General features: G+C 41.5%; 3 protein-coding genes across 10 annotated transcripts; 1 reads left to right on the top strand and 2 right to left on the bottom strand.

Moving 5' to 3' along the window:
• Positions 1-12,809: 12,809 nt before the first annotated feature.
• On the bottom strand, positions 12,810-46,491 carry LOC143844656 (uncharacterized). Of its 5 annotated transcripts, XR_013234068.1 has the most exons (9): positions 45,678-46,128; positions 44,145-44,348; positions 39,687-39,895; positions 38,179-38,268; positions 32,081-32,172; positions 20,957-21,085; positions 18,081-18,263; positions 17,248-17,535; positions 12,810-14,302 (listed from the first exon to the last, which is right to left on the bottom strand). XR_013234068.1 is itself a non-coding variant. In XM_077352079.1 (6 exons), exons 1-4 carry the CDS (start codon positions 45,690-45,692, stop codon positions 17,453-17,455), a joined length of 378 nt encoding a protein of 125 aa, XP_077208194.1. In that variant the 5' UTR covers positions 45,693-46,135; the 3' UTR covers positions 14,339-14,552; positions 15,201-15,247; positions 17,248-17,452. The 5 variants fall into 5 exon arrangements, 1 of the variants encoding a protein (XP_077208194.1); XR_013234069.1 differs by lacking the exon at positions 38,179-38,268 and having other exon boundaries at positions 45,678-46,129; XM_077352079.1 differs by lacking the exons at positions 12,810-14,302; positions 20,957-21,085; positions 38,179-38,268; positions 39,687-39,895; positions 44,145-44,348 and adding exons at positions 14,339-14,552; positions 15,201-15,247 and having other exon boundaries at positions 17,248-17,540; positions 45,678-46,135.
• Positions 44,966-67,375, top strand: IL7 (interleukin 7). Of its 2 annotated transcripts, XM_077352077.1 has the most exons (5): positions 44,966-45,700; positions 52,129-52,259; positions 60,646-60,720; positions 65,432-65,542; positions 66,494-67,375. In XM_077352077.1, exons 1-5 carry the CDS (start codon positions 45,691-45,693, stop codon positions 66,620-66,622), a joined length of 456 nt encoding a protein of 151 aa, XP_077208192.1. In that variant the 5' UTR covers positions 44,966-45,690; the 3' UTR covers positions 66,623-67,375. The 2 variants fall into 2 exon arrangements, with proteins under 2 accessions (XP_077208192.1, XP_077208193.1); XM_077352078.1 differs by lacking the exon at positions 60,646-60,720.
• Positions 67,376-67,964: 589 nt separating this feature from the next.
• On the bottom strand, positions 67,965-97,499 carry ZC2HC1A (zinc finger C2HC-type containing 1A). 3 transcript variants are annotated; one of them, XM_077352074.1, is made up of 11 exons: positions 97,354-97,433; positions 94,859-94,924; positions 82,972-83,048; positions 81,687-81,803; positions 81,296-81,331; positions 78,932-79,073; positions 77,280-77,428; positions 76,083-76,158; positions 75,179-75,287; positions 73,417-73,527; positions 67,965-71,711 (listed from the first exon to the last, which is right to left on the bottom strand). In XM_077352074.1, the coding sequence occupies exons 1-11, from the start codon at positions 97,367-97,369 to the stop codon at positions 71,537-71,539; spliced, it is 1,074 nt and encodes a 357-aa protein (XP_077208189.1). In that variant the 5' UTR covers positions 97,370-97,433; the 3' UTR covers positions 67,965-71,536. The 3 variants fall into 3 exon arrangements, with proteins under 3 accessions (XP_077208189.1, XP_077208191.1, XP_077208190.1); XM_077352076.1 differs by lacking the exon at positions 94,859-94,924 and having other exon boundaries at positions 97,354-97,499; XM_077352075.1 differs by lacking the exon at positions 81,296-81,331 and having other exon boundaries at positions 97,354-97,434.
• Between the last annotated feature and the right edge of the window lie 5,056 nt (positions 97,500-102,555).

The raw sequence follows: 102,555 nt of genomic DNA on the forward strand, positions 1-102,555 counted from the left end.
TTGTGATGTGATGTGCAATTAATGATGTGCACAGGTAGTATTAGAAGCAACATAAGGAGTATACAGAGAAAGAGAATCATCTTTAAGTGTGTGTGAGTTTTTTCCCCAATCATACATCTGCCCATAAGTGAATTTGTTAGCAGGTACTACTCCCTTCAACCAAGTCTCATTTAACAACAGATGTAGAGGAGTACAGACAGGAATTAAGCATGTGGAGAGTAGATTGTGCAAGTTCATGGTGGATTGCAGACAAAAGATGGATGCATTTACTTGCTGTGCTAGATGGGTCCAGAGATTAAACTTAAGGCGGTTGAGAAGTAGTTGCACCGGACTGGTGGATAGCAGCAGAAAGATTCCCAGCAGAAGGAGAAGTGACCTCATGATGCAAAGAGGATTTGTGAGCAGAATTGGCAGTGATAGCTGCAGAACGTGCAAGGAACAGATTCTCTGGTATCTCCTGGGCTCCGGTTTGTTGCAGAAGCTGGCGAGTTTGGAGAGTCGTTGCTTTGACAGCTCCCCAGGTCACAGGGGAGGCAAATTGCTCTAACCAATAATGTTGATCAGAGGTGTAGACACCACCAGATGCAGCACCATGAGTAAGACATTCATTACTGCACTCACTGTCCCACACAACAAATTGTGCAGGTGTCATAACCATTCTCATAGTCACTTTCCAATCTTCAGGAATCATGGCATTATTACGAGCAGTAGCCTCAAACATGCCTTGTACAAAAGTACTTTGAATTCCCATTTCAGTAATTGCCCTGCATAGTTCATTAAGAATTTTATAAGAAAGAGGTTGATATTCGACTATATTCTGTGCTTGAGCATTTTGTCTGCCTGTCTGAATTACAGGACAGACTGCCAACATCTCATTAAGTTCAAGAATAGTTTCTGGATCTGTAGTTTGAGAAAGTTCTTTTTGAAGAGCTTCCATAGGAGAAATGCGATGAGGATCTGGAGAAAAGGCTTCCTTATCTGGAGGTACGGGAGGAGGAGGCGGGAGAGTGGGGGAAGACGGACTAACAGGCAAAGCAGACAAGGCAGGACAGAGTTGAGGAGCAATAGGAATGCAGTCTGAATTGTCTTTTGGCAGAAGAGAGGCAGAAGAAGAAACAGGACAGATACAATCAATAGCAAAACGACACTGATGCCAGGTGTGAAGAATCTGAACAGAGGCATGAGGTTCTTTGTGTAAAAGTTTCCCTATTTTTTCCCAGTCTTTGATCTTAAGTGAGCCCTTTTCTGGGTACCAGGGACATTGCCTATAAATAGTCTCCAGTAATTCTTGAATATCTCGGTCAGAGGTGGACCTGCCACCTTTCTGACACGGAAACCTTAACTCTCTAACATGTTCCTTCTGAGGTTGTGTTAGATTTGAACCCGTACTTGCCAATGACAGGTCGTAAAGATGACAAAGTGCACTGCGGGGCCTGTTCCAGGCGTTGATGAGTAGGTGATGGTCCCTGGCTCGGGCGCCACTTGTTGGGATGAGAGAGATTCAGACACACACGCAGGTATCTGATTGTAAGGGAAGTCTGCCGACTTTCCACCAAGCTCCCCCCGAAGAACAGCATCTTTTATTAACATCACTTGCACATAACATGTATCCATGTATCTCTTTTGGCCTTCAGGCCGGTACTCAAACACAAAAGCTTCTTGCATGTAAGTGTACAAGCAGCTATTGTTCATTGTGCTTTCTACTTGCATTGCAATAACAGCGTGTTCAGCAGTTCACTTTAGCAATACACACACACACACTAGGCCTACACCACAGTAGCTGCGCTGAATGGGTGGCTGGGAAAAGGAAGAAGAATTGCTCCACATAGAAGAGATATACAGAACTGGATGCTATCTGTTCTACCCCATTTCTTTAAAACCTAGATCTCATTCATGATTCCTACTTCATGTTCATATTCGATGGACTATATCCATCATCAAAATATATAGCTTTATCCAACATGCTCAGTGAATACACAATGCAATAATAATCTAATGGTGTACACTTAAATACACAATATAGGGAGTAAATCCTACCCCTAGAGACAATAGCAAGAATTATTTATGAGTAAACATGTTTGGAGTCAGCCTGTACACAGTTTTGTAAATAAAATATTAGCTGCAAATAATCCATAATGTTAGGCAACATGCATATTGAACAACATAGCTCCTTGATAATTAGGCACAAGAAACCAAAAGGAGATTTAAAAATTGCCTATAGCTTTATTAAACTTGCTTGTTAGTCATTAATCCATTTGTTAAAGATTCAATATCATATCTTTAATTTAAAACCCTGAATCAAATCCATCTTCTTTGTTATATTCCCCTTCCAATTGAGATTGGATTCTAACGGTATGAAATCAATTGCATATTGACAGCATTACTGAAAAGACTTCTCTGATCAATGTATATAAAGAAGAAGAGCAGCTGGTCAAACTATGCTGGCTTTTAGCCTAAAGCAATTTTCTATATTGTAACAGAAGTGGGTCAATATTTCTACCCCTCCTATAACATCTTCTCATTTGCTTGTCTTTAATGAGAAAGGATCTTCCCACTGTATTATAAGTAGTGAGCAGCATATTAACTAAAATAAACAACAGATATGCTCAGTGTGTAATCTTTGTGAAACTTGTTCTTTTTTTTAAACTGCAGCTGTTAACATTAAGGGCCTTTTCGCACGGGGATCTTTGTTGCAAATTGTTTCCGGAATGAAAAATCGCCATTTAAAATAGTGGAATTCGTCGTTATGCGTACCTGCCTTTGTAGTGGAATCAGTTGCGTTTTTTAGCGTTTCCCACAGGCTTCCGGTCTCGGCAGAAATCGCTAGAAAGGAAGCGCTATTGCCAAGCTTGTCCCGCCCCTGGCCGTCAAGCAGCCAATGGGCAGCCGTTAGCATGCTCCCAAACAGCCCCTTTCCCTTTAAGAAAGGTTTAAAAAAAAAAAAAAAAAACAGACCCATAGCAACGAATCTAGGTAGATTCGTTGCAACGGAGAGACCCATCCACCTGCCTAATGTGAGCTGTCGTTTGATTGTATGATCGTTGGCACGCTGCCTCGAGTAATAAAAAAAAAAATCCCCCCCCCTCTCACGGGCCCGATTTTCGGCTGAATTAATGTGTAAAAAATAAAGGGACTTTATTTCAGCAAACGGGCTTTTATGTGGTTTGTGCTTAGTGACTAAAGGTGAAGGACTGAAGCCAGGGAAGCCTCTAAACAGAAAAAGGCTCACTGGTGCGTTTATCCCCGCTCGCTCGGAGAAAAAAAAATGGCGATCGCTTCGCCGGAAGTTTGGAGGACAGGCTCAGGAGGAGGGACTTTGAAGAACCCGCAACAATGGTAACGCACAGGTCTTTAGCGCTAGTGTTGCAGATTGGTTGCAGGAGTGTATCGCTATCCGGAGGGTGAATCCACTTTTCTGGATTCCCCTGAAAGCGCTACAACGAAGCGCTTTTTGCTGATTGGTTTCAGGAGTGTTGCAGATTGTCTGCGACGTCGTGCGTTAAGGCAAATTAGTAGCGTTTTCAATTAGCAACCATTGTGCTATTTTGAAGCCGTGCGAAATGGCCCTAAAAATATGCCTTCTATAGTGCCACAGATTAGAAATTAAATGAGTCGCCATGAATTGCTTGCCAGCCTTGCCTTCTGTCTTCATATGGCTTTTAAAGGACAAGGAGAGATACTTTCCCAGAGATACAATTCTATACTGCTGCCAACATTTGCCAACTTATCTTTCTACTTAAGTAACCACACCTGATTTTAAAAAAATGCAAGACAATCTAAGAACAATTTGAAATGTAACAATTTTTTTTAATGTACACTGTTCACCATTCATTCTCTGAAAAATTTGTGGGACCAGGAGAGAGACATTCTACTCATGACCTTGCAGGCTAGTTGTGTGTCTGTGTCTGTATCTGTATCTGTATCTGTATCTGTATCTGTATCTGTATCTGTATCTGTATCTGTATCTGTATCTGTATCTGTATCTGTATCTGTATCTGTATCTGTATCTGTATCTGTATCTGTATCTGTATCTGTATCTGTATCTGTAAGCCCGTTCATAAGAACGGGCTTTGAAAGGGTCATACCCGGGGTGGCAGCAAGGCCTTTCCAAGTGTTTGGGAAGTGCTCCTTCTCCCCCCACCCCCCCTCAGCCAGATGGCTTCCCAAAGGCCTTGAAAGCACATCCGGACCCTCTGCGAAGCCTTTTGGGAACTGCACCCTCTCCCCCCCACCCCCCTTCAGCTGGATGGCTTCCCAAAGGCCTTGAAAGCACACCCGGGCCTTCTGCAAGGCCCTTGCAGGGTTTTGGGAAGTGCTCCCTCGCTGCCCCTCAACCCCCCTTGGCCAGATGGCTTCCCAAAGGCCTTGATAACACACCCGGGCCCTCTGCGAAGCCTTTCCAGGCCTTTGGGAAGCAACTCCCCTCCCCCCCACCCCTCCGTGGCTGGATGGCTTCCCAAAGGACTTGAAAGCACATCTGAGGCCTGTACAAGGCATTTCCAGGCCTTTGAGAAGCGCTCCCTCCTCCCAGCCAAGCCTCTTATCTGGGGCCCTGCAAGTAGAGCGGCAGAGTCACAGACTGGCTGGTTCTAACAGCCAGGCAGTCTGTGAGGCAAGGGCTTGGTGAGGGAGGACGGGAGCTCTAGGGCAGGGCCAATCAGAGTGCAGCTGGCTGCACCCTGATTGGCCTTATTCCAACTTGGACTGGGAGGGTGGGACCTGTAGAGGCAAGACCAATCAGGGTGCAGCTGTTTGCATCCTGATTGGCCCTGGAGAGGTAGGACAGTCCGTCCCCTAGGGCTGTTTCACAATTATTAAGAGGCACCAAATGGATAAGATATACATGTGTGTGTGGGGAGGCTTGCTGGTATCGGACCAATGTGTGACATCAGGTCTGGGGCAAAACTGAAAGTGACTTCATTGTGATGGGGCAATGCTCTACAACTCAATATAAAATCCTGGGGTGTATGCCTCACTTTGATTCAGTGATGCCACTTCTAGTTTCGAGCTTGAAGTGACATCACATATTAGGGTGACACTGGAGACCCTACCTCCACCCTGACATTTCTCCCTCTATAAAGACTACTCTTTGTATAGATCTGAATTCCATGCAAATTAAGCAGAGCTGTACTGAATCATAGAATCACGGAATTGGAAGGGACCTCCAGGGTCTTTTAGTCCAACCTCCTGCACAATGCATATAAAGCAACCATTCTATCCCCGTCCCTTCTTGCTGCCATCTTCTGTGTCTTCCAGAACTGTTCCCTTGTGAATCAGGGAGCTTCCAAGAATGTCACAGAGGACTGAAGACAAACACACACACACATACACAAAACTCCAGTGTTCTGTAAGCATAAACAAGATCCAAGCCATAATATAAATGAAATTATAGAAAACTGAGTGAATTTACGCCAGACCTACTGAATTCCCCAAGGAAAACATCAAGAATATTCTAAAACAAGACAAATTTAGAGAAAATGGAAGAAAGAAGTTTGGATCCACTTCATAATATGTACAACTAAAGTTATTCACTTTGTAAATAATCCCCCATGGAAAAGATTAAGAATATTCTAAAACAAAACGAATTTAGAGAATATGGAGGAAAAAGCAAATCCAGTATATAATACTGATTGTACATTGTGCTGCTAATTGGAGTACTAGCATATATGTCATAGGTTGGAGAACCTAACAAGGCTTGTTTAGTTGCCACAATTTATTTCTGGTAGATATTAGTACTTTTTGCAGTATTTAAAGAACAACAAGTTTCTCTTGGCACAAAAGAGTTTCTTTCTTTGATTGCCAAAGGCACTCCCCAGTTTTTATGTAAATTTGGGTCTTATGATGACATAAATCATTTAAACAAATAATGTTTATTCCCCAAGGTCTAAGTTATGGGGACAAAGAGAAAAGTTCTGTGAATTGATTTATGCTAAATGTTTCATTATGTTCTTTGTTTTTCATGGCACTGCATATCTTGCCTTTTTTTAGTATATATTTTTTTAAATTATAGTTTTCAAACAGAAGAAAAAAAATAGTTACAATACATTGAGGAGAGTTCTCGCACCCCATCATAACAATTATATTATAATTATTATATTATAATAACATTAAAGAAACACCTTTCTAATACTGCTGATATAAAATACATATTACTTTTTCAAAATTTTAAAAAACAGTTTCAGGGATCATAACATTTTTCGGGGGGGGGGGGGGGGTTCTGTGAAATAAGTTTATTAGTTTTGCCATAGTGGTAAATCCTCCAATTTTATTCAACCATATGACAGTTCCAGGCAGCTCTTGTTGTTTCCATCTTTCAGCCAGCTGCAGCTGTTTCATGCAAAAAACCCTTCTTCAAATGCTTGAGCAAGTTTGGAGGAAAGAAGCTTATATTTTCAACACAATCAGAACTTAATATTTACAAATTTTTCCATGAAGACATGAGTTTTTATCCAAAACTTTTTTATCCGGTCACAGGACCAGCACATGTGATAAAACAAACCTAAAACATCATCACACCACCAACATTTTCCATCAAATTGATTAGATAATTTACTAATACTTTGGGGAGGAACATACCATATATAAACCATTTTATACCCGTTTAATCCATCTCTTTCTTGCCTGTTTAATATGGCTGTGTTGGGGGGAATAATATGTTGGAACAACCATTTTCTTCTTCTCATTATTAGTAAGGAATGAAGGGTGTTCTTTGGCTACCCAAATGACTAAGGATCATTGGCTGCAAGGACAAAACTATGAGAGAAGTTGTAGAAAGGAAGGGGATTGAGTGAGATGTGTTAGAAAGCTGGCTGGATCCATCTCAAAGTAATATATTGCATTCTGTGACATTTGCTTTGAAAACCTCTTGCTGGATTTGCGATAGCTCAGTTCCAACTTGATGACACTTATGTGCATAGTGAGTGTAAATCCCCAGAGGTAGCTTGCTTTGCTTGTTTGCTAACTCTATCCCTGTTACAGTGCAATTCCAAGCCTGTCAACTCAGAAGAAAATTTAATTTTGTTCAGGGAGGGTTTACTTCAAGATAAAAAAGGACACCAACCGTTCTGAACCATAAATACCTTTGGAATTTTGAGAGGGAGTAGTGACTTCCCCAATTGGCTGCCACAGGAGGTGGAGCCAAATACAAAATTGCTTCCTCAGGAGATAGAGACAAATGGAGCTGCTCCCTCCTCACACCTCCTGGGGAGAAGGAAAGCCTAAAGGAGAGATGGAATCACACTGACTGAGGAAAGCCAGGTGCTTATCAGTCACATAATTTTAAATATATATATGTAATATAAACAGTACATCTGTAACAAAGCCCTAAGATCAAATCAAAAAGAAGAAGAAGAAATGCTTAGGAAATTATGAGAAAAGCTAGGCCTATTCCGCACAAGGACCAATGTTGCCAATTGGTCCCTGAAAGCGGAAACGCTATTTTTAATAGTGCTATCTCGGCGTTACGTATACCTGCCTTTGTAGTGGAATCCAGTAGCGTTTCAGTAGTTTCCCACAGGTTTCCAGTCTCGCAAAAATCGCTATCCAGGAAGCGATTTTTTCTGTGCTTTTTCCCACCCCTGGCCGTCAATCAAACGAACAGCCAATGGGCGGCTGTTATCGTGCTTCCAAAAAGCCCCTTTCCCTTTAAGAACAGGGTTAAAAAAAAAGAAAAACACACATTGCAACAAATATGCCTTGATTCCTCCTAATGTAGAGACCCATCTAGCTGGCGTGTGAACTGGCGAGTCATCATTATCACACTCCCCCTAGTGAAAAAAAATCTGCCCCCCCCGTGCACGGGCGTTATTTTCAGCCGAAAATAAAGGGAACTTGCAAACAGGGCTGTGTTGTGCTTGGTGACTTAGGGGAGCTTTAAAGCACTTCTGTGTAGGGACGGTAGCCGGAGAAGCCTCACTGGGTGAATGAAGGCTCGCCGGTTCGTTGCTTTCTGTTTGCTCCGAGAAAAAAAAATGGCCATTGCTTCGCCGGAAGTTCAGAGGAGAGAGCCAGGGGGAGGGACTTTGCTGGAACCGCAACAATGGAACGCACAGGTATTTTTTGCTACTGTTGCAGATTCTTTGCAAGAGTGTAGCGCTTTTCGGAGGGCGGATCCACTTTTCTGGATTCCCCTTTAACCGCTACAACGAATCACTTTTTGCGGGACTGTTTCAGGAGTGTGGCAGATTGTGTGCGACGTCGTACATAACTGCAAATTAGTAGCGTTTACAATTTGCAAGCCTTTTGCAACAATAAAGTCATGTGGAATGGACCCTAGATTCAAGTGAGTAGCCGTGTTGGTCTGAAGTAGCGCAACAAAATCAGAGTCCAGTAGCACCTTTAAGACCAACAAAGATTTATTCAAGGCGTGAGCTTTCGAGTGCAAGAAGGTAGCTTTGGTAATATTCACATGGGCCTTTTTGATATTTTCAGTGGTGTTTTTATTATTATTATTATTATTTATATTTATTTTGTGCTAGCTTCAGTAGCACATATACTAAAATTGGAATGATACAGAGAAGGCTATTATTTATTTTATTTATATCCCATGCCCTCACTTAAAGTCTCAAAGTGGCTAATAATAAGGTAAGAATATAAAATATCAAGATATCATAAAATATTACAAAAAATTATTAAAATTTAACAATCCATACATGAGGATTAGTACCTCTGCCCATTAATTGGCCATCCGCCAATTGATGAAGAAATATATTTGGGTCTTTAAAAAGAATATGACAGTGAAAAAAGGATGTGCGTGTGTATAATAATAATAATAGTAGTAGTAGTAGTAATAATAATAATTTAAAGCACAATTTTCTATGGATGAGAAAAGCAAAAAAGTTTTGGTGTGAATAATTAACAGAAACAAAGACTGTTTCTGCATGGAGGACTCACACTTGTATGCCTCATTGTCTCCTATTTGTTTTTGTTTTTTAGCCTCAGGATATCTCTCCCAATCTTTTCTAACGTCCACATGGGGGAGATTTTGACCTGCTTCCCTCCCGTCTGCCACAGGATTCTTTCTGCACGAGGTAACTAAGGAACAGGAAGTGAGAAATCCCCTCCCCTAAATCTGAAATCTTTAAAAAAATAAAAAACATGGGTATTGCATTATGACTCTGGTGTTTTTAAGAGCTAAGGGCTTTTGGGGTCCCTGGAGAACTGAAAACAAGAAAAGCCAAGTCATTGTGTATAATTTCTTCTTGAAAACCGAAGTCTTCAGTGCCAGCTTGTCCCTTGTGTTCTCTAGTTAACTTCCAGGACCTCACAGCTGGGAATGACACTCCAGTGTGTCTGTTGCTTTTTATGTAAAATGTACCCCCCCCCAAAGTCCTTGCTTGCCAAAATGCCAGAGTGTCATAATGCCTGTCATAACCCTGTCTAAAAAAAACAAAACACGGGGGGGGGGTGAGGCTTGCCTGCACACGCTGCTTTTCACTAGCTCCACTGCTCAAAAAAAAATCTCATTATGCTGAATCACGTTGTAAAGTAAACAGCCTTCTTTAAAAAAAAAGTGGGGGAGATTGCCAGGGTAGATGGCAGAAGTGACATTTGGGGGTAGAGTGGGGTGGGACCAAGGGCAGGGGAAGCATAACTGTGGGACAGCCTGACTTTTCCCACTCCCCTATGGCTCAGCCCTGACATTCACTCCGTTGGATTCCACAGCAAAAACAGAAACATGGATTTTTGCACAGAACTGGGAAACAACCCAGGCATGAACAAGTCTAAACGGTCTTATGGAAACAATCAAGGAGGGAGAAGAGAAGAGAGGGTGGGTCAAGTTAAGACACACTTTTTCCTAGCTTATTTGATTGCCCCTTCCCCAGACACACATGTGTTTTTAAAATAAAATAAAAGATAATATGCTACCCCTTACAAACACTGTGAGCTGCTTTGGGGGAGCCCATCAAATAGTCAGATTTAACAACAAGTTCAATTAATCAATAAATTAGTAGTCATTAGTGGTTTTACAGATACTAGCCAATGAATGATCATGAAATTCCTGGAGGCTGGCCATCTTTGCATTACCCACAATTGTAATGGAAGCACCAGCTGGGAAGCACCCACAATTGTAATGGAAGCACCAGAAGAAATCATATTTACATATAAACTACTGGAAAGAAGCAATTGCACCATAATTGAAAAGGAGCTGGAACACAGACAACCAATTCAGTAGATGCCTGGATCTTCCACAAGAATGAATACAAAAAAGTGCACATTCCCTGTGCAATATACCAATCACATGGAAAGGCCTCATACTTTGTATAAGAAATGTACTGAGTGAACAAGCCCAATGGAGTGAATGATTTAACATGGGTTGTACTTTTTTCTTAACAAAAAGAATGATGGAATGATTTCAGTCAGACTCTAGAAGGTGGAAAGAAAATGAAGTCAATGGAGAACTCTGATCTGCTTCTGACAATGGTGGACAGTATTAAAGAAATTAGAATTTAGATACTTAATTCCCATAACAAACATTGTAATAAGAAGGATCCAATTCTGCATTAATCTAAACCACTGCAAAACCCTTGGCAGGCAAAAAATGATGTAGTAATTCAAATGGCTTGTTAGGACCATTCTATTGTTCTCCTAAGACAAAAGGGAATCGTGATTATATTAGAACTGTTCCTGCTGGATTTGTGCTGCAGTCAAAATAAGAAATAATATTTCATGGCTGACACAAGACATAGACATTTTACAAGGGCAAAAACCTGGGAATGGAACCCAAGAGATGCCTACTTGTTTTTTTTCTTACTTAATCAAAAGTCCCTGTACATTCACACCAGTTCAATAAAATCAGAGTCCAGGAGCACCTTTAAGACCAACAAAGATTTATTCAAAGCATGAGCTTTCGAGTGCAAGCACTCTGGCCTATAGTCCGAGGAAGAGTGCTTGCACTCGAAAGCTCACGCCTTGAATAAATCTTTGTTGGTCTTAAAGGTGCTACTTGAGACCAACGCGGCTACCCATTTGAATCTATTCACACCAGTTGTTATGCTTTGCTCTGTCTTGATACTTCTTTGCTACATAGAAAGGGATCCACCAATCATGGTTTATCTACTGGTAAATTGATCACCTGTATGAGAAGCTTGACAAGCTCCTTCAAAATGCTTAATTCTTGCAGTTGTGATAATGGTCTTATTTTGAGGCAGTATCAACCTATCAAGGATCAAATTTAGTTCACTGACAGTGCCATGAAAGCAAATCAGACTGAGAATAGCCTTCAATCTGAAAAGTAGTATTGATGCCACAATGACATCAGAAAGCCAGATCAGAGCAAGGACAATTCCTCCTGCTTTTATTCTGAGAATCAGTTTTAAGCTCCACCCCAAATAATTACTAAAAAGGAGGGTTTGCAGGAAACAAAATTTTTTTCTGAATACATACTTCCGTTCATCTCAGCCCGATTTGCTACCTACCTAACCAAACAAATGTGCATTTCCTACTTTTCCAGATGGGCATCTATTTTCCAACAAAGACACTCATCCCCAGATTATTAGATTCTGTCAGGGCTTTCCTTCTGATCTAATTGTGCAAGGAAGATGCTTGGGATACCACATGGTGATTACATAATTCAGTGCACCGGAAAGTGGAAAAATCATATGCTTAGTGTCCTAAAGATGTGCAGAAATCATGCTGTACCCCATTCTTGGGTCCTGCAGGGTTGTCTTCCCTTTTTTGTACACCAGACATTGTCTATTCCAACAAGAACAAGAGTTACTGTGACCTTGCAGCAAGAAGACTGTTAGAGAGGATAGTGAGGTCAGGACCTTCTCTCCAGTTAAGTGTCATTCCTCGTCTGTCTCCAGATTGCTACTCTTAGGGGCAATTTCCTGCTTCTTTTCAGAAGCCACAGTCCCAGTCTTTCTCTCTCTCTCTCTCTCTCTCTCTTAGTTAGGCATGTAGTCAGCCCCTATCTCTGTTTCTCCTCTGCACTTCCTGAATAAACCTTTACCTACTCTTTAATCAGGGTGTGCAACCTCAGTGCCTTATTTACTCTACTAATAGTTCTTTAGCTTCCTATCAGCACTTCCAAATTCTTGAGGAAAAGGTAATCTGGGAACTAATTCCTCTGTTCACACTCACTTTCTTAATGGAACCTGTTCCAAACTTTTTTCCAGACTAGCCACAGCCCACTTAGATGCCATATAGTTTCTTCTTTTTTGCCTGCATTAAACTATACTCAGTGACTTGTCCCCACAGTAAACACAAGGATACACTCAAATCATAGCTCCTGCCAGCATGGGGGTAGTAGTTAAGAGCAGCAGCTTCTAATTTAGCAAACCAGGTTTGATTCTCCGCTCCTCCACATGCAGCCAGCTGGGTGAGCTTGAGTGCATCACAGCCCTGATAGTGCTGTTCTGACTGAGGGCGTGGCATAGTGTGCTGCTCCACTGCAACACATTGGTGGCAGCCCAGAGCGGCACCACCAGTGTGGAATGGGCCTGGGGGATGCAGTTTAATTTTAACCAGTAAATGATTATTTGAACCCACATGCATGCCTTGTGTGAGACCATCCCTGCCTCCAACCTGAGAAGAGTATTTGGTATACATCAAGGGGCTCCAAGTATTGATGGCAAATGAAATTGCACAGCTTGCAAGGGATGAACTAGTGAGAAACTGTAGTGGGAGAGTAGTGAGAGTGAGTCCTTGATGGCTGAAGCCAGTCGTTGGAAAACATTTTGCTAGAATCCAGTTTTTCTTTAATTTTTTTTAGCCTTTTGCTGTTGCAGAAATTAAATCCATATAAACTCTTACTATTCAGACTTGTTTTCCAGAGCCTGCTAATCCTTTGACATATTCGTTGTTTAAGATGGTTGGGTAGGCTTTGAGCACAAATGGATTAATCTCTTCTCTTCAGCATATGCATGAGACGTCCTAGCAATTTATAGAGCAAGAAACTGGGCCCAGCAGACTTGGTAAAATTTGCTTGTTATTATTATAGTAATTAATTGCACTTTTTACACTTGCAACTGATTGATTGTAGTCTTACCACTGTGACTCCACTTTATTAGTTGGATACTTTTGTATCATTTATCACAAAATTCTTATCATTAAAAAAATATTGCGCATAATGATGGTAAGAATTTCCCCCTCCCCATGAAATTAAATTTGTGTGTGGGGGGGGGGGAGGGTTAGCAACAGATAAATGTTAATTTTACCAGTCACTTAGTACTGTGATTTGAGTGCTGGTAAAAGCCATTTCCTCTGCAATGGATGTGGCAAATGGATGGATGCCTTTAGAAACCACTCTGTAATCCTCATGGGAAATTTTGTGAAAGCCACTGAAAATAGTTCATAGGTCAAAGCGAAATCCATAAAAGCAAACAAACCCTGATACCTTCGTAGAGCTTCCATAATCGATATTTCTGTTTGTGCTATATTACATTTCTTTATGTTCTGTGTAATATAAAATGCCACTTTGAATGGTGCTTTCAATGTCCTTTTGCATACCATCATACATTTAAGTACATTTAGGGTTTAGGAGCATCCAGTTAATAATTGACAATGCAATCGTATGCAGTTACTCCAGACTAAACCCAGTCATTTCATTTGGCACAGTGCATCTTGACATAGGTTTACTGTACAAATGACTTAAACTGAAATATATTAAGACAGAAATGTATTCCCATGTGCTACTTTTGATACAATATGTAATTGAGAGACTAAGATTATGCAAGATTTAAAGAGCTATATTTATGGGTATTTTTAAAGCATTCTGTTCCAAAAATGTAGACAAAGTTGTAATTAGTAATTAGTTTCAAATTGTTCACTTCCAGTCTTCCTTTTTGAAAATTAAAAAGGGGAACAATCTCCCATTAATCATAAGCAACATTTTGGCAAACTTATTATTAAGAAAGTGCTCAGCACTGAACATCTTTTTCTCTCTATGGGTATGTCTAAATATAGTCAATAACAGCTGGAGCGAAGCAGTCCTTTTGTAGGAAGAAGAGCTCTTGAACAGAGATTTCAATGCATTCATGTAAACACAAGAAATGGTTTCAACAATAACCAGATCATCTTACCATAAGACAACTCTTTTTATTTCAGTAGCCAAATATAAATAGTCCTCTGGAATCTTTTGAAACACTGTGAAGACAGAGAGTGGCCAGGTTGATCGATCCATGGATATTGCATAATAATCTACCTCCTTGATTTTGCTGTGTGGACCCCAAATCCAGGAGGTAGATGAATGATCATAACAGAGTAGTAGTCAATGATGTGTGGATCTTGTCTGTATCATAATTCTTAGCAAATTATTCATATCACATATGGATAGGTGCGTCAGGTTATTTCATCATACCTTAGATTGAACAAGAATATAAGTTAGTAATTAGCTAGTTATCTTTAAGAAATTGAGATCTTGTCATTTCAGATGACTGGTCAGTTGCATATTTCTTAATTATTTGACTCAAATGCTATCTCTGCAGGCTGGTAGTTTGTCTTCAAGAGGAAAATACTGAGGCCAGCATGAAATGGAACTCTTCAGGAAATAAGGCAGTCAATCATATTGACTTTTTGCAGGCATTCTTTAAGAGGGTTGTTAGAGATACCTAAGGCTCAGGTTAAGAAACAACTGAAGGAGATGGTAGATACAGCAAAGTTGAAGAAAAACAAAGTCGCTTCTTAATGGTATCAAATTTTCTCATGATTATATACAGACATATAAGATTTCTTTCCATTACAATCAGGATAGCATTTACATTTCATTTTCAACTGATGCCCTTGACAATCACACATTATATGGACACCATTTAGGCAGTAAGGGAATCGACCCACTCCATTGAATGAATTGTTGCCCTTTGTACAAAGACATATTATCCAAATATTTAGATTACAAATATTCAGAAGATGATTTATCCACAAAACTGAATATATGAAAGATATAATAATTGTTATTAAGTGCATTCATAATAACTGAGTGGGTCATGCATTTACAATGAATTGGTTTATGTTTAAGTAACACCTAGCCCATTTTAGATGTTTGCTTCTTGCACAGTAGAATCACATTTTATTTTAGGTGTGTAGCCATGTTAGTCTGTAGTAGCAGAACAAAATTTTAGTCTCATAGTACCTGGAAGACCAACACAATTTTCCAGAGTATATATGTCACAGAAGCGTATACCCTAGAAACTTTGGTTGGACTTTAAGGCACTCTTTCTTTTTCTTGAGAGACAAGCAGAGTTAGCCCTGAAGGATACATGAAATGTGAACTGGCTATGCTACATGTCATGGTTAACCACTGGATCTGGCATTGAAAAGGAGTGAAGTAATTATTTGGCATGATTACATTTTTCATTCTTCACTTGTTGTTGGCATCATGGGAAGATGGTCTATCCTCAGTGGGATGTGTACCCTGACTCACATTTGGCCTGAACTTTTCTTTTGGCTGTGGTTTTTCCTCTGTTGCTCTGGTCACTGTATGCTATCAGGACTTTATCATTTATAGACTGACTACACACCTGCCCTGAATTCCACTTAGTTCCTAGGACCTCTTGTCTAGTTTCCATTGCACTTGTAGAACATACCCTGACTTCTGAAGGGTATGCTGCACTCGGGCCTGACAGTGGGGAGTACAAGAAACAAAACGTGTTTTCAGGAAATTGCATCTCCTGTTAGGTTTGGGGTGGCTGGGTGGGGAGGAATCTTTATAGATGAATTTTAAAAGCTGCATTGTCCATATCTGTGGTGTCCCACATCCTGAAACACCAAAATGAAGTTGTTGACAGAATAAGGGTTTTGGGGAAGTCTGAGATTTGAAATTGAGCCTTTGCCAAAAGTGAGAAAATATTTTCAGCTCTTAGTCAAAATATGTGGGTAAACTAATATGAGTTCTAGTTTAATAGTCCTGTTACTTTAGTAATTTCTTTAATCATCCATCCTCTATGGTTGACTTGTAGAATGATTCCATATTTTTGAAATTTTGAGAATGGTCATTGAAGCTAATCTTTAAGCAGCCAGAGGTAGAACATTTTAAAGCAATCCCCTCAATTTCAGTGAATGGACTTCTCATAGATTCTGAAGTCCAAATATGAGACTACAGCTTTGGAACAATGGGTTGGCCTATATTATGTTATGTTCCCAAGCAATTTTGATGCAATTTAACATAGTGATTTAATTAATATATTATAGTTGAAAAATGTTGAAATTTAGAGGTAGGGAGAAACTGCAATTCAAGTAATTCTTTGAAGTAATTTTTTTGCCTTGAATAGTAGAATTAGAAATAAAACATTGTATTTGATTGTTTGAACTAATAGCAAAGAAATTACTTTGGGAATTTTGCAGTTGATTATTAACTTGTGCAACTGCTTAATTATAGATGGGAATAGTGAAATTGATTCTTGTACTGAATTTGTATGATAGAATAATCTTGAGATGAGAATTTACTCTTTTATATAATACTAGTATCAAAGCCCATTTTAAAAAGGGCATGAGGGCGTGAGAGGGTGGCCGTGGGCTCCCTTTGGCCCCCAAAGTGGGCTAAAGGGAGTGGAAAGCCCCCCCCCACCAGCAGCAACAGGGTTTTGCAGCCTACAGGGAGGCTGCAAACTCCTCCCCCCGGCTCCCTCCCAGCAGTGGGCCGCAAAGCCCTGTTGCTGCCTCTCTCCTTGTGGGCGACAATGGAGGCTGCAACCACAAGGCTTCTAGCAGGCTAGGGGGGGGAGTGGGAGTGGAGGAGGAATGCCAATCAGGGTGGACTTGGACGGACAGGGTCCTGGACAGTCTCCTCCCTGGAGGCTGTTTCCCAAATATATAAGGGATTGAAATAATGTTAAGGATTAGAATCAAGAACTGTGCAATCCTTTGTCAAAAAAAATCAGGATTTATATCATTTATAACCAGAAATAAGCATTATATTTATTAATGAGAACTGAGAGTTGTGCAACCTAGAAATTAGAAATGGTATATGCATAATGACCGATTATGCACAGGCCGGCAAAGGTGGGCCAGGGCCTTTGAGATGCTCTGCAGTAATCTCTCAAGCAAACTTTCTTAGATAAAGGTATAACTGCTGCATTAATTCAACTGTTCTTTTGATGGTTTGTTATCCAGTATTAATGCATTGGAAACGTTCTCCAAATCATTGGGGACATAAAGAAATCTCAACTACATTCATTATTTCTCTAATAATGAACTATCAAACATTGTATGAGACTAACATAATCTACAAACAATTAGAAAAAGCAGTTTCTAAAAAAGACTGAACAGTAGAAATGTTAAAAAGACTGAACCAGAGGTCTTACATACCTGCGGGATTGCTCACCTCATGCCTCCCTGCAGGGCACTTAGCTCTACGGGTATGAAACTGCTGATGGTCCTGAGGCCCTGGGAAGTGTGCCTGGCCCCGACCAGGGCTAGGTCCTTTTTGGTCCTGGCTCCTACTCGGTAGAATGAGCTCCCACAAGAGCTGCGGGCCCTGATGGAACTCTCTGGGTTCTACAGCCTGCAAGACTCAGCTCTTCCACCAGGCGTTTGGTTGAGGCCAGGTGTTACTGGTACCAGGGGCTGAGAACAGGTCCTCCTCTCCTGTTAGACCTATCCTTGACAGTAAAATATGAGATATAAGATTTAAAAAACCCTGAAAACCAATGTACCAAAAATGTTTAATGTTTTTATTAAATCAAGTTGTCTGATCCTGTAAGAAGATATAAGTACAAACTCTTTAGCTTTCAACAAATTTGCATGACTTATTTTTTCTCACTGGTTAATCTAATTTGTGAATTGAATCAATTCAAAACCTTTACATGCATGAGTTAACTAATTTTGAATTGCGAGTAGAGATGAGTGGTTTTCCACTTACAGATTAATCTGACCTTGGCAAATAGTAAGAGATTAAAAAAAAACCTCTTGTCCTTAGCTTATACCTTCCCTTTTAGAGATCCTAAATCTGAGAATTTCCCAACTCAGAGATGGCAAGCTTTCATTTTTCCGAAGTACTCCACTCATGCCCCCCCCTTTCATCACACTTTGAAATAGGATAGACAGGAAGAGTGACCAGCCTGTCACCCAGCAAGCTTTATGCCTGAACTAGGGGCAAAGACCATTGCACTCAGGAATACAATGGGAGCTAGCACACACACCTGCACTGTAACCTTCCTGGGTTCTGGCCCTCCTCCTCCTGCTCCCCACTCAGTCTTGAAATCCAGGGTGGTGAAGTGGTTAAAGAGTAGCAGAGTCTAATCTCAAGAGCTGGGCTTGATTCCTGACTCATCCTCCATATGCAGCCAGCTGGGTTGCCAACTTCCAGGTGGGGGCCTTGAAAACTTCAGAAAGAAAGAAAGAAAGAAAGAAAGAAAGAAAGAAAGAAAGAAAGAAAGAAAGAAAGAAAGAAAGAACCATCAGGAACCTCATGCCATCTTATTAAACTGCCAGTCAACATTACCATCAACACTGGCCCAATGGTCCAATGCTTGAGTAGAGGGTTATAATAGTCAACTATGTATACTGCCAACTTTATGATGCTGGGGACTGTTTTTAGAATTATTGGGGATTGTTTTAGGATATGTTTTAATATGTGACTTGTTGTATATTGTTTTACTCTTTCTGTGAAGTGCTGCGAGCCAGCTCACTGGGAGCGGCGGTATACAAGTTTAAATATAAATAAATAAATGAATAAATATAGACACTTTCCATGCCCTCTGTAATAAAGACAAAGGATTTCTGATTAGCTCATCATCAAGATATTACATTTTTATTATTCCCATATTTGATTCCAACACCCAGTCCCTGCCTTAGAATCAGAAAAAGAGTATAAGGAGTTACCCCTCAGCCTCACTTTTTGTAGCTAGTTGGGAACACATTCTGTTACCTCTGCCGCTTGGTTGATCTGTTGTTTTTCTGCTCCATGGACTTGTCTTAACGTCTCCCTCCCCTGCCAGGTCAGTTTCATCTTCCAACACTGTTTCATCACCATTGAGGACAACCTATACCTCACCAGGAGCAGATTCATATGTTCGTCCCTTTTAGTTAAATTTCCCAAGTAGATAGGCAGTTTTTCTAAGGAAAGGTTTTGTGCTGTATCTATCACTATACATTTTCTTTTCGGAAAGGTCTAGTGGCACCTTGAAGACCAACAAAGCTTCATTCTGTGTATAAGCTTTTGTGTTGCTGCAGACCAACATGGCTACTCATCTGAATCCATTTTCCTTTATGTAGTTCCCCTTTTTCCTGCACATTGCTTAACTTAATTTTGTCACTTTTCTTTTTATTAAATAAGAATCATTTCTGTTTAAGAAGCATATTTCCCCTTGTTCTTTTGAGAATTGGTCTGAAGCTGGACTTTGGTAGACACAGGCTAGATGCCAAGTATTGGAGTGCCCAAAATACATGTGTTGTGCTAGCTGTCCTAGCTGGCCCAGAATGCAGCAGCCTGACTATTGTCAGAGGAAAGTGGCTGGGAACATGCTACCATTTTATAACAGCTATACTGGCTAAAATGGTGCTTGCACATGAAAGCTTATATCTTGAATAAATCTTTGTTGGTCTTAAAGGGCCCCCTGGACTCAAACTTTGTTCTGCTGCTTCAGACCAACAATGTGACACATCTGAATCAGGTTGTTTCTAAGATAAGTTCAAGGTCAGCTCGTCACAAGTTGGGAGTGTCTCCTTCCATATTTCCCTATGCACCAACTATGGTCTTCAGGTAGTTGTCTGCTATCTATCCCACTGTTCAGGATGGTTTGTTTAGCATTTACTCCTTTCCCATTTGGGCTCTGGCTCTGTGGGATGGGTTACCTAAAGAGGTCGGGGAGGCAGACCTTCAGGCCTGCCTGTTTGCCAGGGCTTTTGAGGGTGTTTGAATAGCAGGGATCTTGTGTAGGTGGTGGTGGTGGGGGGGGGGGTTGAGGTTTACTATTTTAGTTTTGGTTTGATAATGATTTTTGTTATTGTAAGTCTCCTTGAACCATAAGGAAACGTGAGATATAAATGTTGTAATAAAAATATCCTAGAATCAGATTGTCACAGATTATGTGGAACACATAATCTGCGAGAATTTGGCCCTCGCTGGTGGCTGCAGTGCCAGGGGCCATCCGAGGGAGGGGTGGGGCAGCAGGTGGCCAGGCCCCTGCACTGACCCTGCTTGCTTCGCTGCCCCTTCCTCTGCCACCGTTGCCAGGGCCACCACAAAAGGCACTGCCGTGGCTTCCACTGCCACAGCCTCCGCCACCTCCATGTCTACTGCTGCCTCTGCCTCTGCCACTGCCTCCCTGCCAGCCACCTCCCTGCCTCTCATGACATGCTCAGGGGGTGGGGTGGACAGATGTCATATCTGTGACTATTTCTGCTTCACTGTGCATAACATAAGATGTGTTCCACATTGATAAATTATAAATTATTTACCACTGACTGGGCCAAGAGAGTCCTTGCATCAAAGTGCTAGTAGCATTTTCTTATTATTTAATAAGGGCTGTTTTTGTACATACATGCTCCCTAAAATATATATTTTTTATTATGTGTCATAATGCATAGTAACATTTAAAAGGCCAATTATTTATAGTGGTAATTTTAATTGTTTTGTTGATTGCTTTTGCCCTGAAACAGGACCTGCTGTTTTGATAAAGGATTTTAACACTCTTCTGGGACCATGGTGGTAACTGCAGATGAAGGGCAATTTAAAATGTGTGCATGTGGGAGAAGAAGAGTTGGATTTTATATTTTGCTTTTCTCCACCAGGAGTCTCGAAGTGGCTTACAATCCCCTTCTCTTTCCTCTCCCCACAACAGACACCCTGCAATGTAGGTGAGGCTGAGAGAGCCCTGACATTACAAAACGGCTATATCAGTGCTGTGCCGAGATTAAGGTCACCCAGCTGGCTGCATGTGGGGGAGCGGGGAATCAAACCCTGCTCACCACATTAGAAGCCGCTGCTCTTAACCACTACATCAAGCTGGCTGTAATTGTATTTTCTGAAGTATCCCTCCCATCCCCCCCACTGCATTTTTATTCTGAGTCTTACCTCACTCTGTCTGGCTTGTAAATCATGTGTCTGCTCTTATGTTTTCTGCCACTGTTGTTTGCTCATTGCAAGTCTTTTTTCATTGGTTGAGATATATAGTCATTACATTTCCTAGTTGCATTCCCAAAACTGAAAAGGAAATGTACAAATGTCCTTTTGTGACACAGCATTTACCTTGATGCTGTTCTTTGTTACAAACCAAAATCCAAGGTTGTCAGAAAATGGAAACTAAACATCTAAGAAGAGTTTTTGGAACTGACTGTGGATCTGTGTTGGCCAATAATTTATTTATTTATATTGAGGTGCCACCAAAATTCACATTCTTACTTGAAAACATCCATTTTGGTTTTGTTTATGTTTTTCAAAATGAAGACTGAGTCTTCACTTATGCACTGTTTTTTGTTTCCTCACACATTACATTCACAGCATTTTAATATTATTTTTCAATTAGTCACATATAAATGGTGGATAATTTATGAAGGGTGTGAAAATTGCTTTAAATTATGCTATATGGCATAAAACAAATAAGAACAGCCTCAATAAAATGGATGAAAAGAAGATTCATAATGTCAACAACTGAAAGCAAAAAACAATGAGAAAAACATTCTTCTTTATTAATGGTTTGCTTTCGGCTTTTACCACTGGTTACTCTATATAGCGATCTCATTATTGTGCTAGTGATAATTGTTGGAAGGATTTTTACAAAATATACTAATTCCCATATTAAAGTGGAGTTAGTCCCTTCTACTGCCATTGGTGTAAACTGACTTAGAAGAGTAAATCTCTGCTGTAAGGCTGCAGGGTGTTAATATCTTAAACGAGCAAATAATTTTTTTAAACTATTCTTAAAAGATATGGATGTTACTGAATTTCAGGAATGCTGTGATTCAACTAAAATATCAAATTTCTCCAGAGTTTAAAAGTAACTGTGGTCATCATTTTTCTCTGACATATTAACTAAATTTGAGATAAATATTGCTGTTAAAATTGACACCTGTTTTTACACCAGTTGTGTATACATACCCCATAAAGCAGAGAAAAATTAAACATGGGAAGATTTTTCTCCACCTAAAAAAGTGGAATGGACATTCTGTTCTTGATGATGCTTTGAAATTAAAAGATGTATTTGTGCATCTCTAATAAAATAATACTGGGACAGTTACTTGGGACAGTTGGGAACTTCAATGAAACAGGAAACAGGTTGTAGAACTAAGGATAAGTCTTGAAAGCAAAGCATGGGTGTTAACATGATACATTAAACGATGCAAAATAATGCAATGGGATCTAACTCACAGCAAACTGTACACAGTAGTACAGGCCACAATCCCCAACAGTTTATCCAAGTGACTCTGTGAAGCCTTTTGTACATTACTGCTCTGTTGCCTGTGTAGAAAGGTCCTCTGGAATAATTCAATTTTGCATAGTTTGTGGAAAGTCAGGAGAATGGGAGCCTTCCTGACCTCAATAGGCCTTTCCCTGGAGTGGTGGTGACTGCAGAGAAGCCTGTGTAAGGACAGTTGTTCATTTTGTCCATTTGCAAGCTGACACCTGCCAAAGATCTTCCTCAGATGAGTGAAATTGTTATGGCAGAGCACAGGGGGAAAGATGGTCTTGCAGATAGGAGGGTCAAGGCCATGAAGGCTTTGTATGAGGATTTATGTGATGTATATTAACCTACAGGGTGTCAACGGAGAATAAAACTGATTTCCTTTTCTTGAAATGTAGACCAGTGTAATATCCATTTTGTAGATAAACCATGGAGACCTATACAAGGCCACACAGTGCCAGCTCCCCCATTTCCAGATCTAACTAATCTGTTCATAGAATGCAATTTCTCTCTCTCTCTCTCTCTCTCTCTCTCTCTCTCTCTCTCTCTCGATATTACTCAGACGATTTAGCAATATGGAATGGCAGTTTCACTGGACTATGAAAAGGGGGAAAATAGTGGCTGACTGAGAGTGGGTGTGAAAGGAAGGAAGTGCTGCCAGATAAACCACAAGGGAGTTTACCAGAATTGTCTGTTGAAAGAAGAGGCAATATAGCTGTATGTTTTCCCCTAAAGAACTGTGGGGGGAGAGAAAATATGGAGGGCACGGGCTAGCCATTCTTGCTCTATGAGGAAAGAAAACACTTCTGAAGTATGCTTCATCCAGCAGCTCACACCCTTCAGTTTAACCAGCTTGCTCTGTAAAGAATGGCTCATCATTGTGAAAGCCACTAAACCAACTGTCAGCAACCAGAGGACCTTTCAGAGGAGACAACACTGTTTGCTTTGAGTAAATTAAATAGGCTGAAATTATACTGTGCTTTCTCTTGAGAGAGAACAATGAAGGGAAATAACTTGCGCTGGAAGAACTATTTTATGCTGTAATTTAAAACAATGAAAACTTTATCCATAAATTGCCTGTTGCTGAATAGACTGCGCCACAGTATTGTCACAATTACAACTCTGATTTCCATTCTGTTTTCCGAAATGACACTTAAATTTGCTGTTTGCGTACCCGTAAATGGAATGCAACACCTTATCAAATGGAAGGCATCCAAGTGTAAGAATTCATTCTCCAAAATGAGCTCTCTGGACCTTGAGATGTCTTTGTGGGTGTGTGAAAATATTTAGGTCCCACTTTATCTTCTTGGATTCAAAAGGGGTAAGGAGGTCCTTTTAATATGGACACATAACAAGCTCTGCTGGACGTTGGCAAAGGCTTATCTAATTCAGCATTCTGTTTCCCCTGTAGGCTCCTGATGACCTGGGATGCCTACAAGCTGGGAAAGGCAGTCAAAGACTCACTTGTTGTCACCTGTCAACAAATGGTATTCATTGAATATGCTTCTCTGAGCATGGAGGATCCATTCAGCCAGAATGGCTAACAGACATTGATGGAGATATCCTGCATAAATGGCCTAGATTGCCTTTAGATCATATCCAAAGAAACATTTCATGAAGTACAGAATTAAGGCAGTAAATTGTATCTAACTTTCTGCTTATCTAAATGCTGAGGCATTTCCTCAAAGCCATTCAGGTATGTTGCGTTACACTTGTGTAATTTGCTACTTGTAACACTGCCATTTTTACCCTAATGGATGAATGATTCAAGTGACTTGTTACCATTTCAAGTCAATTTCAAATACATTGATACAAAGCATGTTCTCTGCAGAAACATAAGCTCACGAACTGGGCATTCTAGCAGGATGTAATCCGTGGAAAAGCAAGACTGATCACTGTGCTCTGCTCCAAGATAGTCTCAAATTGTATTTGCCGGAGCCCCTGCTACAGAGGCCACTGCTGTGCAGCTCACAGAAATGAATGTGATTTACCAGGGAAAGTGTTTGATTAAGGAAGTGCTTTGAAGGCAGTTCCTCCTGGCAGTCTATTTGTGTTGCTTGTTTATGCTGCCAGGGTTTCTGCTGACTGGAAAGTCTGACATTAGGTGGGTGATTCCGGAGTAAACCTTGATCTTCCCAGCACATCACTGCCAGTCTGTATTGCCAGCAGGAGAAGTGAACTTGGGCAAATTTTGTGAATATATTTTCGGTCATAACTTCCAGATAGGCATCATGAACTAATAACCCCTCCCCCAGTATTTCCCATATAAAAACAGATTATTCTTGCAATAGCCCCTTCTTTTGAAACACTAGTACTTACCTTGGCTTGATGGCCTTGTGGTAAAGAAAATGATTGCAACCTTCTGCTTGATCATATTTTTATTAGAAATTGAATATAGTTCTGCATATTGGTTTGACCATTTTTGACCCTTTGTTCTTATCAAGGGAGCAATATGGGATCCTCTCCAAAATGTTGCTTCTCATGAGCTGGAGGAGGGAATGTTTTGAACGGGGTCAAGCCGGTCTTATCTTGTGTGCCAAGGCCAGAAGGCACGAGCAAGCCATTACAATCTGTAAACCTTGGGGGCTGGGATTGATGCCAAGCAAAGACCCCGATCCCTGCCAGCAGTTCCGGAAAGGCTGGTGTAAAGGCTGTAGGGTGTTCCAGGGAGGTGGAGTGGGATGTAGAGACCCCAGGCTATTGGCTCATCCTGCAGGCCCAACTTCCAAGGGAAGGCTATTTAATGTAATTGTTCTCTGCACAGATTTGGGAACTCCCCCTGTGTCTACATTTCTTCTGCAATAAAAATATAAAAAGGTTTTTCTCTCAATGTGATTCATTGGGGCTGGGCAAAAGAACCCTAATTTGGCCATTTGGCTATCAGACTGATTCTGCACAGCAGCGGCTATGAGTTATTGTGGAGTGTGAATAGGGACATATACAGAAACCTCACAATAATTTTGGTCATCTGAGGGTGGCGGTCTCAGAGGAAGTAACTAGTTAACTTCTTGGTGTTTTGAGAGCCATCACTTCTCATTAACTGTTTCAGGAGATGTTCTCTGTAATATTATTCCCCATTTAGGTCTTTACCCGAAATCCCGCCCCATATCCCACCCATTCCTGGTTCCACTCCCAAAGTCTCCAGGTATTTACCAACCCAGAGCTGGCAACTCTATTTCCCTATGATGCCATTATTTTGACTTTGAACCCTATGTCTTCTAGTATCTGCTGAAGGTGGAACATACCTTCCTTTATCAGGGTGAGGGATTGAGGAAAGGATTGAAATTTAACTAAAACACAAAGCGGAAACAGACAGTAATAGCTAAGAAAAGAGAAGGAGCAAACCAATACAATTCATGGGAAAATATGGAAGCAAAATATGAAAAAAAGTATCAGAGATATATAGACAGAACAGATATGCATGAGCCTATAGCTGCAATATAAGCTGGATGTGTAAAGTGATTCTGCTTTTTTGTGGTTTAGGGTAATTAAAAAAATTAGATCTTTCTGTGTGAACTAGTAATATGGTTCAGTGATTATACCTCAGTTTTTCTTCTGCTGCTTTTAAAGCAATTAACCCAAAACGAAGGGTCACTGAAATGTAACTTCAGCTTCAGATATTCAATTACATAGCATTTTCATGCAGAGTAAGATCAATTTTTGCAAGATAAAGTGCTGTCAATTATATTCTACAGGTGTGCATAACTTCTGGCACCCAAGCATGCTACTTTTATTTTGATATTTTTGATGTGATAGATGCATAGAAAGCTATTGTTTCGAACGTCATTCTGCAAGGCAGATTCCATTATCTGATTTTCAAATGGCTTACTAAATTTCACTGCATGAGCGAAAAGACCATGATTTCAGATTATCACTGACAGAGAAGCCTCCCAGGATTCAATTTAAAAAGTATTGTTAATAATAATCAGGAACTTTTTCTGGATTTTCTACCAGAGCTAATTGATTGGCATTCATAGGATATATTTCTAATATAGGCTTAGATCTAACACAGCTTTTCTACATGTCTTTCTAGCTACTTCTCACTCCCTGCTGTCCAAAATAAACTGTAAAATATAACTTTTATGAAGGGAATTGTGGGTTACAGTGGGAGAGAAGCAAAAAAGTCATATTCCACAGGTAGAAAATCTTCTCACCATGGAAGAAGTCCGGCAAGTCCAAAATGTAAGAGAAATACTCTTCAGTCAGGAATTTACCGTAATATTTCAATCACTGTGACTACACTCTGTATGGACTCAATATCCCAGCTGCAAACTCAGAGCTGGAAGAAAGGAAGGAGCCATGAGGCTCCAAGTACTGACCTCTTGGTTATGCTAAATGGCCAATGCAGGACAATGGTTTACCACAGCACACTCTGCTAGTAAGCCACACCAGAGCTGGGAAGCAGAGAGATCCTATGGTCCCAGGTTCAATCTTTGTCATTTCCAATTATTTATTTATTTAGATTTATAATTAAATTAAAGGGATCTGGCAGTAGGTGATGTGAAACTTCTGCCTGAGACCCTGGAGAGTTGCTGCCAGTTTGAGTAAACAAGGATGGACCATGGACCTGATTCAGTATTAAGCAGCTTCATGTGCATGAAAAGACTACAGTGATATAATTAAAATGTTTTGGGACAGCAAGAGACAGTAAGATCATCACCGAGGGTGGAGATGAGGCAGTCAAGTCATTTAAACTTAGGACATGAGGTCCTCTGTGTTTGAGCTTCAGACCAGGGAGGCACAAGGCATGAAGGGCTAATCTTTACCTTGTGAATCCATCTTATTCATATAGCCAAGGGCAATGGAGAGAAGACCCAACCATGAGAACTAAGGTAATTATGAATTTTAAGTACTTCAATGTCAAGTAAAACTCACATGTCCTAATTAAACAATACAGGGAAAGAGGATGGCATGTTCTCACTTTTCCATTGTTCTCTTGCTCAGCCTGAATGCTAAAACAGAACACGTGTAAAGTTTTTATTCATTTATTAAACTATTTAAACTATTAAAGAGCCTCTTGTGGCGCAGAGTGGTAAGGCAGCCGTCTGAAAGCTTTGCCCATGAGGCTGGGAGTTCAATCCCAGCAGCCGGCTCAAGGTTGACTCAGCCTTCCATCCTTCCGAGGTCGGTAAAATGAGTACCCAGCTTGCTTGCTGGGGAGTAAACGGTAATGACTGGGGAAGGCACTGGCAAACCACCCCGTATTGAGTCTGCCATGAAAACGCTGGAGGGCGTCACCCCAAGGGTCAGACATGACTCGGTGCTTGCACAGGGGATACCTTTACCTTTACCTTTATTAAACTATTTTAATACCAAAATAGAACCGACCAGCACATTACAAAACAAAAAAAGTGGTGCAAGATAAAAAATCGTGGCCACAATTGAGCCATAGGATGGCCAAGAGTTGGACTTGACTGAATGGCTGACATTATCATCATTAAACTATTTTATGTTTTGAATGCTGCCTTAAGGGGGTATTGGGGAAGAGCAGCAGATAAACTAGCACCCCTGGAGTTCAGGAGCTTGAAATTGACTAGTTGCTGTAGTTAAGGGTGGCCAAACTGTGGCTTTCCAGATGTCCACCGACATCTGGAAAGCCCCAGCAAGCAAGTGCACGTGCTGGCCGGGGCTCATGGGAATTGTAGTGCATGGACATCTAGAGAGCCACAGTTTGGCCCACCTTTGTAAAATGGAGCAAAGTGAGCAGCTGAGCAGCTGTTCCTGCTGATCATGTCTGTGAGAAAACCCCACCTGATAATACTCCCCATGACCGGGCAGTCCTCCCAGCTGTTAAGTAGTGGTTCACTGTTAAAGAGCTAAAGAGCAGAAGGGAATGCCACAACTAAATGTCACCATATGCGAAGTTCTGCTCCCCTCTGGATTGATTGCAGGCGGAGCTCTCACATGGTGGCTTTGCCTGTAGCTGGCATAATGTATTCCCTTTGAGTCAGATCAAAGGTTTTTCTAGCTCTGACTTAACAGGGAAAATCCTGGGAGTCCCGTGAGCTGTGCTTTGAAACAGCATGGTGTCATGTGGAAGCTCCGGCATAAAAAAGGGGCCTGCTGTGTACTAGCCAAGGAAAAATCCCCGCAAGGCACCCTTAACAATGCAGATCTCACATACACATCCTTAAAAACCATCGATATCTAAACAAACAAGAGTTTTAAGTCACCTTTTTATTCTATCATATATTGTGCACTAGTGTCCTCTTTACCATCTGCATTGTCAGGAGCCTGATCCAGTTGCAGCAGGAAGAGCCTGTGCAGGGCGTGGAGAGGTGAAGTGTGGCTTGATGCAGTAGTCACTTCTGGGTGGGGATATCAGAAATGACGCCACTGTGTTCAGCACTGATCTAGAAATCCTTATGGCAAGTACATGTTGCATAGGTTTGCCAACCTCCATGTGGGGCTTGGAGATCTCCTGGAATGATAGCCAATTTCCAGACAGCAGAGATCAATTCCCCTGCAAAAAAAATGTCTGTGTTGGACAATGTGGCCATTATATTTTGCTGAGGTCCCTGCCTTTCCCAAGCTGCACCCCCAAACCTCTAGAAATTTTCCAACTTGGAGATGGCAACCATAATGGTGTATGATGCCGTCTCCCTCCCCATTTTGGTCTCGCTGTGACAATAAGCCACCTCTGAGGACAGCTGCTTTGGACAGGAGGTTGCCCAGAACTGCAGACAACTTAGCCAGGCCAATTTAGCTGTGTTAATCTGTTGTAGCAAACTTACAAGAGTCCAGAAGCACCACGAAAGCCAAACAGAATTTATTGTAGCATGTGCTTTCATGAGACAAAGCTCACTTCTTCATGTAGCATGAGACAGTTGTTGGCTGTTTTGAACTCAACCCATCAGCTTAAGTGCCAGATCTTCAATTTAACTGTATTTTAAAGTAAATTGTGTGTAACTGTATATACCAGGGACACATTTGTCATTTTGCAAATGTCCAATAGTAGATATTCTAGACAATACAAGTTGGATTGCCAGTGGGGAATGGGAAAGGGGAGGGATAACAGTTTGGGAATATGATCTGATCCCCCAAGATCTTCCCTTTCAGTCTGTTATATAACTAGATTTGAGCGCGCAGAGCTGTCTTTTTTCTCTATCAGACTTCTCTCAACCTTCTGCCCCTAAAAGAATATTTTCAGTACTCATCAGGCTGGTTTTGAATTTTTCTCTTGTTTCATTTTGATAAGATCCCATTTTCCCCTGCCCTGTCTGTGGGTGGCCTGTTTTTCCTGCTTCATCATCTACTCAGGATGGTGAAGGGGTCAGCCAATTTTCTATCAGAACAAGTGCTGGTTCCAGAAGACTTATCCCCTTGTCTGCCTGTCTTCCTCCTTATAAACTTTTTATCAGTAAATGAAATGTTGAGACCATATTTTCTTGCCACTGTTTTATGATTGCACTTTCCATGGCCTGTTAGATTTATTTGTTCTTCTGGTGTGGTTTTATTGGTTCATATTTTAAATATTGAATTTGGTTGTTCTATGTTTTAATGAAATACCACTTCGGGCACTGTTTGTAGAGCATGTGACACAAACTTACACATTGAATAATCTATAAATAAAGTAACTTTATTCTGAAAAGAAACAACTATAATTCTCGTCTTTTTTCTGATGTTAAGTTGCAGTTGACTTATGGCAACAGCAAATCTGTAGGTTTTCAAGGCAAGTGACCTTCAGAGGTGGTTTGCCATTGTCTGTCTCTGCATGGTGAACCTGGGCTTCCATGATGGTCCCCCATCCAGATGCTGGCCACAGCTGCCCCTGCTTGGCTTCTGAGATCCAACAATATGGGACTAGCCTGGGCTATCCAGTCAGAGCTCTTGCTTCTTTTAGCACTTCTTTAGTACTTTACTGTATACCTTATCTTGCTATTTAACAGGTATAGCTTTGGGAGTCTTACGACTTTATTACAGCCTCAGGCCTGTAATACCACCCAGAACCGTATGGAAGGGCAGTATAAAAATCTAAATAATAGACTGTCAGCCATCCTGCAGAAAGGCACCCACAGACTTATGGCAGCTTCATCTCTAACCTATACTTCCCCCGCCCCCCCAGATCCAAACCATATGTTCTGTGTTAGACGATTAGAAATTACTGTCAAGTATGAAAGTCCAATGGAGGGCTATTTGAAGACACATGATTTTCAGTATTTGAGTTTCATATTAAATCCAAGCACCCAAAATCAAAACAGTAGTTTCCTGGTAAGACCAAACTCTGTCAAGCTGTTCAGATTCTAAATTGCTATAGGGTAGTTCTATTCACTATATTTCCATGCAACAAAAATTAGTTTCAGAGTAGTCCAGTATGGGGATGTCTGGGAGCAAACATTGAGTTTTGCCTTATTATGAAAAATGATAATTGTGTGGTGGCTACACAGAAACATTTTCATGTTGTTCACTGTATGTAAAACTTGCCCTAAGAAGCAGTCTACAAAAATACATCTATTCAATTTGTAGTGCAACTATAAAAACCTACAATGACCAAAATGGTTGTTTGCATTACAAATGACTTGCCTCTGCTTGTCATCTATATTGCAGTAATCTTCAAATGTTTCCATACATTGCCTGGACAGGTTGTGTGTTCAAAGACATAATGGTGATGGTGTATTATTTTTCACTAGTGACATACTATATGAATCCATTTATTATGATAAATCTAAAGATTGCCACTAAACATATTAAATAATGGTCATATTACATGAACACCTGTTCAAAGAGATGCATTAGGTTTAATATTTCTCATAATCAATATACACTGGTTTAAAATTAACAAACATTGCTCTCAGAATATAAATCTATAAATATGTACAGAGAACATTAAACTAGAAACTCTAGACAAAAATGGTGTCATCTAAATTGCTCGCCCACCCCAGACATTGGGTTCAGTTTGATTTTCCAAGATGGTCTTCAAGAGGCAGTTTGAGCTCCCTCTGCTGGGTGACTCAATTTGTGACAGTTTTTGCTAACAATAAAGTGAAATGCAAAATACCGGAGATGGGAAACAATGAATTGTGACTCCAATTAAAAGTTTATTAAGCTGCCTTTAAGACAGCTTTAGTAATCCATTTTGATAGCCAATTTCAGAACCAAATGGTTTAGCGACTGGCTGCTAACAGATTTTATTTACCTTTGCGTACAAAGCCCACTTGTGTCCAGTTAGTAAAGAGTGGTCCAGCCATTCATGAGATAAAGTGCTTTCTTTCACTTGTGCTTCTTCTTCATGCTTCAGAATCACTGTGGTGTGCTGTTTAAAATATCTGCAGTGCTTCCAATAGAGTCACGCTTCCCACCCCCTGCCCCTTTTCATCGTGAAACCTTCCTCGAACTTTGTAAAATGTGTTGTGTGGAATGCTAAAACACTAGCCCAACATAGCACTTCAATACTACAGCGGCACCACTGAGATGTCTTGGCAGCATTGGAACACATGATAATTTGGTTGTTGTTACATAGATTCGAGAGGAGAGAAGTAGCTTATTGGGCGGTGGCAGCTCAGGGCACCCCAGTAGAGCCATGGTAATAATTAAATGCTACATTTGGTTAGGGCTATACTGCACAACTTAGGAGTGTTTTAAAAAGTTTGAAGAAGATCACACAATGAAAAGGGGCCTGAAGTCTATGTATTCTGAAAGAGAAACATATGAAACTGAAAGGTGGTCAGGCATGAACATTGATTTAATAGAGGGAAGTAAAAGGGTGGGAAATGGAGATTGAGGGAGGATATTCTCCTGTGATTCTCACAGGTTTCTTTCTTGTTTCTTTTTAATGAAGAATAGAATGATCCACTTACAGATTTCCCAGCATCTTCTCAAGCTGGGCCTTCACGTGCAACTTTCCAGAGAAGGCTTCAGATGAAGCTTCCAGTTGCCTTGCTTGTGCCACCTGAGAATCAGATAAATGGGGGACTAGATGACAGATGCTGGGTAAACACAGGGAGATCAGATTCCATCTGTCTTTCTGGAACTAGATAAACCAAAAGTGAAACAATTCTCTTCTGCTAGGTTAAAAACAATCTTCTGTAGAAATGGATTCACCTAATTCATCACTCATGAGCTACAGTTACCTATTTTAATTGGATCGTTTAAAATTGGATTTCGCCCCACTCTTGCTATGCTAAGTAATGAAACGTCTGTACGTTTAAGATTGCTGGGTATTTAACCTCACTTTTAATAACATCCTCCCCATTCTTTCTGCATACAGGTACATCTATATTATACAGTGTAACATTTATTTACTACTTTTACAAAATTTATCCCCACCCTTCTGCCCGTGCAAAGGCTATTGAGCTGGCTAAGTTGACAAAGTAGGTTCTAATTCACAAAATCTTGGTGGTGGTGATGGAGGAGGAAAGCATCCTGAAGTCACAGACAGCACATGATGATCCAATAGGGCTTTCAGGGCAAGGGATGTTCAGAGGTGGTTTGCCTGTCTCTGTGTAGTGACCCTAGACTTCCTTGGGGGTCTCTCATCTAATACTAATGAGGGCTCACACTGCTTAACTTCCAAGATTGGACTAGCCCAGGTAATTCACCTTAGGCAATAAAATGTTATGCCACAATAAACATATTTGTCTTTTAGATATCTCAGCTGTTAGGTAAATGTGTGTACATTCTGGTTTTAGGGTTTGTTTTTATGCTGTAATTTAATGATTTTATTTTATCGTTTTTCTTGTAAGCTGCCTTAAGCAGGCCTCCAGAGAGCTGGTTTATACCTTTTCTGGACAAACAATCACAGTACCCTGCCTTTGCTCTAAAGTGTAGTGTGTTTACCCAGACACATCCATTTTGTCCACACCCACAACTGTTCTTAGGTAAGTGAGACTGAAAGATAATGGAGCTTTGTAGCTGGGTAGAATTTTGAAATCAGGTTTCCTGGTCTACATTGAACATGCTAGTCACTAGGCTGCATGGCTGTCTTACAAGGAAGTCTTCCAAAGTTTTCTGAGACTGAAGGTAGACTTTATCTGAGCAAAAGCCCATGGTCAGTGCATATGTTTCCCATGATGCTTGGCCTGAGCTGGCCTCTTACCTGCTCACATGGTGCACCATTACAATGAATGAAGTAGAAGTGTGAATGGTAAGATCTGCATTCAGAGTTCCTCTTAGCTATGAAGCGTGCTGGGTGGCCTTGAGCCAGTCACGTTCTCTAGGCCAAACCTATTTCACAAACTTTCTAGATAGAGGAAGCTTGTAAGCCATCCTGAGCTCTTCAAAGGAAGGACAGGAAGCAGTTGTGATAGGTACATGGCATTTTCAGAGATGCTGCCGAGTTTAATTGTGCATAAGATATAATGTGGAATGCAGAATAAAGGGAACTGTCCATGTAGATATGATCTAATCTATGTAACATAAGCTGTTTCAAGAAAGAGGAAGGTGCAAATGAACCAAATAAAAAGAGAAGAAACAAATACATACATAAAAACATAAGAGGAGCCCTGCTGGATCAGACCACTTAGTACAACATTCTGTTTCACACAAAGGCCAGCCAGTTCCTCTGGAAGGCTAACAAGAGGGCATAGAGGCAGGAATTTAGTGCCTCTGAATGTAAAGATTCCCCTCAGTCACTATGGCCAGTAGCCACTGATAGACATATCCTCCATAAATCTATCTAATCCCCTAAGACTTTTATCATGTTTTAAATGCAGATAATTAAATGAAAACAAAAACTTACAAATGTTGATGCATATTAAATACATGGTCTTACCATGCAGCAAGTAATTGTGATTTGAGAAGTATTTTATAGCACAGAATATTGTTTTAAATTTAATGGACAGTTGACTGATATACCTAACGTGTGACTCCCCAGTGTGGTGTACTGGTTAAGCATGGGAGCCTCTAATCTGGGGAACTATGATTCTCCACTCCTCCACATGTAGCCAGCTGGATGACCTTGGACTAGTCACAGTTCTCCCTGTGTTATCTCCCAGATAACATCTGGGGTTATAAAGAAAAGAGGAAACAAAATCAGGAAACATTTAATTAAATGATCAGTTACACTAAGAGGAAGTATGAATTTAATTTTTGCATGTTTTCAGTTCTGCTTGTGTAACTACTCATTTGAAATACTGCTTCTAGCACATTCTGCCCCCCCCCCTCCAAAAAGCTTGGAAATAATTAAGGAATTAATGAGAGGATCAGAACTAGGCAAAGTGCAGGGGCTACTTGATAGCTGCTAACAAGGAGGAGCTCAGCTGAATGTAAATCCAGGGGGGTGGGGAGGGGGAACAATACTCTGCTGTTTATTTTAGCTGGCTTTCCTCACAATCACTTATGGAAGAAACTTATGATATTGACTAAAAAAGGCTTGGTGAGAAGCTGGATGAGGAGAGGTGGGCAGTAGCACAAGTGTGTGTGTACCTTCTTCTGCAGTACAGAGAGAAATGAGATCAGAAAACAAATACTTTCTCTTTCATATTGGCAGGCTGTAAGGAGGAAGACAGGAAGTGGCAGGTTGGGCGTGTATATGTAAACTTCTGGACAGTGTAGGAGGTGAACTATAAGATCCTATTAATCTATCTAGAATTCAGGATCCATTTCAGTAGATTGGTGGCTGGAGAATACAGTGCAATTCCTGTTTGCTCTGCGTTTACTGCCTCTGTTTGCTCTGAAGGGGACTTACTCCTTGCTGTGTGCAGATGGGACACTGCAGGATCTGAATATGTCATAGTGCAGAGAAAAACAACAGCCATAATTTGGTGGTGGTGGTGGAAATGCCATCAAGTCATGGCTGAATTATGGCAACCCAATAGCATTTTCAAGGCAAGAGATATTCAGAGGTGATTTTTCATTGCCTGCCTATGGTATTCCTTGGAGGCCTTCCATCCAAACACTAGCCAGGCACAACTATCCTTAACTTCTGAGATCTGATGAGATCCGGCTAGCCTGGGCTTTCCAGGTCAGAGGAGCCATAATTTGCCTCCAGCTAAATCCTTCAGCAGCACAAGACAAACCTCAGGTAAGAGCAAACAGGACTTACTCCGGCTGCGTTTGCCGCGTCAGGGAGGCCCCACACCTGGGCGAACACTGTGGCGATTGGGAGCTATTTCTGCTCCCCCTCACCCGGTGTTTCTAGAATGTATTGAAGAAGACTGAAATAATATATAATCAAGAATTATTTAGGTAGCAAATAGCATAATATTGAATGCCATATATGAAGAAAGAAAAATCAACAAATTAATTGCTACTCTGCAATCAACAATAAATTAACACAAACATAAAAAACAAGGAAAGGTGAACACAATAGTTATAAAACTGCTGAATCTGTAAGGCAGCCATTCTTAACCAGGGTTTTGTAAAACCCTGAGATTTACTGATGGCCCTGGAAGAGTTTGCCGAATGAGATTGAATATATATATATATATATATATATAGTGTGATATGACCATATATGGTCATGTTGGCCCCTTCCAAATGGCCAATGATGGGACTGGAGGGAGTGGGAAAGGGAGGGCCCCAGCTGGGTGTGTACACAGCTGTGCTTCCCAACCACATTCTACATGATTGCACTACTTCTGGGGATCTCATAACCTTTAAAATGTTTCAAGGATTTCTCAACAGTAAAAAAAATGTGAGAAAGGCTGCTCTTAAGACCTTACACAGTTTTTTCTGACGTCCTGATTGAACCTAGCAAGCTGGATTAAAACAACCTTCTTCACTAGCTTTATAAGAAACGACATAGAAAACTAAGGGTCACAAGCCTACAAGTAAGGTGGATGTGGATAGTGTGCATCTAAACAATGAATTAAGAACAAGGAATGTGAGGGGGGGGGGGAAGAGACAGGAAAGGGTAGGTGGAGGAAATGGTAGGAAGACACAGGGAACAGATGTAAGCAGAGACTAATGAGAGAGGGGATTCCAAAACCTCAATGCAATTAAAGTCAAGAAAGAAGTATTCAGGAATCTGGCCAAGACACAGGAGGCTAAAGGAAGTGGGACAAAGTAGCAATTGGCTGAAAAGCAAGGACCCCAGGAAACAATGGACACTGGTGACAAGGAGTTGAAGAGAAGAGGAACCAAAGGTATGTAGGTCAGAGCCAAAACATCTCAGGAGGGGCTGTAAATTGATGGCAGGAAGGAAACAATAAGAGAATGGCCATTTGGAAGGTTAAATAGGATGAGCTTTAGGAGCTAAGAGGTCAAAGGGATAGTGGTTCTAAAGTCAAGATTCCTGCTGGGATGCTATACCTTCAGACACCACACAGGAGAATTCTGACAGTGGTATCTTTGTGACTTGTCATCCTTAAGATGGAGTGATAGGGTTTAAGGCAGTCTAGAGAGATTTAACATTGATTTGAACTAAGTTGCTAGTTCTCTGACTGCAGGTGTGTATTTGATAGATATATAATTTGCTACAGCAGCATCTTTTTAGCACAATGCAAGATGCAGCTGTCGGGCAAATTCAGTTCAGCTGAAACTACTATATAAAGTAGCATAATACAAGGAAATGTTATGAAGGCTGCTGTGCTGAGACCCAATAGGACGAGTTGAAGGGTTCGGGGGGAAAGTCTGGGCATATTGTATGAAAACCTGAAGGGCACGTTCAAGTCATTTTGATTTAGCATTTTAATTGTGATGTTATTCTCTTATTAACTGAAGCTGCAGTGTAGGCACAAGCAGGAAGATGCACTCAGAGTTCTTTCAAATAATTCTTTATTTTGCTATGAAACAGGTTGCAGAGTGCAAATAGCAGCACAAGGCAATCGGCAACCCTTAGGGGACAGAAACAGATTTACAGCTTATCTAAAGAGAAGGAGCGCCAGAGAAAGGGAAGCCATTTTCAGCTCACCAACGTATCACATTGTTTGTAATTTTTTTAAAACTCTGCAAAAGAATTAGAGATGCTTTCTTGAAGTTTGACTGTTTAGAGTGGATGCTGAAGTTACAGCATAGCTGCCAAATCCAGGTCCTGGTGAAGTGTGGCAGTGGAGCATTTTGGAAGATGGTGGCTTCTGATGCTGTCACCATCCTGCTGCCACATCTTTCCCCCCGCTGAAACAGTATTCCCTAAGAATCTTGACACACAGTCCAGCTAAAGTTCCCATGCCCAGTAGGACTTCCTAAAATCTTGTGAGAACCTGGGAAGACTCTGTTGGTCATGGTGGTTTGCCTTACAGTGGCTATAGCTCTTTTGGGAGTGGGGAGTGTGCATGGTATCTAGCTGTTCTGGGCAGGGGCAGACAGTTGATAAGAGGCCAATAGAGAGGGTGGTGACCTCAAGCAGCACACTATGCCAAGCTGCTAGTGCTGAAAATGTTTCAACTATAAATTAACCTTGACAGAAAAAAGTAGATTTCAATTTTGATGCCTGTGTGGGAATTTCCTGCCTCTTTGGCCTGCCTTTATGTTGGCTGATTGTTCCTCTGTTATGCTGAAGACTCAGAGTACTTAGCTAATATTTTAATAGCTACAAATTATTGGGAAATAGTTATATAGGCTATACGCAGGGAAAGGATTCTACAGCTTTGGAAATGTTTGCGATCATTTAGAGGATTTTTTCCCTTTAAAAATTGTTGCAATTTACTTTCTTGGTGTTTTCCCTGTCTTATAATTTACAAAAAGTTTACAAAAAGTTAACTAGGTCCTAGTGCACCACTTGGGACCTCCTCTATTGAAATATCATGGTAATATTTTGGGGAGAACATGTTCCTGATTTGCATTTTTAAAAGAATGCAGTGGTCCTATTTAATACTGAATACTAGTGCTCTGAGGCAGCATCAGGGGAAGACCTTGGTCTCCGTGGCCTGTTTGTTGGCTGCTGTGTGAAATAGGTTGCTGGACTAGATGGTTCACTGGTGTGATCCAGCATGGCACTTCTTATGTTCTTAATACACAGTACAAACATTAGATATTTACAGTACAACAGGAACATAAAATCTCAGGTAATGTTTACCTCTCTCCACTCTGAAGACTACCCATTTATTCCCACCATCTCTGTTTTCTTAGTTTGATTTTTCTCTGAGTTGTTCTTCTCTTTGATAGGCTTTCAGGGAGATAGAAATTAATGTTTTTATTTCCTAATTGTTTTGCATTAACCTGGTGTTTTTCATCATGTATTTGATAGATTTTATATCTTTTAACTGTTTCCTTATTTCTATGGATGGTGAAATCCAAGAATCTTTATATGAAAACCTAAGTTCTGATAGAAACGTTTGTATACACTCCAATAGAATCAGAGAGTTGGAAGGGACCTCCTGGGTCATCTAGTCCAACCCCCTGCACTATGCAGGACACTCACAACCCTATCGCTCATCCACTGTAACCTGCCACCCCCTTAAGCCTTCACAGAATCAGCTTCTCTGTCAGATGGCTATCTAGCCTCTGTTTAAAAATTTCTGAAGATGGAGACCACCTCCCGAGGAAACCCACTGAGAAACTGCTGTGTCAGGACTTTCTTCCAGATGTTTAGATGGAATTTCTTTTGAATTAATTCCATCCCATTGGTTCTGGTCAATCCCTCCAGAGCAAGAGAGAACTCTGCTCCATCCTCTATATGGCAGCCTTTTAAATTCTTGATGATGGTTATCAGATTCCCTCTGTTGCCTCCTTTCCAGGCTAAACAGACCAAGCTTCCCCAACCTTTCCTCATATGTCTTGGTCTCCAAACCCCTCACCATCTTTGTTGCCCTCCTCTGGCCACACTCCAGTTTGTCTACATCCCTCTTCAACTGAGGTGTCTAAAACTGAACACAGTACTCCAAATGAAATTAACTGTGATGATAGTTAATTTCAAGAGACAATACACTCCCTTTTTACTTAGGGCTGATTCACACAATTCAAAGTCTGGGCTTCCATGAGGACTTTGGATCATATCCATGTGGGGTGGTCTATTGTTCTCAGATGTGCAGGAGCCAGATTTAGATCAGGCCTGCGTCATGGAAGGAGAAAAGGCTTCAGTTCCCCTCCCTCCATTTCCCTGAGATGAATTGTTCCCAAGGAGCCATGTTTACTCCACTGGGGAACTTACAAGTAATGATGGCTACATGTAATTGCTCACTAAAGCAAACGGCAGCTTCCAGCTTCTCTATTTGAATCTGAATTGGGCTTTTGTGTGCCTGGGGATTACTGAATTCCTAGTGTGCACCCACTCTAATGTCCTTGTGGAGGCAGAAACATATTTTTAAAACGTATATTATGTTTTTTCAGTATAATATTTTTGCTACTGGTGGAAGCTCCAAGCCAGTTTTTTAGCACTTGGGAGAAGGGACTATTGTTAATATGTTATAGCCAGTAAAGTCAATGTATTTTTCTATGAGTTTCCACTGAAGCATTTTAGATTAAACAAATTGTGGGAATGTGCGTGACACTCTTTAGTGAAAAGCAGAAAGGATTCTCAAATTACAGCCAACTTATGGTGACGTCATGGGGTATTCAAGGCCCAAGACAAACAGAGGAGCCTACCTCTCTATGATGACACCAGGCTTCCTTGGTGGTCTTCCAACCAAGTATTAACCAGGGTTGACCCTGCTGAGCTTCTGAGACCAGATGAGATCAGGCTAACCGACCCACTCATGTCGAGGCACAGACTAAAGCTGTCAACCGTTCAGTCATGTCCGATTCTTGGCGATCCCATGGCACAGTTATCTCCACAAGTCCTGATTCTGCACCGCCTACCTCAGCAAGTATCAAAATAATAATTATAATTTGGAACACATTAGCATTATCAAGTTCAGGCAAAGAGGAAGCCCACATTTCCCTGCTCAAAACATTACCAAAATTGCAACCAACCTCTTTTCAATTAGCATATTATCAAGGGCTGAAGTCTTAGAAATCCTTAACTCATCCAATCCAGATATGAATTGTGGCTCTTTGTTTACACCATTTACTTTTGAAGACTGATGGGAGATCTCTGATCATATTTAACTGTTTGAATATATCTTATTTTTCTGTATGTGGCATATTAGAAGGTTTTTTAACAACTAAAATGTACACACAGGAGGACATAGTTTTATTACAGATCTGTTTCCCAACAGCAAATATAAAGGTTAACACCAGTTAGGCATGTTTACTTTGTGATAAGCCTCTTATGTTAGTTCCAGTAATCGCAAGCCACCTGTAGTCCAACTATTATTAGGATGACAGTATGGACTGAGATTTTTAAATGTTTAACTTCACAAATGCCTAACAAACAGTAAGCACCTATTTATATATTGCAGGCATGTATTCACCCACACAATACACACATTTTAGACTTTCAGGAGCAGAATTAAAAAAAATAGTGGATAGCATGTCTACAATATGTATGGAAAAAGTAGAGATCACTTTAATGGTAAAAATTAAGTACTTTCTTGTAAGCAACAAAACTGAAACATCAAACAAGTCGTCTTTCCCTTCTATACATTCCAAGCCAGGTTTTTTAGTATTAAAAAAACCTCTTAAAGCTTTTAAAAAAAATTAAAACCCCCAAATACTCATAGCAATATGTAATACTCATTGAGCCTTATCAGAGAGATGTGGCTTACAATTCTTTTGTCAGTTTTAGTTTTTTTGCTGATTTTCTCCCCCATCATATAACTGCTTCACTCATTGTAACACATGCATTAATAAAAAAAACAAACTACTGAAAATTTTGGGCAGCCTTTGGAAGAGAGCTAACGACTGAAAGCTAGACATCTTCTTTCATTAAGTGACTCTGGTACTTTACAGCTTTTACTTTGGAACTTTTATTGGCTGCTATACATATTTTATATGAGTTAAGAACTGGTGTGTGTTAAAACCAAACCTTTGAAGAAGGCCCTATAAGGTCCAAAACACGTTGGTCTATTGGTTTACATAGGGCATACTGGTTTGCAACAGCCAATGGGCTGGATATATGTTTTTAATTCCTAAACTTGTTATTAAAAATTGTGCACAATAAAAGTAATATAATTTTAACAATAATATAGACATTCAACCTTTGAAGGTCTCAACTGTTACTAGTTGGGTTTTTATGGTTCCACTTAAAATTACTTTGTCAGTTTTAGTTTTTCTGGAAATGGTTGCTGAACTTAAATGGCAGTAGTGGCTTGCATTTGATTATCTGTAAGGGAGCCATACTTTAGCTCAGTGGTCCCCAACCTGCGGGCCATGGCCCGGTGCTGGGCCGCGAAGGCCATGGCACCGGGCCACGGCTCCCTCTCCCCGCCCCCCTGCAGTAAAAAACTTCCCAGGCCGCAAGCTTGCGGCCCGGGAAGCTTCCTACTGCGGGAGGGCGGGGAGAGGGAATCGGGGCCAGGCCGCGATTCGGGCCGCGCATGGTGCATTTGCGCATGCGCGGCCCGATGCGTGGGCGGGGCCCGATGCCCTGCCGGTCCCCAGCCTCAGAAAGGTTGGGACCACTGCTTTAGCTAATAGAAATAGCCATATCAGTTCAGGTAAAATCAGGAAGAGTTCCATTTCTTCGAGGGTAATGAAGTTTTGTGAAGCATATTATAAAGTCAAAGTCATTAAAATAAATGTCACGAATGTCTGTAAAGAGGAGGGTTTTTCTAAATAATAATAATTTTAAAACCTAAATTTAAATTTATATTTGTTGAACTTTTATTATATGTAATATAGTTTATATTGTTTGTTTAAAATCTGATGTTACCTGCCCTGAGCCAACTAGGGAAGGACAAGATATAAAAATATATATAATATATAATATATAATATATATAATATATAATATATATAATATATAATTATAATATATAATATATATAATATATAATATATAATATATAATATATAATATATAATATATAATATATAATATATAATATATAATATATAATATACCGAGTCTCTCCTTTTAAATTCTATAAAAGGTTATAAAAACAGGAAAATCAGACATGAAAGACAAAATGAAGAGCATATTCAAGTGGGTAGCTGTGTTGGTCTGAAGTAGCACAATAAAATCAGAGTCCAGTAGCACCTTTAAGACCAACAAAGATTTATTCAGGGCATGAGCTTCCGAGTACAAGCACTCTTCGTCAGACTATGATCTCCTTACATGACAGGGAATATATAGCAAAAATCATTTCTGTTACAGTCTACTGCCAGCGTTTGCTGGCAGGGGCTCATGGGGATTGTAGTCCATGAACATCTGGAGGACCACAGGTTGACTACCCCTGTTCTAAAAGAAACATTCCTTTTGATTTTGCGTTTCTTAGGAAAAAACAGGAGATCCTAAAGTATTCAAATCCATTTTGTTGCTTTAAATATAATAACTGCTAAACATAATTGTGACTCCTACCTAGCAAATGCTGAGAAAGCAGTATCAAATGCCAAAAGATCACTTAGGGAGAGGAAAATGGAAGAAGTATATTTTGTTTCATTGTACTCTGATACACATTACAAGTCTCTCCAACCACAAAAAGAACTAAAAAGGCCCATGGAAGGTACTTCGGCTTCCTAGGCCAAATAAATAAAAATAAAGATTTTACAAGTTTTGTTAAAGCTGTCTTGTTACTATGAACATATGAATATAGCAGTAAATTTGTAGCAATGAGAAAATTAATAATATAGCTATAAAACATATTGCTTATGAAATAATAAATTTAAATTAGAAATTTAAAATGCCTGAAGTAAGAAATATTGTATGTCATAGAGAATTTCTGAGGATTACAATGAATGAAGGGGATATGGGGAGAAAACTCTCTTCTTATTCTATATTTGATAGTCTATAATGATTTTGATATATACGATTTGCTCTGTAACCCCTCCTTTTGTCTTTCTGTTCTTTTTATCCTACTCTTTTAAAAATAAAAATAGTTATGAAAAAAAATCATACCTTTTTCACAAAGGCTGGAGGTAACTGACAAATATGTATGCCATTGAGACGTAACAAAAACACAAAATAACAGAATCAAAATAAACATGTCAGATTATAATAATTATCAAAACCCTTAAGTGCTTTAACAACAGTAAAACAAAAGTTGACTCCAGTGGCACTTTTAAAACCAATAAAGTCATGAGCTTTCGTGTGCATGATCACGCCTTGAATAAATCTTTGTTGGTCTTAAAAGGCCCCATTGGACTAAAATTTTGTTGTGCTACTTCAGACCAACTCAGCTATCCACTTGATTTTTTAAAATAGTAGGCTTCCACAATATTGTGCAAAAACCCTAGGAAGCCAAACAGGTGTACCTGCAGTGTGTGTGCATGTAGTCCAGAAACAACTGTGCTATCCCTCCCCCCCCCCCACACACACACACCAAAAGTGCTCTTTTAACCTCATCTGTCACCATAAGAAGAAGAGCTGGGAGTTTGTACTCTGCTCTTTTACAAACTGAAGGAATCTCAAAGTGGCTTATAATCGCTTTGCCTTCTTTTTCCCTCCTGTGGGGGAGTTGGGGCTGAGAGCTCTAACAGAACTTCTCTGCAAGAACAACCCTAAAAGAACTGTGACTAGCTCAGGGTGACCCAATCTGGCTGCACGTGGAGGAATGGGGAATCAAACCTCATTCTCCAGATAAGAGGTCACCACTCTTCATCACTATACCACACTGGCTCTCTAACTCAAAAGGAATTGATAGCACCCGTTGTATACGTGGATCTGCCAAGGATTGAGCCTGAGGCCCAGCCAGGATCCAAGCAGACATGTAAATCAACAGTGCTAATCTAGCCAATCAGTTTAGTCAAGTCAATGCTAATTGACCAATGGCACACACAGGTGGGGAGACCTAATGTCTGCTTTGTGCATATAAATTGGGGTTTTCTGAAGGATTTCTCAGGACTTTTCTGCACCCGTTAAATAGAGTGAAACTAGTAAAAAAGCCCGCTGCAGTGTTGAATGCAGTGGGCGCTAGCTGGGCAATGGTTGGGGAGGGGAGGCTGCAGGCATGCGGAGCACCAGGGCTGGAGAGGTGCGGAGCAGCCTCCCTTCCCTCCTTCTCACCTTCCCCCGGCGAAGGGAGCGGGGTGGGTGTGTGGCAGCCCGGGAGCTGGTGGTTCAGGTCCAGGCTGGCAGCAGGGCGGCTCCACTCCCACACCACAGGCTCACCGCCAGTCCTGCCGCTTCTCTGGTGGTGGCTCCGCTATATCTCCAGCGGTGGCTCAGTGACTTCAGGCTATGTTCCTTCATTTTCATGCCAGCCTTGCACTTCCCAAAATAGTAAGATCAGAACTTTATTTAGAACAATCCATGAAAATAGTACTAGCCAGTATTTTAAGAACTCCGCTCACAAGACCTATATAACTCAAAAAGGTGGAAGAATCTGCAGACTCCTTGTAGAGTACTGCTATGAAACGACCCATTCTGAAGGAATTCTAAAGGGTGAGGACAGGAGAAATCCAGGTTTAAATCCCATCACCCTCCTCCATCAAGAAGCATATTCTCACCCTTGGTCTAGTCACCCTGTAGCAGAGAGAGAGAGAGTACTTTGGTATTCTTGCTTGCCTTATGGAACTTCATAGCTGAATATTTCCACAATGCATACCACGCTACATACAGATGCTACCGCCCCGACCATATTTTACTTCGATCAAAAATATGACCCTTGATAAACAAACCTCATTAGCCCCCCATCTCATTCAGGATAATGCAGGGTGCCAGAACAGACAGCAATGCCAAGGTACAGCTGCCCATGGCTACATGTGGCTCAAGGGCTACTTCCTACAAGATGGGAGCGCTGCCTCCCTCACACCGCCACCAGCCTCTGTTGGCGGCTGTTTCCACAGACGGCGGCATAAGGCGGGGCCTGAGACGCGCCGGGAAAGCAGTTCTGCCAGCCTGCTCCGTCGTCGTCGGAGGCCAGCCCCACACTCTCCACTGTCCATGAAGGCTCCTTCCCCCTGTCCCGCGCGTCTTCCTCTGGCCGCCGCCGGGATGGGAGCGAGGAGTGACGACGGACTCGCTCCTCCTATTGCCATCCAGCCGGGGAAGCAGCAAAAGGCGCGCCAGGAGCTCCGTCCACGCCTCTCGCCGAGACACTGCGAAGAAGCACTTCCACCGCGTCGGGGCTGACCCCCAGCCGTGGAGAGCAGAGGCAAGAGCCGGCAGCACCGCGACAGGCACTGGCGCACACTGCGCCGCCCCAAGCCCGGGGACAGGCTCGACTCCAACCGGCCATGCCTCGCTTGTGCCAAACGGACCGCCTGCCTGCCTACCTGCCGGACTGATTGCCTGCCTGCCTGCCTGCCTGCCTGCCATCCCCCGCAACCAGCGGCACCCAGAGGAAAGCGAAAGTACTTTGGCCCGGACCGAAATCGCCGCCGCTCCGCAAAGCCCGACAGAGGCTCTGTCTGTTTCCACGCGGAAAGTGCCGAGAAGACCGCCGGGGGCTTGTCGCACACCCGCCCGCGCGCGTACAAACACACCCACACCCCCACACCCGCGGAAGGACTCGTCGCCGTTGCCATTGCGGCCGCGGTTTTGCATCCGCGGAGCACTATGAGCACGACTCGGGCACCACCATGAGCGACAAAGTACCTCCTCGCGGACCATGTTCCATGGTAAGGCGCGTCTGCGCGCGCGCAAAGCCGCTTTTGCCCTTGGTCGCGACGCCCGCGATTGTTCTGCCGGCCCTCTCGCTCGCGTGGGCGCGGGGACCCTCGCTGCGGGCCCGCCTGGCTCTCTTCCCGCCCAAACCACCTCCGCGCGGCAGGCGGGCGGGCGGGCAGGCACGCACCTTCCTCTGCGCCTCGCCTGCGTCCCTCGCAGCGCCGCCAGCAGTGTGACTGCGGCGCGGCGCCTTTTTATCCTTTTAGCCTGCGGCGGGAATTTCCCAGGCTTTTCAGAACGAAAGTAGGAGCGTCTTTTATTCCGGGACGGGGGATCCCAGGAGTGTCCCGGGAGCGGACGCCGGCTAAGAGGGCAGGGAACGCGCAGCGAGCTGGGGCAGGTGGCCGCCTTCGCCTTTCCGCTTCTCTCTCGCTCCTTCTACAAGCCCTGCCGCCTCCCCCTCTCTCCCCACCTCGGGTTTGGACGCCAGATGCGGCCGAGAAATGTTCTTACCGGGTGTAGCGGGCTCCCTTCCAGCAGCCCAGGCTGGCTTCCAGCAGGTGCTTCCCCCGCCTGTAAGCGACCGGAGCCTTTTCCCGTAAACTCCGTCAAAGGGGAGGGAGATCCAGGAATAAGGGAAAAGCCAAAACTGTGGAAAACGTGAATAATGCAGATATATTTCTAAAACCCTCCGAAGTCCTCTAGATGAGTGTTTCGTTTTAAAAAGAATGCTCAAGAGTTCCAGTGTTTTCAGAACCTGTATGGAAAAGCAGAAAGTGAAATCGTAGCTTTCGGCCGAGGGGTGTGTGAACATGCAAATAAGTCTTATCAGACAACCGTAGCCAAATGTATTGGGTTGAAGTCCAAATGCAAGAGACATGCCTTGCCTGCACTAGGTGCTTTTAGCTGCACTGTAAGAACACTTTCCTGGGAGAAAGTTACTTTTGAGTAGACTTTTTTTTTAGAATTACTGGTATCTTCTATACACTTTTTGGGTTACCAAAGGCTAGAAGTAGCCTTGTTGGCTCATTGGTTCAAAAAGTTCTGTAATGCCAGCTAAAATATGCTCAGTACCAGAAAAGTGGCAGATAGGTTGGCCGTTAGCCCATATTTTTTACATCAACTGTTGTGTATCCAGTCACAACAGTTAGATGGATTCATCAATGCCTGTAATGATTAATCTTCGATGTGACAAAGTGTGTGGGCCGTGCCTCACAGGTTGACATCCACAGCAAGGGGGGACCCCAAGATACTAAATTTCTTGATCTCCATTCTGAAGTTGGTTCATTGCTAGGTTACCCAGCAGTCCCATCTTTTTGCTGGAGAGTCTTCAGTTTCACTTAGGCAAAGACTGAATGGGACAGAGTCAGCTAAGCAGTAGCAGTTAGTGCTCATTCTCACTAACACGTGGGTTCCAAGTAAAGAGCTGTTGGCAGTTGAGGTTAAAAAAGCTAAGAGGAGCATTGCAGAATAGTTCCTGTTTAATGTTCACCTCTCCACTCACATGCTTGCATGCATGTTCTCTGCAATTCTTTGCATACTGCTATTTCTCCCTGTTGAAAGAAAGCAATTTTATAAAGCATATACTAGAGGAAAAGCCCGTTGTAGGTGATACAACGGGCACTAGCAGAGAGGAGGGGGGAACAGTAGAAAAGAGACAGGTAGAAAGAGAGTAATGAAAGAAAGGGATATATATATAGAGAGAGAGAGGATGTTGTTGTTATGTGCGAAGTCGTGTCCGACCCATCGCGACCCCATGGACAATGATCCTCCAGGGCTTCCTGTCCTCTACCATTCCCCGGAGTCCATTTAAGTTTGCACCTACTGCTTCAGTGACTCCATCCAGCCACCTCATTCTCTGTCGTCCCCTTCTTCTTTTGCCCTCGATCGCTCCCAGCATTAGGCTCTTCTCCAGGGAGTCCTTCCTTCTCATGAGGTGGCCAAAGTATTTGAGTTTCATCTTCAGGATCTGGCCTTCTAAGGAGCAGTCAGGGTTGATCTCCTCTAGGACTGACCGGTTTGTTCGACTTGCAGTCCAAGGGACTCGCAAGAGTCTTCTCCAGCACCAGAGTTCAAAAGCCTCAATTCTTTGACGCTCGGCCTTCCTTATGGTCCAACTTTCGCAGCCATACATTGCAACTGGGAATACCATAGCCTTGATTAAACGCACTTTTGTTGGCAGGGTGATGTCTCTGCTTTTTAGGATGCTGTCTAGATTTGCCATAGCTTTCCTCCCCAGGAGCAAGCGTCTTTTAATTTCTTTGCTGCAGTCCCCCTCTGCAGTGATCTTGGAGCCCAGGAAAATAATATCTGTCACTATCTCCATTTCTTCCCCATCTATTTGCCAGGAATTGAGAGGGCCGGATGCCATGATCTTTGTTTTCTTGATGTTGAGTTTCAAGCCAACTTTTGCACTCTCCTCCTTCACCCGCATCAACAGGCTCTTTAGTTCCTCTTCACTTTCTGCCATTAGAGTGGTATCATCTGCATATCTGAGGTTGTTGATATTTCTCCCTGCAATCTTGATCCCAATTTGTGACTCCTCTAAACCCGCATTTCTCATGATGTGCTCTGCATACAAGTTAAATAGGCAAGGCGACAGTATACAGCCTTGCCGAACTCCTTTCTCAATTTTGAACCAGTCAGTGATTCCATGTTCAGTTCTCACTGTTGCTTCTTGACCTGCATATAAATTTCTCAAGAGACAAATAAGATGCTCTGGTATTCCCATCTCTTTAAGAACTTGCCACAATTTGTTGTGCTCCACACAATCAAAGGCTTTAGCATAGTCAATGAAGCAGAAGTAGACGTTCTTCTGGTACTCCCTAGCTTTCTCCATGATCCAGCGTATGTTGGCAATTTGATCTCTAGTTCCTCTGCCTCTTCGAATGTGAAGAGAATGTGAAGAGAGAGAGGATAGAAAGTGTAAAAAAGAAAGAAATTAGGAAAGAGAGTGGCAGCAAGAAATATAGGCGGAAGAAGCAAGATAGAGAGACAGGTAGAGAGACAAGAATGGAAGGAAAGATAGACAGAAAGAGAGGGAATGAAAGGCAGAGAGAAAAGGAGAGAGAAATAGAGAGAAGGCATTCCCTTCCCCACCCCATGCCACCCTGCACTTACCAAATGGCCAGGAAGCCCCTCGGCCTCTGTGAGGGCACGGAGGGCCTTCCCAACCCTGGGGGGAGCAGAGGCTCAAGGGGTGGTCTCCCAGAGGCTGTGGAGGGCCTTCATGGCATTGGAGGGATTGGAGGCTTCCCCACCCCCACCCTACACTTGCGAAAGCGCCCGGAAGGTCCTCCATGGCCTCTGAGACCCTTTAATTTCCCTATTTGTTGAAGCCACTGCAACCTAACATTTTGCCACAATCCGTGCTATGCCAATATTATTGTCAGCAGATAAGATGGGGAAGCAATGACTAGCTGAATTCATTGATTTGACTTTAGTCCTTTGGAAACAATTGATGGGGGCACCTTCTTTGAGGGGGTAATATGCTTAATTTCCATTCATTATCTTGTAATGCTTTGGCTAGTATTCCTAAAAGTTAGAGGCAAACCCCTACATCTCAAAAAGGCCTTGTAGATATTTTGGATGCTCAGCTCCTAGGCTTCAAAATAGAGAACACCCCAAGTGCCTTCTCAGAACATGTGTAGGGTTCTCATGGCAAAGAGACATTGCCATTTTCATTCTCCATGTCAGCTTCTAAGATTTGATGAGATCAGGCTATCAGGGATATCCAAATTAGGGCTAGGCTGAGAGTAATGTGACTGGGCCAAGATTACTCAGCTAGCTTCCATGGCATGAGTAGAGATTCAAACCTAGATTCCACAGATCCTACTCTAAGATGTACTTCATGCTGTTTCTCGTGATGGAACAGCATGCTGGAATATGAATTTGTTTACTGGCATGATTATAAAGACATTAACTTTCACTGCCTGCATTTCTATCTAAGTTTGGGTCTTGTGATACCTTTAAGACCAAAGTTTGTTATGCTGCTTCTGGCCAATATAGCTATCCACCTGAATCTATTTTTGTCCATCTTTATTATTTCTTTTATTTCATAATTACTCAAAACAACAGAGGAAAAAGCACTTAACCTAGGCAAAAATAAAAAATGTCCTATGAACAACCAGCATATTTGGATATTAAATTAGTGGTCCTATTCTATAGCTGCTTTATAAAAAGTAAGGCCAATTGATCAGGCCTGAGTTAGATTCTGAGGTAACCTACTTAGAATGGCATTGTAAACATTTTGTAATATTGAAAGCAATGAACTCTTTAATATATTTTAAAATACTGTTGCACAATGCCTTAACATATAAACAGTAAATATAATTCAAAATACGCTGCATATGGCTACAGCATATGTAGGAATTATTAATAGAATTCTCAACATGGCCCCATCTGTGGCTACTTAGATATGGAAATGGGTCCCACAGGCAGACAAAAGAGATCTTTCTAAAAACCCAAGAAAAGCTCTAAGTTTTCAGGAAAATCTTTCTAGGTTTAAAAATTCCAAAATATTAAAAGTGCTGCATATAGCTTTAAGAATCAAATGCCTTCAATGGCTGTTGCTAGACAACAACAGTAATGCCAGCAACCCAGCTTTTGGTTTCTATCAGTAAAATGAAAATTGGGGGGTGGGGATTAGTGGGCAGGGTCCTTTCCAGGGGTGTTTTGGTTTTCGAGAAAGGACTCATAGAGCCAGGCGCAGAAGCAGCTACCACATGAATTGTGTGAGTCATCCAGGCCTGGGTGCTTGCTGTTGTTCAACAGAAGTCATCCCATGAAAGCGAGTGTAATGTAGAGGGTAGGATTTCAGAATAGGTTAAGTTTTGAACCCCATTCTGCCATGGAAGCACACAAGGTAACCTAAGGTGACCAGATTGTCCCACTTTTTGTCCCCCTGGCAAATTGTAATGTTGAAATTAAAAATATATATATTACAATACTATTTTTGCGTTCTATGCATTCTATGAACATTTTTGTTGCTCCATATAGACCATATTTTAAATCAAGAACCCCCCCCCCCCAATCAATGTTGTCCCGCTTTACCAATCTTAAAATCTGGTCACCTTAACCTAATTATCAACCTAACCTCAACCCAGGGTTAAACTGCTTTGGATCCCCATTGTGGAGAGAGGTGGCATAAAAATGAAGTAAATAATAACAAATACAGCTAAGGATGGGTGAGGAGATAAAAGGTGGGTGGGGAATAAGGCAGCTGAGAAAGTGTTGATATGGGAACTGTTGGGAAGAAAAGAAGAGGTGATAATGTGGAGATAGGGGCACAGGTGGAAGTGAGGTGCTCTCACAAGAACTTCAGGTACCCCAGCGTGCAACTGGGGCAGCGGTCAGCACTGCACAATTTGACTGGAGTTTTCCCAGCTGCCAGGGGGAAGAAAAGCTTTAGATGGGGATAGATGAGGGCAGGTTGTCTGGTTAGTAGTAAAGAGAAAAAGAAGCAGGAAAAGGCAATGGGGACTTACTTCCAAATAAGTGCCTTCAGGATTTTGGTCTAAAAGATGTGGGACAGGTACCTTAAGAACCACCCTCTCCCATGCGGACTAGCTCATGAGCTAAGGTACTGAACTCAAGCATTATACCTGACGACGATCCTCCCCTGGAGGTGAGGTGCCCGCCACTGACATTACTGGCTTTTATATCCTACTGTTTCTTCTATGTATACTTCTGTGTTGATTTTAGCTCTTGCTGTTTTAGAATATTGCTGCTGTTGTTCTAGTTTACTTAGCTTTTTGTTATTTATGTTACATTCAAATAAAAAATTTTGAATACACAAATATAGTTGTATAATTTATTGTTTCACTGTATGTTGTTAGCTGCCTTGAGCAGACTCTTGAGAGGGTGGTAAAGAAATGTTTCAAATAAATATGTAGGCAATGGATATATTTCATATATGGGCTGTGTACACCAGTGGCTATGAGTGTGCAGTAAGAAATTTACTTATCACACTCCAAGTTCAGTTGCATTTGGAAATATTATTTACAGCATATGAGAATGGCAGAAGCCTCATCTCACCTTTTTAAACCTTGATTTTGGGAGATGGGAAGATCAACAAAAGGGAAGACAGATTAATCACATATGTAATTGACAGGGATGTTGTTAGCCCATTTATCTGGCTTTCTGTGTGCAGACTTTTCACTTTCTGCCAAGTATTGCATTATCTTTCTGACTTAGAGATGTGGTTGGGATTCTGTTTGAGTATGGGTCTTGTTTCATACACAGTTTTATTCCTACTGGGGTTGCTAAAGTATAACTGAAATGTAAACTTCAGATTCTGTCTAGATTCAGATAAACTTGCTGAGCCTAAATTATTAACTATGTACAATAAACATCAACTAAATATTAATCAGTTCTGTTAAAATGACTATAGTATTGATGGTATTAAATAGAATTAATTCAATGTAAACTTGTAATCTAGCTTTTTTAAGGTATTTCTTTGGGATTCAACCACTGTTCCTAGTCCTGATACCAGAGACGTCCTCTGTTGATGAGAAGGATATAATACGGAAGCAATATCTGATACTTCTAAGTCTCCACCTTGATCAACTGGTAGGTAGACATTTTTTAATGTACAAAAATATTAAAAGGTTTGTTTATGTGATAAAATTTAGCATGCTGAGCTTGAATTGTGATGGCAACAACATGCTTATTTACTTCATTTATACTCTGCCTTTCCCCTAAATAAAGACCCAAAGTGGTTTACATTCTCTGATTGTTACAACAACCCTGTGAGGAGATTAGGCTGAGAGGATGTGATAGGCCCAAAGTTACCCAGTGAGCTTTAATGATATGAATAGGGATTCAAACTTCAAAACTGAGTCTCCCAGATACTAGTCTGACAGTTTTAACCATTGGCTCTCTGGCAGATTTTATCATGAAAATAAGGTACAATATTTGAGATCTATAAATAAATATAATGCTCTGAAATAATTGCCACTATATAAAATTTTTAAAATTATTTTAAAAATTATAATAACATGGTTTGGAATTTTTGAGGTCGAGCAAGTCTTTATGGCCATAATTTGGGTTGCCTTGCTAGAGGCCTCTAAACCAGTATATAAGCCGAATAATAAATAAACTTCCATTTGTTACTTGCTGGAATTTGCAGGCCTTCCAGTGATGTCCAGAGCTCATACATAGCATTTCATTATAAATATTATTTCCTTAATGACAAAACTCTATATTATGGCTTCACCTTCAAGATTTTGGTATGAAACAACTGCTTATTTTATAACTAAGCACATAACAAAGAAATACGATACAAGGCTATTTAACAGTTTTCCATTTCAGCATAGCTACTTACAAGAATATTTTTACATTTCATTCCACAAGTAAAATATATTTGTGGATTATGATTAAAAGTGGAAACTAGAGGGACATTATCTTCCATTAAAGAAATAGGATCTCTTCTGGCAGTTGCTGAGATAATGACTGCTGCATTTTTCTACGCAAGGGACAACTGGTGCTTATAGAAGCCACTACCTGCCATATTAGCTGGGGGACTGGATGTGGTGAGGGGAGGGTTGATCGGATTAGCCCTCATGAGAAATGACACTGAAAGGTTGATGGTGTTAGAACAAAGCAGAAAAGCCTTTCGAGAAATTAAAAGAAAGGTTGTTGAGGGGAGTAAAGTAAAAACATTTGAAGAACTGAAGTAACTGATATGCTTAGAATCATATTACAGGCAAGTTCCCTCACAATTTAGTTGGTTTCTGAGGGATAAAAAACGAAAAACCGTGGATGAGATTTTATTTATTAGTTGAGATTGAGGGGGATTTGGGTGGGATCTCTTTTCTTACTCTCATCAAGAAAAATAAAGTGGGGGGGGGGACATGGGGGGGGAGGGGGACTGAAGAAAACAGCCCAAAAGACAAGCAAATCCTATTTCAATAGGCTGAAATTCCTGGAGCCATTCCGCGCCTGATAAAAAAGTGAAATACTCACCTTATGCAGATGCCATATTTTTGGCGTTTTGCACGACATCGCTAACATCCAGTGTTCCAGCAGCAAACTGGCAGCTACATTCTCCATTTTAAAGTGATAGCTGGGGAATCCCAAAAAGTGGATTCCCTCAGCCATGTTGCGCGAGTGGGAGGAGAACAACCAGCAAGCCACATGCCAAGGACAGGTGCGTTACCAAAATAGGCAAAGTAGTACGAGCTCCGTCTCCAGTGTGCCATCAAGCCCGCCTACCTCTCACTTCTGCCTGGAACGGGCCTTCTTTTTTTTTGGAGCAAACTGCCTGGAACAATCTAGACAGATTTAAAAAAAAATTCCCCCACCAGTTGACGCACAATGCATGCCTTCCAGACTCCCCCCCCCCAAAAAAAATATTGTGCATTTTTTTCCCTTGAGCTTCAAGGCTTGGAGGTGGCATCCCAACAGAGAAGTTTCACTTAAATAAAAAAAATAAAACGCTTGCATCACTGTCCCTTTAAAACAGGGGAAAACGTCATTGGCCATGTGTGACAGGCGGGGGGGGGGGAGCCACGTGTATAGCACTTCCCTCTCCTCCACCATTTCAGGCAGCCATATAGAGTGCCAGGAAGCAGCAAAAAGTGCCAGAAGACAGCGAGAGCGTATTAAGGTGAGAAATGGTAGGAGGCACGATTATTAATAGCATCATACAGTTTCGCTGGTGTGATGCTATTTTGTAAGATGGGTAGAAAAGCCCTTCAATTTAAGGCATTCCAAAATAAATCGTTCTGTCTCTTTTTAACACAATTTAGTAATGAAGAAGAAGAGTTGGTTCTTCTATGCCGCTTTTCCCTACCCGAAGGAGGCTCAAAGCAGCTTACAGTCACCTTCCCTTTCCTCTCCCCACAACAGACACCCTGTGAGGTGGGTGAGGCTGAAAGAGCCTTGATATCACTGCTCGGTCAGAACAGTTTTATCAGTGCTGTGGCGAGCCCAAGGTCACCTAGCTGGTTGCATGTGGGGGAGTGCAGAATCGAACCTGGCATGCCAAATTAGAAGTCCGCACTCCTAACCACTACACCAAACTGGCCACTACACAATGCTGTGTGTGTGTGTGTGCGTGTGTGTGGAATTTCAACAGTTTTAAGCAGAGCTCTGCTTTCCTTGCTGTCAACAACCAATAACTACCAAAATACTAAAAATGTATCTTTTTGTGATATGACCATATAATAGAATATTGCTGTTTTCATATTGTAAAAAAAGAGTGCACATTTCGTATGTGCTTGTGCACTAAGGTTTGCTTTCTACTTTCTTCACAAACTGTCAAACTGGATCATATTGATTGCCTGTGTTCACAAAGACGGACTACATCAGTGCAATGAAGTGGTTAGATTAGGATTTGGGAACCCCAGATTCAGAACCACATTCAATTGCTGGAAGCTTGCAGGGGGACCTTGGACCAGCCCCACACTCTCAGCCTAACTTATTTCACAGCATTGTGAGGGTATAATGGAACGGAGGAGAATGATGTAATGATTTAAGTCATGTTGGGTCCCATTGGGGAGAAAGGTGGGGTATAAATGAAGTAAATACATATTTTAGAGTGTTATGTTAGGCAGGTGACAGTTGAAACAGGATAAGGTTTTCTTTTGTAATATAGATGTTTAATTAATAAATGTTCCTGGGATGGTACATGTATTTTTGTACTTGTATCATGCTGTGGCACCATGTTGATCTAACAAGCTGTGGTGGAATTGAGTTGTGCTGTACAAAAATACTGCTTTAGTACAAAGTGCTGAATTTGATGATCTTTATTGATATCCCAGTTTATTTTATTTATTATATTTTCTATCTCATCTCATGAGACTCATAATAAAATCACATATAAAAATATACAGAATAAAAAGTCCTAAATTTATGCAATTAAAATATAAAAACACATGTCAGTTCGTTAGTTGCCTAGATCTTCTACTTCCTGGAAGAGAATGAGACAGGAGAGGATTTTACCAGCCTTAAAGGTAAAGGTAAAGGTATCCCCTGTGCAAGCACCGAGTCATGTCTGACCCTTGGGGTGACGCCCTCTAGCGTTTTCATGGCAGACTCAATACGGGGTGGTTTGCCAGTGCCTTCCCCAGTCATGACCGTTTACCCCCCAGCAAGCTGGGTACTCATTTTACCGACCTCGGAAGGATGGAAGGCTGAGTCAACCTTGAGCCGGCTGCTGGGATCGAACTCCCAACCTCATGAGCAAAGCTTTCAGGCGGCTGCCTTACCACTCTGCGCCACAAGAGGCTCTTTTACCAGCCTTAGCTGATATATAGATTAGGGCTTTGGCTGGGAGGCCAGCATAATTCAGATGTTATTTTGGGCCTCAACCCTAGGCCTGGTGGAACAGCTCTGTTTTACAAGCTCTGGGGAACCCTTCAAGTTCCTGTAGGACTCTTACCTGGTTTGGAAGAGTGTTCTACTGGGCTTGGGGCCATGGCTGAAAATGTTATGTCCAATGAAGTCTTTTTGGGACCAGGGATTTTGAGCAAATTTTTGCTCATGGGATCTTAAGACTTGTTTTGGGAACATACAGGGAGAGGCAGTCTCACAGGTATGATGTTTCCACACTATTTTCAAGGCCCTAGCCCAGGGGCCTTGAACACTCAGAGAATGCTGATCAATTTATCATATCTTGGTGTGTGCTGCCTCAGGATTCCTTAGTCAAGAGTAACGTTGAGGAAGATGGGACTCCTATTTTGTAGCATTTCCTTCTCCTTAATCACATTGCTTGATGAAAGAATGTCAGTCTGGGAAATTATGCAGCTAATGTCTTTAGAATAAACTGATTATTGACCAGTCAAGATAAAAATATCTTATGCTATTTATATATTTAACAAATGAAAGACAAAGACCGAAGTCTTATACAGAATTGTGTTCTTTGTTGAACACTGCAACTAACTTTGTTGTAAACATATGTAAGGATTGTGCTGCAATTCTTTCAGATGTTTACTAGGGCAGGTTAACCTTTCTTTTTTTTTTAAGATTGCACATTTTTTGGAGCATTTTCAAGTTTGTAGAAAGATCTGTCTAGTCTGTTCATGGCTCCACTATCCTGATTTAAATATACACAGATTTGGCCATATCGAGAATTAGATAAAATGATTCTTGCTTTAAGAATCCCTGGACCAGTAATTCCCATTTGGTCCTCATTCCAATCCTTATGTTATTTATTTTGTGTTATTGATAGGCCACCTTTCTCATTGAGGGCACCCAGGGATCTTGGTGGTAAGTGATGATTTGACGGCAAGTCTCCCTGGCTCATTCACCTATGCCCTCTAACCATTGTGTAATTCTCTTTCCGATTTAAATATGGATTATCATATACTCCTTAATACATATTAGTGATGTATATGTACAGGGATGATTATTTCGGAGATAAGCCTAAAAAAACAGAAAATTTGGGTGGCTAGGTAGTAGGTTTTGTCATATACTTGCTGTTGGCTGGTTGTGTTTTATTTCTTTATCCAGGCTATTGAGATGAACAATATGAACTGAACTTCTCTCAAGATTTAGACCAGGGGTAGTCAAACTGCGGCCCTCCAGATGTCTATGGCCTACAATTCCCATGAGCCCCTGCCAGCAAAATGCATTTGCTGGCAGGGGCTCATGGGAATTGTAGTCCATTGACATCTGGAGGGCTGCAGTTTGATTACCCCTGATTTAGACATAAATGATACTTCAGGGAAATAGATATATAATTTCTGTTAACAACATGCACAGTATATTTCCAGTTAGAGAAGAATGTGGAATGTGGAGGATAATTACTGAGGACCGCTATGCATTAACCTGGACAGCTCTTTTTTTTTCTTAAAAATTGCCCAGTGTCCATTGAATCCTTTTGTCCACACTGAGAATATTATAGTATGCCACATGCATTGATTCACACTTTCCAGTTTCTGACTCCTTTTTAATCATTGGTGCTGCCTGCCCATACCCATACACCTGGCTTTTTGTGATGGCAAAGACCTATATTGTCTGGCTTTTAAAAGTTATGTCATATAACCTGTCTCCATATTTTCTAAAGTTCAAACCTTCTCCATAAAGAGCTTGTTTTATTTAATTTCTTTTATATCTGTTTATTTATTTATGTTTGGATTTGTATGACTGTTCCTTCCAGCTGCCAGCTTGGGGCGATTTACAGTATCATGAACATCACAACCGAAACATTAATGATTAAAACAGAGAAAATCATAAAGTGCATTTGATTCTGTTAAAACACTGGAATGGGCTATGAGTAACACAAATGTCAGCTCTGTATTCCATTGTGTCCCATTAGAAAACTTGTACTAATTTAGGCCCTAACCAAACATTATATGCTATAATGTGTATATGTGCGTGTGTGTGTGTGTACTGTTATGGGTATGCATGTACTTGTACCTGTTGTTGTCATTGAAAACTTCACCTGAGAAGCACTACTCATTTATGATTGCCAAGTGTGTTGTATTCTCTTTTCTGCCCTTCCCCCATGAAGGCTGCTTTCAGGCAGCCAGTGCAATGGTAACGGGAGTACAAAATTATGGGAGCCTTTTTTTCAAAAAAGAGTAGGTGTAGGAATTGCCAGAAACTCCTTGGTAAAACCATAGATCCAGTGATCCTTTCCAGTGGGAACATGTGGTAAGCTCACAAGGCTGCATTAAAAAAAAAACCCTCCTGCTGCCATTCCAAGAGGACCTTAGGCAACAGGCTCTTATTGTGGACTTGGCAGCCCTGCTGCTTCCGCCCAAGGGTAGCTTATGACATGGTGGTGGAGATGTAGGGGGAACAGGGCTGATGGGCAGCTGCAAATATTTCTAAATACTGCCAACTCTTAATTAGAAAATATGTGTGAAAAATATAGTAAATAAAAATATTTATATGATTCATTTTGCAGTGCAGATTAGCTGTTCCAATGCTAAATCAGCTTCATTGGCTCCCAATGTACTTTCCCATGTCTAATCTGAAGCATTTGCAATAATCTTTAGTCTTAGCTCAAATTTATTAAAGCTTTTCCCAACATTAAGCCTTAGGGACAAAGCAAACATGACGGTGTCCTCGTGGTATTAAGGATGCTATTACCTTTTAAAAATACGTTTAAAATGCCTAAGGGCTGGCTCATCTTGATGAGGGCTGCAATGCAGCATTCTTGTTTCTTTCCTCTTATCCCTCTTCAAGTGGCCCAGAGCCTTTTTTGGCACTTGACAAAGTGGGGAGGTGCCATGCTGTTGGATTGATTAGCATCAGGCTCAACCAGCCTTTTAAAATCACTTTGATATGGTGACAGAGTCATCATGGCGGCTCTTTTGTTGGCATCATTAATTTGGTTGGGTGGCCAAGTGTGACAAGAGCTCATTCTGCATATGTTAGATATTGCACTTTCAGTGTGCTTTTTGCAGTTGGATTTTCCTAAGTGAAACAGGAAAATCTGTTTCTAAAGTGCATTGAAAGTGCATTATCCAACGTTTGCAGAATAAGCCTAGGTGTTCATGTTTGGAGGTATACTTGTGTATACTAGGTATACTTGTGGTATATCTAGCCAAACTCCTTTTAAGGCTTTTAAAAATCCTTTCAGAAAGTTAAGATTCTTCACCAGTGGTACTGCTCTGGGCCGCTGCTGGTTCATTGTGATGGGGCAGCAACTTCCTGCATCCCACAGGAGACCTTTTACAGCAACGCACACCATCCACCACAGATTTCTGCATCCCCACAACATACCTGGGGTGGACAGGTTCTCCATTGGGGGGGCAGGCAGAGTGATTGCACAAAGGTGGGATTGTGTAATAATGCAATCCTACCTTTGTGCAAATAAAAATGTCCCATTTGGCCTCATGCCATCACAAAGCACCACAGAGCCAACTGTGGCATTTTTTTGTCCTTTCCAGGATGCCATAGGGCCTGCATCTGGATTGGCCCCCATTGGCCCCCACAGCAGACCGTGGAACATGGATATTTCCCTTGCTATTAGGCAATGGAGGGCCTAAAGCACACTAGGCCTGGGATAGGATGGTGCCAATGTTGTGTGGAAGCGGAGATTAGTCTGCTGCCATATGAGGGCTGGGCCAGCCTTTTTTGCCCATGCGTACTCTCTTTCACACACACAAACGGATGGAACTTCTGCTTATCAAGTCTCCTCCTGTGTATAAAAGGTCTTAACAAGTCTTAGCCTGAGGCTCTGGAACCAAAAGCTTCCAAAACCTGCATAGCCCGTTAGAGATGGACCTTTTATGCACGGCGGCAGCTACCCCATACTGCCGCCATGCAGTTGTGGCGGGGCACGATGCCCTGCCATTCGCCATGTACGCACGAGGGGGGGGGCATGCTGGGCTGCCCCGGCATAGCGTGCGCGCTTTACGCCGGGGCCAGGAGGGCCAGATTGCTGCTAGCCAAGGTAAGCTGAAGTGGTGGGGGGGGGAGGTGGGGAGGGGCTGGGGGGAGTGGCGGGGCAGGCCCCCTCCACATATACTGGTGGGGGCATGGGGTTGCCCATGCCAGTTCCGCGGCTCCATGGAGCCTACAGTGGTATGCGGTGTCCATACGATTATGCACAGCACCGGCCTGCCTCAGCCCTTGCTGGCCCCCGGTGTACCCAGGAAGCTGCGGAAGTTCCCGCGTTTTCTTAACGTGGGCCTTCTGTAGCCCTGGGCCAGGACGCGCCCATGTTGGCGGCAGCGGTGAGCATTATCGGGGATTTCCCCCAAAGCGCTGCCACCGCCAGCGCGAGCATTATGGCCCGTGCATAATGGGCCATGCTGTGTTAACTCCTGGCTGTGAAACTACACCTATCCATCATGATAAGTTTTTTTCCCTAGCTTGGACATTGCCAACAATGCTTGTCACTCTTCCTAAATGTCATGCCCTATCTGCCCTCATTTGTGAACATACTAGGTCATTGACTGCTCATACATTCGTGTATTACATGTGAAAGAGAAATGCAGAAACTTTTGAGTTAAACTGTCTTGTTCTTAAACTGTCCTTACACTATAATTTATTATAGGCAAATGCATCTGAACGCCTTGGTGGTGAATGTAAGCAGAGTAGATCTGAAGAATTAAACTGCAATACTACCCAGGTAGTGTGCTTATTCTGTTTTGCGTATGTTGTTTCTGTGAAGAGAATAGTACCTGGCATGATATCATGTCAGTGGTTTATGGTCTTCCTTCTCTTTCACTTTGCTGTGTCCTTTCAGCCCAAGTGGGGTGTCTGTGTGTGAGAATGCGGCAGTACTCAGAACAGCCAGGTATTTGGCCTAAGTAATTGATTTGTAAGTGATGGGGTGGGGAATGTTGCCTCTATGTTTAGCTGAGCTTTGTGTGTGAAGATGAATCAGCCCCATATGTGTTAATATTTGCATGATCTGTACACGGATTCCCAGTGGTAGCTTGTAGACTAGTTGGTTTTTATATTCCGCTTTTCACTACCCAAAGGAGTCTCAAAGTGGCTTACAATTGCCTTCCTTTCCTCTTCCCATAACAGATACCCTGTGAGGTGAGTGGGGCTGAGAGTTCTGAGAAAAACGGCTCTAACAGGTCTGTGACAAGCCCAAGGTCACCGAACTGGCTGTATGTGGTGTAGGGAATCAAACCTGGCTTGCCAGATAAGAGGCCAGTCCGCTTAACCACTACACCAAGCTTAGTCAAATGTCAATCAGAGCAACTTCATCTGGATGCAGTTGACCACACTAAATTTTCATAAAGGTGTGATGAAAATTTCCCCATAGTTTAATAGTAAAAGACTGTTTTCAGACAGTTGAGATGGATCTCTTCAGCATGTTAACATCTCTGAATTTCTTAAGCAAATGCTACACATACTTATGCTCTGTAGCTTTGTAACAGTAGTCTGCTAGAATTCCTGAAAGGTTCAGGTTTGGTGACAAAATATACTGCATTGGCTTGAAAATGGGGTAGCTCATAAACATAACGAAAGGCATGTTCTGATACTGGGGATAGACATGTGAAGTGAGCAAATGAAATCTTGTTCCTGTGGCACTAACACTTGTTTTATACATTGATGCAAAGGATTAGCAGATGTAGTTCTCTGAGAACAACTGGAGCCGAAGAACAGACTCCTGTCCCAGCTCTCACCAACCCTCAGAGTTGCCTGGGGGAGAAGGCCTCCCTTTCCTGGGGCTAATATGCACGTACAGGTTTTCACCAAAGTCAGCATGCTGAGCCTTTTAAACCATCATTTATGCCTGTGTTGTGTTAATGTTTTTTTCTGCATACAATTATGCATTAGACTTATATGACAAATCCTTATGTGGGGGGGCACTTCCTCTGTTGTGCTAGATGAAGAAGAAGAGTTCTTATATGCTGCTTTTCCCTACCCGAAGGAGGCTCAAAGTGGCTTACAGTCGCCTTCCCATTCCTCTCCCCACAACAGACACCCTGTGGGGTGGGTGAGGCTGAGAGAGCGCTGATATCACTGCCCGGTCCAAACAGTTTTATCAGTGCCGTGGCGAGCCCAAGGTCACCCAGCTGGCTGCATGTGGGGGAGTGCAGAATTGAACCTGGCATGCCAAATTAGAAGTCCGCGCTCCTAACCACTACACCAAACTGGCTCTCAGCTGTAACGCCACCTGACTGCAACTCTGGCACATGCTGCTGGCAGGATCTCATGGGAATTGTAGTTCATGGACATGGAGACCTCAACAAGAAATTTCTGTGGGGCACACAGCCTTTTGAATGCCAACACTACAACCTTCCCCCCTCAGAGGTATGCTGTTCCTCATAGAGAATGGATTGAAATGCCTCTGAGGGAATGAATAAATGATTTTCTGGTGATGTTGTAATGTTGTAATAGCAGAGGTAAGAGGTCTGCATCAAACAAGAGGTACCTCAAGCCCTAGTGGTCAAGGAACTAGGAGCTGTCTGTTCACCCATTGGTGTATGGTGGCACAGGGGAAGAGACCATAAACAAGCTAATATATCTGCATGCAGAAACTGGCATCTTTGGCACAAGAAAAGTTGTAGTAAAGCTAGTTTTAAATACCGCACAAAAGCCAGTGGAAAAGGCGCACTCATGGCTATGAGGGGGGGAGGACAATCTTAACAACAAAATATTATGGTGGGATTTCTGTGGTGAAAACAGCACCATATGCAGAATTTAAAAAGTCATTTTTTTTCAAGACTTTGTGATGTATCCTGACATGCATAATATCCCTTGATGTCACTCAGTGCCAGCAGCATCTATGGGTTATCCCATATTCATATCCAAGGGTGTTTGTTGTCTTGCAGAATTATTTATTCTTTGATTTATATCCCACCCCTCCCGGCATTGCCATTCTGATTTAAAGGCAAGTGTATGAGGCAAGTCTACTCTTAACAATGGAAGGAGAAAACTTTTACAAAAGGATGGAGTAGCTGTGCTTCTTCCTTCCCTTTTTATAATGGGCTGGATAATATATGGTACAGGGTCCTTGGACTGTACAATAGGGACTTACAAAATGCCACTCATGGGAAGGTGATTGTCATGCTCAGCTGGACAAGTTCTGTGGAAGTCTAAATCTGGTTGGTAAATCTTGGTTCCTCTGTATTTACCTTCCAGATATTTGGTTTTCAGTGTCCAGATCCAGTGTCAGTGTAGTGGTTCCAATGCTGGATTATAACTTTGGAGACCTGAGTTAAAATAAACCACAGAGTAATTTCAGCAGTCATTCCCTCTCACCCAAACCTACCTCATAGTAAGATTATAAGGAAAAATGAGGGGAAAGGAGAACTATTTGCTGCTATTAACTCATTTAGGGAAAGGAAGGAAAAATATGCATAATTCCCATGAAAGGCCCTTCTATACAAGCTGAATGGTGATGTTAAGAATCTCACAGTGCCATGGAGGTGACCAATGTTCCTTGCTTTTAGATATCAACAGGGACATTTCAGGCTATGATTAAGCAGAATGTTCATTAGAAAATTGCTGGGGCAAGCGGGCTTTGAGGGCAAAATGCTTATCAAATAACTCCAAATCTCCATAAATGCACCATGTTGTTGTTGTTGTTGTTATGTGCGAAGTCGTGTCCGACCCATCACGACCCCATGGACAATGATCCTCCAGGCCTTCCTGTCCTCTACCATTCCCATTCCATAACCATAACTAATTATAAATGCAATAGCTACAAAGAGATTGTTAGAACCCCACTTGGCAGCATTGCTGCCGCCGAGATAATTGTGAGAGAAGCTACTGTTGATCCCCTTTTGAGGACTCCAGAAAGATGGCAAAAAGGGGTACACAATTCACAGTGCTTGGCTTGGGGGGGGGGGGGTTTAAAATGTGTCTCTCAAATTTAGCTTGGCTGCATTCCAGAGAATGTGCATGCATGTTACATCTGTTGTGGTTTATGTTAAGATGTGATACTAGAAGCAGCTTTTATTTCTTAATCTCATTACTTCTATACTCAAGTACATTTTTATATAAACTGTGTAAGGCTTCTCAGTTAATGAGAAACTGTAGTAATATTTTAACATTATTAAAATAAATAAATAATATTTATTGTTACATGTATTGTTTATATGTTTTTATGTAAACTGCATCATATCATATATAAATAAACATGTTACACATAAGTAGCCAAGATCCGTAGGAAGAGCCTCCCTACTGCATTGTCTAAGTATGAATACATAGACATAAATCTACGTATGAACATCTGCATATGTGAGGTTTACCTGCTGTATTATTTTTAATATATACTAGCTATGTTGTTGAAGGCATAGGCTATGAAATTGAAAAGATTCAGCAATAATTCAGATTTTGTGTTTATCACATTAGGAAGTAAAGTACAGTAGGCTGGGGATTATAACTTCAGATTAGTAATGATTGTCTGAATTTTCAAAAGTGGATGAAGAAATACTAGGTGAATGCTCTTTGTTGCCTTTACGCCAACTGCCCTGAAGGATCACTCTGGAAGACTGTCATTACATCTATTCTGAATCCTAAGTGTGCCCTCTATCTGCAGACACTTATCCCCCTACCTTATATTGCATAAATACGATTGGTTCCAATTTATTCTTCTTAATTAATAATTTACCTAAATCAAATGGATACAATAATCTACTGTATTATGACATAGTGAAAAATATTTAATATACCAAAAACACAAATCTGTGATTCGGAAATCATGAAATATCCTACCTCCGAGTATTACATTGGCATACTGCTCTCAAAGTAATGTAGATCTCTCTGAGGTAGGTTATTTCATTACTCTGGTAACATATTAAGCAGAATAGGTAACATATTTAACAAAATAATTTGGAACCAATAGTTATATATACAATGAAAGGTAGGCGGATATTCCTTTTACATTTTTCTGAAAAATTATTTTATTGTACACAGACATATGAATGTAGATATTTACATGACATTTTTTAAACAGAAAACAGCTGTTGAGGGTTACTTCCCAAAATGAGGTAGTAGCCTAGGTACCTGTTCAGGCTGCATTTTGATTTAGGTTTATTATATTGTCTTTGAGTGGGCAACACCATATTAGGAGACTTTGTGAATCTCTTGGAATAAATTTGTTTATTCTCTGCAGCTTGCTACGAGCCACTCTTAGCTGGCTTGTGCAGAGTGGGTGAGCCACACAGAGCAGCATGGGAAAAGAAAGGTGGTGAGCAGGGTGCAGCTGCAGTAAACCCAGGAGCTGCAGCAGGCCCAGCAAAACTACAGGGGAGCCTGAGGACCACTGGGTCCAGCAAGAAAGTGTGTTGGGGGAGATGGGAGCTCCCCCCTATGATTCTTGCAGGCCTCACTTGTAAATTCTAACTGTGTTCCAACTCATTGTTTTTTCACAGAAAATATATGACATGACATGGAAGCTCAATAGACTATCCAACTGTACTATGAATGCTGATTTAAAGAACAACTTGACCAGTGTTTATAACCACACATCCAGTTTGCTAAAGGTATTCTCAGGGTTTTTTTTTTAATGGGGTGTCCCTTGTAATAAGCCATATACATTAGGTCTATACAGTAACAAATATGTAAAAAGTAATTAACATTTCTGGACAAGTCGTGTTGTCTTGTCCAGCCACTAATGTTCAGCCACAGCAATACTGTTTTAATGGAAAAACAGTTATTGATTGTGTAGGATATTTTAGATATTTATCATTTTTGTCTTATTTTTTAGAAGATCCATGGAAAATAGTTTATACTGTGACCTTTTCTGCACATTCAAGTTACTCCTGTTTTTCTCGGGAATTGGTTTGGGTGGTATTGTTCCATAAATTATCATGCTGTGGAAAGGAGTAAGAAAGAAACAATGTGGTGAGGAGGTTGTGGCAAGTGGGTGGGACATTTGCTCCCCTGCAAAATTTCTCATGGATCCCTTTCGTGTTTCTGTCTTTTATGAATTTTAAAAAATGTTGAGAAATGCAATATCCAGCATTTACAGCTATTTATACCGATAAAGCAAGAAACAAATATTTAGACTTGAACACTCAAAAATTCATCTGGGATTGTCAAAACTCCCACATTCCAACTTTCATTAGATTTGGGAGAGTCAGTAAACATGCTTAGGTACCATATATTAACAGCTTTCACATTAAGGACTTGTTCTCAATAAAAGTAATGAATAAAAGTACATTTTTTTAAAAACCACTTTCTCTAGTGCTGCTCTTAACCACAAGTCAGGACACCATATAGCTTTTTGCAGTAGAGCCAGCACTTCACAAGACAAACCGTAATTTGAATGAGTTTTTGAAATTAGGATTCGATGGACTAACCATTGTTAATAGATCACGGTTTATGTTATGTCTGAATTCTGCAAGTCTCTAAGTATAGCCCTGACACTGCTCACTGAAGCATAAATACTATGATTAACTGTTTAAAAACCAACTTTCTCATGTTTAATATAGAAGTACATCAAGGAAGAAAAAAAACATCAAAAGACAGACATTTGCCGAAAATCAAATTCTCCAGCGTTATGTCGCATAAAGAAAAACATCTCGAAGCTTAAATTATGCTGGATACAGTATATTACGTGAAACTTGATGAACTACAAAAATATTTTGTGGACTATTTTTCTAATAATTTTGCACCGCCTGTACACCTTCTCCTTCCTTACTCAAACATTCTTCACCGAAATCGTCATAAGACACTGTTGTAAGGTGTTTCTGGGGAGTAAAGCAGTTGGAAATATGGAAGAGACCCTCAGTGTCTTGAGGAAATGCTCAACACTAGCAGATGCAAACAAATGCAACTGAAAACTACTAATTCTTTGTTTCCTTAAGAGTTTTATTTGTCTTTTGATACAGTTTTATATATGACACATCTTTAATTCAAAGAACAGCTAAGCACTTTAAAATCACCAATAAAGAAGCTTGCCAAGTATCTGAAGAGTGAGCAGTGACTCATGTCCTGCCACAAATTTTGTTAGTCCAGTGCCACTGGACTTGAGCTGTTTTCTGCTGCTAACACAGCTACCTATCTTGCTCTACTGTCAAGTCTTTGTCTTTATTACTATATATATATATATCATGGCTGTAAAGAGTTCTACCAATGATGGGTATAGCTGACGGAGGAGGCTGGTAACAGGGGAAATGTGTATTTATAAAAGATAGGAGGATTATCTGGTTTAGGGGATGTGAGCATGGAGACAGCCGACGTAGGTTGTAGCAAGATGCAGTAAGAACTGTGAAGGCAGGCATCTCTTTTTGTGTGTGCAAGTCAAAGAAATTCTCATTAATAGAGTAACTTACTATTTAGGCGTTTTTATAAAATAATATATTGGTATTTTACAGGTGTGGTTTCTATTTAACTTAACAAGTGCTTTTATAATTTTCTGTAACTCAGTTTTTTAATCCTCACTCCTTTAGTGTAAATACACCTGTAATTATGTATCCTATACAATGTTTTTAAAAGCATTTTAGTCCTACTGTATTTTAATTAGCATCTGAAAAGAAGCATGGGGAAGGAAACTTTCTATAAAGATGTTGTACCATCCTAATTCCAGAGATTAAGGAAAGCTGTTGTCCATTTATGTTAAGAAAATATTCCAATTAACATTTATAGTTCTAATTACTATATTGGCATGATTAGGATTCAGTACTAGTTTGCTGGCACTTATCTAGAATCAGAGTTAGAAGAGATATCCAGGGTCATCTAGTCCAACCCCCTGCAGAATGCAGGAAATTCACAACTACCTGCCCATCCACAGTGACCCCAAATCCATGCCCAGATGATGCCTCCACACAAAACAAATACCAGAATCCCTGGCCAGTTTGGCCTACTCCAAACTCTAGGCATTCAGTAAATATTAAAACCAAGTACAATCATTCTGGACTATAAACTGCAGGGACTAGTTATATATCACAAAGAATGGAGCTGTATGCTATAATTGCTTTATTTTAACAAAAACCTAGATAACATACAGTGGCCATTTACAGATCGTTTTTACAGGAAATGACTGAACATCTACAAAAGTCTAAAAACTGTTGGAACAAGCTCACATAACTAGTCGAAATGAGACTCTTACTAGTTAAAAGGAAATTGCAAGGATTATACATATAGGTCAGGCAGATGCAATAAAGGAGCTGTATTCTTATCAGGCATAATATGTTAAAGCATCTGTGGAAACATAAAACAAAAGATAAATGGGATCTTTGGTGATTAGTAAGACTATACGCATCATCAAATAGCTAGCATCCAAGCAGAGTCCACACAAAATCTTGATGGATCCAATAAGATCTGTACTCAGAACTTTTCAGAATGAACCACAAAATACAAGTCTATTCTATACAATGCCAAACATGCAGCAGCCTACCAAAGATCAATAGCTATATATCCTCCACTAACTTTAAATGGAAGATGGCTACACTAATTAGCCTAACATAACAATGTCTGGAATCTGAAGGATGAAAGGAAAAACCATCACATGCCACTCTGATATTAGTCATTGTGAGCTGCAATTTTTATGACAAAGAGATTAATCTCTGACTAGAAATAACATGAAGCGGCCCTGTATGAAATCTTATGAATGCTGAGCTCATGCCATATGAAAATCTTTGTTTAAATGGGATTTAATAACTTGGCAATCACAAGTTATTTAATAGGTGAATTAGATAATGACTTGTAATGATGGTGGATATCAAAACAGCAACTTTGGCTTATAAACAAACTGTTACTGGCCAATCAAAAACCTCTTATAAAAGCTTGACAGTTTCACACCCGAAGAAACATTTATGGAACATGGAATGAGAGAAAAATTATGAGAAGCTTTGTTCCTTTTTAATATAATGAGAAGTGCAATTGGGACCCAGGAATCTACAGCCAAAGTTTCTCTTCATGTATTTGAGATGCCAAGAGCACCACGCGTAGGCAGGAATTACTTCTGCGTGTAAAGGGAAGTGACTGCTCTCTTGCCCTCTTATTAGGTGCAGCTCTTGCTGGTGATACCAAGTGCTACAAAAATATCAACATGCCAACCTGCACAAAAGGCTATTCATTATCTCCGAGAAACTAGTACCAAAAAGCAGTCGCCTGCCTGTGCAAGGATACAGTTTGCAACCATCTGGACCCCAGCTTGACTCATAATAAAATTACCAAGCAGTGAACTTCCATTACAAAATACAACAGTGTGTGTGTGTGTGTGTGTACGGCAGATTCAGTATCATAAAAACAATGGAATTGTTACTGCATCCATAACTGATCATGATTATTGCTGTTCAAAGGCAGTGAATACAATGATGAAAGGACACAGACTTTGTTCTTAAGACCTCAGATTCTAAATTAGCCATGAAGTTTTGTGTCGCTGATAAAAATCTACATGCAATATAGTTCCCATCTTTCTCAAAATCAGAAACATAATAATGTATCATCATGTCATAGTTCATAAAATACTGGGTATGTTTCCTTCAGAGATTATTGTGAAATTAATGGTACAGCATTCTGGGTGCAATGTCCACACATTTCAGCAGGACAAAAGTAGAAATTGCTAATATCTTTTATCTACAGGTTTCAAGGGCTTCTAGTAAAGTTACTCTAGCATGTAGTATCTACGTTGCAGCCCTTTATTTCAACAGAAAGTATTTTGAAATTCAACCTTGTTTGACATTTGCTACAATTTCTGGACAACATTTTCTATACTGCAAACAGTGTTTGCTCAGGAGTGAATGCTGAGTAATATATGCATAGCTAACACAACCATTTTTTTGTGCAAAATTCATAGTTACACACAGAACCCACAAATGCTCCAATAAAACTTACAATGAAGATTAAAATATATCTGGAAGGATTGCATGAAAGAGAATTGCAGGATACAATACAAAATGGTGAGATCGCAGCCAAATTCTACACATTTTGGTCTCACTTTCAGAACTGATTAAGTGCTATCTAGCTATTGTAAGTTGACACATTGCAACTAATACTTACCTGCTACATACTATATTAACTCTTTTCTAGAAATAAAACAGGGGTCATCATCACAATTGGGGTACTGCAACTAGTAGAAAAAACTAGGAAATCTGCAAATATGATTTCATATCAATGAGCTGGTTAGTACAGGGACCTACAGTTTACCAGCAATTATCTCTATAAAGCACGGGAGATAAAAATTACCTTGATCTATTAAATGCATACTAAGTATATTGTCAGTTGCTAGTTGCTATTAGTAACAGTGTATTTGAAACATTTTGAAAATGAAAATAAATTTTTCATATCCTATTAATAATAATCCAATGTCAGACATAAATGACCCTCTGAACAATCAGATAATTGCTATACTTTACAATGGATAGGAGGTAAATAGAAAATCATTTTAGGAAAGGCACATTTAAATAAGATTTCATACCTTAAATTCTTGAAAGAAAATACTGATGAAACAGAACTTCAGCAGACCACTCTGCTCATTTTGAAGGCAAGTAAATTTTGGTATGACCTTAGACGATGCTAGTAGAAGATGCTGTAATTGAAATGTGTTATGTCTTGAAACTCACTTGCCCCATAACCAGTTTTTAAGTGTGATTTCTACTATGGTATCTTACAGTCCATGACAAATGACTGCAGGGTTCTTTATATGGGCAAGAATATTTTTAGAAATTAGTTCAGGACTCAATGGACAAAACAATTCAACCTATGTTATGCCTTTCTTTTGTGGAGAAAGGGAACGACTGCATTACAGCAGTGGGGGAACATAATGTTATAAGGAAAGGGTTATAATCAACAAAATGCACTAAGGTCTTGCACATGTTCCATTTATTTCATTGAGGCTTTTACAGGCAGCAGTAGGTTGGGTAGATTGATCCCACATATGCCTGAAGGAAGGTGAATTAGTCTGCAAAACTACAGATGAATCTAAAGGAAAAATAGTTCATTTTTTAAAAAGTGAATGAAGGATATGTGAAAAAACAGGAAAGAAAAACATTTCATTATACACAAATGAAGTATCTATCATCAAAGATTATAAAGACTTTTGCATGCAGAGTGCAGACCCAGGAAAAATGGCAATAATTCAAGAGGATGGCTGTTAAAAGATTTAGGATGAACTGCTCCACCAAGTAATGTGCTGATTTAATATTTTAGCATAAGGAATTCTTTATTCAGCACTTCTTTTAAATAAAATTATTCAGGGCTAATACGCGATAGGTGAGTGACAAGAAAAATTTTTATGGGTATAATACATAACAGGATTACAAAACCTCTTATTTCTTGAGCTACTATTTTCTCCATTAAAGAAATTTCCATCAGTGTCTCAATATATCTCCTTAAATGGCACAATTTAGGTACTTATCGTTTATGTACAGTATATTTAGATCTATTTATATATAAATTACTTTGCAACCAAAAATACAAGCTCTTGGGAAATGACTATGGTGCTTGAAGATGAGCTTTGATGGGAAGGTTTCTGTGCAGCCATAGCAATGAAAGAGCTGGTTCTCTTTTATTTCTGGTTTAGCCCATGTTCACATAACCATTCGCCGAACTCCACATTCACAGCAGAATTTTGCAGATTCAACTGGGTATTTTGCTCCACATTCGTAACAGAATTTTGGTAGCTGGGCAGGTGAATTTCCCTCACTGCTTTTAGAGCTTCCTCCATTGACAGAAGATGAACAGTCTCCGCTTTCATATCCAGTCCTTCATCAAGTATTAAAAATTAAAAATGAACCATATTATAAGTTTATCTAAAGTAGTGTGAATAGTTCAAAACAATTAATGCATACTAATATTTTCCCATGGACTGTTTTCAAGAACAATTATTCTAAAAATGTTGACTTACAAAACCCTAAACTAAGCTAATTAACAATAACTAGTGTACTATGCACACGTTGGGGAGTGCAAGTTCAATAGATTAAAGTGGGTCTTCTATGTATTCTTATCTGTGCTACCAGAAATGAATACGGTTGGAACCAAATTAGCAGATACACATCAAACAGGATAACATCTAACAGTGGGCTTGATTTTGGCAAATCTCCTGAGAAGTAGGTTGCAAATGAGTATGCAGGAGAAAGGGGCATTGTGATGATTACAAAAGCAAAGTGAGAAAATAACAGCTGATTTCTAGATATCCCCTCATCGGAGTAGGATTCCCATTTCATCAGATGGCAGACATGCATCTGGTAAAAAGACAGACAAATTCTGCTTCTACATCAAGTTGCAGAGTAGGAAAGTGTCTTTCCTTCTCTTCCCACTTTCCCCTCTCTGCCTTTGGAAAAGGAACAAATTCTTCTCCTTTGTCTAGTAAATCATAGAATCATAGAGTTGGAAGGGACCTCATGGATCATCTAGTCCTACCTCCTGCACTATGCAGGACACTCACAACCCTATCGCTCATCCACCGTAGCCTGCCACCTCCTTAAGCACTCACAGAATCAACCTCTTCGAAGTTCCCTATCATGCCGTACACAAATACACAGTTGTACATATGTGCCTGATACTATGATTAATGATAGTATGATTAATGAAGATTATAACAAAATGAGTGTACCCCAGCAACTCTGAAAAACATAGAAATGGGAAAATAAGACAAACTGAGATGTTAATTCAGTTAAATCCAGTTAAGAGTTTGATATGTCGACTTTTTATATTGTGAGCCCTTCCACTCAGCACAGATTGAATATCATCCTCATATCCAGCTACATGAAGTCCCTGACTTACAAACGCCTATGTTATGAACAATCCACCTGTACTTACAAATGCAGCATTAGCATAGAAGGCAGCACCTTGGTGCCAGCCCAGGTACAGTGCAGCTGGTGAGGAGGAATATGGAAGCACTTCCTGTCCCTCCATCTATTCTTTGGGGTCCCATCTGGCAAGGGACAGGGTCTTTCCCAGGTCTGTCTTGACCTCCTGATCTGCAACTGCCCCTTTAAATCTTCACCCCAACCCCTTTAGCTGCTTTTGAAACTGGGAAACTTCTGGAAATCTTTTGATATTAGGTATGAGAAATTCAGACCCTCCTGAGAGCCAGTTTGGTGTAGTGGTTAGGAATGTGGACTTCTAACCTGGCATGCCAGGTTCGATTCTGCACTCCCTCACATGCAGCCACCTGGGTGACCTTGGACTCACCACAGCACTGATAAAGCTGCTCTGACCAAGCAGTGATATCAGGGCTCTCTCAGCCTCACCCACCTCACAGGTTGTCTGCTGTGGGGAGAGGAAAGGGAAGGCAACTGTAAGCCGCTTTGAGATTCCTTCAGGTAGAGAAAAGTGTCATATAAGAACCAACTCTTCTTCCTTTCCCCAAAGTGTGATCTTTGGTATACAGTTCTAAGCATTCACATTTCCAGGAAACAACAATTTCTTTTTTCCTTTCTGCTAGATTGTAAGTATTGTTACCCACCTGTTAGAGTAGCTTTCACTACCGTAACCTTTTCTTTTGTTTGCCATCATGCCCATGCCAGTGTTTCGTGCCACACCAGTAGGCACTCCTGTCCGTGATTTCATGGAGCCTCTACAAACACAGTATTAATGCAGTAAATTAGAAGGAACTCACACAATCCAAGAATTGAGATCCAGTCCAGTATCTACATACAAATGTTTTGGTGTGTGTTCTGTCCTGCTAAAGCATTCAAGATGCTACCAATGGACAAAGAACAAAGAAAAATGCAAATAAATAAATAATAAAAAAACAAACTCCTGCGTGCAGAACACTACAAAGGGCAGGGGATAGTAGCAGGAGACTGGATCATCTGGTCTATCAGAAAACATTTCCAACTTTCTTCAAGTAAATAAATTTCTCACTAATTGCTATTGGTATGCCAGTTACAGAGGCTGGTGCTGTTTAATGAGAATCACATGCCACCCTGAACAAAGATGAACCCCTGTTGTTTTTCTTCAAGTCAAGAGATGGGATAGACCAGTCATTTGGCCCTTCAAAAGCAGCATCAAGCACTGTATCAGCAGCCTGTTGTAGGTGAAATTATACAGATTGACAAGAGTGGATCCTTGTCTCCAAGAACTTGCCTACTGAGACAGAGAGCTATTGCTTGTGGGTCTGAACAGTGAGGAATGCATAAATATGAATGTGCATGCAGGCCACTCTTAATACACAAATAGGGAAACAACTCTGTTTCTATGATGCCACCTACAGGAATACTCATGAACTGCAGCCTTCTTTGAAACAGGAAGCAGTTGACACATTTTTAATTATATTAGGAAACCTTTAAGCACCCTCTGGCAACTCTTCAGCTCCCAATCATTCCATAATGTATCACAAACAGGAATTTGTTCTGTGAGCAACTTGTCTTGGCAAAGGAGTAAGTATCACACTTCTTATGTGATAATACAGGGCATGTGAACCATTGTAGCATCACCTGTTTTGGTTCAGATACAGAGTTCTATCTAGAGGATTATTATTATGCTAGATTGGGGAGGAGGGGGTTGAAGAACTCTGTGGATGGCCTCTCCCTCCCCCAGGACCTGGAAAGGCTGCAGACCGGAGGCCCCTGTGAAAGGAACCCACTGGCAGGGGCAGCTCTTACACAGCAGGGATCTGCAGCCTCTGAGGGAAGTGGAAAGAGGTGGGGGATAGAAGGCGAGTGGCTGGCTGATGGACAGACAGGCAAGCCAATTGGAGGAGAAGGCACTCAGGGGTGGGACAACCACCCTGAGTGGGTGTTAAGCGCTGAGTGGCACTTAAGCCATGAGATACACTCCTCCTCCAAGGCCTTACCAGAAATATATTATGTGGAACAGATTATCTGATACAGCCTTTCTCAACTTTTTTAGCACTAAGAAACCCCAGAAACATTCTTCAGGCCTTGAGAAACCCCAGAAGTGGTACAATCATGCAGAATATGGTTGGAAAGCATAGCTGTGTACATGCCCACCTGGGGACCCTCCGCTTCCCACCCCCTCCAGGCCCATCACTGACCATTTGGTGTGTGTGTGTGGGGGGGGGCAATCAACATGACCATATATTGTCATATCACCTGATAAATGTTTAACACATTTTAAAAATATATTAAAAATGAATTATCTCCCACCCAATTCAAGAGACTCTTCCAGGGCCATCAAGAAACTCCAGGGTTTCAAAGTACCCAGGTTGAGAAAGCCTGATCTGATAACTCACTTTGCGCATACAAAATTAATTGTGCACTTACCCTGTTTGTGGACTTGTTGTCTTCAGTGAGTTTTTATGAGCTGGAGATGAGCTCTGCATTTTACTTCCCACAGGTCCACTCGTAGATAATATTTTATTTGCGGGTGTACCTTTTGATGCAAGCATGAAAACATTTTTTCTAATACTTTGGTTTTTTTTTACTGTCTTCACAAATGGCCAACTGAGGTTTAAAGAAATGAAGGACCAAATCAGGCACAAGAGAATGCCCATTAAGTGATCCTGGAATTCCCTTGAAATAGCCTCTTGGGCCCAGGATCACTGGGAAGGACTTGTGTCTAAGTGGGAATTTAAAACCAGGTTGCCCCTCGCCAAAGTCCCACACCCTATCTACTGAACCATGCTAGCTCTTTTTCTGAAAACTTTAATTTACTGGAATCTTAAATTTAGTATCTTTGCAAGGTAGCAATTAATACATTTAAGTTAGACTTGCAAAATTTAAAAATCCATCTAATCACATTTCTGTGCTTTACCCCAGCATTCTGGTCTCTCCTACTCTACCACTGTGGTTTGCTGCTACCCAAAGAGCACCCCTGCTTTTTCTATATCCTTAAATGACCAAAAACGACATGTAGTTTGCACAAGACAGTTTGTATGTTTCTGTACTCCGATACACCTCTCCCAGCTGTTTTCCGCCATATAATTTGCCTGCATACGCTGAGACTTAACAAGGACGTACCTAAAGCTCGTGAGCCCCACATGCACCCCACTCACAAAGGACCCTATTTGAAATCGTTGAATTTACAGAAGTGACACCAAAGCCTAAAATTACCAGGATGTCATATGAGTATTTTAATATTGGGTCTTACTAGAACTGCCCTGTGTTAATACTCATGCATTCCTCACAAGTAACATCAAATCACATCTGTGATATTTTTCAGTATTACTTGGCTGTGGCAAACGCGAGGAGGCTGGTGATGTTATCCCTGTGGAAGGCATCTTCTTTACAGACGGTGACTTGTACTAAAATAAACAGAAGAACAGATCAAATCACTCTTAAATTAAAGTCAGAAAGGACACTGGAAGATGCATTTGGCTCCCTTTTCTAAATAGCAACCCAGAACAGACTGGGACTAAAAGGTGCGAATGAGAGATTAAATTTTTCTACATTAACTGTTTTCACAATCACAAATGCCACCTCCCCCAGCTGTGCCCCCCCGCCCCCAAAAAAAGTGTAACATATAATTTGCCTGCAAGCAGAAAATTGAGACAGGGAAAATGGTGTCAGAAGATAAAATTAAAAACCCCTCCCCTCTCCTACAATCTAAATCAAGGTATCCCACAGCTATTTAAGATCGAAAGATGTGCTGAAAATCCAGTCATACATCTTTCAGTGTTTCGTCCAGTTCAATCCTCAGATTAATTAAAGACTAATGCATTTGGTATGTGTTTGTCTGCATTTCAGTCCCATTTACTGAAACAATAAATAATCTCCACTTTCTCACCAAATGTATACAAAAGTCTCCCACCCTCCTATCCCCCGGAGAAAGCCTAGCCTTTTCAGATTCACTACTGTATCTCATTCCATACTGAGCCACAATTATATGATTACTATATCCACAAAATAGAACAAGAGATAGATGAGATTTCTCTGCAAACCTGAAAGTTGTTCCAGGCTGATAGAAAACTAAAATCTACAAGAACAAAAACCCAGGGGATTAACCCCCCCCCCTCCCCAGCACCTGAAGTGTTAAGGGAAGAATGCCCCTGCTGTGCTTTCAGTGACTGCATTGGGTTTGCTAGGCAAACACAACAATACGGCATCCTATGATAAAGAGGACAGCACTGCAAGACAAGCAGTAATCTTCAAGTGAATTTTATCATCTCGTCATTATTTGTTTGCTTGTTTTCAAATTTCTTCAATGAATACAGTCAATATTAATAAAGTAGTTCATAGAAAACTTACATTTTCTTTTCAAAACAATGCAGTCAGAACCCATACAACTGTTATTTGTCTGCGTCCTTCTACATTTGTTTCCCTTTTATAATGCCTCAAGCTTCAAGAAGATTTTTTACTTTAAAACCTGGGACTTGACCAATGAACAGGGAGAAAACCTTCAGTTCAGAATGGTAGCATAATTTACCTGGGGTCTAGTAGGAAGCTTCCCTTTAGCATCAGTAACTGCTTTCCCTTTATTAGGAATACGTGCTGCTTGTTCTTTGCAGAAATTTATGTGTCGATCAGCTGCACTTTCATTAAATCTTCTCTGGCAATATGGGCACTGGATATAATCTAAATTCAACAACAATCCATGAGCCACAACACAACAAAACATGAATTCATTGATTTCTTTTTAACTCTGACTTTTGGTGTAGACTAGATCCATGAAACAGCAATTATAACATACCCTGAACCTACGTGCCAGGAGTGAAGGCAGTACCAAAGCTTACTATCAGCTTACTCATAAACTGGAGAAGTGCTTCTGAAGATGACGGAATCACATGGAGTATCTCCTAGAGGTAAACTGGCCTCCAGACTATTTAGAAATTTAAAGATAATAGTCAACATTTTGAATGGCATCAGCCAATGAAATGACTGGGGAAATATAACATTAGCAGATTTTGTAAAAAAAAAAACAAAAACAAAAAAAAAAAACAGTGGCCAGGTCACAGTTCCCCAGGACGGGGCAGAACTGGCAAATCAGCTGAAGGCAGGAAAAAGTGATCCTGAGCTGATACCATCTTGTGCTGCAATGCTGGGTCCAAGAGCACCCTTTATTCTTCCAAGGGGACTGTGACTCCTAGAACATGCAACCCATCTGATCCTAGAGAGTGGGCTCAATTGTCATCTCTTCCTCCTTGTTTGAATTGAGACAAGGATTATTGTGCGCAAGTGTAACTTTTGCTTAACAGTAGCATCGTTTCCATGTGACATTTTTATATCATCGAAACACCTATTAGCAGAGCATGTATGCCAAGGAATTAACAATGGCATGGGATGCATGTCCCTTTCTAGAATAGACATGCACACATCCTTCTATCAACAAAGTGAAACAGGAATGACTTGGTGATGGACTTTTGTGAGAAGAAAAGGCAAAATAGAACTAGGAGAATAAATTTCAAGGCAGGACTATATTCTGAGTTGTGTGTGTAAACACCAAGAACCAAGGAATCCAAATTCTACAGCGTGCATAAATCATGAAATCACTTTCAGAATTCTCTAAATTTGTGTAACATTTAAAAACTGGTCTATCTTGCATCATTTCCTGTGGTTTTATTCATCTTGACAAGGTCAAGGATATAGCACTGATGCTTCACCTCCAAGCACTGCTGATCTTATTCTTGAGTTTTTCTGGGTTCAGGCATTTTTAAAGACATTTACTAAACACTTACAAAGATTATCCTCATAGCCACAAAGACTGGACACTTCATAAAAACATTAAAGTCAATTCTTCTGGTACTGAATTCTGTATCTGACACTACAGTCTACACTTCCCCTACAGTTCTGCTAGTCCAAGATATACACGCCACCCTATCATCCGTTGCTAAATGAAATGTTTTAAAATTTTAAAAGAAGTGCAAAGAATTCACAAAATGTCCTGTTGATCTGTGTTGGACTGCATGTTATTAAAGTCACACTCAGACCAGACTTAAGAGACTTTGGAGGGAAAAGAGGGTATGTCAAGATATTATCCAAAGTAATATTGTTTGGCTAGCTAGATCTTTCATTTCTTCAAAAGTGCTTATGCTTTTCTCTTTCTCACCACACACATCTTTAGCAACTCACATTACTTGCCTGGATCATAGGATGGTGGTGGTGGTGGTGGTAGTTTACCACCTTCTTTAAGAACCTGATCAACTCCTTTGGCTGCTCGTATTGCTGCAATGAGTTCCTCATGTTTTCGTCTCCAATTTGATGGCTTCTTTGGCGGATCTGGCTAAGAAGGCAATAAGGAAAAATACACATTTATGTTTTGATACAAATGTATTTCTCAGTTCTGTAACCAATATTACATTAGAACCAATAAATATAAAATTCTGTCTACACTGCAAAGTTGGTGCTCCCTCAGAAAGAAGATAATATCTACAAACCTTATACTTGATATGGATGTTCAAACACCTGTTGGTAATTTATTTACCCACAGGCTTTGGCTGTTTGCAACCTATTTCAGTCTATTTCCAGCAATCAGAATCTGACTGCCAGCAGATGAGAGATCAGCCAGGAGCCAACTTTAGATCGCCAGCTGGGGAAATTTCACTGTGTACCCAGCAACTAAGTACTTGGAGGGGAGGGGGCAAAATTAGAAGAAGATTCTCAGCTGACTGCAGGTATCAACTAGAAGCTGGACTCTTTTGCTCTCCCAGATTGCAGTGTTTGATGTATCCCAGGCTTGATGAGGTACAGAAAACTGGAGTAGAGTATCAGAAGCCCAGCCAATGCTCTTTCTCTCATTCCCACCTCAGACTATCAGCTGCACCCAAGGTGTATTTGTGTAGGGAGAAAAGGATGTTTGTTTCTCTCAGCTGGACAATCACAGGTTGAACTGAGGAGTGATGAAGTGAAGCAAAGCAAAAGCAAAAAGTAAAAGGCGCAAAGCAAAGCAAAGTGAATTGGCTAGTTCAAGCTGGTCGGTTTTGCTTCTCCCCAGCTAGAAGCAGGGGAAAGTGAAATGGACCACTGAAATAGCTGGCAGCAATTCTAACTTAACAGCTTGGTGGGTATGCCCATAAGCTGTTAGGTTTGAATGGTTTGTAGCCATTTAAGCCATCTATTTCATTTCCCTCTGCTTCATAATGGGGGGGGGGGGGCAAAACCAACAGTTTAAATGTCTTGCAGCAGTTTAAACCTAGCAGCTGATAGGTGTTCCACCTTGCTCAGGTGCTAGATTTAAATGGTCCAAACCCCCTGAAACCAACTCGGAAAAGTCTGGGAAACATTTGAGATGCCCCCACCCACCTCAGTTTGGAGGGCATGTACTGGGCAAAATTCATGATGAATTTTGACTTGTGAACCAGTTTGCACCCATCCTTAATCCTAACCTATGTAGTTCAAGATGACAATTTATTAAAGGTGGGGGCAGAAAAGCAATCCATGCCCTCACCCCACCCCTATTTAGAGTTAGGACTGAGAACAGGACCAGGTCACCACCCCCAAAGCTTCCAGTTTGGAATCCAGAGGACAAAAGCAGAGCACTTTTGTTCACCTGCAGACTAAGCCATCAACCCATTTTGTCAGTTAGGTGTTTCCTCTCCACCACAAACTGATGCACTGGCTGTAGATAATCTGAGCTATATTGTTCATATTCTCTACAGCCAGATTGCGCCTGTTCTCCACACCCTAAGCATCTACCTGTGTTTCGGCCTTGCAGGAATAGACTGAGAAGCTTGGGTGGAGGGGAGGAGAACGTACAAAAAAAACAGCTATTATCAGCTGAACATTGGCTTTTGATCTCCACCTCCACACTTTTCATGAGATCCCTACAAGGCCTGCGGGGATCAGGAAGATGTTTGGGAGGCAGTTTCTGTTTGGAGCAATTTGAGTTGTTCATCTTGAATTGAACAGGTTGGGTGAATAGTGCATCAGGGTTTGGGAGAGCTGATCATGCACACAAAATTTACAGCATTGCTAATATTAAGCTATGAGAGCAGTTGTGACAGAAACATAGAAGCCATGTTGCTAATATTTCAACAGACATTACTGATTTTCAAATGCAAGATTTTCATGCCCAAGATAAAAGAAGTTCAACTGTTTTCAAGTACCACATGCCAGATTAATCACTATACTCTCCCTGTCTACTAGTTTTATCATCTTGCTGTTGTTAGGACAGAATGTTTCCCATTCTTTGGGAAATATGCCTGGGCTTTCAATCATAATTTGATGCATAATACAGTCTTATTTAGCAATATTAAATCAACCCTTGTGGGTATAACAGTAAACAAGCTTCTGACCAATAGTGATCTACCATGTATGCCATTTTCCGTGCAACCTGAAAACTTGTAAATCATCAGAAATGGGTTCAGTTTAAGCAAAGTAATTTCTGAGTAGCAACACTACTTAGAATCAAATAGAAACTTTTTTTTTCTCTTCACTGTATTTTAGAATTTTCCTTGACACACGATCTGGGTTCAACAGAAAATATCAAATATATGAAATACTCACAGTAACGCCTGGCCCTGCAATAGATCTTGGCTGCAACTATTTAAGGAAAAAAGGCCCTTCAGTATGTGCTTCTGAAGAGTCTCATGTTGTATAAACAGCACAACTTAAATTCAGATATAACATAATAATCCTAAGGGTTTAATACTGAAAAAGAAGTAAAGTGGGAATTACTTTTGAATAAATATGTTTAACATCAGGCTGGCTAAATTTTTACTCATGTATTTCACGTATTTCAAAAACAGCATATTTTTTCAGTCAATAAACTGATTCAATATATATTTCATAACTGACTATATGAATAAAGTTTCACTGAAGCCATAACATGCATGCAACCCAAATGCATTATCCATGCCTATCAAATATTGTCACATTCCAGCATTCCTGTACCTACCCGTGGTTTTAGAGGTTTTACTGTGGAAATATCCGTTCCCTCTGCTCTCTGTCTGCTGGAGTCAAATGCTTTTCTTTTCCTAGTAGCAGTTTTTTGGCAAATAGGAACATGTTTTTTCTGTTAGAAGGGGGGAAAAGAAATGCAAGTTCAGATTAAGAATGAGCTCCCCCCCCCCGCAATCACTTCCAAATTACTAGCTATCCATATCATTAAAAATGATCAAGGAAATAGGCCTTATATATTTGTTCATGTACATTATCATTCTACTTTATCCTGATTAAGCAAGTCTAACCAAGTTCAGAAGAAATAAAAGCATCACTTGAATGTATGACTCCTCAGAATGGAAATTAAACACTACTTAGTATTAATAATTTCTACTTTTCCAGCCCGGGCAGCTGCCTGGCTAACCACATGTCATCTTAAACCATGCCCCTCATGATTGGTAAAACCAGTGGTGAGAAGATTTGGGTCCCTCTCCAGGAAATTATCAACCTGCCCCTGAACTCAGGTACATTCCTAAAAAGATTAAAAGAGTCTGTGGTTAGGGGACTTAAAAAAGGGGGGGGGGGGTCTGGATTCTTCTGACTCTGCCAGTAATCGCCTAGTTTCACATTAAGTGTTCTGGGATATGGTGACTGATCAAGCAGTTAGCTACAGGGTTTCCTGGAAGAAACGTCAGCACTTGTTCCATTCCAATCCGGCTTCTGGCCTACCCATGGGGTAGATACAGCTCTGGTCATCCTGACAGATGACCTTTGGAGAAAACTAGGTCCAGGTGGGTCAGTGCTGTTTTTATCAGATCTGGTGGCAGCATTCGACACCATTAATCACAAAATTCTGACCTACCACGTACTCAGCATAGGGATACAGGGTAAAGCCTTTAAATGGCTGCAATCCTTCTTTCAACGTCGGTGAGAGAGGGCAATGTCCAGTTGGAGCACCTCCCAGCATCAGGACCTCACTTGCAAGACAGAGCTGTTCCACCAGACCTATGGTCAAAATCCTGATGAACCACCAAGAAATACTGGCCTCACCACTGGAAACTGAAGGCAGTAACATCCTTCAAAGAGCTGCCCCCCTCCCCCAATATAGATGTTAAATTGCCCCCTAGTTGGGGGCAAATCGAATTATAAAAGGTTTTATTGTTCTATGATTTTATACTTTATACCTTGTTTTGCTACCCTCCCTGAGCATCTAGGAAGGGCAGGTTATAAGAATATTTATTATTTTCTTTATTTTACAAACATGCTCCCTCTAGATGGAAGTCAACCACTTTTCAACTCACAAGTGCATTTGGAAAAAAAGTCCTCCCACAGATTTTGCATGGTAACAAATCTTCAGTTTGCACTGTACTTCCATTACCTTAAAAAAAAAAACAGACTCAAAATTATCCCACACATTGCAACAAAGCAATTTCATCATTCTTCACTAAACCAGAGATGTTAGTCTACATACTTGTTCAATATACGCATAAATGAGTACATCTAACTCATGTACTAAACACCACTAAGCAATGGATGAAGTGGTTTATAAAGAGAGCATGACACTATGGGAAGATAGTCACTTAAGAGTAACCTATGGAACTAAACTCCTTGAGAGTCTTATTACTAGTTGGGTTCCTGATTCCTTCACTGAAATTCTATGGCTCTACATACGTAAACACTGGCGTTGAAGGGCAAAATTTCCTACATCTTAAAACAGAAAATAACAACAGTGACTATTTCTAGGAGCAATCTCCTAGTGTTAAATTTTAAAGTTAAATAGTAACTAAATTAGTTTTGAATATATCCAGAATTACAACTGTTTTCAGAATTTATAATTCTAATCCTGATTTATAAACTCATCTAGGAGTAGAAAGCTTTCAATGACGTTTTCATCTAGAACCACATTATATGATCTATTCCTGTGTTCAAGAGATTTATCTTCATTCATATCTTTAAAAATAATTTTAGTTACAGCTGCTTAGGAAAGTTTTGTCTGCAAGCAAATGTTTAAATATTGCCATTAGCTGACAATTAACTACACAATGTACATTTTCCCAAAGACCCAAGTAAGGTACGGTGGTATATTCTGGGAACCTATGCCTCCCAGGTAAGTTTGGGGTCCATTTGGTGCATGGGTAGAAAATGCTTTAGTTTTCCCCTACTCATTAGACAACCTGGGGGTGCATTATTTGTCCCTCTGTGCTCCAGCTGTATTTTCAGCCTCTTTTCCATAGCTGAGACACAGATCTGCCAGATAAATCCGGGGCATCTGGTCCACTTGTCTTCCTGCTTAAGATGGCTTCAACAGAGGTCACCATGGCATGACATTTGGCCTCAGCAAATTCTTCCGGGTGATGGCTCAAATACACCAATAAGCTTGAGTATTAAACGGCAACCTCCATTCTCACTAAGACCCATTATGCACGGGGGTTTTAGCGCACATTCAGGGTGGAATGGCGGTGACTAAAATCACCAATAACGCAGTGCCGGCTGCAACCGGCCGCAGCTTTGGTGCATGCTGCCGAAAAAGCCGCGTTCACGAAATGCGGAAGAAAGCGCAGCTTCCGGGTGACCGGGGCGCAACCAGAAGCGGCGCCCGGATCGCCGCGTGCATAATCGGTTACTCTGGGTTTTGCCGCCCCGTGCATAACTGGTGTGCGTCGCGTCTTCCCCCTCCGCGTTTTCCATGTGACCCGAAATCGCTGTTTCGGCGGCCGTGCATAATGGGCCAAAGTGTCAAACGACAACACTTGTACTGTACTTGGGCGAGAGGGATGTATCATCTGCTAGGCCACAATACCAAACAAACATCAAGAAAGCAGCTCTTCAGGCTTTATTCAAATGTAAGAGGCTTGCAAAAGGTATATAATGTATTAAAGCAACAACACTGAATGGTTCTCTTTCATGCCCTTTCAAAACATTAAGATGAATGGAAGGAACATGGACCGGAGCCCCACCAGATGATCTAAAGCAGTGAAAGATAGAAGGTAAACCAATCTACCAACAAATCACCTTGTGTTGCTGGGAATCTTGCAAATGCTACCCAACTGGATAGATTTGAGTAAGACCAACAACATGCAAGAGCACAGATTCATGATGAAACATGAGGCCATAGCTAGTTTAAGTTTACAAACTGGTGAACCATAGGAATTCTACGAAAACAGAAAAACCAAACAGAACCATATGAGCTAGAAATCAGCCCAGCCCTGGTGAATGAGAACAGACTCGTATGGGAATGTGTCACAGAAAACTTCTCTCAAGAAAATAAGGCTCCTCAGACAAAGCCACTACTGTTAAGACTAGTACAGTGTGTCAAAAACACAAAACAAAATTCTTTTCTTCTTCTTTTTATCCTTTAGTTGGCGATTGGTTGAGAAGGTAGGCCTCTCATACACTGCTGTAGGTGCCGCTGGATTTTTTGCCTTGTTTATGTTTCCACTCTTGGCAATTGCTGGCAGTAGTTTTGGCCATATGGAAAGTTAATCGCTGGTTTCCAAGGTCTTCCTCGATCTGTTTAAGCCATGTTTTCTTTGGTGCCAGTCATTGGATCTTCCATTCAGTTGGTCATTCTCACCAGAGTTCATGAGGCATCTGCTGGTGTTCATTCTACAGACATGGGCAAACCATTGCAGTATGTACATTTGGATTTGTTCTTTAATTTGCAGCTGGTTGTCACATTTTGTCCAAATTGTCTCATTTCGATCATGATCACATGGACCAATTATGCATGGGGCAGAAAGGCCGGGCTGGCGGAGGCAGAGCAGCAGGGCTAATCCCTAAATACACACGACATTGCTGCCATCCTGGCGCCTTCCTGGACCTGGCCCGAATAAGGCCCTCGGATGGCCCGCAGCAAGGGAACACAGATTCTTCTGTGTTCCTTCTGTTGCCACAGCTGCCATCAGAGGCTAGGCCAGGGCAGACTGTGCACACAGGAAGAGCTGGGTCTGGGAGGCCTGGCTTCTCCCTGTGCTACAGTGACCAGGGAGAGACCAGAACAGCACCACCCAGCTCCACGGAGTTGCATGGTGCTGTGGGGTCAACTGGGGCTTTGTGCTCTCTTTTGCAGGAAGGTGGGATTATGGTCTCCTGCAATCCTACTTTCCTGTTAAATAAAAAACCCTCATCACCCCCCCCCCCCCTAGTAAACTGTTGTGCTGCGGAAGTTTGCATGCACACAGAACCTCATACCTTGAATAAAACATTGTTGGTCTTAAAGGTTCCACTGGACTCTACATTTGTTCTGCTGCTTCAGACCAACCGGCTCTAACCTGAATCTAAGCAGATATCTTGAATTTTTATCCCTGGAAGATGTGCTTCCTAGTTCCCTACTGTACAATTAATGGAATTGTTTAGTTTGCCTACACATATGGTTAATTTTGAGAGAATATGTTTTAAAACTAACTTTCATAAATAGATGCTTCTAGGATTACCGTATTTGCCGGCGTATAAGACGACTGGGCGTATAAGACGACCCCCCAACATTTCCACTTAAAATATAGAGTTTGTTACATTACATTACAGTACTATGGGCCACTATGGGCAGCTATGTCTATCCCAACTGAAGTGCACCCGGCGTATAGGACGACCCCCCCACTTGGAGGCATGTTTTTCAGGGGGGAAAAGTAGTCTTTACGCCAGCAAATACTGTAACTTAATATTAAATGAAAAACATTCTTTCAAAAGTCAAATGAATGATAGTGCCTCTCAGCTGATCTAGAGGCACTTGTTATGTGCTCACGGAAGATTGGTCCTAGATAGTATTGTAGAATACACAACAATTAGTGCTCATTGTTGGAACCCCAGCAGCACTATATTTCCTTTCAGTGTTCCTATCCTTCCACTATTGCTCTTGGCAGATGCCCAGCTGACTGCAATTGTATTTGCCCCAAACAAATAATCTGATTTGAAACAGAATAGTTTCTTATTTCCTTCTGTATTTCAACTGAACTACTGAAGAGGGGGGAGGGGAGGAATTCTTCCAAATGGTTGGCAAGTGTGGGTACAGAGATAGACCTGTTCTTTTTACTATACTCTCTCCGTTACTGATAAAAGATGCATGCTCTTTAACAAAAAGTCTGAACAATGACTTTTGCGAGCAGATATCTTTACTTTGTAACTCAAGGCTATAACAAGAAAATTTTAAACTCCAGCTATCTGAAATAATAGCTTTAAGAGCCAAGGGCGTGTGTCTCTGGCCAGGCCTGACATATATCTGGAGTAAACCAAAGCACATTTTAAAATGTTATACCTGGCAACAGTATACATCTCCATCTGCCTTCTTTGCTTACCAACAGATTGCAAAGTAGAATCTTACTCTACAGCAAGCATCATATAAATACTTGTTCAGTATGCTCATAATTAATGGCATAACTTCTACTATCCCTTAAATCAGTGGTCCCCAACCTGCGGGCCGCGAAGACCAGGGCGCCGGGCTGTGGCTCCCTCTCCCCGCCCCCCCCCCCGCAGTAAAAAACTTCCCAGGCCGCAAGCTTGCGGCCCGGGAAGCTTCTTACTGCGGGAGGGCGGGGAGAGGGAATCAGGGCCGGGCCGCGCTTCGTGCATGCGCGGCCCAATGTGCGGGCGCAGCCCGATGCCCTGCCGGTCCCCAGCCTCAGAAAGGTTGGGGACCACTGCCTTAAATTATTTAAGCTACAGAAACCTGGGGAAACCTGGTTGAGATCTAGGAGTCATTTCCAGACCTCAGGACCCAATCTGAACTCCTTACTCAAAATATACCAATATATATAGTAGACATATATTTCAACAAGACAAAACAGCAATAGCAGAAACAGTACCCTGAGCTGGAGAGCTTAGCCTACTGTACTTGGAAAGGAAGATGTTTTTGAGCATCAGTAAACAGTCTCAGGAGGTAGCTGTGTTGGTCTAAAGTAGGATGCCTAGATTCGAGTCCAGTAGCACCTTGGAGTCCAATGAGATACATATCTGACAGTGAGCTTGGCTCCTTGAAAGCTTTTACCCTAAATATCTTGTTGGGCTGTAAGGTGCTACGGTTTCCCATGATTTCACACGGAAAAGGCAGAATAACAGAAACAGGAAAAGGGAAAAATCAACAGAAGAACATCCTTCAAATTTGTACTCTCACCAGTTTGTTTGTTACATTACACCAGTCAGAGAAAACCAATGAGTGAGTCAGAGGGCAGACAAGCAGAGGGATTATTTTCTGGTGCTATTTTTTAAGATGAAAGAGAATGTAGAACATATTCATCAAAAACTTGTACATTCAACATCTAGCATGCACCCTCTGTCACACACAGCAAAAATCTAGCCATTGTATTTGCCTGGTCTCCTGAATGGCCTTTGCAATGAAACAGAAAGCAGCAACATCAGAAAAATAATTTACTACCTAAGTAAAAAATATTGCTTTTACTGTCATGTAAGTTAAACCAGACATATCTGTAAACCGCCCATGGCGCCACGGGCGCCACGGACTAAATAAAACCGTAAGGGGTTCTGGGGCGGGATGTGTCCAGGATGAGGAAGGGTCCAGATTGGACCCTTCCTCATGACAGACAATCGGAGCGCCTGCCGATTGGTCCCTCTGATTCCCAGCCCCAGGAACTGCAAACCTGAGGGAGCCTGACGCGTTGGGAGGCGCAAAGTGCCTCCCGCCGCCGCCTCCAACAACAACACAAAGCCCCGCAGCCCGCCGCCGAGCCGCTGCCTGCACTTGCCTCCCGCCACCGCCTCCTCCAACAACACGGAGCCCCGCCGCCCGCCGCCGAGTCGCTGACCGCCCCGAAGCCGGTGGGGCCGTCAGCCCAACAGTCCAGAGGCTTCTGCTGCGTCGGCGGTGGTAGCAAAGCTCATGGCCCCATCAGTGGCGCCGCCGGAGACGTCCGCGCCACCCCTGACGCCCCTGCACCCAGCAGCTATGCCTCCGCCGCCTCATGCTGCTGCGCGAACCTGTGCTGCTGCCGCTGGGCCGAAGCCTCCTTCTCCCACCCGTCAGCTAGCCAGCCAAGCTCGCCTCGCTCAGCAAGGCTGCAGGGCCTGCCGCGTGGCCTGTGCGCCCACTCCGCGGGGCGGGGAGAAGAGCCTGAGGAGCCCTCGACAAGCGGCCAGGGCAGCCGGAAGGACAGAACTCCGAGAGGGAGGGAGAATGCCTCCGAATGGCTCTCCGCTCTTCCTCCCTCCTACGCTTTAGGTAGGCTGCTCCACGGGGGGGGGGGTGGAATTAACTGCTACGGCCCGCTGGGACTCCGCCGCCGCTTCTCGCCCTTTTGGCTAAGATCAAGTGTAGGACTCCGCCTCCGCAACCCCAGGACTCCAGGGACACATGCAGCCGCTCGCCACCCGCTCGCCACAAGACCCGCCGAAAGACTGCAGGTAGTCCCCCCCCCATACCCACTCTCACTGCTAGCAGATTTCAATCTGCAATGGGCTATATTTCTAGTATATACTATAATGGGGCTTTATTAAAGTTAAATATATATTTTTAATGTTCTCAAAAGATGGTTTCTGCTGGACCAGGGTTGACAGGTCCTTCCTTACAACTAGCAGGGGAAGGGACTTACCAGGAAAAAAAGGAAGGCTCAGGCCACATCATCAGTGTTGCACAGGAAGTGAAATCATTACACTGCAACACCACTGTAACACTATGGTACCTTGGCAAAAACACTGTAGTAAAAATGGTTTCTACCCTAGAGTTTGCCAGAGCATCATCTGGACTTTGCTGGCATGATGATGTCATTGCACGTGTGACACCAGAGGGGTGGCCTGGGCCTTATCCTTTCTCCCCGCCAGCCAGCTGACTGCCAGCAAGAGACCCTGCTGTCACCGGAGAGGGGAGGCCAATCCTAGGACTCCTCATACAGCAACACTAGATTCGTCACAGTAAACTAAGCTTTACATTTAACTCATAAAACAGGTTAATGATGTCTCCAAAGAGTAAACTAAAACAAGCTATACCATTAAAACAGTAATGATCAGAGGCAAAACTCCTTAAGGGATTGCTGCCCTAAGTATTACTCCAATTATCTATATTTCAAGAGGATTTGCTGCCAAATTTTTAAGTTGAGTAGCTCATATTATTTTTGGCCACTAAAAACTAGCATGTTTTTAAAGTAGAATAACATGGTCAATCCAAGAGTCATGGGTGTGCCTGTTTCAATGGCTATTACTTTATATTCACAAACACAGAAAGTTAAATTGTGTTGTTCTTGGATGTTCTCACCATATACAAGGTGGGCAGGGGGAAATGTTATCTGTCTGTCTATTTATTTATTACATTTATATACTGCCCTCCCCTTAGGCTCAGGGAAGTTCACATGGAACAAAGAACAAGAACAATACATAAAACTCAGTGGCTGTGTCAGATGAATAAGAACAACAATAACAGTAATGAACAGGGAGAATAACGTTCTGACAAGTAACAATCTAACAGACCCATGGTTGGTCAGTTCAGGTGCATGGATTCATGGGAGGGAGCTTTGGGGCCTTTGTAACATTCATACATACTGTAGGATAATATTCTTGATATGAAGTGGAATATCTAAATTCCATCTCTATTCTAGGAAGGCTGTAACTTCCTGGTCTAAGTGCAACATTAATCTTCTGTTTTATATAACAACACTTAATTTTCTTATTTAGTACTTTAAATAACTATTCTGAACTGGAATAAAACATGGAAGAAGTGCAAGAAATTCACTTCTATAATCAGATGGATAGCAGAACTAAACACACATTCAATCAATCAAAAATTCGATTTTGATACCTGCAATGTATTTTTATTCTGAAAACAGAATTAAGCTAAAATCCAGGATGTTCATCGCAACCTCAAATGGATATGTCAGAAGACCTAGCCCGTGATATGCAATCTTCCTAGCTCTCACCAGTTCCACATACAGCTCTCTGATCACATATGTAAAGGTCACAACCAAGTTCTAAAGCATACAGATTGCTTGCCTAAAGTCACAAAACTAATCCGAGACATTTCAAAACACTCCAAGATACAGGACTGAGAAAGCCTCTTGCTGAAATTCTGGGCAGCTGTGCCAATACTAGGCTACAAAGAACATCCGAATCAATACAAAAGAGCCTACCTCCTTACCTGGTTGCCCATTGTCCCTCCTCATCTTTTTTCTTTCTAAGTCTAATCCCAGAAAAGGAGAAGCTTGGTTTCTACTTGTAAAACCATGTAGGACTTAGAGAGTTAGTTTACACCTCCAGAGTGCAATATGACTTTTAAAAAACTACTGGAAGATTCAATCGTGGAACTCCCTGTATCTATTCTAGCTTGGACTCAAGAGTGAATCATTCCTGATCACTGAAATCCCCAGTTCAGAGTGTATCTTTGTGAATTCATCAAATATGTGTTCCAAGGATGGAGTTTAGTGGAAGAAGGCAGAAAATAATACAGAACTATTATTATTTACATTACTATACAACTAATGTACATTGCCATCAATATCCATACTGTTTTATGAAACAATGTTGGTAAAAGAGACAGATCCCTGCCTCAATGAGCTTTAAGCTAAACTACCATGGTGAGAGAAACAACTGCACTGATCAAGGAATTTACTGAATACCGGAAGTGGTAAGTCATTCCAGCAACACACAGAATCTGTAGGTGTTGCATAGTCTGCTGATGGACTATTTAGGCTCCGGATGAACTGCATACTTCAGCTCAAACGAATGAATGCCTTCCTGTGGAGAGAGATAGGATACAGGTTAATTATGCTGGCCCCTGGCTTAAAGCTGGAATACAGCCATGTACAGAGCCAAGGTTGGTGAGTGTGTGAATGTTTCAACCAGTGCTCTATTATTTTCACTGCAATGGTCAGCTCACGTACCACTCCCCGTTCTCATACAGCATGCATAAACTCACTGGTGTGCTCCACAAACAGTCCAGGTTTTGGGAGATGGCTGGAGGCGTATTGCTTCTAATTTTTCTTGACATCATCTGCTCAGTGTCAGTTGGCTGAAAATCTGATTAAAAGATCCACACAAATGTAAGTGCCTGGTGCTTAGTGATCCTTATTATGGGCACTAATAATGAATGCATGGATTTCCCCTTCCCTTACCTTTATAGGATTTTCCCTTGTGTCACTTTTATATATGCAGAAAGAACATCCCCAGAAGTATGCATCCAGGAGTGTTAGAAACAGAAGTCTTCTGTAACAATCTGAGAATTAAAATAGGCAGCTGCCGTTCTTTTCTGTTGTATTGTGAATTCACTTTTCAGCTTGATTATTTTTGCACTGTAAATTGTGTGTTTGTGAATACACATATGTGCACCGTTGTGTACCATACAATCCTACATTAAACTGGGTGATCTCAGACTGTGATATGACTGCATTTAGCACTGTAGATTCAAGTGGGTAGCCGTGCTGGCCTGAAGTAGCACAACAAAATTTTGTTTTAGTACTGTAGTTACTGCTCATTTAGCACTGTAACTACTGCTAGACCCCTTAATGTAGATCAGAAACCCCAAAATAGAGATGTTATCTGATGTTCTGGTTTGATGGGTCTGTCAAGACGTATGTTCCATTTGCTCTGTGTATATTATATGCTTCCTGCCTTTCTCTGTCTTTTTGGAATTTCACTCACTTTTCTTAGGCTGCTTAGTGAGATGGAATCCTGAATGGATATGTTGATTCGGTAATATTTTAGGTTTATCTATATTGCTAAGTGGTCTACATTGCCAATGAAATTTGGCATTTATTTGTGTAGGGCCGAATCACATTAATACTGCATACATGCAATCAGTGTGAAATCCTTGTCAAGCTAAGCAATGCCTTTCATAACAGACCTACTGCACCAGGAATGTTGCCACTGAAAGGCCTCTACAAATTTCTGCACTTTGGGTGGGGGTGAATTTTATTTTTCTATTCAAGGCATACTGTCTTATTAAGTGTACATCTAATTTACTGTGTTAGCAATATAAAATGTATCATTTATGTAAGTTATATCTTTGGTTTATCAACGAAATTCAAATGTATAAATATATGAATTTTCTACAATCAAAAATGCAAATAATTATTTTGTTTTTTATATGAGAGGCAGTAAAAATAAAAGACAAAAAGAGAAAAAATACTTTTGTAGTAAACAGTAAACACGTTAATTGGACACAGTTTCATGCAGTCATAACAAGACTGGCAGCACAGAAGTTAAACTTGACAACGCTGTTATTCAGTAGCATCCTATCATCATACACATTGGTGCAGTGGTCTTCAACCTGCGGGTCATGGATCCTGATCTGCTGCATCATGAAGCTCTATAGAGCCACCATATTCATCTTGGATTTTGGAAGGATCTCTTGTGCATGTACAGAGAGCAAGGACAAGCACACTGCCTACTCCCCTTTGTACACCTACTTGAGAGAAGCAACGTGGCAAAGCAAATATACTCAGCCGTGGAAATTTTCATTTTAACATACTCAGGTTCAGAGACCCCATCCCCATGCTTCCTGCATTGTACAACTCGGCCTGATCCTCACACTCTGTGCTATCCAGTCGTCTGATGCTTTGCATGCACTTGCAGAGTGGGGCCCATTTCTATTTGTGCTGCAGGTCAGCAGGCCTTGGAAATGTTGATCAGTGCACTGAAGGCAGCTAACAAAAATGTCTGAGATACTCAAGGGGCAACTTTATTTATTTTACAGAAAGATAAGGATCTGTAACACCCAAGGGCAAAACTCAGACCATCACAGTACAGGCAATGGACAGGACGTAGAAGCCTTCTCTCTTTATGTATCCCTGTATTTTGAGCAGGCCCTATAACTTCAAGCCCCAAGCAGTCAAGTTACATATCACCCAAGGCTCCTTCTTGTCAAGCATTTACTGATGCTTGTGTGTCATGTCCCTTCTCCCTAGCTGCAAGATCTATGGATTAATGAAAATACTACCCCTCAAAGGGTTCCTCTTCCAGCTTCAGGAAGATACCATATTGCCCCTTCAGCTTATTACTGATGAGTCTCAGGAAGCTCACCTAAGCTTTATTAATACCAATGAATTGCCATACATAAACCTGAAACCTCAGACTGCTGGCCTTACTGGCATCTGAGCTGGCCATTCCCAGAATATTCAGAGCAAGCAGGTGACACCACCCCTCCTCCCCCCCCAAAAAACTTGCAGCCAGTTGGCCCCATAAGAGTCAAGGAGGTTGAGCTCACTCTGAAATGTTGGTGGATATGTTGGGAGGTGTTTCCTGTTGCAGAGGGGCAGCAAAAGGACAACGGCAACAAGCAACCCCTGGAAAAACTAAAGAAAAACAAACTTTTCTTCTGAATTCTTCAAGTATTTTTTCTGTACCTTCACAGTTCTCAGCATAGGTTTTAAAACCGTTGATTTGACAGTTCCACTTTTGATCCAGCAACATCCTAGGAAAATTTTATATAGGCAAAAGCCAAGAACAGTTCTTTCTTTTCTTTACAAATGACTCCTAAAACACCAGAAGTTCTACTGGTTCAGAAAATGATGTGGCTTTAACATATACACTCAGCAATTCTTCTGATTTGTGCCATATATTTTGAAAATGTCTGGGGCATTTCCCTCCTTGCCATATAAGCAGTCCACTCTTGCTCCTAGATCACTGCCACAGTGAATAGAACCACATTGTCTATTCAAGAGAGTAGAGACATTATTTGCCTAGGCACCAAGCAACCCTTCCAGCAACAAGTAGTACAAACAAGAGTTGTATAAATTAATCTTTTATGACTGATAAAAAATAAGGCTTTACAGCAACATGACTACCAACATTGGTTTATAGATTAACTGTTTTTTGAAGGCAGGATCGTCACCATTTCCCACTTGGGGGAAATGTTTAATATTGTGTGTGTGTAAATTCAAAATAATTTGAAACCTGCTAAACTGCATGAGTTATGATCCTTAATAAGGTCTTGCTCTGGGCTTCTAGCACTGCTGAAGTCTGAATGATGTTAGGCTATTCTGCATTGGCCTGATACGAAAGTTCTGCTTGATAGCAAGTAATTTGCCAGCACACAGGTTGAATTCCCCAGTGCATGGGTTCAAATTTTACACTCAAAATGCATAGGGTTTTTAATACATCAGTGTTTATTATGAAACATTCTAATTTATGTATACTTTTTATTAAGGTTGGGTTCAGCTTCTGTTCCAGTTTATTGAGAAAGATATATATGTTTGAATTCCCACATTCCCACATAAACTAGCACCAAAATAAACAATGAATAAATTTTTGGAATACCTGCAAATGAACTTGAAAGAGAATCCCTCATTCTGGGTATTACTCTCTGGATAGATGGGGCATAATCTAACGACGCAAAGTTCAAAGAAACAATCACTAGTTTTTCAATGAAGTAACTAAAGTACAATCACATTTGTAGCACAGTCTTATGCAGATTTACTCCAGTCTAAGCCCACTGATTTTAAAGGACATAAACTGAAGTAACTCTACAAAAATTGCACTGATCATAGAATCATAGAGTTGGAAGGAACTTCCAGGGTCATGTAGTCCAATCCCCTGCACAATTACACTGAAAAGTACTCAAGAGGCTTTATACCAGCTGACCATTCAAAATCAGTTCTACTTTTGTCCAACCTTGTTTTGAGATTTATAGCACTTTAAGCTTTTGGGTTCGTACCTTACCTATTGAGTTACCTATACAAAACTTTTACAAGCCTTTTGAGAAATCAAACAGGCAACAGGAAGGAAGTCATTAGCACTGCAAAAATCTAAGTAACATTTTATTCATATAACACCAAGAACTACATGAAAAGAAAAATACAATTAAACTTTGAGGAAAGATGTGTATTTCCAAATTTCTAACAAGGACAATGTTTTTGCAGAGTACTAGCCCAATTCACCACTATCAGGTTTCAAAACAGGAACACCAGTTAGACTTGCTATTAAGAATCAAATACTTCAACCTGCATTGTTTTAAGGACAATTAGTATAAAGTAAGTAAAGGTATTCCCTGTGCAAGCATGTCTGATCCTTGGGGTGACGCCCTCTAGCGTTTTCATGGCAGACACAATACGGGGTAGTTTGCCAGTGCCTTCCCCAGTCATTACCATTTTACCCCCCAGCAAGCTGGGTACTCATTTTACCGACCTCTAAAGGATGGAAAGCTGAGTCAACCTTGAGCTGGCTGCTGGGATTGAACTGCCAGCCTCATGGGCAGACAGCTTCAGACAGCATTTCTGCCGCTTACCACTCTGCACCACAAGAGTACCTTTCATATTATTTAAAAAAATTTACTAGAATCTTATTCTTGACATTATAGCTATCAAAGATTGGCAACTGAATACCAATTCTTCATGACCAACCATTCACAAGACAATCTGAAAAAAAATGTAACTTAACAGTTGGGCATCAGCAGAATGCCACTGAGTCAGTATACTTAACAGCTGTTAACTATCAATGTTATTACGTTTCTTGCTTTTGTTCCTGGGAAGGTATTAAGACTATATTCCAGAAAATCATTTATATTTCTATTTTCATGATATAGCTACATGAGAGGAATCCAGGAATTATTGTCTTTCGCAGAAGTAGACAGATATCTACAATTATTTCAATATAGTTTTCAACTTGCTGAAACACTTCTGCAACTTAAAGGGCACTGTGAACAATCATTTCAATAAAGGGCTTAAGCAGTTTTCGAACAACTCCAGTAATTCTAGAAGGACACAAATGTCATTTTTATCCCCCTCCCCACAGTTCATGTGGTTTAACTTTTGTGATTTCAAAGTTTTACAATAGTATACACACATATGAACACAAGAATACTGACAAGAAAACAGGGTAAACTATTAAGCACAGTTTAATTTGCATATGTAAAAATAAGAACAAGGAAGCAAAAAACTCTAAAATCTGAACAGCCAAGGTTAGCCATAAAAGGTCATTGGTCTGGAAGGAAAGAATGCCGCCATGCCAAGGCAGCCTGGCCAAACCCCACTCCATCACGGGGGAAGAGATCTTAAGCCAGCCATGGTCTCCTTCCAAGTCTAAAAGGTTTCGGCCTTTTACTGCTAATGACACCGAAGGAGTTTTTCCTTTGCTTGCTTTCCTTTGCATTTTCCACATCTGCAATTGAAATATAAAACCTACACTGGCTAGAACAGTTGCTTTTAAAATCCTTCTCTCATCCTTTCCAGTCCAGTAGTCACACAGTGATGCATTCCAAACATAATAAATAATCCAAGCATCACTCTTGAAAATGCCCTTAAAACATAATCAGGTTGGGAAAACTGATAAAAAAAAACCAGATTCTCCATCTAGCTGCAGTGACACAAGCCCAGCAGAACCGAGGGTCTCTCCTTGGACTCCCCACTCCATCCCTCCAGCCTCTGAACTGCATCCCAACCCATTTCGCTCCCGGAACGCGCACAGACCGCGCCCCGCAACCATCTGAGGCGCGGCCCAGCCTCAGAAAATGCCCTAACGGCGTCCGCTAATCGGCAGTGACAGCCGGCGGGAGGAGGGGATGCGATACGGAGCCCGCAAGAGCCGCGCACGCCGCCGCCGCCCCCGAACAAAGGCAGAGAGATGGAGAGGAAGGAGCCTGGCTGCAAAGGGAGGCAACCTGAGGGGGGGGGGGAACCGGCCCCAGCCTTGTCGCGCCTCCCCACTTCCCCGTCCGCATCGGAGCACAAAGGCTCGGCCGCCCCTCCTGGCCCCGCGGCGTCTGTCTGTCTGTCTGTCTGTCAGCCGCCCTCCCTCGCCTGCCTCTCCGCCCTTACCGTCCGGCCCCTCCATGGCGCGCCAAAGCCACCCTCAGGCTCCGACTCCCGGCCGCCCAGGCAAGTGCGGCCGCTGCTGTAGCAACATGGCCACCGCCCCTCCGCCAACATCCCCCGCGCCCATTGGCCGCAGAGAGACAGGAGGGGTGGGAGGTGGGCGGCGCGCAGGGGAGGGGCCGGCGTTGTGCAAGGGGGGGGGTTGCTTTGCCTCTGCTCGCCTTGTGAAGGGGGGGGGGCGCGTGTGTTTAGGATGGTTAAGTTGCCTTGGCGTCGACTTCGCCACATCTTCTAGCCCTTATCTCTCAGCCCTTTCGGTCGCCCTTCCCTCTTTTTTTAAGGGGCTGCCCCCCCCCCCCCGGCAAAGTTTTAACAGCAGCATGACGAGCAGAAATTCAAGGTCGTTTTCTCTTCCTGCGTTATGCACCGGTTTGGAAAGCTTCACCCGTTGAATGAATACCGCACACATGGGAAGTTCATGGAACAGGGCAGGTTCCAGAATCCCCCCCCCCCCCCGATTCCTTCCATTTGTTATCTGATAGCCTGACAAGGAGACCCTAGATCCTTCCTGCCCTGCCACTGAAAAGCAGAAAATGATTAAATACTATCATAATCACTGAACAAAGTTGAAGTTGCCTGCAGCTCACTCCCCACTTGATTGATCCTGGGGGGGGGGGGCTGCCAATAAGAAGATACCACACTGCCAATGAGGGCCAATCAGTTCAAATTGAACTCTGCCAACTAGAGCCAAGCAGTGCAAATTGTCAATGAGTGCTTGCAGACAACTCGGTTCCTACCTGATTGGCGCTCCCTGGGAATGTGCAGCCAATAGGGAGAGAACACTGCCAATGAGGGCCAATCTTTTCAAATTGCACTCTGTTAATGAGGGCCAAGCAGTGTAAAGTGCTTGCAGACAATTCAATCCCTAAGTGCATTTCATTTTCTCCATCCCCATGATTTCCTGTTTCCTTTCCTTGAAATCCCCCCAACCTCTCCTCTCCCCTTTTCTTGCATCCTTTCCACCCACCCTACATTTTTCTACTCTCCCAGTTCAATTTTTCCTCCCCCACTCCAACTCTGCTAGGGAAAACTATAGGCCAGTTGCATATTGCCAAGTAATGGTCCCTACTGTCTAACCTATGTTTTTTGTTTTCTATGTATTTTAACTCTTTTTAAAAATATATTTTCAAAATTGTTTTAATAATGTCTGTTTTGGAAGGGAGCTGATGTTAATAATATTATAACTAGAGGGCCAATTCTACCACCTCCATATCTCCTAAAGGACAGCGTGGATGGGTCTGTGGGGGGAGACTGCCTTCACATCTTCCAAGTGTGAGGCTGGGTGGGGAAGGCTGCTAGATCTCACTAGACCCTTTGAAGAGACGGAGGATGGGGAAAGCAGAGCGCTCTGATGGCCAGCTGCAGGGCCATGGGGAGGTGTTTTGAACCCTGGTCCTGTTAGGCAGGAAGAGGCTGAAAATGGAGCAAATTACCAGCAGCAAGGTCTTTCAGAGATGTTAGCACCAATTCCAGCCAGCCAACTGCAGAAAAAGAAAGGACAGCTAAGCCCCTCAATTGGCCCTCATTGGAAGAGTACTCTCTTCCTAGTGAACTGATTGGCCCTTATTGACAGAGTGAAATTTGCATTGCTTGACCCTAATTGGCAAAGTGCAGTTTGCACTGATTAGCCCTCACTGGCGGAGTGTATTTTCCTATTGGCAGCAAACCCCCGGAAGGGCCAATCAGTTAGGGATTGAATGCAATTTGAACAGATTGGTTCTTATTGACAGAGTGCAATTTGCAGTGCTTGGCCCTTATTGACAGAGTGCAATTTGAACAGATTGGCCCTCATTGGTAGAATGTTCTCTCCTTATTGGCTGTGGACTCACAGGGAAGGCCAATCAGGTAGGGAATGAGTCGGCTGCATGCAATTTGAACTGAATGGCCCTAATTGGCAGAGTTCAGTTTGAACTAATTGGTCCTTACTGGCAGAGTGGTATCTCCCTGTTGGCAATACACTCCCAGGACCAATCAGGTAAGGAGTGAGTTGGCTGCATGGAATTTCAACTTTATAATGTGCTTAGTTATATTTCTTGTGGCGCAGAGTGGTAAGGCAGCAGAAATGCTAGCTGAAGCTGCCTGCCCATGAGGCTGGGAGTTCAATCCTAGCAGCTGGCTCAAGGTTGACTCAGCCTTCCATCCTTCCGAGGTCTGTAAAATGAGTACCCAGCTTGCTGGGGGGTAAACGGTAATGACTGGGGAAGGCACTGGCAAACCACCCCATATTGAGTCTGCCATGAAAACACTAGAGGGCGTCACCCCAAGGGTCAGACATGACCCAGCGCTTGCACAGGGGATACCTTTACCTTTAAAGCACAGTAAGGTTACTGCACTTTAAGGTGATCGAGGCTTTCCAAGTATTTGGCAAGTTGATATTTAGGGTTCTCATTCAGTAATTTAAAGCACTGAATGCAAAGGGTAATCTGGCTGCAAGAAATTTTCTGTAGAAGACCAGGTATGCTAGATATAGGATCTGTCAAATAAAATACAAGGTCAAAGGATTAGCTATTGCTTTAAATGGCCCTAGGACTTAAAATTAGACAATTTTATTTTAATTCATGCCTATCTTCCCATGGGCACAGAAAACAGCTTGTAGCATTCTCCTCTCTTCCGTTCTATTCTCACAACTGTTGGAATATGTAATATGCATGATTCAACAGCATAAGAAGAATAACCTGCAGGGGGTATCAGAGGATTTAGCATAGATGATTAGGATTGTATGCTTTATACATGTCTGGAAAAAGGCAAACTGCATATCCATTCTTATAGGCCTATCCATGGATCATCTGGTTCAGCCTTCCTTCCTTCCTTCCTTCCACTGATTCTCACTATGACATTTATCTTATGCAAAAACAGGGGAGAAGTACCCACTCCTCCATATTGCAGGCAATTCTTGCCATGTGAATATGTAAATGCTTTTTATTCTAGGCATCTGCATTTTTTGTTTTCTGCTTGATATTGGACTGTATAGTAGACATTTTCCTTTCATTCTTACAACTAATCCCCCCCAAAAAAGGTTTATATAAGCTTACACAAATCTGTACATACTTTTTAAAAAAATTTAAAATCCAGTGTTAGAACTCCCCCTACTGGTATGGAGGGATGAATTCATGAAGCAAGCTTTTCCTTTGTACCAGTTCATTCCATTAAAAAAAGCACATTTTCATTTAGTATGAATCATTCAAAATTAAAGTACTTTCAAGTCCTCTTGATTTCATTAGGTGGCTTAAAGTATTTGTTTGTATCCTGTCACACTAAAGATAACAGGGCTAGAAAGTGCTGGGCTTTGTGTGGAAAATGCCCTTAGCATTTCATACTATGAAATTAGTTATGTTAACATTTGTACATGTAATTATGTTGTGTATATAAAGTGCATGTTTCCAGTGTTTTCTGATTTATGTTGCAGCAACTTCTACATGAGTGGAAGAGCTTTTGGGGTTAGTGAAAGATTCTGTCTGCTGGAGGAAATTGCTGCTGGTAGTGGTAGTGGTGGTAGTAGTAGTAGTAATAATAATAATAGTGGAGGAGGAGTTGGTTCTTATACCTGAAGGAGTCTCAAAGCAGCTTACATTCACCTTCTTTTTCCTCTTCCCATCACCTTCTTTTTCCTCTTCCCACAACAGACACCCTGTGAGGTGGGTGAGGCTGAGAGAGCCCTGATATTACTGCTTGGTCAGATTACTTTGTCAGTGATGTGATGAGCCCAAGGTCACCCAGCTGGCTACATGTGGGGGAGCACAATCAAACCCGGCTCACCATGTTAGAAGGCCGCACTCCTAACCACTACACCAAGGTAGAATCGATCCTTGGGATCCAACCAGACATTTATAAATATATAACCACTACTTATATCACACGAACAACATTTCCCTTCCCAATGTTTCAAAACTCTCAAGTCACAGTGAAATATAATTAAATTTAAAAGTATGGACTTAGCCACGCCTGAAGTGTTAAATATAAACAAATGAATATATAAAATACAAGTCTCTCTCTCTCTCACTCTCTCACACACACACACACACACACACACACACTTTTGTTGAAACCAATTTTCTTCTAAGTGAAATTTAAGGTGAGTTTCCTTACACACACATAAACACAAATGAATTTGTCCCATCCAAACTATAATTTTATCTAACCAGGTATTTTAACATGGAATTAAATGTATATAATTTGGTCTATAAATGCTCTGCAGATTGGTGTCATTTTTACCTTCCAAACTTCTATTGTAACATGCACAAAGAAAACATCCACATTTTGAAGGAGAGATTCAACATAATTTAACCAAAATAATTCTGGAGAAGGCACAACTACATATTTGAGACAGTTAGTCAACATAATTGTCACCATATGCCAATAACTTCTTGTCCAAGTTCAGATCTACCACATGTGAAAGTAATCTGCTTGTATTTCTCCACAGCACCAACACTTCCTAGGAATAGGCTTATAAACTGGAGAACTGGAGAGTGATGCCATTAATGCAACATCTTGACCGCATTTTCATGTAAACCAAAACTGAATGAGAAAGATAAGATCAGGTGAGAAAGGAAAATGAGACATTGATAAGTAATTTGGAGCCTAAAACCTTCTGCCATTGTTTATGATTGTCCTGTACCCCAGGCAACATTACACAGCATTTTATAAAAGTTAGAAAGTGAATATTTACAGTTTGCAACAAAGAGAAACTCAAAAGGTTAATTTCCTTTCTAACCTTTATTTATGTAGCCTCGGGTGAGTTTTCTATCACAATTTAAATGTTAGGTAATGGGATAATAGAACATTTTCTGTGTGTGCTAAATAAGACTACCAAGTTGGCAGTCTTTGGCACAGAGGTTGTTAGATTCATATATCTGTCCTTTTCCCTGTCTGATGCTGCCTGGAGAAAAGGAGATTGAGAGGGGACATGATAGCCCTCTTTAAGTATTTGAAAGGTTGTCACTTGGAGGAGGGCAGGATGCTGTTTCCGTTGGCTGCAGAGGAAAGGACGTGCAGTAATGGGTTTAAACTACAAGTACAATGATATAGGCTAGATATCAGGAAAATAATGTTCACAGTCAGAGTAGTTCAGCAGTGGATTGGCTGCCTAAGGGGGTGGTGAGCTCCCCCTCACTGGCAGTCTTCAAGCACAGGTTGGATACACACTTT

The sequence above is a fragment of the Paroedura picta genome, chromosome 9 (genome assembly GCF_049243985.1).
Source record: "Paroedura picta isolate Pp20150507F chromosome 9, Ppicta_v3.0, whole genome shotgun sequence".
NCBI lineage: Eukaryota > Metazoa > Chordata > Lepidosauria > Squamata > Gekkonidae > Paroedura > Paroedura picta.

Coding starts and splice junctions, on each gene's coding strand:
- ZC2HC1A (XM_077352074.1), bottom strand. Junction 83,049..94,858: donor TCTTTCAAGTTCATTTGCAG/GTATTCCAAAAA, acceptor TTTTTTTTTAAG/GTAATGGAAGTACAGTGCAA. Junction 81,804..82,971: donor CTTTTTTTCCAAATGCACTT/GTGAGTTGAAAA, acceptor CCCTTCTAACAG/AAAAAACATGTTCCTATTTG.
- LOC143844656 (XM_077352079.1), bottom strand. Junction 18,264..32,080: donor GAGAAGATGCTGGGAAATCT/GTAAGTGGATCA, acceptor TTCTTTCTGAAG/TTTTCAAGGCCCCCACCTGG. Junction 17,541..18,080: donor CCAGGAAGGTTACAGTGCAG/GTGTGTGTGCTA, acceptor TTTACTGTCAAG/GATAGGTCTAACAGGAGAGG.
- IL7 (XM_077352077.1), top strand. Junction 60,721..65,431: donor TAAACTGCAATACTACCCAG/GTAGTGTGCTTA, acceptor GTTTTTTCACAG/AAAATATATGACATGACATG. Junction 65,543..66,493: donor ACACATCCAGTTTGCTAAAG/GTATTCTCAGGG, acceptor TGTTTAATATAG/AAGTACATCAAGGAAGAAAA.